Genomic DNA, 144,179 nt, shown 5'->3' on the forward strand with positions numbered 1-144,179 from the left:
CTTCTTCTCCTGCTAGAGAAACTAGTTCTGGTGTTTTGTCTACTGCTTTCATCATAGCTAGTCTTAATTCACTTAACTTAAATTATAAGGAGATTTATCTTCTGAATCTTCTCCTTCATCTCTAGATTCGGAGTATTATGAGAAAATAAAATAAATACTCTCATCATCTAAGTCTTTCTCCTCTCCCTAAATTGGTTTATATAAAAGTTCTGAAGAGTTCTCCATCAAGATACTCTTGAAGCTACCCTTTCTTTTCTTAGCTTCTAAACAATTATTAGCATTATGACCCTTCTTGCCATAAAACCAATAACAGTCACAATTTTTCAGAGATTTTCCTTGCGGACATTTAGGATATCGTCCATACTTCTTCTTGAACGATTCCTTGACATCTTCTCTAACCCTACTAGGTTTACGAAATCTTTTCTCTGGGTTTTTCTGCCTTTTTCTAGAGCTCTTCCTCTTTCCAAATTTCTTCCAAATCTTTCCTTTAACTTTGGATGATTTGATCTTTTTATGGCAAACTCCTCCTACACAACTAGTTTTTACTCGTTCGGAGTATCTAGTTGGTCTCTGGTTACAACCATATCTCCTTGCTACTCCACTTATCTTGGGACAATAATTTGGGTCATATAAGGCATATTTCTTACATCCTGAAACATATGCCTCTACATACAGTAAAGTCTTTTCATTTGGCTTACTATTTCTACTCTAACTCGGAGAGTATCTGAAACTTCTGTATCTATCTCTACTCTCTGCTTAACAGTTTGTTTTACCACTTATGGCCAATTATTGGGTAATTTGTTGATAAAGACTTCTTTTGCGTATGCTTGGTCTTGTGGTTCGAGCTTATAATACTAATATTGAAATTATGACCAGCCGAATAAAAATTGGATTTAAATAATAAAGAGGAAGGGAAATGAAGACATTAACAGAAGGAGGAAGTCGACTTCGTCAACGAACGCGAAAATTGAAGGGAATCATCAAGGCTTCATCGACGAATGCAGGTGATTCGTCGACGAGGGTTTAAGAAAATTTGTCGACGAAGACTGAATTTCGTCGACGAAGAAATATCGAGAGAGGTTTTAAGTCGACTGAATTTCATCGACGAGGATTGAATTTCGTCGACGAAATTATTGAAGGATTCGTCGATGAATGACGTGACTCGTCAACGAATCTAGTTGTATAAATATAGAAAAATTCGGATTTTTACTTTCCAATTAAGAAATCTCTCTTTTCTCTCTCCCCTTTGGTTATCTCTCTCACTCTCTCTCTCTCTCTCTCTCTCTCCTTCATCGATTTCGGGCTAAATTTACGTCGGATCAACAATTCGAAGCCACCACGACGCTCCTGGGGAAGTTCTCTCCAAATCTGTCGGAGCAGATTGTTGGTGAAAGTAAGGTGGAAACTATCCCAAATTTAGGGTAAGACTTTCTACTCAATATTTGGATTTTTGACAGTTGAGGAAAGTGTTATACGCATAGAAATACTGAACTTTAGTACTGAGAGTTTTCATTTCCAAGGTGTTGAGTTGGGAACCTTGCGGGTGTGGGACATTTTCTTAGGGACTTTTCAGGAATCAAGTAAGGGGATAAATTAAGCTAATTCTTTTTTAAAAAAATGTATGTATATATAGCATTTAATTTTAGGAAAGTAAATATGTTCATATATATGATTTATATTTAGGAAAATACTGTTAAAATGATGGTATGTTGAATATGTGGAAAATCTGTTAGTGTGACATGAGTATAAAATGTTATGAAATATTGTTTTCTGGAAATGTGATTATGATATGAATTTTTATAATGGAAAATCAGAGTACAGGCCGAGATTTTTATATGTTTTGCTGGCGTACGGGCCGTGTTATGTGTATGATTTGCAAGCATACGAGCTGAACTATGGATATATTTTGTCTGCGTACGGGCCATACTATGGATGTGATTTGCCAGTGTACATGCTGTGCTATAATATGATTTGCCGACGTATGGACCGAGTTATGAATGTGATTTTCTAGCGTATGAGCTGTGCTATGATTTGTCGGCATACGTACCGAGTTATAGTAAAATGTGTAATATCGGCGTACGTGCCGTTGATTTTCATAATATACGTATATATGCAAAATGATATGATTGATTTGATAATTAATGATATGAGATATTCATGTATCACAGTTTCGGTATATGTTATATGATATTAGAACCTGGTTGGCTTGGTTTAGGCTATCACTTTCACGGTACCGTTGCTGTATTTATAGTCTTCGTGATCATTATATTTGTGTTAACACCGCTCTACGGAATGGCGTGAGATTTGATGGTCGATATGGTTTTTAAGAAGTGTGTGATCGCCTCTGGTGTACAGATCAGGTCAGGCAGACCTATTAGACTTACAGATTGTACTTTTTGATTTGGCAGTGGTCGGCTAACCATTGTTAGGTCCTGTTTTCGGCTCACATAATCTAGTCATGTGGGGGTAATACATGACAACAGCCAGCTAACCTACTAGGAATGTTTTTGTGTTATTATTATTATATGGAGATGAGATATGTTTATGAAAATGCAATATGTTCTGCCATGTTTTGATGATATATATGTTTTCCCAGATTTGACAAAACAGTTATTGTTTATGTTCTGTATGGTATATGTATAACACGAAATATTCATGTTGTCATACACTAGTATTAGTTTATTTTCCTTACTGAAAGGTGTTTCATCCCAAAATTTTATAAACTTTTTAGGAGCCCTAGATAGGAGAGCGGGAAAAGCCCCGTTGATCTGGAGCTGTTGTCTACCTTTTTTGAAGGGTAAGTTTTAATAGAGACAATTGGATTTTTATGGTAAATGTCCCTAAACCTTGTTTTTGGAATGTATATATTGAGATACAGTGGATATAGTGACTCTGGTATTTGTGGTAATAAGATGAATGTTTTTTATTTATAATATTGTGATTATATGTTTCCGATTACTTAGGCTTCCGTTATATGTTTTGATGTATCCCTGATACCCACGAGTCCAGGTGGATTATGATCTACTGAGTTAGAATTTGTTATATTGATTTGTAAAAAAAAAAAAAAAATTATGTAGAAATTAAGTAGGTCGTCACAGTGTGGTATCAGAGCTTAGGTTGTTAGATTCTGTAGACTTTAGAATGCAGCGAAAATAATATCAGAGTTTAGGAAATGATTTGAGGTTTTGTTCTACAGTATAGAGGCAGGATTTTCGTGGTAGTTTTTGTGTTTTTTCTGGGGTGACGATTTCAAGAAAATCATAGTAAGTTATTGTTGGTTGTTTTTCTTGAATGTAGGACTGAGAATTAGAAATGAGTTAGAAATATTGAGATAAGTGGTGAGAATAGGTGGGTAAATTATAAGGATAAAACTTCTAAGTTGTGCTTGTTTCTAGGATGGATCTAGGAGGAAGTAATGCCCATGCGAGTGACAGTGATGGAGCAGGGCCAATCAAGTGCAGTTGGGACCGACTCTGACGCGGTATTACGTAGTATGGCTCAGCAGATTATAACTGAAATCATTAGGAGCTCGAGGGAGCAGAGTGGTCCATCTACAGGTCATGAGTGCACTATAGAAAAGTTTACGAAGATGAATCCTTTGACGTTCTCAGGTGGAGTTAATCCTGCAGCTGCTGAAAATTGAATGCAAGAGACTGAGAAAGTTTTGGCTGTATTAAAGTGTACCGAGGAACAGATGGTCCTCTTCGCCACCTATAGACTAACAGGAAAGGCCGAGAGGTGGTGGACTGCAGTGAGACTGCTGGAGTAGCGGAGGGTGACTCCGATAACCATGACATAAACTCGGTTTAAAAAATTGTTCTTTGATAGGTATTTTCCAACTACTGTCAGGGAGACTAAAATAGAAGAGTTCTTGAGTCTGAAGCAGGAACGACTATTCATTCAACAATATGTGGCGCGTTTCATTGAGCTCTCTCGTTTCGCCCTATACATTGTTCCTGATGAAGTGAAGAAGACGAGATAGTTTGAGAGAAGTTTGAGGCGGAGTATATTCAAGCAGGTGATGGTGTTGTGGATCCAGGATTTTGTTGAGTTAATCGACAGGACAACCTTGGCAGAGATTGGTGAGTGTCTTGATATAGAGGAGCAGGGACAGAGGAAGAGATCTGCATTTACGGGTTATCAGCAGGGTCATAGGCCAGGTCAGTGGAGAAGAAGAAACTATGGCAGAGGGCGGAGGTAGGAGACGGGAGGACGCGAGGTGCAGGCAAGGTGGGGTCCTCTTGTCTGTCAGACTTGTGGTAAGAGGCACTAGGGAGAGTGTCGAGCTGGTGGTGTGGTGTGTTATAGCTGCGATAGATCGTGGCAAATGGTGCGAGATTGCCCCACCCCACCAGAGGTATTTTCAGCTCCCAAACCATATCAGGGAGGTTATCAGGCCCCACATGAGGGCTAGCAGAGAAATACGACTCCAGTCAGGGTGTTTACTTTGACGCCGAGTGAGGCTGAGATGACAAGTGACGTGGTAACATGTATGGTTATTATGTTTTCTTTTAAGGTTATTGCATTGTTTGATTTAGGAGTTACACACTCGTTCATGTCTAAGGGGTGTTAAATTATGTGGAGTTGAAATACAATCATTAGATGTTGAATTGTTGGTATCTACACCGACTGGTTAGCGGTAAAATGTAGTAGGGTGCTCCGAGGTTGTCTAGTTGATATTTAAGGAAAGATTTTGTCTGCTGATTTAATAGTACTGGACATGCACGAGTTTGATGTTATATTTGGTATGGATTGGTTAGCAGTTAATTTTGCCAGCAAAGATTGTCGAGCACGAGAAGTGATATTTAGACCTTTGGGGAAAGCAGAATTCAAGTTCGTAGGGTCGCAAGTACAATTCCCGCCTCAACTAGTTTCAGTTATTCAGACTAGAAGATTACTGCTGAGTGGTTGTCAGGGATTTGTGGTGGTTGTGAAGGAGATGGCAGAAAGTGAATTGAAACTTGCTAGCATGCCTGTAGTAAAAGAGTTTACAGATGTTTTCCAAGACGAGTTACCAAGCTTGCCACCAGATCATGAGGTAGATTTTCCTATTGATCTACCTTCCGGTACAGCGTCGATTTTTAAAGTACCTTATCGGATGACGTCAAAATAATTGACAAAATTGAAGAATCAGTTGTAAGATTTACTTGATAAGAGCTTCATACGACCTAGTGTATCTCTGTTGGAGCTCTAGTTTTATTTCTGAAGAAGAAAGATGGGGCTATGAGGATGTGTATAGACTATAGGGAGATTAATAAAGTGACAATCAAGAACAAGTATCTTCTACCCCGTATTGACGATCTGTTTGACCAGCTCCAGGGTACACGGGTATATTCGAAGATTAACCTCAGATTCGGTTATCATCAGGCAAAAGTGAAAGCAGAAGACGTCTCGAAGACGACCTTCAGGACTAGGTACGGGCATTACAAATTTCTTTTTATGCCGTTTGGTTTTTCATACTAAGCTTTAGGAGTTTGCTTTAAACCGTACAAAACTCTTGTCATTCTATACACGTGATCTGGATTCTTATGATTTTCAAAGTTTGGGGGTTGTTCTGCATACACTTCTTTATTTATGTAGTCATTTAAAAATGCGTTTTTGACGTCCATTTGATATAATTTGAAATCCTTAAAAGTTACATATGTTAAAAGCATTCAAATGACTTCTATTCTAGTTACAGGTGCAAATGTTTCTTCAAAATTAATACTTTCTTCTTGATTATATCCCAGAGCTACTATTCTAGCCTTATTTCTCACAACTACTGCTTGTTCATCTTTCTTATTCTTATATCTCCATTTGGTTTCTATAATTGATTTATCCTCAGGTTTGGGAACTAATGTCCATACTTTGTTTCTCTTAAATTGATTTAATTTTTCTTGCATGGACAACACCCATGATTCATCCTCTATAGTTTCTCACATTCTTAGATTCTTCTTGAGATAGAAATGCAAAATGACTAATCATACTCCTAAGAGAGGATCGAGTGGCTCCTCCACGTAATGGTTCACTTATTATTTGATCAATGAGATGATTCTTTATATATTTCCATTCTCTAGGTGGTTCATTAATCTCATTTTCAGTTTGATCAATTTCAATGGATGGTTCTTTAAGTTCATTCTTCTTTTCTGAATCATTCTCAATGGATAGTTCTTCAAATTCCTTGTTTAATTCAATTTTATCTTCATCAGTTCTTTTGGAGAAGGGATTTGACTCATCGAAACATTACATGAATAGATTTTATAACCATCAATGTTCGTTTGTTATATACTCTATAGGCTTTACTATTTAAGGCATACTGTAATAACCTCAAAAAGAGATATAGAAGATTAGTGGAGTGATTTAAAAAAAAAAAAATTAATTAATTAATTAATTAATCGAATTAAAAAAAAAATAAAATTATTTTTATTTTTATTAATAAAATATATTATTAATATTAATTACATTTATTATTATTATTATTATTATTATTATTATTATTATTATTATTATTATTATTATTCTCTTGAAGCTAGAAGCTTCAGGAGATTCATTTTTTACTTTGATTTTCCTTTTGTTCTTCCTTCTTCTTCTTTCTTCTTCTTTTCTTCTTTTATCCTGCCTGCAGACACTCGCTCTCTCTTCTCATTCTCTCGCCCTCTTTCCTTGACTTCGTGACGAATTTTCGTCCGATTGAAAATCGAAAAATACCGCTGAACTCCATTTTTCGCTGCTGTCATTTCTACCGGAGCGAATTGGTGGTAGGAGCGTAAACGTATCTGCTTGGGTAAGCAAATTTTTCCTTTTTCTTTAATTTCTTACAAATTATAAGCTCAATCGACGAACAAACACCACAATGAGAATTTAGGGATGATTCTTTATAAATCTAGTAGGACGGAATTCTTGTGGGGTCGTCGTGGGCAAAACCCCAAATTTGAAATACGAGGGTTATTAAGGGATTTATTTTTAATTAATTAGTATTAATTTATAAATGCTAAAATGTTGAGCATCTGGAGTTAAAGTAGAATTTTCAGAATTTAGGGTCCGGGTGAGCGCCGTAAGTGTAATTTTGGAACGGGCAGACAAAATTCAAAAAATTAAGTGAGGGTGTCAAATATTAGTTTAAATGCTAATTTGGGGTATATGGAGCCCAAAAAATGTTAGATAGGTAGTATTTTGGAAAAATTAATTAATTAATTTAGAAAAAATATAGATTGCAGGAGTTGAATTTTGGGCACCAAGAGCGTAGGATTTGGGTCCTAAAGAGACTCTCAGTAAGTCAGGTAAGGAGAATAAATTATAACAGTATTTTTAGAATTACTGTGTGAATTAATATGTGAAAATGAACATATGATATTTTGTCTGAAATTATTATGATATAAATATTAGATAAATTGTATGACATTTGAGTAATACTAAATTGTGATGTTTTGCAGTGTGAAATTAACATATTATGAGTATTAGATAAAAATTGTGTGACACATGACATGTGTTGAAAAATCTGAAATATAATGTGTATTTTCTCAGAAAATATTGAAATGAGAATGATTGATGTGATATTTATACGTGAGTAGAAATCATTTGCATGAAAAATGAGTTTGTACAAATTACTGATATGAGTATTTTGGGAAATGTGGAAATACGTGAAATATGATATATATTATTATGAGAGGACGAAATGTGTACAGAAAATGATGAGAATATTTATATTAAATTAAATTGAGATATACTAAAATATGATTGATGATATGTCAATACCGCACAATAATTGCGGGTGAGTGGTATTTCTTTGCTATTGATGCCGTTGGGAAGGTATGCTCAGTATGAAGATTATGTTTGTGTGAAGTTCCTACTGATGCCGTTGGGGAAGTATGCTCAATAGGAAGATTGTGTGTATGAAGTTCCTATTGATGTCGTTGGGGAGGTATGTTCAGTATGGAGACTATGTGTGTACGAAGTTCCTACTGATGCCGTTGGGGAGGTATGCTCAATATGGAGGTTGTGTGTGTATGGAGTTCCTATTAATGTCGTTGGTGAGGTATGCTCAATATGGAGGTTGTGTGTGTATGGAGTTCCTATTAATGCCGTTGGTGAGGTATGCTCAATATGTAAACTGTGTGTGTGTGTGTGTGCGAAGTTCTTACTAATGCCGTTGGGGGGTATGCTCAATGTGGAGATTATGTATGTGTGTGAAGTTCCTACTGATGTCATTAAAAAGGTATGTTCAGTATAAAGATTGTGTGTGTTCGAAATTCCTACTGATGCCGTTGGGGAGGTATGCTCAGTATGGATACTGTGTGTGTGTGAAGTTCCTACCGATGCAGTTGGGGAGGTATGCTCAGTATGAAGACTGTGTGTGTGTGTGTGTGTGTGTGTGATTCCTACTGATGCCGTTGGAGAGGTATGCTCAGTATGAAAATCGTGAATGTGTTGAGAATTAAAATTATGTAATTTAATGTATTATGTAAGGTACGTAAATGTGAATTTATTTATACATAAATATGTAATAAATTAAAATGAGAAATGATTATGAAAAATGAAAGAGTGTGTTTTATAAAATAAATAATTGAGGCGAAATGAAACTCTCCTCCTGAGTGCTTACTTAGTAAGGTGAGTACCTTGATAGGTATCAGATGTGGTTATTTCTGACTGCATAACGTGTTAGGGCCGAGGGAAGCTACCTGTATGGGCAGACAATCTTTCCTATTCTCAGGAACTTCGCGGGTAATTGTGTGTGTTGGAAATGAATAAACTTTTTAAAGCTTATAAAAACGGTTTTAAAGCTTATAAAAACTTGTGTTGTATATCTATATGATTATGAGAATATGAATATTAGTATATTTTCTCAGATGAAATGTTTTGAAAAATAAAGCATGTTATAATTGAACTCATATAATCACACACTGTAAATAATTTATTCTTTTTTATTGAGATGTGTTTCACCCAAATTATATAAATTTTTAGGAAATCGGGATAGACTGAGAGTTAGAGCTCCGTGACCATTGGGAGCTGAGACCCTAATACATAGGGTGAGTTTCTGGACTAGGGGAGGTGTAATTCCCCTAGTGTTGGGTAGTTTCTGAGTTTGTGATAATGATGTATATATGTATGTAGATACTCTGGGTATTGTATTCTGAATGATATAAATACATTGTTTTCCGCTGTTTGGTTTTATAAATAAAATGACTTTTTACCCAGTACCCAATGCGAGTCCGGTCGTATGAATGGTAGTAGGATTGTTGACGTGACCGATTTGTGAATGTTATGGATGTTGTCGATGACGTGTAATTTATTTATTATTGTTCATGAAAAAAAAATTGGTACAAAAATCGGGGCGTCACAGTTTGGTATCAGAGCCTAGGTTGTTGGGTTCTGCAAACTTTAGTAGATAGAGAAATGCAATACTAGAGTATAAGAGTGGATTTTCAGGGAAATATGAGATGAGTATATTTAAATGTGAGTTAGTGATTGTTTGAGGATGAGGTGAGAATTTAGGATTCTATCTTGCGGCCTAGAGACAGGGGTACCGGGTTATTTCTTTATTTTTCTTAGGGTGACGATTTCACGAAAATCATGGATACTATCACTGGGTCTTGTTTCTGAGTGATTGGATTAAATCTTAAATGGGGATTAAGGATGTGGATAAAAGAATAATTTACGACTTATTATAACGTATGAGTTGTGTGATAGTGATTGTATGTTGGGATTAGCTATTTCCTTTACAGGATGAATCCGGGGAACAGTAACACAAATGCAGGAGGTGATAGAGTAGGACCTTTCAGTGTGGGTGGTGTAGACCCTAACGCAGTGTTGCGTAGCATCACTCAGCAGGTGATGACTGAGATGGCTAGGAGCTCGGGGGAGCGGAGCTGCACGATTGAGTAGTTCACGTGTATAGGACCCCCGTCTTTTGCTAAAGGAGTGGACCCACTGATAGTAGAGAACTGGGTTCAGGACATAGATGACATACTGACAGTCCTCTCATGTATAGACGAGCAGAGGGTGTTATTTGCCACATTTAAATTGACCAGGGAAGCAAAGCGCTGGTGGAGGTTAGTGAGATTACTTAAGGAGCAGAGACTTGACCCTGTAGCGATGACATGAAGTCACTTCAGGGAGATTTTCTTCGAGCGGTACTTTCCTACTACAGTCAGGAATGTAAAGGCGTCAGAGTTTCTGTATCTGATACAGGGTTCTATGACAGTGCAACTGTACGCAGCGAGGTTTGTTGAGTTATCCCGATTTATCTCGTATATGGTGTCAGATGAGGAAAGGAAGGCGAGAAAGTTTGAGGAGGGCCTGAGGCAGAATCTGTATGAGCAAGTGGTAGGCTTCCGAGCTTAGACCTTCTCGGAGATAGTGGACATGGCTGCGGTGATTAAGAGTAGCATGCAGAGAGGCGCAGCAGCTCAGAGTTAGAGGAAGAGGTCTGCGCCTTTTGATTTTTAGGCAGGGTTCAATCGAGGGCCGTGGAGGAGATATAATAGCAGAGGGGGACGGCGACAGGGAAGAGGAGAGCGAACAGTGCAGGGCAGACGGATGCCCCCTCTTTGTCCCAGATGTTTGAGGAGGCACCAGAAGAGTGTCGAGCGAGAGAGGTTGTCTACTATCAGTGCCACTAGCCTGGGCATTTTTCGAGGAACTGTCAGGCACCACCAGCGGTAGCGACTGCTCCTCAACCATACAGAGGAGGCTATCGGGCACCTCGAGGTGGACAACAGATGAATACTGCCCCGACACAAGTTTATGCACTGACGCTGGGAGGTGCTGAGGCGGCGGGAGATGTGGTGACATGTACTATTTCAATACTATCATTTAAAACTACTATTTTGTTTGATTCTGGGGCGACACTTTTTTATTTTCTGGGATTATGTAAAATTGTGTAGGTTTGAGCCTCAGTAGTTAGATATTAGTTTGTATGTTGCTACGCCAACTGGGCTGTTGGAATATGTAGAAAGGTACTGAAAGAATGTCTAGTGGGTATTCAGGGGAGGTCTTTGCTAGCTAATTTGATGGTTTTAGAAATGCATGAGTTTGAGATAATCTTGGGTATGAACTGGCTAGCTGCCCACTATGCTAGTATTAATGGTCATCAGAGAGAGGTAGTATTCAGACCTCTAGAGGGATAGGAGTACAAATTCGTGGGATCACATGTGCGCACCCTACCTCAGTTATTATCTGTTATTCAGGCACGTAGATTGATATTAAAAGGTTGCCAGAGATATTTATCATGTGTGAAGGCAGTATCAGAAGGGGAGCTGAGGGTGGAGGATATCCTAGTGGTGAGGGATTTTCCTGATGTGTTTCCCGATGATTTGCCAGGACTACCTCCTAATCGTGAGGTAGAGTTTGTTATTGATCTGGTTTTGGGGACAGCGCCGATTTCAAAGGCGTCGCATAGAATAGCACTGACAGAGTTGAAAGAATTGAAAGAATAGTTGCAGGAACTATTGAACCATTTTGGGGTATTCCCTCTAGAACATTTTTCCTTGGCCTGAATTCCTCATGAATTTTGCCTGGATAATTTAAAACAGGCTCCTGCTGTTTTGTCGTGGTCTGGAGCATTTCCTTGAAAGATAACTTCTTTCGCTCCCATGGTTGTGGTTCCATTCTTAGGGGCTGCCATACTGGCTTTGCATCCCAAGATGAAACTTTTGGAAAACTCACTTGCACTGTTTCCCGAAAGTTTGATGGTCCTGCTCGTGGAGATCCACCCCTTGCAGATCCTTTACTAGTTTTTGTAGGATTTTTTTCGGTACAAGCTAGTTTCTTAGCCCTAAGATCTTCTACCTCATTTAGCCTTTTATTGATTCTCTTTTGAATCTCTAAGACTTCATTCTCTGTCCATTTTTCACGATGAAGAAGTTTATCCAACTTATCCTGAGCATTCTGGATATCTTATGTTATGTCTGACAAAACTTTGGTTTCATCAATGTCTCTAAGAGCACCCTGAACCTCCTGTTCCTGTGCATCTTCATAGTCTTTAGTAACATATCTTTCTGATATACTGCTTCTAACTTAAGACGATTGAGGTTCTTCTCCCCTGCTGAGAGATTGTATTTTGTCCTCATAACTTTTCATTATTTCTCTAATTTTATTTGTGATGGATTGACTTGATTTCATTTTTGAATATTAATGAGATCTTGGCCTGATTCTGATCCTAGTTTTCTGCGGAGTTGTTCTAACTGCCACTATGACGACTCGTATAAAAATAATGGTATTTAAATAATAAAGAGAAAGAGAAATGGAAACAGTAATAGAAGGAGGCAGTTGACTTTGGGAGTATTAACCGAGGGAATTCCTCAGGGTCTCATCAACGAACACAGAGGATTCATCGACTAAGGTGTAGGTTCGTCCACGAGCTTTCTACAGGACTCGTCGATAAGGTGACGTGTCTCGTTGATGAATCCAGTCTTATAAATTGCAAAACTCAAAATTTTAATGCAGAAATTAAGAAATCTCACACACACACACACACACTCTCTCTCTCTCTCTCTCTCCCTTCGGTTTCTCTCTCCTCTCTTCAATTTCGGCTTTGTCGCTCGCCGGATCGATGTTCTGAGGCCACCACGACGCTCCTAGGGAAGTTCTCTCCAAATTTGCCGGAACCAATCATCGGTGGAACTCCGTTGAAAATCATCCCTGAGTTGAGGTAAGACTTTTTAAAACAAATTTGGTCTTATTGTAGTTATATGAAATGATATTCACATGAAAATGCCGAAGTTTAGTTCCGCGAGTTGTCGATTTCAGGGTGCTAAATAGGAAATCTTACGGGTGTGAGACTAGAGTTATATGGGCTTTTCTCAGTAGTCAGGTAAGAGAATAAACTAAAAAAGTGATTTTTCCATATAAATTATTATTATTTCTTAGTAATTTTATTTTTAAGAAAGCATGTTTTATATCTATATATTACAAAGGAAATGCACATTTGGGAAAATACTGCTAATATGTTGAAATGTATATGTATGTATGAGATGTCAGAAACTATGATTTTAGAATATAATGTATGGTTTTATACAGCAAATGTGTGACATGAATATTATTTTGCGTGAGAAATATCATGATATGACAATGATATGAATGAAATATGTTTTTCAGAAATTATGAAAGAATACAGTACATTATGATTTTAAAATACATGATAATTGATTTATTACTTAGAATGATGTGTGAGATATTCGGCGTAAGGTCGTGATTGATAGTCGGCATGAGACCGTGTTTTACGTATGATTTCGGCGTGAGGCCGTATTTATGAGATGTTCGACAAGAGGCCGTATTTATGAAATGTTTGACATGAGGCCATATTTATGAAATTATAGAAATGCTATCAATTTATCTATGTTAAACGCTATATTATCATGTATTATATGTTATCAGAATCCGGATGTTAGTTTAGTTCAGTTCAGAAGCATGGTACCGTAGCTTATAGATTAGATATCTATGATCAGATTGGTGCTAACCACCCTACGAAAGGGTGGGAGATGGATAGTTGATGTGGTTTTCAGTGTAGAGGGTAGACGTTCACCTAGAAGTCTAGACCAGGGTGTGGCAGACTCATCGTACTCACAGACATTTTTGACTCGGCAGTGGTCGGCCAGCCATTGTCGGGTCTCGTTTTCGGACTGCACAATCCGTCATGGTGGGTAATACATGACATCAGCTAGCTATTCATCTTGAGTATGTTTTCATATTATTAGCTACACCCCAGACGGTTATGATTAGTATGCTTTATAAAATATGAAGGTATACGTTTATGTAGTTATTAAATGATGAATGTTTTCTAGTATGAAGAATGTACTGTATATCTATATTATCATTAAATGTTAATGTTGATACACAACTGTATTTAGTTTATTTTCTCTTATTGATAAGTGTCTCACCCCTAAGTTTAATTAATTTTTCAGGAGACCTTGAGAGACCGGCGGGTCATGGCCGCCGTTGAGTTTATTAAGTTATCCCGCTATGAGGGTAAGTATTGTACTAGGATTAGGAGATTTTTTTTTATATGATCCTAGGTTTATTTTAGATGTTTTGAAGATTGTATATAAATACAATATTATGAGATTATAGTAGACTCTAGTATCATATATTTTATGGTTTTGAGAATGTGATTTATATTTAGTGCTTTTTAGGCTTTCGCTGTGAATGATAGGTGTCCCCGTTACCCACGGGTTCGGGTTAACTGTTTTGTTTATTTTAATTATATTATATGAGTTTATAAGTAGGTCGTTATAGTTTGGTATAAGAGTCTAGAATATTAAGTGCAGCAGTAATAATACTAGAGTATGAGATAAAGAAATTTAAGGTCTGGTTTTGTAATCTAGATGCAGGACTTCCGTGGTGGTTTGTGTGATTTTCTTGGAGTGACAATTTCAGGAAAGTTATGGTAAACTATCGTCGGGTTGAGTATCTAGATTGCAGGATTGAACCTTAAATTAAGATTAAGAGAGATGAATTAATTAGGATAATATATTATATGAGTTGGATGATATGTATGGAGAAGAAGGTTCTGAGTTAAGTTATTTATTTTTTAGGATCGACCCTGGTGGCAATAGTGCCCACGCCAGTGGGAATGAGGGTGTTGGACCATCAGGCGCTGCGGGAAGTGATTCAGATGCCGTCTTACGCAGCGTGGCACTGCAAGTCATGACCGAAATTTCCAAGAGCACGAAGGAATATGGTGGTTCATCGACAAGCCACGGTAACTCGATTGAGAAATTCATAAAGATGAATCTTCCAACTTTCTTAGGGCGAACAGATCTTATAGTTGTTGAAAACTGGGTGCAGGAGATCGAAAAAATATTTGCAGTGTTGCAGTGTTCTGAGGAGCAGAGGGTGTTGTTTGCCACTTACAGACTAACTGGGGAGGCTGAGAGATGGTGGTCGGCGGTGAGATTATTGTAGCAGTAGAGGATAGTGCCTGTGGAGATGACATGGGAGCGATTTTAGGAGACATTCTTCAACAGGTATTTTCTAGCCTCTTCCAAGGAAGTTAAGATTGAGGAGTTCCTGAATCTGAAGTAAGGACAGCAGATCGTACAGTAGTACGCGGCGAGGTTTATCGAATTATCTTGTTTCGCCTCGTAAATTATATCAGATGAAGCGAAGAAGGTACGACAATTTGAGAGAGGCGTGAGGAGAGAAATTTATAAGCAGATATCGATATTAAATTTGCAGGATTTTTCTGAGTTAGTAGATAGGGCCACTATAGCGGAGATTGGGGAGCGATTAGAAGCTGAGGAGTAGAGACAGAAGAAGAGATCCGCACCTTTCGGTTCCCAGCAGGGAGTCAGCCATGGTTCATGAAAGAGAGGTGGCTACTACAAAGATCAGAGGCGGGAGACAGGGAATCGTAGTTTCCAGGGTGTGCAGCCATCTTCAGCTTGCCCAACTTGTGGAAATAGGTACCTAGGGGAGTGTCGTGCCGGGCAAGGTGTTTACTATCAATATGGGGAATCAGGGCATGTGATGAGGGATTACCAGGCTCAGATTGGTGCTGCTCCTGCTTCTAGACCTGCTCGAGGAGGCTATCAGGTGCCACGTGGAGGTCAACAAAGGAATATAGCCCTAGTTAAAGTCTTTGCTCTGACACCGGGTGATGCTAAGGCGGCCGACGACGTGGTGACAGGTACGATTAACATGTTTTCATTTAAAATTATTACACTTTTTGATTCTGGTGTCACACACTCATTTGTGTCTTTGAGGTGTGTTAAATTGTGTGGGATTAAAACACAATCACTAGATGCTGGGTTATTAGTGGCAACACTGATCGGGTCAGCGGTGAGATGTAGTAGGATGCTTCATGGTTGTCTAGTTGATGTTCAGGGGAGAATTTTATCTGCTGATTTGGTAGTGCTGGATATGCACGGGTTTGACATTATTTTTGGCATGGATTGGCTAGCAGTTAATTCTGCTATTATAAACTTTCGTGCAAGAGAAGTGATATTCAGACCTCCAGGGAAACCAGAATTCATATTTACAGGGTCACGAGTGCAATCTTTACCTCAAATGGTCTCAGCTGTTCAGGCGAGGAGACTGCCCTAAAGTGGCTGTTAGGGATTTGTGACTTTTGTGAGGGAAATGTTAGGAAATGAATTGAAGCTTATCAATACACCTGTGGTGAAAGAATTTACAGATGTGTTCTTAGATGAATTACCAAGTTTGCCGTTTGATCGTGAGGTAGATTTCCTTATGGATCTACTTCCAAGTACAACGCCGATCTCTAAAATACTGTGCCGAATGACGTCAGCAGAATTGGTAGAACTGAAAGATCAATTGCAGGATTTTCTTGATAAGGGCTTCATACGACCTAGTGTATCTCTGTGGGGAGTTCTAGTGCTGTTTGTGAAGAAAAAGGATGGGTCTATGAGAATGTGTATAGATTACAATGAGATGAATAAAGTGACTTTCAAGAACAAGTATCTTCTACCCTGTATATCGATGACTTGTTTGATCAGCTCCAGGGTACACGGGTATACTCTAAGATCGACCTCAGGTCAAGTTATCATCAAGTAAAGGTGAGAGCAGAAGATGTGTCGAAAACGGCTTTCAAGACCTGATATGGGCATTATGAGTTTCTTGTTATGCCATTTGGTCTGATGAATGCTTTTGCGATATTTATGGATTTGATAAATATGATTTTTCATTCATATTTAGATTAGTTTATAGTTGTTTTTATTGATGATGTATTGGTCTATTTGAAAAGCTATGAGGAGCACAAGATACATTTGAGGCAGGTTTTGCAGATGCTCAGGGAGAAAAAGTTGTATGCAAAGTTCAGCAAATGTGAATTTTGGCTAGAGAAAGTTATGTTTTTGGGGCATGTAATTTCAGGAGACAAAAATTCTGTGGATCTTAGTAAGATTGAGGCGGTACTGAATTGGACTAGACCGAGGAATGTACAGGAGATCAGGAGTTTCTTAGGGTTAGTTGGATATTACTGTTGTTTCGTTGGGGGATTCTTAGCTTTATCAGGACCTTTGACATGACTAATTAGAAAGAATGTTAGATTTGAATGGGACGACAGCTGTGAGCAGAGTTTTCAGGAATTGAAGCAGATGCTAGTCATAGCGCCAATACTAATCATCCCGTATGGGGGTGAGGGTTATACTATCTACAGTGATGCATCCTTGAAAGGACTTGACTGTGTATTGATGCAGTATGACAGGGTAGTGGTGTATGTGTCTAGACAGTTGAAAGAGTACGAAAAGAACTACCCTACCCACGATCTTGAATTATCTGCAGTGGTACACGTATTGAAAATTTGGAGGCATTACCTGTACGGCGAGCAGTGCGATATTTTCTCTAACCATAAGAGTTTGAAGTATTTCTTCACCTAAAAGGAACTGAATATGAGACAGAGGAGATGGTTGGAGCTTATTAAAGATTTTGATTGTACTATCAGTTACCACACAGGGAAAGCAAACGTGGTAACTGATGCACTAAGCAGAAAGTTTGGGAAATCAGCGTTGACGGCTATGGAAATCCAGCATTCGATCATGATGGATATGAAGATACTAGGCATTAAATTGATAGAGAGTAATACTCTAGTATGTATCGTCAGTCTAGTGGTACAGCCTACTCTGCAGGAAAGAATTAAAGTCGCCCAGAAAGAAGACCCAGAATTAGTAGAAGTGATGGACAGAGTACATAGTGGTGAAGGAGAGGAATTCAGTATTGTAGACGACGGAGCATTGCGGTTCCGTTCCAAATTATGAGTTCCTACGGATACTGACATTAGGAAGACTATTTTGGATGAGGCTCACAGATCTTTGTATACAGTTCATCCACGCAGTACGAAAATATACAGGGATTTGCGAGAGTTTTATTGGTGAAGTGGTATGAAGAGATAGATTGTCGAATATGTAGCCTAATGCTTGACATGCCAACAGGTAAAAGTTGAGCATTAGAGGTTAGAGGGTCAGTTGCAGCCGCTATTTTTCCTAGAGTGGAAGTGGGATCATATATCCATGGACTTCGTGTCAGGGCTATCGTTGACATCGCATGGCTAGAATGCGATTTGGGTGATAGTAGATCGGTTGACTAAGACCGTCCATTTCTTCCCTATCAAGATCAGCTATCCCCTCAGCCATCAGGTAGAGATTTACGTCCATGAGATTGTTCGTTCTCATGGAATGCCCGTATCTATTGGTCAGATCGAGACCCGCATCTTACGTCACGTTTTTGAAGAAGTTTGCAAGAAGCTCTAGCGTCTCAGCTATCGTTTAGTATGACATTCCATCCTTAATCAGATGGACAGACTGAGAGAACGATACAGATACTAGAAGATATACTCTAAGCGCGTGTATTAGATTTTGAGGGTAGTTGGACTCAGTTCACGTCGTTGGTGGAATTCACGTATAATAACAGTTACCAATCCAGTATTGGTAGGACACCGTTTGAGGCTTTGTACGGTAGAAGATGTCGATCTCCTTTGTATTGAGATGAGATGGGTGAACGGCGAGTTGTGGGGTCAGAGCTGGTTCAGTAGGCGTACGATAAAATTCGGCTTATCAGGGATAGAATCATTGCAGTTCAAAGCCGACAGAAGAGTTATGCCGACAATCGCCGCAGGAATTTGGAGTTTGATGTGGGTGATCACGTACTTTTGAAAATAGTTTCGTCAAAAGGAGTTATGAGGTTTGCTAGGAAGGGTAAACTTAACCCTAGGTTTATCGGTCCATTTGAGATTTTAGAAAAAGTGGGGCCAATGGCCTACAAGTTAGCTTTGCCACCTACACTATCCAGGATGCACGCATATTCCACGTATCCATGTTGAGGAAATACGTCCCAGATCCTTCTCATATTATCAGTTACGGTGAGTTGAACTCAGTGATTTACTAGTTTATGAGGAGGTATCGATGCAGATTCTAGACCAAAATGAACAGAAACTACGTAATAAGAAGATTCCTCTAGTAAAAGTTCTATGGAGGAATTACGCAGTAGAAGAGGCTTCTTGGGAACTCGAGGAGCAGATCAGACAAAAATACCTACAACTCGTCGACGAATCTGGTCTTATAAATAGTAAAACTCAAAATTTTAATGCAGAAATTAAGAAATCTCTCACTCTCTATCTCTCTCCCTTCGGTTTCCCTCTCCTCTCTTCGATTTCGGCTCTATCGCTCGCCGGATCGATGATTTAAGGCTACCACGACGCTCTTAGGGAAGTTCTCTCCAAATATGTTGGAGCGGATCGTCGGTGGAATTCCGTTGAAAATCATCCTTAAGTCGAGGTAAGGCTTTTTAAGCCAAATTTGATTTTACTGTAGTTATAGAAAGTGATATTCTCATGAAAATACCAAAGTTTAGTTATGCGAGTTGTCGATTTCAGGGTGCGGAATAGAAAATCCTAAAGGTGTGAGACCGAGTTTATAGGGGCTTTTCTCAGTAGTTAGATAAAGGAATAAACTAAAGAAGTGATTTTTCCATAGAAATTATTATTATTTATTAGTAAATTTATTTTTAAGAAAGCATGTATTATAACTATATATTACGAAAGAAATGCACATTTAGAAAAATAATACTAATATGTTGAAATGTATATGTATGTATGAGATGTCAGAAACTATGATTTTAGGATACAATGTATGGTTTTATACAGCAAATGTGTGACATGAATATTATTTTATGTGAGAAATATCATGATATAACAATGATATGAATGAAGTATGTTTTTTAGAGATTATGAAAGAATACAGTACATTATGATTTTAAAATACATGATAATTGATTTATTACTTAGAATGATATGTATGAGATATTCGGCGCAAGGTCGTGATTGATAGCCAGCGTGAGGCCGTGTTTTACGTATGATTTCGGCCCGAGACCGTATTTATGAGATGTTTGGCACGAGGCCGTATTTATGAAATGTTTGGCACGAGGTCAAAATATAGAAATGCTATCAATCTATCTATGTTAAACTCTATATTATCATGTATTATATGTTATCAAAACCTGAATGTTAGTTTAGTTCAGTTCAGGAGCACGGTACTGTAGCTTATATATTAGATATCTACGATCAAATTGGTGCTAACCACCCCACGAGAGGGTGGGAGATGGATAGTTGATGTGGCTTTCAGTGTAGAGTGTAGACGTCCACCTAACAGTCCGAACTAGGGTGTGGCAGACCCATAGTACTTACATACATTTTTGACTCGGTAGTGGTCGGTCAGCCATTGTAGGGTCCCACCTTCAGGCTGCACAACCCATCATGGTGGATAATACATGACATCAGCTAGCTATTCATCTTGAGTATGTTTTAAGAATTATTAGTTACACCAGATAGTTATGATTAGTATGCTTTATAAAATATGAAGGTATACGTTTATGCAGTTATTAAATGATGAATGTTTTCTTATATGAAGAATGTACTGTATATTTATATTATCATTAAATGTTCATGTTGTGACACAACTATATTTAGTTTATTTTCTCTTTCTGAGAAGTGTCTCACCTCCGAACTTAATTAATTTTTTAGGAGACCCTGAGAGACCGGCGGGTCGTGGCCGCCATTGAGTTTATTAAGTTACCCCACTAGGAGAGTAAGTATTGTACTAGGATCAGGAGATTTATTTTTTTATATGATCCTAGGTTTATTTTGGATGTTTTGGAGATTGAATATAAACACAGTATTATAGGATTATGGTAGACTCTGGTATTATATATTTTATGGTTTTGAGAATGTGATTTATATTTACTGCTGCTTAGGCTTTCGCTGTGAATGACAGGTGTCCCCGTTACCCATGGGTTCAGATTGACTGTTTTGTTTATTTTTATTATATTATATGAGTTTATAAATAGGTCGTTACAGCCACTCACATTGCCTAATTCTAGATTGATAAAGACTAATTTGCCTTTCAATCTCTATTAGTTGTGATTCTAGACCTTTTTTCAACTCTTTTTAGATCTATCACAATAGGATCTAATTCAAAATTGGCTTTAGACGAAGGTAATTTGAAATATTTTTCTCTCCAAACCTCCTCTATTAAGTTCTCATAAAATCTTATATTAAACCTTATTGAAGCCTTCTGATAAAAAAGTGATCCTTGTTCTCTGTCTCTTCTGCTGATCATATTACCATATTTCTCCTCCTGAGAAACTCTGATATTAAGACACAAGCTCTGATATGAATTTCTCGCGAATCCTTACTGGACTCAAAACTGAGACCGAGTGACAAAGGGGAAAGGAAAATTAATTAATTAAAGTTTATTACCTTACCTTGGACCTTCTCTTTCAACTCTGTATGAAGCTGTATCAGATAGTCTTTCATATCCCACTATTATGCTTGGTGTCTAAATGGAACCTCTATGAACGCTCCTTCCGACAAGGTTCCTTAGACTTCCTTAGAGGTTCAACCTTCACACAATAATGTTTGAAATAAAAAGAAAGACTCAAAGAGAGAGAGGTCTTTGAACTGAATATACTTCGATTAATATATCTAAAGTTTCCCTCTCCGAACACAAAGGTTGGAGCTCTCTTATGTTTTATTGTAAATTGTGTGTATGATAAATGGAACCGCAACTTGCTACCAAAGGAGTTGAAAGATACTTCAGATTATAGGGGTTGAAAGATACTCCCGTTATTAAAGGCACGGTTCTGTTGCTAGTAAAGTACAATGCAATCACACATGCGAATCAGTGTGAGTATAGAGATATTTGGCTTGCAGGAGTATTGGGACCACTGGTGAAATAATAGATCAGGTGGGGCAGTCAGACTATATAATAAATGCTTTATTGGTGTAGTAAACTTAGTTGGAGTACCTTTTTGGAGGTTGTAATAACTGATTATGTTTTCAGTATGGATGAATGTTTTGAGAGTACAGTTAGTAAACTCTAGTATATGTCTAATAGAATTCCTATGGATGTTTATGTTTTTCCACTACATTTGAATTACTATTATGTATGTTTATCACCTACAGGTTTTCTGTAGGTGTGGTAGCAATCTGGGTCCGCATCAAGGGTCGAGTTGTTACAGTCGGTATCAGAGCCTTAACCAGTCGGAAGTATGATTTGATTCATACTGGCTGGTTAGGGATAAGTGCAGAACTTAGGATTTGCTAGTTTCTATAGTCTAGAATATACTAGAGAATAGGACATGGATAAGCCCTTGGGTTTTGCTTTGTTAACCTCGAGATATAAATGCATTGACAAACTTCTGTGTTTTTCTAGATCAATCGAAAGGTTTAGAAAATTATGGCAATCAATTGAAAGTTTTATTTCCAAGTAGAAGGGTGGAACTTGAGTTAGAATGATGATGTCGAATTAATGGAGTATGTCAATATTAAGGATATGAATTTAGGGGCTTGAGTCTATAGTATAATAGTATTAGCTGTTGCTTAAGCTATTACCGTTCTAGTGGATTTCTCAATTGATTTTCAGGATGGAATCCAGGGACAATACTGCCAACGTAGGAGACAGTAGTAGTGAGGGTGCTGACCATGAGGCTGGTAGTGACTTTACGAGTGTATTGCGAGATTTCACACAGCAGCTTATAGTTGAGGTGGTACGAACGAATAGGGGGCAGGACCATCCCACAACTAAGATGGGTTGCTCTCCATTAATTAGTTCACTAGGTTGAAGCCTTCGATTTTCATAGGAAGTGCAGATCCAATTCGAGCTGAGAATTGGATCTAGGAGATCGAAAAGATCTTGGAGGTTTTAAAATGCATGGAGAAGTATAAGGTAACCTTTGCAACGTTCAAGTTGTCAGGAGAGGTAGAGAGATGGTAGGTGTCGGTTAAGAAGATGGAGGAGTACCGACCGATACCAGTAGCGATAATGTGGGCTCATTTCAAAGAGCTATTCTTTGAACGATATTTTTCGGCCATAGTGAAAAATGCGAAGATGAAGGAATTCATAAGCCTGACGCAGGAGTTGCTGACAATGTAGCAGTACGCTGCCAAATTCCAAGAGCTATCTCAATTCGCTTCATTCATGATACCGGGTGAAGCGATGAAGGCCTAAAAGTTTCAGAGGGGTCTGAGGAAGGAGGTTCGGAGACAGACAGCGATCTTGCAGTTACAAAACTTTGTTACACTGGTTGACAAAGCCACTGTGGCAGAGGAGAGTCTGCTGGAGGACGCAGAGGTTCAGGTCCTGAAAAAGAGGCCAGCGCCTCTCAGTTCTTCGTTAAGGGTAGGGCAGGGTAACTGGAAGAAGAATAGTGGTGGTACATTAGAGTAGTGCATCATGGTTGCTCTTTGTGTGGCAAGAGACACATTGGGCAGTGTTGGATGACTACGGGGGCTTGTTTGTGGTGTGGTAAGTAGGGACATCAGGGTAGAGATTGTTGCATGCAAGGAAACAGTGAAGCCCCACAACAATCATACGGAGGTACAACCCAGGCTAGGGTGTATTCTCTGACTCCCGGCGATGCAGATAACATTGGTGATGTAGTCACAGGTATCATTTACATGCTTTCTCATAAAACTGTTACAAGACTTTGCTACACTGGTTGACAAAGCCACTTTGGCAGAGGAGAGTCTGCTGGAGGATGCAGAAGTTCAGGTCTCGAAGAAGAGGTCAGCACCTCTCAGTTCTTCGTCAGGGACAAGGCAGGATAACTAGAAGAAAAATAGTGGTGGTACGTCTTAGAGTACCACATCATGGTTGCTCTTTATGTGGCAAGAGACACGTTGGGCAATGTTGGATGACTACGGGGGCTTGTATGTGGTGTGGTAAGCAGGGACATCAGGGGAGAGATTGTCGCATATAGGGAAACAACGAAGCCCCACAATAACTATATAGAGGAAATACTCAGGCGCAGCATGGTGGTCAGTAAGGGGGTACGGCCCAGGCTAGAGTGTATTCTCTGACTCCTGGCGACGCAGAGAACGTTGGTGATGTAGTCACTGGCATCATTTACACACTTTCTTATAAAGCTATTATATTATTTGATTCTGGGGCAACGCATTCTTTTATTTCCTGAGGATTTGTTAAACTGTGTGGATTAAAGGTACAACTGTTAGATTATGCACTAGTGGTGGCTACACCGTTTGGGTCTGTGGTTGGGTGTAGCATGGTGGTTCGTGACTTCCCGGTTGAAATTTAGGGAAGGGTACTACCAGTGAGCCTTATGGTGTTTGGCATGTACGACTTTGATATTATTTCAAGGGATGGACTAGTTATCGGCTAGTTATGCCAGTATCGATTGCCACAGAAGGGAGGTGTTGTTCAGACCGCCAGGGGAGTAGGAGTTCAAGTTCCTAGGGTCGTGTGTGCATTCCGCACCACGGATCCTTTCAGCTTTGCAAGCTATGAGGTTACTTCGGAAGAGATGTCAGGGGTATCTGGCATTTGTGAAAGACACGCCAGCTGAAGAACATAAATTGGAGATGATTGCGGTAGTGTGCGAGTTCCTTGACGTGTTTCCAGAGGACTTGCCAGGATTACCTCCAGACCGTGAAGTGGAATTCGCTATAGAATTAGCTCCAAGAACGGTGCCGATATTGAAAGCTTCATATTGTATGACTCGAGCTGAACTAAGAGAGTTGAAAGAACAGTTTCAGGAATTGTTAGACGAGGGGTACATTCGACCAAGTGTTTCTCCTTGGGGAGTACTAGTTTTATCTGTGAAGAAGAAGGATGGGTCAATGAGGATGTGCATCGACTACAGAGAGCTTAACAAGGTGACGGTAAAGAACAAATACCTGCTACACAAGATTAATGATTTGTTTGATCAGCTCCAAGGTACGCAGGTCTTCTCTAAGATTGATCTACAATCTGGGTGTCACCAGCTGAAAGTAAAAGCGGAGGACGTCCCAAAGACAGCATTTCAAACCCGGTATGGCCATTACGAATTTATGGTTATACCTTTTGGTTTGACTAATGCACCTGCATCATTTATGGATCTGATGAATAGGGTCTTTCATAAATATTTAGACCACTTCGTTGTGGTAGTTATTGATGACATCCTAGTGTATTCTAGGAGCACTGTAGAGCATGAAGTTCATTTGAGGCTAGTGCTACAAATGCTTAGGGATAAGAGGTTATATGTTAAACTAAAGAAGTGCAAGTTTTGGTTGGAACAGATTGCATTTCTAGGACACGTAGTGTCCAAAGAAGGTGTATCAGTGAACCCGAGTAAGATAGAGGCAGTAGTAAATTGGGCAAGACCGAAGAATGTTCAGGAGGTCAGAAGTTTTCTAGGTCTTGCAGGTTACTATCGTCAATTCGTAGAAGGGTTTTCCAATTTAGCAAGTCCTTTAACGCGGCTCACGAGGAAGAACGCGAGGTACGATTGGAATGATGAGTGTGAGATGAGTTTCTAGGAGTTGAAACAATGACTGGTTACTGCTCCAGTTCTGACTATTCCATCCAGGGATGGCGGCTTTGTTATATACAATGACGCCTCTAAAAAGGCTCTTGGCTGTGTTCTAATGCAGTAGGGCAGAGTAGTTGCTTATGCTTCGCGTCAACTCAAAGAGTATGAGAAGACTACCCGACACATGATATGAAATTAGCAGCAGTAGTGTTTGCATTGAAATTTTGGAGGCACTACCTGTACGGTGAAAGATGTGAGATTTTTACTGACCATAAAAGTCTTAAATATTTCTTCACCTAGAAAGAGCTGAACATGAGACAACGCATATGGCTTGAGTTGATAAAAACTACGACTGTACTATTAGCTATCACCCAGGAAAGGCTAATATGGTAGCGAATGCTCTAAGTCGGAATTCAGTTGATGCATCGGTCTTAGCAGTGGGAGTTTAGCACCAAATCTGTATGGACCTGGAAAGGTTGGGTTTGGAGGTGGTGGAAGGAAATCATCAGGCTGTTCTTGCCAGCTTGGTGGTACAGCCGACCTTACAGGAGAAGATCCGAGTAGCGCAGAAGGGGGATCTAGAGTTGGTTGAGGTTTCAGAGGGAGTTTAGAGTATGTTGAAGCCATATTTCTATATCGCTGGCAATGGGATATTGAGATTTCACAGTAGGGTTTGTGTATTGAATGATGTCGAGATTAAACGGGTCATTCTGAAGGAGGCACACCGTTCACTCTACACCATACATCCTGGTAGTGCAAAGATGTACCAAAATTTAAGGGAATCTTTCTAGTGGTCCAACATGAAAAGAGAGATTTCTCGTTTTGTAGAGCAGTGTCTGACATGTCAACATGTCAAAGTAGAGCATCAGAGGCTAGCAGAACCATTTCAGCCACTTGACATTCCCAAGTGGAAGTGGGAGCACATCTCGATGGATTTGTGACGGGCTTACCTGCGGCGGTGCATGGGCAGAATGTTACATGGGTTATAGTGGATCGGCTGACGAAGATTGCACATTTCATTCTAATCAGAGTCAGCTACTCTCTGAATAGGCTGGCTAAGCTTTATGTGTAGGAGGTGGTATGACTCCATGGTGTCCCTATTTCTATTGTTTCAGATCGAGATCCGCATTTTACATCTCATTTTTGAAAGAGTCTACAGGATGCCTTGGGATCACAACTGACGTTCAGTACGTCTTTCCACCCGCAGATGGATGGACAGTCGGAGAGGACTATTTAGAAGTTAGAGGATATGTTGTGGGCTTGTATACTGGATTTTGGTTAAAGGTTGATACGATATCTACCGCTTGTTAAGTTTGTATATAACAGTTACCAGGCTAGCATAGAGATGACACCCTACGAAGCATTGTTTGGTCGTCGGTGTCGATCTCTGTTATACTGGGATCAGGTAGGTAAGCGGCAGATATTGGGTCCGAAATTGGTTCAACAGGCTTCTGCAAAGGTTGAGTTGATCACAGAAAGAATCAATGCAGCTCAAAGTCGACAGAAGAGTTATACTGATACTCGTCGACGAGAGTTGGAATTTGAGATAGGAGATATAGTGTTCCTGAGGATCGCACCGATGAAAGAGGTGATGAGGTTCGCAAAGAAGGGGAAGTTAAGTCCTCGGTATATCGGGCCTTTCAAAGTCCTGGAAAAGATAGGTTTGGTTGCTTATCGAGTGACTTTACCCCCAGCACTATCCAGAGTCCATGACATATTTCACGTGTTTGTACTAAGGAAGTACGTACTCGATCCATCACACGTACTGGGTTATGAACCTATAGAGATCAGTGATGTTTTATTATATGAGATATTAGATCGGAAGGTTCAACAGTTACGGACTAAGGAAATACCGCTAGTAAAGGTGTTATGGCATAACCATGCAGTGGAAGAAGTTTCATGGGAACTAGAGTCAGAAATACGCTAGAAGTACCCGCAATTATTTTATGGTACTTAAGTATGTATAGTAGTATTGGTGGTTCAAATTTAATAGCATGGCCTTCGGGAGAGTTTTGTATGTGTTTGTAGTCTTCCAAAGCGTTATATTGTAACCACGGTTTTCCTCCGCCATATGTAAGGGTATGTAATAAATTTGGTCCAGAGCCGCTGTGTGGGTGACTGTCGACTTTTCATTAGAACGAAACTATAAGATAATATTATGCTTAGCAACAATTAATAAATTTCAAGGATGAAATTCTTATAAGGAAGGGAGATTGTAGAGACTCGAACCTATAAATAAGGAAAATAAACAAGAAAAAGATTAAAGGGGTATTTCAGCAGGGCTCGTCGACGAAGGTAGTATGTTCGTCGACGAGGTCCCTTCAATGCTTCGTTGACGAAATTCAGAGCATCGTCGACGAAGAAATACTGAGCGAACCAAAGGAAATATCCGGATAGGGTTCATTGACGAAGGTATGGCTTCGCCCACGAACCTAGTGGCGGGCTCATTGACGAAGAAGCCACCTCGTCGAAGAGTTTGACTCGGTCAAAGGCCCTATAAATATCCTTTTTAGTTGCTTAAAGGCTAAGAAAACTCAAAAGCTCTCTCTCTCTCTCTCTCTAGAACTAGCGAGTTTTCCCTCTCTCTCTACGATCCTTCGCCATTCGTCGTCCGTTTCTACAATGGAAGGTATCTGCGTGGATCAAGTGAGGAAGCTCTACAAATATAGCAGATGAGATCGTCGTTTTAAGGATTTTTAGGTTTTTCCCAAAAATCGAGGTAAGGATCTAATTTCTATTTTGATTAGGTAGTTATATAGTAGTTGAGATTATAGAGAAATAATGTTCAATGGTTTTTAGGTTTCAAGGATTCTGGGTCGTTGTTTTGGATCATTCCATACGTGTTTCTACTTTCGAGTTTAACGTAATGGGAATTTGTTTACATCAGTCTTTTTGTAAAACTAAACCACTAAAAAGTTCGTTTATGTTTATGTGTATAATATGACTGCTTATTTGCTAAATTTTATCGAGTAAAAATGTTGATTTTACGATTTTACGGTTTTGAGTAAAAATACTGGTTTTGACGTATGATCTCCAATCTTTTCAAAACTTCCTTATTTGCATGATTATTAACGTAGGAGATGTCTGAATCCTTTATTTTCCAGTTAAATGATATTTATTGCATTTTATATAATATAGCGAATTTTCACTCGAACGAGTGTGACATGTGTAATGAAATGGAGTGTGAATCTTTTATAGTATTAGTATGAACTATGAGAACTGGAGTTCCGCTTTACTATTTGAAAAATGTGAAAAACAAGTGTTGGTTATATACCGAGCTATATATGTAAAAGGGTTAAATCGAGAGGGTGTGTGTAGATTTATACCCGGATGTGATTGTATTAATTTGTGAAAATACTGGAAATGTACAGATTATTATATTTTATTGTAAATTGTATGTATGATAAATGGAACCACAACTTGCTATCAAAGGAGTTGAAAGATACTTCAGATTAAAGGAGTTGAAAGATACTTCAGATTATAGGGGTTAAAAGATACTCCCGTTACTAAAGGCATAGTTTCGTTGCTAGTAAAGTACAGTGCAATCACACATGTGAATCAGTGAGTACAGAGATATTCAGCTTGCAGGAGTATTGGGACCACTAGTGAAATAATAGACCAGGTGGGGCCTTCGGACTATATGATAGATGCTTGACAGTGCCTGCACTAATAGGGCATGTCAGAGTTATCAACGCACGACCCGAGCCATAGGGTAAATAGGCATAATTTAACATACCAAGCTGGTCGTTATTCTAATATTCATATGCATGATTTAACAACTGAAATGGGCAAAATCAGAGATTGATGATCATAGATTTCTTATATTAACACTACTGCAAATATGGCTTATATGTATTAGTTTTAATTGAAATATACGTATGTGATCACACACTGTTATAATATTTTCCGACTTACTGAGAAGTGTCTCACCCCATTGTACAACCTTTATTTTCAGGTCCTTCCAGGACGTCGTTCTTAGTTGCTAGAGGGACAAGTGGAAGGTTGTTTTGGTTTTAGCTTACGTAAGTGTATTATTTGTGTAGTAAACTTAGTTGGAGTACTTTTTTGGAGGTTGTAATAACTGATTATGTTTTCAGTATGGATGAATGCTTTGAGAGTACAGTTAGTAAATTCTGGTATATGTCTAATAGAATCCCTATAGATGATTATGTTTTTCCGCTACATTTGAATTACTGTTATGTATGTTTATCACGTATAGGTTTTCTGTAGGTGTGGTAGCAATCCGGGTCCGTATCAAGGGCCGGGTTGTTACACTTGACCTTTTTTTAACTCTTTTTAGATCTATCACAATAGGATCTGATTCAAAATTGGCTTTAAAAGAAGGTAGTTTCAAATATATTTCTCGCCAAACCTCGTCTATTAACTTCTCATAAAATCTTATATTAGACCTCATTGAAGTCTTCTGATAAAAAAGTGACCCTTGTTCTCTGTCTCTTCTACTGATCATAATACTATATTTCTCCTCCTGAGAAACTCTGATATTAAGACACAGGCTCTGATATTGATACTTCCGTCCGATCATCAATTACTCCTCATGATATGTCTTTACTAATTTGTGACCCTAATTCCAACTTTCTTCAAAACAAGTTCATTTAATAAACTACACCCCCTAATTAGTTAGGGATAGTTTGAAACCAAGGAGCCTCTTACACGACAAAGGGATTACTTTTACCATCATTAAAAAAATGAAAAATAAAAAGCAGTCCCCTAACATTGGGATGTTATAAATAATAATAAATAAAAAAAAAACATTACTACAATCCTTTTTGTCATCATATCCTAATCACCATTATTATAATTGCAAGCCATAATCATCATCAACACATAATGGAAATGTTTATATTGGAAAGAAATGTAGGGAATGTGCGTGTAGATCCCATCCTATTGCAGGACAACAGTACGCGTATGCATCACTGATAATTATCATACATGCATGCCTGCAATTCAATTTCAAGTTATAAAACAAAACTATGTAAAATGTAAAATTTGAAATTCTTCATACATCCCTTGCAATTCAATTTTTATTAAATACTTATGATGATCTAATTCAAATCAAAATATTTAACATTTTTTTAAAAAAAATTAATTAAGTTAGTAATTTAATTAAAATTGTTATCGATAAGTGAAATTTTAAATTTTTTAATGAATATCTATATTATTAACTAGGGGAAGAGGATGTAGTTTTGAATCTGCATACTTTTTTAAGATGCCCTCTTTTTTAAGTTTAAAATTTTTAAAAATAAATTAAAAACTAATCGTAGATCAGTCTATATATATGGAACAAAAAAAAGAAATACACCCATGCAGCTCCTTCTTATATCAAAATTTCCCATTATCATCTCCCTCAAACTTAAGATCATGGAGTACCTCATGGCTTATAGATAGTAGTAAAATCAAATTTTCACATAATTTTATGTGAATAAAACACATAATGATCATGCAATATGATAAAGTTTGAGATATATATGTTTGACGCGTAAAGCTCGGATCCCACAGGTGCATGCAAGGTATGGATCACTACACGTCGAGTCGATTTATGTCTTGAGCCTCTTACAGACTAATATATTTATTTATACGTATAATTTGGTAACCATGTGCATGTAATCATATTTCCTTTCATATATAAACACATATATATTCTTACATATATTATATTGTACAGAATGATCCATATGATTAGGAGCACGGAGCAAAGCAACTCATCTGCACCCTATTACCTAACTAAAAGCAGATGTTGGAGAAGCACACAACAAGAGAATATGATTATCAAACATCATTACCAAAAACTCTCCACTGCGCATGCAATCCCAGCAAAGAATAATGTTCTCTTGCCACACTACTTTAGTTTTTCTATATATTAAAGTCTTCTTCTCCGCTCGGGCTTTGAAACCCAACGCCGCATTCAATCATGGCTGGCCCCCGCCTTCAGTGCAACCATACGGTGACCTCATATCCAATCGATTACGTTTAGCTTCAACTCTGTCTGTCATGCATAATATATATAAATACTTTATGCTTTAAATATTTAATTACATATAGAGATCGAATGGTTTGGCAGAGTGACAAAGCGAGTTAAGATTTTGAGGCGGAGACAATTGCTCTTATATCTCTTAGTTTTTTTATTTTTTCCTTTATATTACTAATTTTTTTAAAAAAAAACAATAACATTTAAATTACAATTGGTTTAAAACAATTACTTAATTATTTTACAACAGTTACTTAAATTGCATGATGTTTAGATTCAGATCAAAATGGAGAGTCCGATTCAGTTGGACTACAATTGGTTTGAGTGATGCATCAAACGAAAAATTATTTGATTCGAGATTGATTTCGCCAATCTCAAGTAAGTTAGCTTGAATCGATCAAATTTGAAGGTTGATCAACTGAGTTTATGAGTTCCCTTACAAAAATATATAAAGATAAAGAGGATAATTAGTTGTCCAAAGGAGTTAAGCAGGATGAATATCATGAATCTTATGCACACACTACAAAAGTGTATTTCACATATAGCTTATATATGTGTATGTGTGCATATGTATATTGTATTTCTTTCATCTTTAGTTACTTTGTATCATTTTCTCTATCAAAACCTGGGCTACTAATTTACCCTCCTCTCCACAGAACTGATATTTCACTTTTTTTATAGTTGCATTAATCCATTTTCTTGCTGTTATTTTCAATATGAATTTTGTATTTAAAAAAAGGGACCCAGTTGTGTATTGCTTCTTCATTCTCATCTGTTAATATCTTTAAGAGAAGATATGATGAGGATGCTTTTAAGAGAAGGCAAAATAAAGTGCTAGGTAGGAGATGAAGAATAATTTGATATAATAAATATTCGTGGTCATCGGAGGAATATTTGGTCTCTTCCATCACCATTTAATTTGTTGGATTCAGCTAGACTAAATTCCCTTCGCATCGCATGCAACCCTCCACATCAATCCTGGAATATTACCATAACGATTGTTCCAAATACCCTCGCCTCCATAACCCATCATATTGAAATTCCTCCCATTAATATATATTAATAAGATCCACTTCATTCAGACCCATGTTAAATTGTACCTCTCAATGGAGTCCAAATGCCAAGTTGACATTATACAATTGATGGATTTTAAATTTTACGTGAAGTAACTATTTTTTTAGTGTTCTTTTGTCAATGTGTATGTGCTTTTGGTCTTATTGGCCCGGTTATAAGGAAGCTAATATAAAAGGAAAAATCTCACTTGATTGAGAGCTGTAGCATTTTTTATATTTCTTTAAGCTATTTTGTACATAAACATGATGATTGAAATATTATAAAAAATATATATATATTAAGTTAAATGACTCATAATTTTTAAGTATCCTATTGCAACTTGTCAAATAGTTAGATGGATATGTGCATGCAAATGCTTTATTAACTTATTTGTAAATGAGCGCACTAAAATTCGAACCCATTTAACATTCACTCATTAGCTACTTGACCCGTTGTATCATTTCACTATTCCTAAGAAAAGTGAGTAATATTTAAATAAAAAAAATCTTATTTGATAAAGAATTATATCCTAAAATATAGTGTATTATATATATTCACACATAAAGAAAGAAGACTAGATGCTGAGACATGGTATCCTCAATATGTGATCAGAGTCTAAGGGGGTGGGAATCTCATTTCATGAAAAACCCTAAAACATAACGAGTCGTATGAGAAGAAAAATAGATTAAAAAAGAGAAATCTTGGCACCCAAGTAACCCAACTACCCCTAAAGTTATTATATACCAACCCTACCAACATTGAAAGAGACCTAAGCCGATTTAAAGCGTAGCATTATTATATGGAGAGTGAGAGGATCAAGAGTATACATATAAAAATGCATGTGGGTGTGACTGAGAGAATATATGAGTAGAGAGATGAGCCAAAACAAGTTAAATTGTACAAAATAAATAAGTAAATAAAGATAAAAATAATAATAATGGGCTGGTGGGGATATTCAAATCCCAAATGCACCTTTATTTAAATATGAGTGGGGAAAAGGAGAGAAGCTTTTTCTCTAAAATAATATTCTCGGGGAGGTAAGGGATTTGGATCCCCACAGCACAATGAGAAAAAAGAAGAGAGGAATATGGATGATTACTATGTGAGTGGCTTAGGTTCTTATTCCTCAATCATTTGGAGCTACGGTTTCCTGCGTGCGTGCTTGCATATTGCATATTGCATATTGCATGATGTGATCATCAAATCAATGCTTAAAAGAATGAAAAAAAATCTTCTCGAGCATCACACTCAACTGCGGAATCTTAGTTAGCTTAATAAAATATAAATCTACGGCCACTTAATACATCCCATTGGAATGGTAAAGCAAAAGATGCACACAGCATGCATGCAAAAACGAGAGAGAGAGAGAGAGAGAGAGTTAATAAATATGATGCTGACCAAGAAGTGGGAATGTGCACGCAGACAAAGTAAAGGAAAATGAGATTAATTCTTACTGTTAATTTCAGTGAGAAAGTACAAGATATGCCACTAGCATATGAAATTCCCAAAAGGGTTTCTAGGACTAAGCCGCTTGTGGATAAAATAAATAAGAACCCTATGAATTTTGCATGCAATTGTTAATTAATGCTTAAAAATTGTGTTTGAGAATATAGATTTTGTCTTAAATTTAGAATATAATTTTATTTTTACAAATTTCTACAATTGAATATTAGTAAAATACTTTATAAATTCTTTAAATTTCAAAAATAAAATAAATAAAATATTAACAAGTCCACCTTTAAAAATTAGTGAAAAGATACTTTTGCAATGTCCCAGAACGCCACCTCCTATAGAAGGGGAGTGAATTTCTGGCAAACTCAAAATTATATGAAAGTGATCAGGTGAAAAATAGGTCAAAATCATAGTCAAATGGAGTCACCTCTAAATTATTTTACTTTAAGTGAGGTTAGAATACTATGTAATACTAAGTTCATTAATCTCTAAGTTTGTTTTTTTTTTTTTTATTAAAGGAGAACAGCAACTTCATTTATTCATTGATATACCCTCATTTTTAATAAAAAAGACCATAATTGTATTAAAAAATTACAAAAAAAAATTAAAAGTTTTCCAAAAACAACATTATGGTAAAGCAAAAGATGCACACAGCATGCATACAAAAACAATAGAGAGAGAGAGAGAGAGAGAGAGAGAGAGAGAGAGAGAGAGACAGAGAGAGAATGTTAATAAATGTGATGCTGACCAACAAGTGGGAATGTGCACGCAGACAAAGGAAAATGAGATGTATTCTTGCTGTTAGTGCGAAAGTGATGTATCGATTGAATTGCACATGGAAATATTAAATCAATCAAATGTAAGATAAAATAATTATAGAACCAAACCATGCAAAATGTATGAAAGCAATAGAAACAATACAAAGAATTACGTAGTTTGACAATACCTATATCCACGGGAACAATTGTTAGATTTTTTGGTATACAAATTAATGAAATAAATAAGCACACACAAAAAAATATTGACACCAGAATTATGTGGTTCAGTCAAATTCTGGCCTACGTCCACGGGAGAAAGAAATTACTATATGTATTGAGAAAAATACAGAGGAGGAGGAGGATACAATAATCACTTAACTCTCACTCAACTCTTACAACTCTCTCTGTCGACTCACAACTCACACACTAATTTACAAAAGAATTTCGGGTGTTCCCTCTGCCTTGCCTTGTGTTGTGTTGTTTATCATCTCACACACACACACACACACACACACACACACACACATATATATATATAGGAAATGGGAAGATCAAAAAATAAAACTTGTAGGTTGCCTAATTTTGATCATTTGGACAGCCTGTGCTACAAAAATTGAAGAAGCAGCCTTCGGCACCATAAAGGTTGACGGAGGAGTAGTCGGCACTGAAAATGTTGAAACAGCCGACACTCTGGATTATTCTTCCTTACCTGTTTATGCATGTGTGAATGGGTATGGATCCATCAATTCCCCCCCTCCATACCCATAGAAGGAGAATAATATGTCAATCTTCAGTTGACGTCCATCCCAGCTATATCTCTACATAGTACGAGCTTCTCATAAGTAACCACCTTTTTTAACATGTCTACAAGATTCTCTTTAGTATTGATCTTGAGTAGCTTCAATAGTTGTAGTTCCATTACTTGGCGTATCTAATGATAGTGAATGTCAATATGTTTTGTCCGAGAATGGTACATTAAATTCTTACTCAAGTCCAGAACACTCTAACTATCACAATGTACTTTTTGTTCTTCCTATTTGACCCCTAACTCTAAAAGAAACCTCTTTAACCACGACATCTCCTTCCCAGCTTTCGTTGCGGCAATATACTATGCTTCTGTTGTGGATAGTGCAACACACTTCTGCAATTTTTACTGCCATAATACAACTCCCCCTCCAAAGGTGAACAAAAAACCTGATGTGGACTTTCTCCCATCAAGATCACCAGTCATGTCTGCATCAGTGTACCCCTCCAAGGTTGGTTCAGTTTTTCCAAAACATAAGCATTGTAAAGACTCGAAAAATTAAAATGATTGAAATAATAAAGATAAAAAAAGATAAAATAAAAAATACATAAATAAAAGGAATGGTGTGGGAAAAAGAAGGAAAAAAAATTTTAAAAAATAAAATTTTAAAATTAAAGAAATTAAATTAAATTAAGATTAATTAAATAATTAGTAATTAAATTAAATATTTTTACATTGGATTTAAAAAAAAAAAAACTAATTGGAATAAGAGAAATATATATATATATATAAAGTAAGTGAAGAAGAAGAAGAAGAAGAAGAAGAAGAAGTCAGAGAGAAACTCACCCCCCCCCCCTCGCCTAAAATATTTCCTACGCGCGCTAGCCACTCCATCTTCGTCTCTCAATTTCTCGATGAGTTTACGGCGGACCGGGAAACGGAAGGTGCCGTTGGATTTCTGGTTCCGCTACCGACATTTCTACTGGAGCAGATTTTTCATGGGAATGGCTTGGGTACTATTGTCGGGGAAAGGTAATTTTTCCTTATTTTCTCAATTTTGCTGTTAATATGCAGTTAAATCGACGATCGGGTATCACCACGTGGTCCTAGTAGTCGTCGTCGTCATTTTGACGAAGGTAATTTTTTAATTGGAGTTTTCTAGGCCCTACTCCAAAGCGAGAGTGAGATTTGAGAAATTTGGCAAATTAGTTAAATTTGTGGGTATAACTGTTAAATTGAAAATTATGACCCTAAAAAATATTTAAATAATATTTTATTTAGGAATAATTTAAATGCAATTAGGGTTTTTGATTCAGGACTCGGGTGAGTACCGCGAGTGTAATTTTGGGTCCCGCATGCATTATTTAGAAAATTAAATAGGAATATTAAATATTAGTTTAAATGTTAATTTGATGTGTGTGGAGCCTAGGGAAGGCTAGATGGGTAGTATCTTGGGGAAATGAATTAATTAATTTGAAAAATTTGGTAATTTGACTATATTTAAGGGTATATTTAATTATTTAGAATTTATGGGTCTAGAAAATATTAAAATAATATTTTATTCAGGATTAATTACATGAAACTAGAATTTTTGATTCAGGATCCGGGTGAGCGCCGCAGGTATTTTTTCGGAGTCCCTGTCGATGTAGTTCGAAAATTCAGGTAAGGGGGAAATTTATATATTAAATCAGGTTTTTCATGAATTAAAAATGACTATGTGTTATTTATGTGTATATGTTTTTATGTGGGTTTAAAATGTCAGCCATGAAATTTATGTTTTCTGAGCCTAAGATTGTCGATATAGTGAACGAATGGAAGCGAAAAAATTTTTCTAATGAATTAAACAAGAAATGAAATGTATTTTAAGCATATAAATGTTAAATGTGGGTTGGTTTATTTTATGAGAAATATGTATGAATTTTACTGTTAAATTGTGTGGCATGAGATTCTGTGCAAATATATGTTAAATGTATAAGATGCAGACTAAGTAAGTAAAGCAATGAGAATAAAATATGATATGGACAATGTTGCCTGTATATGTTAAATGAAACCATGTAAAGGTACGATAGCTGAAAGCCGGGTTAGCAGATTCTTGCTCATTTCTATATGAACTAACTGATGACAGCAAAAAGGAGCTGTGTTAGATTCTAGCACATTTCTATATGGACTAAAAAATGACAACTAAAGAGCAGCTGTAGTACAAATGAATGAAATGAAAATGTTATGAAATGAAATGAAAAGGAATGATAATGCAATGAAATGAAATGTGAAATGTGAATGATACAAATGGGAAATAGTCACTTAAGGTGAAACACAAGGAAATGTTAAGTTATGAACACGAAAGAATGCGAGTGATTGAATAATGATGGAAAGAATGATATATTATGATATTAGAAGTATCTATGTATGTAAAACATGTTACGATTGGGAGAGGCATACTCTTCACCTGAGGGCTTGCTAAGTAAGGCGAGTGCACTAGTAGCTTCAGATGTGGCAGTAGCTGCATAACGCACTAGGGCAGAGGAAACCTACTTGTATGGACGGGTAGAATTCTCTATCCTTAGGGCATTTGCTGGTAAACTGTTGTTGAATGCGTGAGTACGAGATCAAGTTAACACTTGAGGGCTTACTGAGTAAGGTGAGTGCCTTGGTATACTTTAGTTTCGACCTTTGGGTTGCCTAAATATCAGAGCAGAGGGGTGCTACTTGTATGGGCGGGTAATCACTCCTATCCTCGTGTAATCTCATGGGTTAAACATTTGCATGTGTTTGATTAGGTTTAGGGAATGATTTTATAAATTATGTTAACGATTTTCAAATGTTAAATAATATGTCATATATAAACTCTTGTTGGCCACACGCTGAGTTTAATATATTGTTTCTTTCCTTACTGAGATGTGTCTCACCCGAATATAAATGATTATTTCTTTTTTAAGACATCCTCGAGATCGAGCTTAGGGAGCTCGAGGGTATTTAGCATTTTGAGGAACTTAAATAGAAAGGATATATTTTAATAATACTTTGGGGGGATGTAAATATTTATGTTTTAAGTTTTTATGTTTTATGCCCGTTGAGAACGGAATGGTTGTGAAAATACTGAAATGCTTTTGGAGATGTATGTATTTATGGAAATGCAGGTGATGAATGGATAATATGGATTATAGTTAGAATTAGTAAACTCTGGTATATTGTTATATGGAGATTATATTTATGTTTTCCACTGTGTATATGTTAATTATGGATTATCAAGGATTTTATCAGGTATAACATGCCGGACCCAGGTTTAAGGGTTCGGGGCATTACATTATGGTATCAGAGCAATGTCTAGCCGGAAGTGTGATTAATTTTACATCGCTTGGATATGGAAATGTTAGAGTATTAGGTTAGAAATAATTTATACTAGAGTATAGGAAACAGCTAGGATTAGAATGCTAGATGGATAGGTTAGATTAGGTGTTGAGAAGTAGGTATGGTGTAGGGAAGTATAGGATTTTATCTTATAGCTTTGAGGCAGAAATCCCTTGGCGGATTTCTGTGATTTTCTGATTCAGTTAACGGTTTCAGAAAACCATAGTAAATCCATCGACGGTGATGTTTCCTAGTCGTGAGATTGGTCTTTGTGTGGGGATTTTGAATTTTATTGAATTTAATTTAATGATTATGTTGTTTTAAGTTATGATATGGAATTCTTATCTCTTCTCTGTCCTTTTTCAAGATGGATTCTGGAGATGAAAATGTAGGGGTTGAAGAAAGGGAAGGTTCTAATACTTCTAGTGAAGAGGACATAGATACCTCTAAGGTGCTACGGGGTATAGTCCGCTAGGTTAGGGCAGAAATGAAGAAGGAACCTAAAGAACAGAATTATCCACCTATTGGTCAGGGCTATAGTATTAAAGAATTTATGAGGATGAACCCTCTAACCTTTACAAGAGGACTTGATCCAGTGGTTGCGGAAAATTGGGTACAGGAAATAGAGGAGATTATAGCTGTACTCGACTGCACGGATGAGTAGAAGGTCCGTTATGCTGCCTTTAAAATGATAGGAGAGGCGAAGCATTGGTGGTGTTCTGCGAAGCTACTAGAGGATTAGAGGGCTGTAAAGATAGCCCTTACTTGGGAGAGATTCAAGGAGCTGTTCTTTGACAGGTATTTTCCTTCATTTGTTAGAGAGGAAAAGATTGAAGAGTTCACCAGTTTGACCCAGGGGGATATAATAGTTGCAGAGTATGCAGCCAAATTTGTAGAATTGTCACGCTTTGCTCCATTTTTTATCCCAAATGAAGCAAAGAAAGTCAGGAAATTTGAGAAAGGCCTAAGGCGTAGGATTTATGAGCTAGTGGTGGGGTTTCAGGTTCAGAATTTTTCAAAATTAGTTGATAAGGCATCGGTGTTGGAGAAGAGTATTCAGGGTAGCATTGAGCTTTCAGAGCATAAGAAGAGACCTACACCATCTGCTTTTCAGTATGAGGTTAGTCAAGGATCGATGAAGAAAGGGAAGGAAGCAACGAGTTCAGTATGTCTAAAGTGTAACAAGAGACATAGGGGCGAATGCTGGTATGGCACTCCGAATTGCTTTAGGTGCGGTAAGCTAGGGCATTTTAGGAAGGATTGCCAGGAACCGTTGCCTATGGTAGCTGCTCAGAATCAAGAATAGGGAAAACAGCAAGTACCACTTGGAAGAGGCAGTCCACCTCGACTGTACACACTTCAGGCTGAGGAGGATGCTATCAGGGATGCAAGTATGAAAGTATATTTAAGATAATGATGATTTAATTTAATGATGAATGATTGAATGACTAATATGATGATATGTATGTTGACTTTTTATATTGATAGTTAGCAAATGAATTTAACTAATATGAAGGGATGATTAGTTAGTAAAATTTCAAGAACGAAATTTCTTAAAGAAGGGAAGAATGTAGAGACCCGAAAAATTAAAATGATTGAAATAATAAAGATAAAAATAGATAAAATAACAAATAAATAAATAAAAGGAATTACGTGGGAAAGAGAAGGAAAAAAAATTAAAATTAAAAATTAAAAATTAAAGAAATTAAATTAAATTAAGATAAATTAAATAATTAAATAATTGGTAATTAAATTAAATATTTTTACATTAGATTTAAAAAAAAAACTAATTGAAAAAAGAGAATATATATATATATATATATATATAATAAGTTTAAGTTAAAAGTTTAATATATATATATAAAGTAAGTGAAGAAGAAGGAAGAAGAAGGAAGAAGAAGAAGTTAGAGAGAAACTCAACCCCCGCCCCGGCCTAAAAAATTTCCTGCGCGTGCCAGTCACTCCGTCTCCGTCTCCCTCCTTCTCTCAATTTCTCGACGAATTTATGGCGGATCGGGAAACGGAAAGTGTCGTTGGACTCCTGGTTCCGCTACCGACATTTCTATTGGAGGAGATTTTTCATGGGAACGGCTTAGGCACCGCTCCTGGGGAAAGGTAATTTTTTCCCATTTTCTCAATTTCGCTGTTAATATGCGGTTAAATCGATGATCGGGTACCACCCCGTGGTCCTAGTTGTCGTCATCATCATTTTGACGTATTTTTTTAATTGGGGTTTTCTAAACCCTACTCCAAAGCGAAAGTGAGATTTGGAAAATTTGACAAATTAGTTAAATTTGCGGGTATAACTGTTAAATTGAAAATTATGACCCTAGAAAATATTTAAATAGTATTTTATTTAGGAATAATTTAAATGCAATTAGGGTTTTTGATTCAGAGCTCAGGTGAGCGCCGTAGGTATAATTTTGGGTCCCGCAGGCATAATTTAGAAAATTAAGTGGGAGTATTAAATATTAGTTTAAATGTTAATTTGAGGTGTGTGGAGCCTAGGGAAGGTTATATGGGTAGTATCTTGGGGAAATGAATTAATTAATTTGAAAAATTTGGTAATTTGACTATATTTAAGGGTATATTTATTTATTTAGAATTTATAGGCCTAGAAAATATTAAGATAATATTTTATTCATGATTAATTACATGGAACTAGAATTTTTGATTCAGGATTCGGTTGACCGCCGCAGGTATTTTTCCAGAGTCCCCGTCGATGTAGTTCAAGAATTCACGTAAGGGGGAAATTTATATAGTAAATCAGGTTTTTCATGAATTAAAAATGACTATGTGTTATTTATGTATATATGTTTTTATGTGGGTTTAAAATGTTAGCAATGAAATTTATGTTTTCTAAGCTTAGGATTGTCGATATAGTTGTGTATATGTGAAAGTGAACAAATGGAAGTGAAAAATTTTTTCTAATGAATTAAATAAGAAATGAAATGTATTTTAAGCATATAAATGTTAAATGTGGTTTGGTTTTATTTTGAGAAATATGTATGAATTTTACTGTTAAATTGTGTGACATGAGATTCTGTACAAATATATGTTAAATGTATGAGATACAGACTAAGTAAGTAAAGCAATGAGAATAAAATATGATATGGACAATGTTATCTATGTATGTTAAATGCAACCATGAAGGTACGACAGCTGAAAGCCGGGTTAGCAGATTCTAACTCATTTCCATGTGGACTAACTGATGACAGCTAAAAGGAGTTATGTTAGATTCTAGCGCATTTTTATGTGGACTAACAAATGATGGCTAAAGAGCGGCTGTAGTACAAAGGAATGAAATGAAAATGTTATGAAATGAAATGACAAGGAATGAAAATGCAATGAAATGAAATGTGAAATGTGAATGATACAAATGGAAAATAGTCACTTAAAGTGAAACACAAGGAAATGTTAAGTTATCAAATAAAAGAATGTGAATGATTGAATAATGATGGAAAGAATGATGTATTATGATATTAGAAGTATCTATGTATGTAAAACATGTTACGATTGGGCGAGGCATACTCTTCATCTGAGGGTTTTCTGAGTAAGGCGAGTGCACTAGTAGCTTCAAATGTGGCAGTAGTTGCATAACGCACTAGGGTAGAGGGAACCTACTTGTATGGGCGGGTAGAATTCCCTATCCTTAGGGCCTTTACTGGTAAACTATTATTGAATGCGTGAGTATGAGATCAAGTTAACACTTGAGGGCTTACTGAGTAAGGTGAGTGCCTTGGTATGCTTTAACTTCGACCTTTGGGTTGTCTAAATATCAGAGCAGAGGGGTGCTACTTGTATGGGTGAGTAATCACCCCTATCCTTGGGTAATCTCATGGGTTAAACATTTGCATGTATTTGATTGGGTTCAGGGAATGATTTCATAAATTATGTTAACGATTTTCAAATGTTAAATAATATGTCATATATAAACTCATGTTGGCCACACGCTAAGTTTAATATATTATTTCTTTCCTTACCGAGATGTGTCTCGCCTGAATATAAATGATTATTTCTTTTTCAGGACATCCTCGAGATCGAGCTTAGGGAGCTCGAGGGTATTTAGCATTTTGGGGAACTTAAAGAGAAAGGGTATATTTTTATAATACTTTTGGGGATGTAAATATTTATCTTTTAAGTTTTTATGTTTTATGCCCGTTGAGAATGGAATGGTTGTGAAAATACTGAAATGCTTTTGGAGATGTATGTATTCATGGAAATCCAGGTGATGAATGGATAATATGGATTATAGTTAGAATTAGTAAACTCTGGTATATTGTTATATGAAGATTATATTTATATTTTCCGCTGCGTATATGTTAATTATGGATTATTAGGGATTTTATCAGGTATAACGCGCTGGACCCAGGTTTAAGGGTTCGGGGCATTACAAGCATAGTCCTAATATACCCTTCAGGTACCTGAGAATCCATTTCACAGCTTCCCAATGGTCTTTCCCTAGATTGGAAAGAAACCTGCTCACAACGCCTACAGTGTGGGCAATGTTTTGTCTTGCACACACCATTGCGTACATCAAGCTTCCAACTGCCGACGAGTATGAGACTATTGACATTTCTTCCCTTGATAAGTGAGGCAACTTCTTTCTTAACTTGAAATGATTAGCCAGTGGAGTATTAACTAGTTTAGCACTTTCCATGTTGAACTTTTTGATTACTCGTTCAACATACTTCTTTTGTAATAACCATAATTTTCTGGCTTTCCTGTCACAACTGATCCTTATGCCTAGGATTTGCTAAACTGGCCTAAGTCTTTCATTTAAAATGACTTAGACAACTCCTTTAACTTGTTGATCTTACTAGCATCCCGACCAATGATCAACATGTCATCAATATAAAGCAGTAGTATGACAGGACTACCATTAAGGAATATCTGACCGTATGCACACTGATCTGCTGCAGTCCGCTTGTATCCATGACTCACCATGAAAGATTTAAATTTTCTTTACCATTGTCTCGACTCTTGCTTGAGGTCGTAGAGACTTTTCTTCAACCTGAAGACTAGGTGCTCCTTCCCTGGAACTTCAAATCCTTCTGGTTGCTCCATGTAGATGTCTTCTTCTAAGTCTCCATGTGGGAAAGTTGTCTTCACATCCATTTTTTCAAGCTCTAGATTTAACTTGGCTACCAATCCGAGTGTAACTCGAATTGTTGTTAATTTCACTACTGGTGAAAATATTTCGTCAAAGTCAACGCCTTTCTTCTGTTCGAAATCTTTGTCGACCAATCTGGCTTTATGCATCACAATTTGTCCGCTACCATCTTTCTTTAGTTTAAACACCCATTTGTTCCTTAGTGCTCTCTCCCCTTTGGAAAGTCTTACTAGCTCATACATCTGATTCTTATGTAAAGAATTCATTTCTACTTTCATAGCTTCAATCCATTTGGTTCTGTCAGTATGAGACTGTACCTCTTGGAAAATTTCTGGCTCACCCTCATCAATGAGTAAAAGATATTCTAATTCAAAATATCTTCTCGACGGAATCAAAACACGACCTCTTCTAGATCTTCTAGGCTCAACATCTTCTGGAGGAGGAGATGCTTCATCATCTAATTGGTGTGATGATTCAGCAATTTCTGGTGAAGGGTTTTTGCTCCCCCTACTCAACACCCTCTACATATGTTTCCAGATGATCATCTTGCAGCTCTCCATAGTTTGTGGGAGAATATGCTAGTGCAAGATCTGATACAATGTGTGGAGCACTGGAACTAGGCTGCTTAGACTTTTTTTCTAGTTCAAAGTCTTCAAACACCTAGTTTTGGATCTGATAACCTGCTTCCTCTCCGAATCCCATAGTCTATTGCCGAATTCATCATCTCCTTAGCCAATGAAGATGCATGGAATGGACTTAATATCGAGCTTTTTCCTCTACTCATTAGATACATATATATATATATATATATATATATATATATATATATATATACAAAAGCTTTGCACCTAAACACTCTTAGATGAGTGTAAGAAACTTTTCTTCTGGTCCATACTTTCTTTGGAATTCCAAAATTAAGTGGTGCTGATAGTGATCTCTTAATAAGGTAACATGCGGCACGAACAACTTCCCTCAAGAATGGCTTAGGTAATTTAGCCATACTGAACATACTTCTAATTCTCTCTATAATGGTCCAATTCATCATTTCAGCTACACCATTATGTTGTGGGGTACGTGGGACCGTCCTTTCATGTCTGATACCGTGTGCAGTACAGTATGCTCTGAACTCATTGGAAGTATACTCGCCTCCATTGTCTGTTCTGAGGGACTTCAATTTCTTCCCTGTTTACCTTTCCACCATAGCATGAAATTCCTTAAAATATTTAAATATCTTGTCCTTTGTTTTTAGAAAATATACCCACACCTTCCTTGAAGCATCGTCAATAAAGGTAACAAAATACCTATTGACGCCAATTGATTCTACTTCTATGGTCCTCATACGTCAGAGTGAACCAAACTCAATGGTTTTGACCTTCTCTTCATAGAGGAACTAAATGAAACTCTGTGTTACTTCCCAAATAAGCAATGATCACATGAGTTCAAGGCAATACCTTTTGTGATTTTGATAAATGCCTTCTCGTCCAGTGTAAAGAGTCCTTTCTCACCCATGTGTCCGAGTCCCTTGTGCCATAAGTTTGGTGATGCTCCATCTTCCATTGCATTGATGGCATCGGTACAAATCTTCACTTGTGTTTTGTATAGTGTGCAACAAATACATCCTCGTGCTATTGTCAAGGCACCTTTTGACAATATCCAAGTGCCTTTCCCAAAGTAGCTTTCATAACCCTGTTTATCAAGGGTTGCTCCAGAAATAAGATTGAGTCAAAGGTCTGGGACATGTCGAACGTTACCAGTGTTATGGTGCAATCGATATTGGTCACAATCTACACGTTTTCAATTCCCACGATCTGAGAAGAACGGGTGTTCCCCATATTTATTGTACCAAAGTCTCCAGATTTATACACCGCGAAGAACTCTTTGTGGAGAGTGGTGTGGTAGGAGGCTGCTGTCTCTACCACCCATTCAATGTTGTAGTTCCTAATATGACACATGTGACGACTTGCTTAATTTTCACTTTTTTTTTTCCATCATATACCAAATATTTCACCACACTCCACCGATGCAAAATCCACCTGAACCCGTGGGTCCCAGGGCTCCATCCGACCCCATCCTGGCCGCCCTCCGTAGTAGCTGCCAATGCCACTCCCTCAAATACTCTCCCTTTACATCCCCAAACCATCATCCCTCAGCAATACCCCAGTTACTCCCACCACGTGTCTTTACCCGTACACGGTTACCCAACCCACAAGATTCTTAGGGTCATCATACAAAAAACACAATTCCACTCTAACCTCTCAACATATCTTCCCCTTCTAGCCGGGGCAGATCCCCCCCTATAGATCAGCGGGGCTTTACCCGCTCTCCTATCAGGGGCTCCTGAAATGTTTATAAAATTTTAGGGTGAGACACCTCTCAGTAAGGGAAATAAACTAACACTAGTGTATGGCAATATGAGCATTTTCTGTGGTATACATATAATCCTAAACATAACTAGTAGAACTGTATATATTTCATTTTTGGGAAAAGCATGTATAATCAAAACATGGTAGAACATAATGATTTACATAGTATATTTCATCACATATAAATAGTAATACCAAAAACAAACATCGCTGGAAGGTTAGTTGACTATTGTCATATATTACCCCCACATGACTGAGTTGTGTGGCCCGAAGGTGGGACCTGACAATGGTTGGCCGACCACTGGCAAGTCAAAAGTACAGTCTGTAAGTCAGATGGGTCTGCCAGACCTGGTTCGTACACTAGGGGCGCACACACACTTCTTAAAAACCACATCGACCATCCAATCTCACACCACTACGTACAGTGGCGTTAAGAGAAATATCATGATAAATCATGAACACATAGCATCGGTACCGTGTAAGTGCTAGCTTAGACCAAGCCAATCAGTTTCTGATAACGTGTAGCATATACTGAAACTGTGATACATGGATATTTCATACCATTAATTATCAAATCAATCATATCATTTTGCATATATACGTATATCATGAAAATCATCGGCCCGTACACTGATATTTCACATTTTACCATAGCTCGGCCCGTACACTGGCAAATCATATCCATTGCTCAGCCCGTACTCTGACAAATCACAACCATAGTTTGGCCCATACGCCGGCAAATCATATGCATAGCTCAGCCCGTACGCTGGCAAATCATATCATAGCTCGGCCCGTACGCCGTCAAATCATACACATAGCTCGGCCCGTACGTCGGCAAATCCTACACATAGCTCGGCCCATATGCCGAAAAATATATCAAAATCTCGGCGTGTACGCTGATTTTCCATTATAAAAATACGTATCATTAACACATTCCCATAAAACAATATTTCATAATAATTTCTACTCATGCCACACTAGACAGGTTTTTCGTATATTTAACATACCATCATTTTTAGCGGTATTTTCCCAAACATAAGGCATATATAAATATATTTATTTTCCTAAAATCAAATGCTATAACAATATACATATTTTTCATAAAATACTAGTTTAGTTTATCCCCTTACCTGATTCTTGAAAAGCCCCTAAGAAAATCTATCCTGCACCCGCAGGGCTCCCTACTCAACACCCTGAAAATCACATCTCCCAGAATTAAAGTTCAATATTTCAACGTGTACTACGCTTCCTACAACTGTAAAGAAACCAAATACTGAGTAGAAATCCTTACCCTGGATTTGGGATGGTTTCCACCTCAGCCCCACTGACAATTTGCTTTGGCAGATTTACATAGAACTTTCCCAGGAGCATCATAGTGGCTTTAGATCATCAAACTGGCAGAAATCCGACCCAGAATCTTAGAGAGAAGGAGAAGAAACCGAGGGATGAGAGAGAGAGTGAATTATGTGCACAAATGAGCTGAAAAAATCACGTTTAGAACTATTTATATTGCGAGATTTGTCGACGAGCCACGTCACCTCATCGACGAGTCCTGTGAAAAGTTCGTCGATGAACCTGAACCCTCGTCAACGAATTTCAGACTTCCAAAAATCCTTTTTTGGTATCTTCTCGTTGACGAAACAGAACTTCGTCGACAAGATCCTAAAGAACCCTTGTCGATGAAACCCTTGTGTTCGTCAATGAGGCCTCGAAAATTTCTTGGGATTATCCCATCCAAAATGCAACATCGTCAACAAACACTTCGGCTGCCTCCTTCTGTTCTTGTTTCATGTCCTGTCCTTCTATATTTTTTATTTTATTTAAATACCATTATTCTTCGGGTCGTTACAACATGTATCTTCATCAATCGAGAATACTGACATATCTTGGGATAAGGTGATCGAGCTCTCACCTTCGTCCTTCTTTGGTTGCTAGTTACTTTGACAATGATCCTACCAAACTTTTTGAAAATATTTCTTCGTGTGGCCTTCAATGCCACAATAGTAACAAGAGATTTTTCCTCTCTGCCAATTTCTACCATCACTAGATTTACCACGATCCTGGGATCTTCCTTTAAATCTGCTTCTACCTCTACCTTTGCCTCTGCCTTTGGTACTAGTACCTCCTTGAGGTTGGCCTCTAGTTTTGGCAACAACGGCTTGTGACTGATCTACACCCGTCTCTTTTCTCCTGGCCTCCTTGTTGAATAAGGCATTTTTTACCATCGTTATGGTAAGTTTTCCAACGGGAGCTGAATTGCTGAGAGTGATAACCAATGTCTCCCAACTGTCCGATAAGGAGCTAAGGAGTAGTAATGCTTCTACTTCATCGCCAAGATCCATCTTCACAGATGAAAGCTGATTCACTAAGTTTTGGAACTCACTAGTGTGTTAAGCTATAGAGGTATTGCTCTTTAATTTCATATTGACAAGTCATCTCATTAACATGGTTTTGTTGTGAGCGTCTTGGCCTGGTACATGTTCTCCAGTTTCTCCCAGAGTTTATAAGCATCAATATCCTGTGCAACATGAAGATATACCTTATGGTCAATCCATTGTCTAATTTGACCAATAGTCTTCTTATTCATTTTTCTCTAATCATCGTCTTTGACAAAATCTAGTTTCACACCTCTATAATCCAAAGGATCTGCCAGATCCTTATAATTGAGGAGATCCTCCATCTGAGACCTCCAAAGAGTATAATTAGAGGTTGTGAGCTTGATCATAGCACCCAAGTCAGACTCCATTGATTTTAAGTAATTATTAAGCACTAACCTGCTTGTACGGAAAAATCAAGGCAAAATCTCGAGAAACTGAGTGCATGGTTATGTCTAGAATGATCTCTTTTTTTTTGGAAACCAGTCCGACCTTGCAAATATTGGCTCAAAATTGGTTTGGTTTGGCCCAAAAACAGATCTAGACCGGTCTGGTTCAACTTAACGAAATATTCCTCTGGCTGACGGAATATTCTACCACCGTTTGCTAATGTGGCAAGTGGGGCCCGTTGCTGATGCGGAAAGTGGGATCCACTTTGATGACATGGTAGGAGGGGCCACACTTATGTCTGCTGAAGTGGCACTCTTCTTCTTCTACACTACAAACTAGTTTTACAGGTTCTGCACATTTAAAAAAAAAATAGAGTATAATTTTTTGAGCTTGTGGCGGCTTTTGTGACTTCGTTAGGAGTTGGTTTTTGACACCATTTTCACTGCTCCAATCGTATCGACAAGAGCTACGCGATGGTCTAATCAATATGAAGTTTTAAGTGTGAAGACCCATAAATTATAATAATTAAAAATAAAGAAGAAGGAGAAATTTAAAGGGAAAACCAGGGTTCGTCAACGAATGCCCTGGTTTCGTTGACGAACTCCCTATAGGATTCGTGGACGAGTCTCAGTGTTCGTTGATGAAGAGATACCGAGAGGGTGTATTTCAAACCCATTGGTTCATCAACAAATTCTTTACCTTCGTTGACGAATTTCCTTCTTCACCTCATCGACGAAGCCATGTGGCAATAGTTTATATATATGCAAAAATCATGTTTCAACATGAAATTCTTTTCTTCTTTCACTTTCTCTCTCTTGAACTTTGGTCCCTCTACCTTCTCTCTAAAAATCTAGCCCCGTTTCTCCCTAATTTGATGATCATAAGTTACCACGATGATCTTGGGGAGATTCTCTACAATTTAGCCGGAGCATAATTTTGATTTGAAAAGTTTGGGAACCGTCCCAAAATCAGGGTAGTAGATTATTTAAGGATTATTTGGTTTGTAGGTTTTTCTGAACCCAAATTTAGTAGTAGATGTTGTTATACTGATGTTTGGGATGATTTATGTGAGTGCTGTGAATTCAAGGTTTTGGGGCTTTTACTGTATGCAGGTTAGGGAACCTAGGGTGTTTCCTAGAATTTAGGTAAGATGATGAATTGTTTATAATTTAGGTAACATAGGTATGAAAATTATTCTGACAATTCAGTTATTTGACAGGAATGTGTGTGTGTGTGTGTGTAATTTAAAGATTATGGAATTATGAACGTCATGGGCGTGAGTTAGAATTTGTAGACGAGCTTATTTTGTCCGGTAAGGGAAATATGCTGTAACAACCCTGTCCTTTACACAGACCCAGATTGCTACCACACCAACAGAATAGTTGTACCTGACAAACATACATAAACAACCCGCCCTAAACAGGGACGGATAGGTGTATCTCACACATAATTGTAATTCAAATGTTGCGAAACAACATAAATATCCACAAGGATTCTATTAGACATATAGCATAGTTTTCTAACTGCATCCTCAAATACATTCATCCATACTTAAAACATAATCAATTCTTACGACCTCCAAAAAGGTACTCCAACTAAGTTTACTACACAAATAAGACACTTACGTAAGCTAAAATCAAAACAACCATCCACTTCCCTCTAGCGACTAGGATCGACGTCCTAAAGGACTTGAAACAAAGGTTGTATAATGGGGTGAAACACTTCTCAGTAAGGTGGAAGATATTACAACAGTGTGTGACCACATGCATATATTTCAATTAAAAACTGATACATATAAGGTATATTCTTAATACTGTAATGTAAGTGATCTATAAACATAGATCCTATGATAGGTGGTTTGGCATTATAACAAGTGAGAGTTATATCTCCACCCGGTACTCAAATATGTGATTTTGCCCATTTTAGTTTTTAAATCATGCATATGAATATTAGAACAACGACTAGCTTGGTATGTCATATTATGCCTATTAACCCTGTGGCACGGGTTGTGCACTGATAACTATGACATGACCTGTTCATGCAGGCCTTGTCAAGCATCTATTATATAGTCCGACTGCCCCACCTGGTCCATTATTTCACCAGTGATCCCAATACTCCTGCAAGCCAACTTTCTCTGTACTCACACTGATTCACACGTGTGGTTGCACTATACTTTACTAGCAACGGAACCGTGCCTTTAGTAATGAAAGTATCTTTCAACTCCTTTGGTAGCAAGCTATGGTTCCATTTATCATATATAAGTTTTACAATAAAATATAATAATCTGTGCATTTTCAGTATTTTCACAAATTCACACAATTGCATTGTGGTATAAACCGGCACACACCCTCTTGGTTTAACCCTTTTTACTTATATAGCACAGTATATAACTGGCACATGTTTTTCACATTTTTCGTATAACAAAGTGAAACTCCAGTTTTTGTAGTTCATACAAGTACTATAAAAGATTCACACATTCCATTTCATTACATATGTCACACTCGTTTGAACGAAAGTCCACTATATCGTATAAAATTCAATAAACATCATTTAAATGGAAAATAAGGGATTCAAGCATCTCCTACGTTAATGATAATGCAAATAAGGAAGTTTTGAAAAGTTTGGAGATCATACGTCAAAACCCTTAATTTTACCCAAAATCGTAAAATTGTAAAACCGACATTTTTACCCATTGAAATTTAGCAAATAAGTAGTCATATCATACATAGAAACATAAACTAATGTTTTAGCGATTCAGTTTTACAAAAAGACCGATGTAAACAAATTCCTCTTACCTTAAATCTAAAAATAGAAACATGTACGGACTGGTCCAAAACAACAACTCAGGATCCTTGAAACCTAAAAACCACAGAACATTACTTCACTACAATCTCGACTACTATATAACTACCTAATCGAAAACAAAATCAGATCCTTACCTCGATTTTTGGGACAATCCAGAAAATCTTCAAAACGATAATCTGATCTGCTATAACTATAGAGTTTCCTAACCTGATCCACGCAGGAACCTTCAATCGTAGAAACAGATGATGAACGGCGAATGATTGTAGAGAGAGAGAGAGAGAGAACTCATTGGTTCTAGAGAGAGAGAGAGAGAGAGAGAGAGATTTTGGGTTTTCTTAACCCTTAAGAAACTAAAAATGATATTTATAGGGCCTTTGACCGAGTCGTCACCTCGTCGACGAGCTAGCCACTCAGCTCGTGGACGAAGCCGTACCGTACCTTCGTCGATGCACCCCATTCGGATATTTTCTTTGGCTCGCTCGGTATTCCTTCGTCGACATCGCTTTGAATTTCATCAATGAAGCACTGAAGGGACTTTGTCGACGAACATACTGCCTTTGTTGATGAACCCTACATTACTACCCCTTTTTGACTGTTTCTTATTTATTTTCCTTATTTACGGGTTCGGGTCTCTACATATGCTCTTCTAGTAATTTTGGAAATGTTATCAGAAAATATGTATATTACAGGGAAAAATTTTATAGGATTTAAATTACTTTTATTATTAGGAAAATCCAGATTTCAGTAAATGGGTTTAATATTTATTTAATTGTGTGGCATGAGTAATTATCAGATTCAGCATGAAATTTATTTAGTTTACAGATATCATGTTTTACAGAATATATATATATACAGACAAATATTCTTACAAGTTACATTCAGATAGATATTTTAAAGTACTTTCAGATATACGATGATATTTAGATTACAAAACCATAACATTCAGTTGTATAGTATTCAGTTATTCAATTATTTAGATTTTACAAATTATTCAAATTATACAACATATTCAGATCATTTATTATAATGTTATGGTTATTTCAAATATATTAGAATCACGGTAAAACAACAAGATAATATATATAATAGTATTATACAGTATCAAACCCTGATGTATCAGATCAGTTATTAGTATAGCACGGTACCATAACTATTTTTGATCAAAGTGCAACCACATATCTCAGATAGTATGTGGATTTTTGTTAACCGTGCCTATGGAGAGATTGCAGGCTCCCCAAAAGTCTGGTTTGAGGAGGCCGGTTTGACGAGGTAGATATCAGTTACCGTGCTTGGAGGGATTGCAGATGGCCAGTCTAATAATTGGTAAAGTTTCAGTTGACTTACCTAGTAGGCCAACCAGTGTTAGGTCATGCCTACGGGCCGTACAACCTTTCATGAGGGGTTAAATCATGACTTACAGTTTTTCAAGGTAATTATCACAGTTATTTATACATATACATATTTACAAAAAAATAGCAGATATACTATAATATTAGAAGTATGAATAAATAGAAAACTTAGATATTACAGTTGAATTTTAAACTATATAGGTGTGAGTTGTACTGTATATTGTTTTACTAGCTAACTCAGTTTCAATAAATTATCAGCATATTATTGATATGAACTCAGTTGCCACACACTAGTAATAGTATATTTCGTCTTACTGAACGTTGTCTCATCCTAATGACTTAATATTTTTCAGATGATCCAACTAAACGAGCAAATCTGGCTCACAGCTAGAGAGGTCGTCTACACTACCTTTTCTGTAAGGTAACTGTTATTAAGGGTTGTATTTTTTAGTAGCATTTAGGAGTTTTTGGGTAGAAGATGCTGGGATGATGTGTAATTATGTATATATATGTATTAACCCAAAAAAATAATAAAATTAAAAAAAAAATAATAGTTAATTAAAATTATTAATCAATTAATTAGTTAAACATTATTAAATTAATGTAAATAAATAAATGATATAATGGATATATGAGTATACATATATATATATATATATATGTGTGTGTGTGTGTGTGTGTGTCTGTTATAGGAGGATGTAGTGATTCCTAAAAAATAAATAAATAAATGAATAATTAATTAATTAAAATAAAATAATAATAAAATTAAAATTAAAATTAAAAAATTAATAATAATTATTAAATAAATAATATAATATTATATATCTATATATATATATATGTTTTAGAATATTATATAATATATACATAACTTAATCTTGAAGGAACAATTCCTTCAAGATTTGAATCAGGAAATAGAGATTCAAGATTTGAATTAGGAAATAGACTCTCTGCGTCGTCACACTTGTCAACGCCTCCTCCTTCCTTCCTCTCTCTCTCCTATTATTTCTCGATGGATACTCGACTGATCAGAAAACGGAAGGTGCCGTTGGATTCCTAGCTCCGCCACCGACATTTCTACTGGAGCGGATTTGTCGTTGGAGCAGCGTAGACACCATTCCTGGGGTAAGGCAACTTTCCCCTAATTTTTCAATTTCTCATTAAATCTGCTGTTAAATCGATGATCAGACACCACCACGGGGTCCTAATTGTAATCGTCATCATTTTGACGTAGGTAATTTTTCAATTGGAGTTTTCTAAGCCTCAATCCAAAGTGAGAGTGGGATTTGAAAATTTTGGGAAATTTGGTAATTTGACTATATTTAAAGGTATATTTATTTATTTAGAATTTATGGGTTTAGGAAATATTAAAATAATATTTTATTCAGGATTAATTACATGAAACTAGGATTTTTTATTCAGGGTCCGGGTGAGTACCGCAGGTATTTTTCGGGATCCCTGTTGGCGTAGTTCAAGAAAGCTGGTAAGGAGAAATTATATATTAAATCAAAATTTATAAAATTAAAGCTCATAATTTACGTTTTATTATATGTATATTTGGGTGTGAATTATTAAAATGCCGATCATATAAAACTATGATTTATGAGCCTAGAACCACTTATTTAGTTATGTATTTGTGCAAATGAACTGAATAAAGTGAAAGGAATTTTCTAGATAATTATGTAAAGAAAATGGAAATTGTATTTTCAACATATAAATGTTAAGTGTGGGTTGACCTATTTTACAGGAATATGTATAAATTTTACTGTTAAATTATGTGACATGAGATTCTGTGCAAATATATGTTAAAGGTATGAGATGTAGGTTAAGTAAGTAATGTATTGAAAATAAAATATGATATGAATTATGTTGCTTGTGTGTGTCAACCATGTAAACAGCTAAAAGATGCTAGGTAAATATATGACAGCTGAAAGATGCTGGGTAAAACAGTTAAAAGAAGCTGGGTAAATGTATGATAGCTAAAAAATGTTGGGTAAATGATAGGTAAAAAAACTGAAAGATGCTAGGTATGAAATGAAAAGAAATGAAAATGGAAATGAATGAAATGGAAATGAAATGTAAAATGTGAACAATGTAAAATGAGAAGCCACTTAAAGTGGAATGAAATACATTACTTAAATTATGAACATGAACATATGTGTATGATTGAATTATGACGGAAAGGAATAAAGTATTATGATATTAGAAGTACCTATGTACGTAGAACATGATGTGATTGGGCAGGACGTACTCTTCGCCTGAGGGCTTGCTGAGAAAGGCAAGTGCACTAGTAGCTTCAGATGTGGCAGTAGCCACATAATGTACTAGAGTAGAGGGAACCTACTTGTATGGGTGAGTAGATTTCCCTATCCTTGGGGCCTTTGCCGGTAAGCTTTTGTTGGATGGTGTGAGTACGAGATCAATCAACACTTGAGGGCTTACTTAGTAAGGTGAGTGCCCTGGTATGCTTTAGTAGTGACCTTAGGGTTACCTAAATATCAGAGTAGCGGGGTGCTACTTGTATGGGCGGGTAATCACCCCTATCCTTGGGTACTCTCGTTGGTTAAATCTTTGCATGTGATTGATTAGGTTCAGAGAATGATTTCAGTGTTATGTTAATAATTTGCAAATGTTTTTAAAATGATATCTACTTACCTCATGTTAGTCACATGCTGTTTTAATATATTATTTCTTCACTTACTAAGATGTGTCTCACTCGAATATGAATTTATCTTTTTCAGGATTTCCTCGAGATCGAACTTTGAGAGCTCAAGATTTTTATAACATTATTGGGATATAGAAAAATAAAATGGTATATTTCTATGTTAATTTTGGGGAATGTAAATATTTATGTTTTAAGACTGTTGAGTAAGGAATGATTGTGAAAATACTGAAATATTTTGAGAGTTATGTAGATTTATGGAAATGCAGGTGAAGGATGATTTATTATGGATTATAGTTAGAATTAGTAAACTCTGGTATTATATTTGTTGGAAGATTATAATTATGTTTTTCGTTGCGTACATGATATTAGAATGTAGATTATCAGGTAAATAAATGGATTAGTAGCACTCCAGGCCCACGTAGGGGGTCGGGGCGTTACAGATGGTATCAGAGCAATGTCCAGTCGGAAGTGTGATTAATTTCACATCACCTGGATATGGAAATGTTAGAGTATTAGGCTAGGAATGATTTATACCAGAGTATAGGATTGAGTTGTGATAAGGATAGGGATGGGTAGATTAAGATACCGTTAGGAATTCTTCATTGTGTTTCGTAAGCTTGGGGGAAAAAATCCTGTGATGGTTTTCTGTGTTTTTTTGAAGAAGTAGCTAGTTTCAGAAAATCATGGTAAATCCATCGATGGTGATGTCTCCGAGTAGAGAAATTAGAACTTGGAATTTAAACTCGAAGGTTAGGTTGATTGATTTGTAGAGAAAAAAAAAAAATCTTTGAAGGAGAATAATTTAAGTGATGTGATCAAATGATTTGTGGTCAACTTGGGTGTTTGTTATTTAAATTGGAGTATATGAAAATGTGTGGTATGAGGTTGGCTAGTTGATTTCAGAGGTTAAGAAAATGATTGATTAGTAAAAAAATTTCGAGAACGATATTTTCTAAAGGAGGGAAGAATGTAATAACCCAAAAAAAAATTAAAATTAAAAAAATAATAATTAATTAAAATTATTAATCAATTAATTAATTAAATATTATTAAATTAATGTAAATAAATAAATGATATAATGAATATATAAGTATACATATATATATATATATATATGTGTATATTAGAGGAGGATGTAGTGATTCCTAAAAAAATAAATAAATAAATAATATAATATAATATAATATATATATATATATGTTTTAGAATATTATATAATATATACATAATTTAATCCTAAAGAAACAATTCCTTCAGGATTTGAATTAGAAGATAGAAATTCAAGATTTGAATTAGGAAACAGACTCTTTGCGCCGTCACTCTTGTCAACGCCTCCTCCGTCCTTCCTCTGTCTCTCTCTCTCCCCTTATTTCTCAACGGATACTCGATTGATCGAGAAACGGAAGGTGTCATTGGATTCCTAACTCCGCTACCGACATTTCTACTAGAGCGAATTTGTCGTGGGAGTGGCGTAGGCCCCATTCCTGGGTAAGACAAAATTTTCCTAATATTTCAATTTCTCATTAAATCTGCTGTTAAATCAACGATCGAGCACCACCACGGGGTCCTAGTCGTGATCATCGCCATTTTGACGTAGGTAATTTTTCAATTAGGGTTTTCTAGACCCCACTCCAAAGCAAGAGTGAGATTTGGGAAATTTGGTAATTTGATTATATTTAAGGGTATATATATTTATTTAGAATTTATGAGTTTAGGAAATATTAAAATAATATTTTATTCAGGATTAATTACATGGAACTAGGATTTTTGATTCAGGGTCCGAGTGAGCACCGCAAGTATTTTTCGGAATCCCTGTTGGCATAATTCAGGAAACTAGGTAAGGAGAAATTATATGTTAAATCAGAATTTATGAAATTAAAGCTAATAATTTATTATATGTATGTTTTGGTGTGAATTATTAAAATACCGACCATGTAAAATTATGATTTCTGAGCTTAGGATCACTCATTTAGTTATGTATTTGTGTAAATGAACTGAAGCAAGTGAAAGGAATTTTTTGGATAATTATGTAAAGAAAACGGAAATTGTATTTCTAGCATATAAATGTTAAGTGTGGGATGGCCTATTTTACAGGAATATGTATGAATTTTATTGTTAAATTGGGTGGCATGAGATTCTGTGCAAATATATGTTAAAGGTGTGAGATGTAGGTTATGTAGTAACCCGAAGAATAATAGCATTTTAATAATAAGAGGGAGAGAAAATAGATACAAAAACAGAAGGAGGCCATAGACTCGATGACATTGCATTTTGGAGAATAAAAATAATTTCAAGAAATTGCCCAGCTTCATTGACGAAGACAGGGTCTCGTCAAGGAAGGTCTTCAGAATTTCGTTGACGAACACTTGGCTTCGTCGACGAGAAAATACCGAGAGACGGTTCGGGCTGCTCTGAATTTCATCGACGAACATAGGGTCTCGTCGACGAATTTTGTGAAGAGCTCGTCGACGAGGTGATGTGTCTCGTCAATGAACTTGGCCCTATAAATAGTGGAAACCCGAGATATTTTCTCATTTTTCAACGCGCCTCTCTCTCTCTACGCCACTCTCTCCCTTCTCTCTTTCATTCCGGCCCCACCAGTCGCCGGATCGACGATCCGAGGTTACCACGACGCTCCTGGAGGAGTTCTCCACAAGTCTGCCAGAGCGGATCGTCAGAGAAACGAAGTTGGATTTCATCCCAAATTCAGGGTAAGGCCTTTTAGCTAGTTTTTGGCGTTTTGGCAGCAATAGGAAATGATATAGACGAAAAAATACTGATATTATGTTCTAACATATGTTGGTTTCAAGGTGTTTTGTAGGAAGCCCTGCGGGTGTTAGGCTTGTTTTTCCGAGGGGCTTTCCAGTAGTCAGGTATAGGAAATATGTTATGCTAGGGAATTTCTAAATATTATACAGTTTATTTATTTACGAAAATTATGTATTTTAGTATAGTGTGGCTTGTGATTATGTATATGGTACGAGGATATGTTTTACGAATTTAGTTTCCTGATGTTATGAATTTCAATATTATGGTTATACGAACTTCAGTATCATGATTTTATGATACTTCAGTACCATGATTTTACGATATTTTAGTACCATGATTTTATGAATCTCAGTACCATGATTATACGAATTTCAATATTACGAATATGTAGTTCCATGTTATGATTATTCAGATTTCAGTACGTTATATAGCATCATGGTTATTTCAGTACTTCAGAATCATGGTAAATCAGTTAGTTATGTATAGAAATATATTATATGATATCAGACCCTGTTGGACTTGCAGCTACAGAGCACAGTACCGTTGCTACAGATACTATGTTACTTTACGAGTGCAACCACCTATTTAGATATACGTGGTAAAGTCGACCACCTAGGCCCTTGAAGAGGTTAGGCTCCCCATCCAAATATGGGTTGAGGTGGGCAGGTCGACTGACGAAGTTCAGTGATTTATTCTTGGTTGGCCAGCTAGGGTAAATCCAGCCTACGGGCCGCACAACCTTGTCATGAGGGGGCATGTCATGACACAGATAGCCACAGGGAACAGTTTCAGTTATTATTACATACGTATGGATTTACTGGTTCGGGGACCCTACTTATGTACATTAGAAGTATTTTGAGTTATAACTTACAATACTGTTATGTTAAGCAACATGGAAAGGGGATGCATTTTCTTACTTATACTGTACTTAACATATCCAGTTATACATGTTTATATGAAATCAGATTTAGCACAATATTGTTAGCTCATTTGCCACACACTAGTAATAGCATATTTCTTCTTACTGAGCATTGGCTCATCCCAATGTTGAAATATTTTTCAGGTGATCCAGGTAGGCGAGCAGATCAGGCTCACAAATAGAGGGGCGTCTGTAGTGCCCTGTCAGCAGAGTAAGTATCATTTTTTAGAGCATTTTTTTGAAGCCCTCACCAGTTAAGGTTATTTTGGGAACATTGATATGTGTATATATTTTGGGAAAAACATTTTAGAACTCTGGTATTGTATGTAATGATTTATGGTTATGTTACATGATTTTCACTTCTTGCTGCTTAGGTTTTGGTTGGGTTTACCTCCAGCATGGTATCAGAGCATGTAGAATATTAGTGTAAAAATAATAATACACCCAGTTAATTAAGCAGGTCGTTACAGTTTGGTATTAGAGCCTAGGTTTGCTAGGTTCTGTAGACTTTAAAGTGCAGCAGAAGTAATACCAGAGTATAGGAAAAGGATTTGGGGTATGTTCTGTGTTTGGATGCAGGAATTCCGTAGTGGTTTCTGTGCTTTTCCAAAGGTGATGATTTCAGGAAGACAATAGTAAACTATTGTCGGGTCGTGTGTCTAGGTGACAGAACTGGATATTGGGTTAAAGTCAGGGAAGGTAACTAATTGTGAGTTGGTACATGATAGGTCCGTATAGGAGATAAAGTGTTTAAGTATGTTTCTTGTTTTCAGGATCGATCTAGGAAGCAGCGGCATGAATACTGGGGAGAACAAGCCAGGACCTTCCAGCATAGGTGGAGGAGATACTGATGCCGTGCTGCGCAGTGTCACTCAGCAGGTGATGGCTGAGATGGCTAGGAGTTCTGGGGAGCGTGGCTGTTCAATTGAGCATTTTACACGTATGAAGCCCCCGTCCTTTGTTGGAGGAGATGACCCGACTGTAGCTGAGAATTGGGTCCAGGATATCGAGGAGATGTTGGCGGTGCTTCCGTGTACAGATGAGTAGAAGGTAGCATTTGCTACTTTTAAACTAACAGGGGAGGCGAAGCGCTGGTGGAGAGCAGCACGTCTAATAGAGGAGTAGAGTCCGGTTCCAGTTCCAATGATGTGGGATCGATTCAAGGATATGTTCTTCGAGCGGTAATTCCCTGCTATCGTTTGGAGTGCGAAGGTAGTAGAGTTCCTGCATTTGGTACAGGGGCAGATGACTGTATCTCAGTACGCGGCTCGGTTTGTCGAGTTGTCGCATTTTGCTCCACATCTAGCACTTGATGAAGATAAGAAGGCGAGGAAGTTTGAAGAAGGGTTGAGGTAGAATCTGTTTGAGCAGGTGATTGGTTTCAAGGCTCAGACATTTAAAGAGGTCGTAGATAGAGCTGCGATTATTGAGAGTGGCATTCAGAGGGGTGTAGCAGCTCAGAGTCAGAGGAAGAGGCCTGGACCTCAGGGTTTTCAGGTTGGCTCCAGTAAGGATCCATGGAGAGGTGGTCGCGATAGGGGAGACCAGAGGCAGATGGCAAGACCTCGTGGGAACCAGGGTGCGCAGACTTACCCAGTGTGTTAGACATGTAGGAGACATCATTTGGGTGAGTGCCGGGCAGGCAAAGGTGTATGTTATCGTTGTGGGAGACCAGGTCACGTGATACGTGATTGCCCAGGTTAGCAAGACCAGGTTCCAGCACCCAGGCCTTATCAGGGAGGACATCAGGCAGCTCGGGGAGGATACCAGGCGTCCCGGGGTGGCCAGCAAAGGAACGTAGCTCCAGCGTGAGTTTATGCCCTGACGCCAGGTGATGCGGAGGCTGCTACGGATGTGGTGACAAGTACATTTATTGTTTTATCACATCCAGTCATTGTTCTTTTTGACTCGGGTGCTACTCATTCTTTTATTTCTGTATCTTATGTTAAATTATGTTAGAGTGAGACCCAGTCAATAGATATAGCACTGTCGGTAGCTACACCATCAGGGTCAGTGATAAGATGTTAGAGGATACTTAGAGGCTATCTGATAGAAAGGGAAAACTATTACCAGCAGATCTTGTTGTGTTTGATATGTGCGGGTTCGATATAATACTTGGTATGGACTGGTTAGCTGCCAATTATGCTAGCATGATTGCTTCCAGAAAGAAGTAATTTTCCGACCTCCTGGGGAGCAGGAATTCAGATTTGTTGGTTCATGGGTACGTGCTTCAACACAGCTGGTGTCCGCCGTGCAGGCGAATAGATTACTCCTGGATGGAGGTAAGGGATTTATAGCATTTGTGAAAGAAGCATCTGAAAATGAATTGAAGATTGATAGCACCCCAATGGTACAGGAATTTCTAGATGTTTTTCCAGAGGAGCTACCAGGGTTGCCTCCTGTGCGTGAGGTAGATTTTCCTATAGATTTACCTCCAGGGACTGCGCCGATTTCTAAGGTCCCGTATCGTATGGTTCCAGCTGAATTGGGTGAATTAAAGGAGCAGTTGCAGGATTTGTTGAACAAGGGGTTTATACGACCCAGTGTATCACCATAGGGAGCTCCAGTGTTGTTCGTAAAGAAGAAAGACAGGTCCATGAGGATGTGCATTGATTACAGGGAAATAAACAAGGTTACTATTAAGAATAAATATCCTCTACCCCGTATAGACGATTTGTTTGATCAGCTCTAGGGTACACGGGTATATTCCAAGATCGACCTCAGATCTGGGTATCATCAGGTGAGAGTAAAAGCGGAGGACATTGTGAAGACAGCCTTCAGGACCAGGTATGGGCACTATGAATTTCTCGTTATGCCTTTTGGTCTGACGAATGCCCCTGCTGTGTTCATGGACTTGATGAACAGAGTTTTTCGCCAGTATCTAGATCAGTTTGTAGTAGTTTTCATTGATGATATACTGGTGTACTCGAGGAGTTTTGAGGATCATGAGGTGCATTTGAGGCAGGTATTGTAGACTCTCAGGGAGGAGAAGCTTTATGCTAAGTTTAGCAAGTGTGAGTTCTGGCTCAAGAAGGTGGCATTTTTAGGCCATGTGATCTTAGGGGACGGTATTTCAGTAGATCCCTGTAAGATTGATGGAGTGGTAGATTGGGTTAGGCCGAGAAATGTGCAGGAAGTCAGGAGTTTCTTAGGACTGGCAGGTTATTACCATCATTTTGTTGAGGGGTTTTTAGCCTTGTCAGGTCCTCTCACACGGTTGATTAGGAAAAATTCCAAATTTGTATGGGATGAAGAGTGCGAGCAGAGTTTCCAAGAATTAAAGCAGTGGCTTGTCACTGCACCAGTTCTTACGATTCCATCGGGAAGCAATGGTTATGTTATCTATAGTGACGCGTCCTTGAAAGGGCTTGGTTGTGTGTTGATGCAGCAGGGTGGGGTGGTGGTATATGCATCCAGACAGCTAAAAGAATATAAGAAGAACTACCCTACTCACGATCCAGAATTGGCTGCGGTTGTATATGCACTGAAGATCTGGAGGCATTACCTTTACGGTGAGAGGTGTGAGATATTCTCTGATCATAAAAGCCTAAAATACATTTTTACACAGAAAGAATTGAATATGCGGCAGAGGAGGTGGTTGGAACTCATCAAGGACTATGACTACACCATCAGTTACCACCTAGGTAAAGCAAATGTGGTAGCTGATGCATTGAGCCGTAAATCAGGAGACACAGCACAGTTAGCAGCAGAATTTCAGCATCAGATTCAGATGGACTTGGAAAGACTCAGTTTGGAGCTAGTGGAAGATGATCCTCAGGCGCTTATGGCCAGTTTGGTTGTACAGCCCACGTTATATGAGAAGATTAAAGCTGCTCAGAGAGATGATCCAGAGTTGGTGGAGGTGATAGCCATAGTACAGGATGGTCAGGGGGAAGAGTTTAGTATTTCTGATGATGGAGTTTTGAGATTCCGCATCAGATTGTGTGTGCCTGCAGATGATAGCATCAGGAGGACGATTCTAGAGGAGGCACACAGATCTTTATACACCGTTCATCCTGGCAGTATGAAAATGTATAGAGATTTGCGAGATTCTTTTTGGTGGAGTGGCATGAAGAGGGAAATAGCAGAGTTTGTGCGGCAGTGTTTGACGTGCTAGCAGGTTAAGGCTGAGCACCAAAGGCCGGCTGGTCAATTGCAGCCACTTTTCATTCCTGAGTGGAAGTGGGACCATGTATCCATGGATTTTGTTACTGGGCTGCCGCCGACGTTGCATGGTCAGAATGCCATATGGGTAATAGTTGATAGATTGATGAAGACAGCGCACTTTCTGCCTATTAAAGTCAACTACCCTATGAACAAGTTAGCAGAGATTTACATACAAGAGATTGTTCAATCCCATGGAGTGCCGATATCCATAGTCTCGGATCGTGATCCACGTTTTACATCATGATTTTGGAGGAGTTTACAGGAGGCACTAGGGACTCAGTTAGCATTCAGCACAACTTTCCACCCTCAGACCGATGGTCAGACTAAGAGAACCATCCAAGTATTGGAAGATATGCTTCGTGCTTGTGTGCTAGACTTTGGAGGTAACTGGATTCAGTTTTTGCCGCTAGTTGAATTTGCTTATAATAATAGTCATTAGGCTAGCATCGGTATGGCACCTTATGAAGCATTTTATGGTAGGAGATATAGATCTCCTCTTTTCTGGGATGAAGTTGGTGAAAGGCAAGTTCTAGGTCCCGAGATAGTTTAGCAAGCGTGTGATAAAGTCCGACTTATTATAGAATCAGTGCAGCACAGAGTCGGCAGAAAAGCTATGCAGATACTCGCCACCGAGAGTTGGAATTTGATGTGGGAGATAGAGTATTATTGAAGATACCTCTTCTGAAAGGAGTTATAAGGTTTGGAAAGAAGGGCAAGTTGAGCCCTAGGTATATTGGCCCTTTTGAGATACTTAAGAGAATAGGGTCAGTTGCCTACAGGCTGGCTTTGCGGCCAGTTTTGGCTCGTATTCATGACGTGTTTCATGTTGCTATTTTACTGAAATACATTCCAAACCCATCCCACATCATTAGCTATGAAAATATAGAGCTTAAGGATTCTTTAGCATATGAAGAAATACCAGTGCAAATTTTGGACAGAAAGGTTCAGACTTTACACACTAAAGAGATACAGTTAGTTAAAGTTTTGTGGAGGAATCACAGCATAGAGGAAGTTTCTTGGGAGCTTGAGAGGCATATTAGACAAAGATACCCACAGTTGTTCCCAGAGGTATAGAGATACTCAGGTAAAGTATAATGGTTAGATAAGTTTTCTTTTGCAGGTACATGTATTGATTATGGTTAGTAGATAGTATTTTGTTTTGGGAGAAATTTTCTTTTGGTGTATGTAATTTGCCAGAACCACCCATGTAACCACGGTATCCTCCACCATAAGTGAGGGTAGGTAATAAAATAAGTAGATCATTTTCTTTACGGAATGATGGAAGTATAGATAGAGATTCAGATAGTAAATTTCGAGGACGAAATTTTATAAGGATGGGAGAATGTAGTGACCTGAAGAATAATAGCATTTTAATAATAAGAGCGAGGAAAAATAGATACAGAAACAGAAGGAGGCCGTAGACTTCATCGACGAACATAGGGTCTCATTGACAAAGGTCTTCAGAATTTCGTCGACGAACACAAGGCTTCGTTGACGAGAAAATACCGAGAGACAGTTCGGGCTGCTCTGAATTTCGTTGACGAATATGCTATACTAGGAAATTTCTAAATATTATACAGTTTATTTATTTACGAAAATTATGTATTTTAGTATGGTGTGGCTTGTGATTATGTATATGGTACGAGGATATGTTTTACGAATTTACTTTCCTGATGTTATGAATTTCAATATTATGATTACAGGAACTTCAGTATCATGATTTTATGGGTTTCAATACCATGATTTTACGATATTTCAGTACCATGATTTTATGAATCTCAATACCATGATTATACGAATTTCAGTATTACGAATATGCAGTTCCATGTTATGATTATTCATATTTCAGTACGTTATACAACATCATGATTATTTCAGTACTTTAGAATCATGGCAAATCAGTTAGTTATGTATAGAAATATATTATATGATATCAGACCCTGTTGGACTTGCAGCTACAGAGCACAGTACCGTTGCTACAGATACTATGTTACTTTACGAGTGCAACCACCTATTCAGATATACGTGGTAAAGTCGACCACCTAGGCTCTTGAAGAGTTTAGGCTCCCCATCCAGATATGGGTTGAGGTGGGCAGGTCGACTGACGGAGTTCAATGATTTATTCCTGGTTGGCCAGCTAGGGTAAATCCAGCCTACGGGCCGCACAACCTTGTCATGAGGGGGCATGTCATGACACAGATAGCCACAGGGAATAGTTTCAGTTATTATTACATACATATGCTACACACTAGTAATAGCATATTTTTTCTTACTGAGCGTTGGCTCATCCCAGTATTGAAATATTTTTTAGGTGATCCAGGTAGACGAGCAGATCAGGCTCGCAAATAGAGGGGCGTCTGTAGTGCCCTGTCAGTAGAGTGAGTATCATTTTTTAGAGCATTTTTGTGAAGCCCTCACCAGTTGAGGTTATTTTGGGAACAGTGATATGTGTATATATTTTGGGGAAAACATTTCAAAACTCTGGTATTGTATGTATTGATTTATGGTTATGTTACATGATTTTCGCTTCTTGCTACTTAGGTTTTGGTTGGGTTTAACCCAGCATGGTATCAGAGCATGTAGAATATTAGTGTAAAAAAAAATAATATACCCAGTTAATTAAGTAGGTCATTACAGGTTAAGTAAGTAATGCATTGAAAATAAAATATGATATGAACTATGTTGCTAGTGTATGTCAACCATGTAAACAGCTGAAAGATACTGGGTAAAACAGCTGAAAGATGCAGGATAAAACAGCTGAAAGATGGTGGGTAAATGTATGACAGCTAAAATATGTTAGCTAAAACAATTGAAAGATGCTGGGTAAGTGTATGATAGCTGAAAAATGTTGGGTAAAATAGTTGAAAGATGTTGAGTAAAATAGTTGAAAGATCCTAGGTATGAAATGAAAATAAATGAAAATGGAAATGAATGAAATAGAAACGAAATATGAAATTTGAACAATATAAAATGGGAAAGAGCCACTTAAAGTGGAATGAAATGCAATGCTTAAGCTATGAACATGAACATATGTGTATGATTAAATGATGACGGAAAGGAATAAAGTATTATGATATTAGAAGTATCTATGTACGTAAAACATGATGTGATTGGGCGGGGCATAATCTTCGCCTGAGGGCTTACTGAGAAAGGCGAGTGCACTAGTAGCTTCAGATGTGGCAGTAGCCTCATAACGTACTAGGGCGAAGGAACCTACTTGTATAGGCGGGTAGATTTCCTTATCCTTAGGGCCTTTGCCGGTAAGCTATTATTGAACGGTGTGAGTACAAGATCAATCAACACTTAAGGGCTTACTGAGTAAGGTGAGTGCCCTAGTATGCTTTAGTAGTGACCTTAGGGTTACCTAAATATCAGAGCAAAGGGGGGCTACTTGTATAGGCGGGTAATCACCCCTATCCTTGGGTAATCTCGTGGGTTAAATCTTTACATATGATTGATTAGGTTCAGAGAATGATTTCAGTGTTATGTTAATAATTTGAAAATGTTTTTAAAATGATATCTATTTACCTCATGTGTGACGCCCCAATTTTTATACCATTTTTTTCTCAATAATATATAAATAATCACTCGTCATTAACTACATCGAAAAATCGGCCAATTCAACAATCCTACTCTCATTCATACGACCCGACCTGCACTGGGTACTGGGTAAAAAGTTATTTTATTTATAAAACTTAACAGCGGAAAACAGTATATTCATATCATCCAAAATACAATATCCAGAGTACTAACATACATATTTACACAATACTATCCCATACCTAGAAAAATGATACAACCCTAGGGAATCACACCTCCCTAGTCCAAACTAACCCTGTATATCAAGGTTCCAGCTCCCTACTATCACAGAACTCTATCACCCGGTCGGTCTCTATTCCCTGAACAATTTAGATAAATTGGGTGAGACACATTTCAGTAAGAAGGAATAAATTAGTTATAGTGTGTGGCCATATGAGTTCAACTATAATATACTTTACTTTTCAAATCATCATTTCATCTAAGAAAATACACTGATATACACATTCTCATAATCATATAGATATACAACACAAGTTTTTATAAGTTTTAAAATCATTTCTCAAATTCAATGATTTCCAACACATAATTATCCGTGAAGTTCCTGAGAATAGGGAAGATTACCTGCCCATACAGGTAGCTTTCCTCTGCCCTAACACGTTATTCAACCAGGTATGACCACATCTGATACCTATCAGGGCACTCACCATACTCAGTAAGCCTTCAGGAGGAGAGTTTCACTTCACCTCAAATATTTATATTATTAACTCACACGGTTCCATTTCTTAATTTTATCATTCTTTATTTCTCAATTTCCATTCTTCCTTTCATTTCTCATTTTAGCTAATTTTATCATTCTTTCACATTCCATTTCCATTTTACTTTCCGGTTCATGAGTATCTTTGGTATCAAATACCAACATCGTGTCTGTAACTCATGGCCACCCTGAGGATCTTTCTATCCATGCCATGCTTCCCCCCATGGTCAAGGTTGTGCAGCCCAAATGTTGGATCTAACTGCGGTTGGCCGACCCGGCTAGATCAAAGTATCATATCACATATCTCATCTGTAGTACGACTGGCCAACCTATAACCCTGATCCGGACTCAGGGGGCCCAACAATCCTACAAAATGGCTCAGTTGACTGTCACGCCACATGCTCCAAGAGTCAGTGTGGTTGCACTAACACCACTAGCAACGGTACCGTACTCAATATCATAACCATCCATCAGGGTTCACTACCACATACCCGCAATCAAAATGCGGTATTGGCATTTCATCAATCATATTTCAGTTTATCACAATTCAGTTCAACATAAATATTCTCATCATTTTTCTGTGCACATTTCATCATCTCGTAATAATATATATCATATTTCACGTATTTTCACATTTTTCCAAAATACTCATACTAGTAATTTGTACAAACTCATTTCTTATGCAAATAATTTCCACTCACATATAAACACCACATTTCATTTTTCACTAATCACATCAATCATTCTCATTTTAATATTTTCTCAAAAAATACCCATCGTTATATTTCACATTTTTCAACACATGTCATGTGCCACACAGTTTTTATCTAATATTAATAATATATTAATTTTAGACTCCAAAGCATCACAAATTAATATTACTCAAATGCCACACAATTTATCTAATATTTATATCATAATAATTTTCAGGCAAACTACAATATGCTCATTTTCATATATTAATTCAAACAGTAATTCTAAAAATACTGCTATAATTTATTCAACTTACTTGACTTATTGAGAGTCTCGTTAGGACCCAAATCCTATGCCCTTGGACCCTGAAATTCAACTCTTGCAATTTGCATTTTCTTCAGATTAATTAATTCATTTCGCCAAAATAATATCCATCTAGCCTTCCCTAGGCTCCATGTATTTAAAATAACATTTAAACTAATATTTGACATCCCCACTTAATTTTTTGAATTTTGCCTGCAGGTCCTAAAATTACATCCGCGGCGCTCACCCAAACCCTAAATTCCACTCCAGATGCTCAACATTTTAGCATTTCTAAATTAATCTTAATTAATTAAAAATAAGCCCCTTAATAACCCTCGTATCCCAAAGTTGGGGTTTTACCCACGATGACCCCACAAGAATTTTGTCCCACTAGACTTGTAGAGAATCATCCTTAGATTCTCGTGGTGGTGTCCATTCGTCAATCAGGCTTATAATTTGCAAGAAATTAAAGAAAAAAATAAATTGGCTTATCGTAGAAGATACGTCTACACCGCTCCTACCACCGATCTGCTTCGGTAGAAATGACGGCAGTAGAGAATGAAGCCTAGCAGTATCTTCCGATTTTCGATTAGGCGAAAGTCTGTCGTGAAACTAAGGAGAGAGTGAGAGAGAACGAGGAGTGAGAGACAAAAGGCTAGAGGAAGGGGGTCTCTACACAGTTAACTCTTCTCAAGATCTCTTTTTTTATTTTTCCTTTTGAAACCCTCCTGAAGCTTCTGCTTCAGGAGGTAATGATGTATAATAATAATAATAATAATAATAATAATAATAATAATAATAATAATAATAATAATAATAATAATAATAATAATATATTTTATTAATAAAAATAAAAATAATTAATTTTTTTCTTTTTTTATAAATCCGATTAATTAATTAATTATTATTATTCTTATTAATTTTTTTTTGGGAATCACTCCACTAATCTTCTCTATCCCTTTTTTAGGTTATTACATTCTCCCCTCCTTATAAAAATTTCATCCTCAAAATTTGTCATTCCCTTGCTTCCTATCCTTAGCAAAAAATACTTCTAATTTTATTAATTACCCTCACTTATGGCGGAGGAATACCGTGGTTACAACGAGGGTTCTAGGAGATTGCAACTATTCTAAAATTCTCTCAAAGCCATTCATATTTCAAAACTAAAAACCATATCCATCCTACGTTACACTATACAAATAAAAATATACAATATTATTCCATTCACTTGATTGGCTCAACTCTAAGCTCCACTAAATAAGTGTGGATATCTCTGATGCATCAGATCCTCCAATTCACAGGAAGCCTCCTCAATGGCATGATTGCGGCACAAAACTTTTACCAGTGGAATCTTATTCGTGTGTAGCTCCTGTTCCTTCCAGTCAAGAATCTACACTGACACTTCCTAATAAGCTAAAGTATCACCCAACTCCAGTGCTTCATAGCGGATCACATATGAGGGATTTGGGATGTATTTCCTTAGCATAGAAACGTGGAATACGTCATGGATCCTAGACAGGACCGGTGGTAATGCCAAATGATAGGCAACTGGACCCACTTTTTCAAGAATCTTTAATGGTCTAATATACCTTGGGCTCAGCTTACCCTTCCTCCCAAACCTCATAACCCCCTTCATCGGTGCCACCTTCAAGAACACATGATCTCCTGCGTCAAACTCCAATTCTCGCCAGTGAGTATCTGCATAACTCTTCTACCGGCTTTACGCTGTTCTGATCCTATCTCTGATGAGTCTGACTTTATCTTGAGTCTGCTGTATCAGCTCTGACCCCAATATCTGTCTCTCCCAAATCTCATCCCAGTACAACGGAGATCAGCACCTCCTGCAATACAACGCCTCATACAGTTCCATCCCATTGCTGGCCTAGTAGTTGTTGTTATACGCAAACTCAATCAGTGGCAAATACTACATCCAACAACCTCCAAAGTCCAGCACACACGCTCGTAGCATATCCTCCAGAATTTGTATTGTCCTCTCTGTCTGCCTATCTGTCTGATGAAAAGCAGTGCTGAACAACAACTAAGAACCCATGGCCCCTTGCAGACTCTTCCAAAAATGAGATGTGAACTGTGGGTCTCTGTCTGAAACTATGGACACTGGGATGCCGTGGAGCCTAACTATCTCCTGAATATATAACTAAACTAATCTTTCCATAGAGTAGCTAACTCTGATCGGCACAAAGTGGGCAATCTTTGTGAATTGATCCACCACTACCCAAATAACGTCATGTCCAGGTAACGCCGGCTGTAATTCTGTGACGAAATTCATCGCTATATGCTCCCACTTCCACTCAGGAATGTGGAGTGGCTGCAATGATCCCACCGGTCTCTGATGCTTAGCCTTCACTTGCTGGCACATCAAATACTGATCCACATATTGGGCTATCTCCCTCTTCATATTGCTCCACCAGAAGGACTTTCAAAGATCCATGTACATTTTAGTGCTACCAGGATGTACAGTATATAGGGACCGATGCACTTCCTCTAGAATAACCTTTTTTATCTCAGGATCGGTAGGAACGCATAACCTGGTACGGAACCTCAAGGCTCCATCATCTGAGATGCTGAACTCTGTCTCCTGAGCATCCTATACCTTTCCCATAAGCTCTACTAGTTCTACAACATTCCTCTAAGCTACTTTAATCCTCTCCTGTAGAGTCGGCTGCAAAACCAAGTCAGCAATGAACGCCTGGTGATTGCCCTCTACCAGCTCCGCACCAAGTCTCTCTTGATCCATCTGAATCGGATGCTGAATCTCCACTATAAACATAGATGAATCCACTGATTTTTGAATCAAAGCATCAGCGACCACATTAGCCTTTCTTGGGGGGTAGCTGATAGTGTAGTCATAATCCTTTATTAGCTCCAACCATCTCCTCGACCTCATATTCATTTCCTTCTGTGTGAAGAAATACTTTGAGATTTTTATGGTTAATAAATATCTCACACCTACCCCCATATAGATAGTGCCTCCAAATTTTCAGTGCGTAAACCACCATTGCCAATTCTAGATCATGGGTAGGGTAGTTCTTTTCATATTCTTTCAACTGTCGTGAGGCATAAGCTATCACTCTCTCTCGGTGCATCAACACGCATCCAAAACCTTTGTGGGACGCATCACTATAAATTACGAACCCCTCTTCTCCTGAAGGAATCGTCAACACAAGCACAGTGATGAGTCACTGTTTCAATGCTTGGAAGCTCTGTTCACATTCATCGGACCACTCAAACCTCACTCCCTTCCTGGTCAATCTAGTAAGTGGGTTTGACAATCTAGAGAAGCCCTCAACAAACCTGTGGTAGTACCTAGCCAATCCCAGAAAACTATTGATCTCGTGCATGTTTTTTGGTCATACCCAGTCTACTACAGCCTCAATCTTACTCGGATCAATAGAAATACCACCCTTGGATATAACGTGTCCAAGGAAGGTAATCTGTTCTAGCCAGAACTCGCACTTCTTGAGCTTCGCATATAGCTTCTTCTCTCGTAACACCTGCAGCACTATACTCAGATGCTCCTCATGCTCCTCTAAGCTCTTTGAATATACCAGTATATCATCAATAAATACTACCACAAATTGGTCCAAGTACTAGTGAAAGACCCTGTTCATCAAATCCATAAACACTACAGGAGCATTCGTCAACCCAAACGGCATAACCAGAAATTCATAATGGTCATACAGTGTTCTAAATGCCGTCTTAGGAACATCTTTCACCCTGACTTTCACCTGATGATACCCGAAGCGTAAATCTATCTTCGAAAAGATTTGTGTCCCCTATAACTAGTCAAACAAATCATCGATACGCTGGAGCGGGTATTTATTCTTAATAGTCACTTTGTTTATTTCTCAATATTCAATGCACAACCTCATCGAGGCATCCTTCTTCCTCACAAACAAAACTGGTGCTCCCTAGGGTGACACACTAGGTCAAATGAATCCCTTATCAATTAGTTCCTACAACTGCTCTTTCAATTCTTTCAGCTCTACCGGTGTCATTCTATACGGTGCCTTCAAAATCGGCGTTGTCCCCGGAAGTAGATTAATAACGAATTCTACCTCATGATCCAAAGGTAGTCCCAGCAAATCCTTGGGGAATACATTAGGAAAATCCCTCACCATTGGGATATCCACCACCCTCAACTCCCCTTCTGATACTGCTTTCACACAGTCTAAATATCCCTGATATCCTGCTGATAGCAATCTATGTGCCTTAATAGCAGATAGTAACTGAGGTGGGGTGCGCACACGTGATCCCACGAATCTGTACTCATGTCCCTTTGGAGGTCTAAATACTACTACTCTCTAATGGCAATCAATGCTAGCATAGTGGGCAGCTAGCCAATCCATACCCAAGATTATCTCAAACCCATGCATGTCTAGGACCACCAGATTAGCTAACAAAGACCTCCCCTGAATATCCACTGGACAGTCTCTGAGTACCTTTCTACATATCCCAATAGCCCCAGTCGGCGTAGCAACAGACAAACTAATATCTAACTGCTGAGGCTCAAATCCACACAACTTCACATATTCATGGGTGATAAAAGAATGCGTTGCCCCAGAATCAAAAAGGAAAATAGCTTTAAATGATAGTATTGAAACAGTACCTATCACCACATCTCCTGCCGCCTTAGCATCTCCCGGTGTTAGTGCATACACTCGTGCCAAAGCGGTATTCCTCTACTGTCCACCTCAAGGTGCCTGATAGCCTCCTCTATATGGTCAAGGAGTAGTTTCTACCGCTGGCGGTGCCTGACAGTTCCTTGCAATATGCTCAGGCTGATGGCACTGATAGCAAACAACCTCTCTCGCTCAGCACTCTCCTGGGTGCCTCCTCAAATATATAGAGCACGGAGACAGCATCTGTCTGCCCTGTACTGCTCGATCTCCTCCTCCCTGTCGTCGTCCCCCTCTGCTATCATATCTCCTCCATGGCCCTCGACTGGGTCCTGCCTAAAAATCAGAAGGCGCGGGCCTCTTCCTTTGGCTCTAGGCTGCTGCGTCTCTCTGTATGCTGCTTTCAATCACCGCAGCCCTGTCCACTATCTCTGAGAAATTCTGAGCTCGAAAAACTACCACTTGCTGATACAGGTTCTGCCTTAAGCCCTTCTTAAACTTCCTCACCTTCCTCTCCTCATCTAGCACCATATACGGAGAGAACCGTGACAGCTCAACAAACCTCGCTGCATACTGTTGCACCGTCACAAACCCCTGTGTCAGATACAGAAACTTTGACTCCTTCACACTCCTGACCGTAGAGGGAAAGTACCGCTCAAAGAAAATCTCCTTAAAGCGACTCTATGTCATCGCTATAGGATCCGGCCTCTGCTCCTCTAGTACTCTCACTGACCTCCACCAGCGTTTTGCCTCCCCAGTCAATTTAAATGTGGCAAATAACACCCTCTGCTCGTCTGTACATGAGAGGACTTCCAGTATGTCCTCTATGTCCTGAACCCAGTTCTCTGCTACCAGTGGGTCCGCTCCTCCAGCGAAAGACGGGGGTTGCATACGCGTGATATGCTCAATCGTGTAGCTCCGCTCCCTCGAGCTCCTGACCATCTCAGCCATCACTTGCTGAGTGACGCTATGTAATACCGCATCGGGGTTTGCACCACCCATATGGGAAGGTCCTACTCCATCACCTCCTGCATTTGTGTTACTGTTCCCCGGATCCATCCTGTAAAGGAAACGGCTAATATCAGCATGCAATCACTATCACACAACCCATACACTACAATAACTCATAAATTATTCTTCTATCCACATCCTTAATCCCTATTTAAGATTTAGTCCTACCACTCAGAAACAAGACCCAGCGATAGTATCCATGGTTTTCCTGAAATCGTCACCCCAGGAAAAACACAGAAACAATCCCGGTACTCCTGTCTCTAGGCTCAAGATAGAACCCTAAATTCTCACCTCATCATCAAACAACCACTAACTCACATTTCAATCTACCCATCACCTATTTCCCTCAAAATCCACTCTTATACTCTGGTATTGTATTCCACTGTCTACTAAAGTCAACAGAACCTAGCAACCAAGGCTCTGATACCAAACTGTGACACCCCGATTTTTATACCAATTTTTTCTCAATAACAAATAAATAATCACTTGTCATTAACCACATCCAAAAATCGGTCATGTCAACAATCTTGCTATCATTCATACGACCCGACCCACACTGGGTACCGAGTAAAAAGTTATTTTATTTATAAAACCTAACAACGGAAGACAATATATTCATGTCATCCAGAATACAATATCCAAAGTACTAACATACATATTTACATAATACTATCTCATACCCAAAAAAACGATGCAACCCTAAGGAATCACACCTCCTTAGTCCAAACTCACCCTGTATATCAAGGTTCCAGTACCCTTCTATCACGGAGCTCTATCATCTGATCGGTCTCTATTCCCTAAAAAATTTAGATAAATTGGGTGAGACACATCTCAGTAAGAAGGAATAAATTATTTACAGTGTGTGGCCATATGAGTTCAATTATAATACACTTTACTTTTCAAATTAACATTTCATATGAGAAAATACACTGATATACACATTCTCATAATCATATAGATATACAACACAAGCTTTTATAAGCTTTAAAATCATTTCTCAATTCAGTGATTTCCAACACATAATTATCCGTGAAATTCCTGAGAATAGGGAAGATTACCCCCCCATATAGGTAGCTTCCCTTTGCCTTAATACGTTATGCAACCAGGTATGACCACATCTGATACCTATCAGGGTACTCACCTTACTCAGTAAGCACTCAGGCGGAGAGTTTCACTTCGCCTCAAATATTTATATTATTAACTCACACGGTTCCATTTCTTAATTTTGTCATTCTTTATTTCTCAATTTCCATTCTTCTTTTCATTTCTCATTTTAGCCAATTTTATCATTCTTTCACATTCCATTTCCATTTTACTTTCCGGTTCATGAGTATCTTTGGTATCAAATACCAACATCGTGTCTGTAACTCATGGCCACCCTAAGGATCTTTCTATCCACGCCATGCTTCCCCCCATGGTCAAGGTTGTGCAGCCCAAATGTTGGATCTAACTGCGGTTGGCCGACCCGGCTAGATCAAAGTATCATATCACATATCTCATCTGTAGTACGACTGGCAGGCCTATAATCCTGATCCGGACTCAGGGGACCCAACAATACTTCAAAATGGCACAGTTGACTGTCACACCACATGCTCCAAGAGTCAGTGTGGTTGCACTAACACCACTAGCAACGGTACCGTACTCAATATCATAACCATCCATCAGGGTTCACTACCACATACCCGCAATCAATATGCGGTATTGGCATTTCATCAATCATATTTCAGTTTATCACAATTCAGTTCAACATAAATATTCTCATCATTTTTCTGTGCACATTTCATCATCTCGTAATAATATATATCATATTTCACGTATTTTCACATTTTTCCAAAATACTCATACTAGTAATTTGTACAAACTCATTTCTTATGCAAATAATTTTCACTCACATATAAACACCACATTTCATTTTTCACTAATCACATCAATCATTCTCATTTCAATATTTTTTTAGAAAATACCCATCGTTATATTTCACATTTTTAAACACATGTCATGTGCCACACAGTTTTCATCTAATATTCATAATATATTAATTTCAGACTCCAAAGCATCACAAATTAATATTCCTCAAATGTCATACAATTTATCTGATATTTATATCATAATAATTTTTAGGCAAACTACAATATGCTCATTTTCATATATTAATTCAAACGGTAATTCTAAAAATACTGCTATAATTTATTCCACTTACCTAACTTGCTGACAGTCTCGTTAGGATCCAAATCGTACGCTTTTAGCGCCCGAAATTCAACTCCTGCAATTTGCATTTTCTCCAGATTAATTAATTCATTTTCCCAAAATAATATCCATATAGCCTTCCCTAGGCTCCATGTATCCCAAATTAACATTTAAACCAATATTTGACATCCCCTCTTAATTTCTGAATTTTACTTGCAAGTCCCAAAATTACACCCGCGAAGCTCATTTAGGCCCTAAATTCTGAAAATTCTACTTCAAATCCAGATGCTCAACATTTTAACATTTCTAAATTAATCCTAATTAATTAAAAATAAGCCTCTTAGTAACCCCCATACCCTAAATTTTGGGGTTTTCCCACGACGACCCCATAAGAATTTTGTCATGCTAGACTTGTAGAGAATCGTCCCTAACTTCTCGTAGTGGTGTCCATTCTTCAATCAGGCTTATAATTTGTAAGAAGTTAAAGAAAAAGGGAAAATTGGCTTACCTCAGGAGAATACGTCTACGCCGCTCCAGTAGAAATGACGGCAGCGGAGATGGAGCCTAGCGATATATTCCGATTTTCGATTAGGCAAAAATTTGTCACGAAACTAAGGAGAGAGGGAGAGAGAATGAGGAGTGAATAATGAAAGGCTAGAGGAGGGGGGTCTCTGCGCAATTAACTCTTCTGAGGATCTCTCTTTTTATTTTTCCTTCTGAAACCCTGCTGAAGCTTCTACTTTAGGAGGTAATGATGTATATATAATAATAATAATAATAATAATAATAATAATAATAATAATAATAATATATTTAATTAATATTAATAATAATATATTTTATTAGTAAAAATAAAAATAAATTTTTTTTTATAAATTCGATTAATTAATTAATTATTTATTTATTTTTATTATTATTATTATTATTATTATTATTATTTTTTGGGAATCACTCCACTAATCTTCTATATCATTTTTTGGGGTTATTACATCATGTTAGCCACATGCTGTTTTAATATATTATTTCTTCCCTTACTGAGATGTATCTCACCCGAATATGAATTTATCTTTTTCAGGATTTCCTCGAGATCGAGCTTTGAGAGCTCGAGGTTTTTATAATATTGTTGGAAAATAGAAAAAGAAAATGGTATATTTCTATGTTAATTTTGGGGAATGTAAATATTTATGTTTTATGTCTTTATGTTTTAAGACTGTTGAGTAAGGAATGATTATGAAAATACTGAAATGTTTTGGGAGTTATGTAGATTTATGGAAATGCAGGTGATGGATGATTTATTATGGACTATAGTTAGAATTAGTAAACTCTGGTATTATGTTATATGAAGATTATGTTTATGTTTTCCGCTGCATATATATTGATGAATTATCAGGGTTTTATCAGGTATAACGCGCCAGACCCGGGTAGAAGGGTTCGGGGTGTTACAGTATATATTGGTAAAATAATGGATTTTGGTATTATAAATATGGATGTATGACTTTATGTTTTTAGATGCGTAGGTATGTTATTCTATGTACAGGAATTTCCTTAGTGCCCACCTTGGGCCTGAGATGTTATAGCAGACATTATCAGGGGTAATTGTAACAACCCAGAGAATAATGGTATTTAAATAATAAAGAGGGAGGGAAATGAAGACAGAAGTAGAAGGAGGTAGCAAGTTTCGTCAACGACATTGCACTTTGGACGTAATAACCCAAAAGTTTACATAGGGCCTTGTCGACGAACACAAGGAGTTCGTCAACGAGCTTATAAGTAGGCCTCGTCGATGAAGCCATGCCTTGTCAACGAGAATATGCCGAGAGGGTTTTTTGGGTAGTCTGAATTTCATCAACAAGGAGGTAGGGTTCGTTGGAGAAATTACTTAAGGACTCGTCGATGAGGTGACGTGTCTCATCGATGAATCCAACTCTATAAATAGTGAAAACTCGGATCTTTCAGCAGAATTTTGGTGCAAAAAGGGTCTTTCTCTCTCTAAAACGTCTCTCCCTCCGTATCTCTTCGATCCTGACTCCATTTCTCGCCGGATTGAAGATATGAAGCTACCACAATGCTTCTAGCAAAGTTCTCTGCAAGTCTGCCAGAGCTGATCGTGGGAGAAGTTTATTTGGAATTCATCACAAATCCAAGGTAAGGTATTTTGTTCAGATTATGCTTTCCTCATACTTATAAGAAATGTTGTAGGTAAGAAAATACTAATGTTTTGTTCTAGGGGATATTGTTTTCAGGGTGTTGAGTGGAAGACCCTGCGGGTGTAGGGCCAGAGTTCAGTGAGGGCTTTTCAAAAACTAAGTAAGGGAGATATGCTATACTAGGAAATTTACTTACGTTATTAGAAATTTTATATACATACATATATATATATATATATGTACGTATATATGTATGTATACCAGATATTATACAGAATATGAATTTTTAAAGTATGTGTGGCCTGAGTACATGATATTGATATGGAGTTTTATGGAGTTTTTCAGTATTTCAAATTATACAGATACAGTTAGATATTTGCAAATTTTATATAGACAGAGTATGTATACATATGCAGTTTTATTTAGATGATTATATAGACAGATATATATATTAGTATACAGATAATTATTCAGAACAGTATATACAATGTATATAGAAAGCTATGTTTTTCATAAATGCTATAACACTCAGAGTATACAGATAGTTTATACAGACAGTTTATAAAGAAAAATTATATAGTTATAACATCAAGATGTTACAGTTATTCAGATATCATGGTATTTACAGCATAGAATTATGGTGTTATGGATATTTTGGAAACATGATGAAAACTAGTAAAGATATATATATATATATATATATATGTATATGTATGTATGTATTTATATAGTATCATATCCCTGTGGAAAGATTAAAGATAGACACAGTTCATAAAGCACGGTATCGTTGCTAATACAGATAGAGTGCAACCACATATCTCAGATAGTGTATGGGTACTGTCAACTGTGCTTGGAGAGTATGCAACTCCCTAGTTCACTGGGTTAAGGGAGGCAGTTTGACGAGGTAGCAGCCAGTCCCGCGCCTAGGAGAGTATGCAGTTGGGTTGGGCTGAGGTAGTGTTGAGTATGATAACTTACCTAGAGGGCCGATCAGGTTAAGTCCCACCTACGAGCTGCACAACCCTGTCATGAGGGGTTAAGTCCCAAGGAAAGAGCACAGTTATTTGCATGTATACAGTTTTACAGCTTTTTTCGTATATAGTATGATATAGCAATATGAATGATAGAAAATTTTGATGATGCAAATGTTTTAAGTTACGATACATGTGTTTTACAGATTTTCTAGATCATGCAATTTTATATATATTAATGTTAATGTTATAGTTTTACGACTCGGTCGCCACACACTAGTAATAGTATATTTCCACTTACTGAGCGTCGTCTCATCCTATTATTTTACCATTTTTCAGGTGAACTAGCTAGGTGGGCAGATCAAGCTCGCAGATAGAGGGATTTCTTGATAGCCCTGGTTTTAGTGTGAGTTTATAACAGGGTTTTGTATTTTTTTTGGGGGGTAGATGATATTGGAGAGAGCTATTGTATATGGATATGGTCTATATGTACAGAATTCTGGTATTGTATAGTATATGTGGTTGTATGACTTATATTTCCGCTACTTAGGTATGGATATATAGATATTATATAAAAAATGGAGAAATTTTGAGGATGTTACAGTAACAGAGTATTTTATTTTGCAGTAAATTTTTATGACAAAAAAATGGTATGACTTTTTGGGTCCTTACATTGAGCCACTCTAAAAATCTTACCGAGAGCACGAATGCCTTCTTTTGTTGGGAAATATTTTCCAAAAACCCTCAACAATGCTCTCATACCACTTTGTTGGTTTTTTTGGTCCACAAATTAATGAAATAAACAAGCACACACAGACAAATATTAACACTGGACTTACGTGGTTCGAGCAAATGTCGACCTACGTCTATGGGAGAGAGAAATTACTATATGTACTGGGAAAAATACAGAGGAGGAGGAGGATACAATAATCACTCAACTCTCACTCAACTCTTACAGCTCTCTCTATCGACTCACAACACATACACTAATTTACAAAAGAATTTTCGGTGTTCCCTTTGCCTTGCCTTGTGTTGTGTTGTCTATCATCTCATAGACTCACACATATATATAGGGAATGGGAAGATCAAAAAATCAAACTTGTAGGCTGCCTAATTTTGACCATTTATACTGCCTGTGCAACAAAAATTGAAGAAGCAGTCATCGGCACCATAAAGGTTGACGGAGGAGTAGTTGATACTGAAAATGTTGAAGCAGCCGACACTCTGGATTATTCTTCCTTACCTGCTTATGCATGTGTGAATGGGTATGGATCCATCACCCATTGGCAAATATTTCTTACTATCTGGTGTCAAAGACACCTACAACGTTACAAATACATCACAAATGACATATAAATAGAGTTTCCGGAGGCTTTTCCTCCAAATCCCAATGAACTTAACGTCCCTCATTCAAAATTTAAAAATTTACGCTGGATTCCTAAGTCAAACCATCGACGGATCAGTCTAAACTATCGATGGTTTTGGAGAGAATGAAATTTTCTAAAATTTGGTACCAAATCTTCAACGGTTATAGCCACTCCATCAACAGCTTCCCTGCTGCTCCACCAACACTTTGATTTTCTATTATGTTCTCTCTTTGTACATGCATCCCATTCAGTATATGAGCCACATATCACAACAATCTTGTTGGAATTGGTGTATTACCAAAAGGGGGGTGAATTGGGTATTTAAAAATTGTGTCCTAAGGTAAACTAGATTCACCAAGCAGTATTACACAAACTTAGGGTCTTTCTATGTAATCACAAATTCAATCAAATATTCAAACAATAAGCATAAACATATAGGTGCAGAAAGTAAATTGCAGAAAATAAAACTAACACTAGATATGTTATCGAGGTTCAGCCAATACTACCTATATCCCCACCTCAAGCTCACAAGTAAGAGGATTCCACTATTGCTCACTTAACGGGTGGAGTAGCACCTAATACAAAACCTTAACAGGATGGTGCACTGAACTTTCCTAATTAGGTCAAAGCCAATCTAAGACTTTTCACAGGGCAAGTCTCCCTCTTCCAACCATACGTCGGGAATACAACAGATAACCAAATGAAATATTTTGTACAACCAAATATGCTTCTAATACAAGCTAATGTGTAATATACTATAGCTTAAAATGCACTCACGTATAATATGAAAATAAGCTCAGTGTGAGTATGGTGATTTTTCTCAAAATAACTTATCGGAATCTTTGAGTAAAATGTATGTAGTGAATATTTCAAAGATTCAACCCCAAAAGATCTCTTCCCAAAATATTTTCAAAAAACTTGTTCAAAGGAAGTTAGGATTTTGTTTTCAATAAACTTGCAAAAATAATATGTTTGTGTAAGCACGATTGCAATAAGACTTTCCTAACACAAGATAAATATGCTCAAGTCTTTCAAAATAACCAATATAGATTTTCTCCCAATAATATTTATCAATAAAATATATGGGAGATTCCGGAAGCTTCCTCTCAAAAGAAATGATATTCGAAGTATGAATATTGAGAGTAAATGCTTTAAATAAAAAAAATGCCCTAAATAAAACCTCTCTTCCAAACTAGATTTTTCAAATGAAGAATGAAAAGAGACTTAACTGATTTTTAAAAATTAATGCCCAAATGAATGCTCAAAAGCAATGCTCTCTTGTAAAATTTATCAAAAGAATAATAAAATAGAGTAAAAAATTAAGTGTATATTTTGAGAGAATTTTTGGGCTCATCTGATTACTAATTATGAGTAATGAGGGGTATACATAGAGTTGGGAGAAATTATAGCCATTGGGGACACACTGGGTATTTTGGAAAAAGATTAATTGAGTTTAATTTAAAATAACCCAGTTTAACCTTGGTAAAAATTGAACAACCCAAGAGGTTCGATCGACCATTTTTAAGGTTCGGTCGACCAGATTGCTCAGTTCGGTCAACTAGGGGATTTTTGAACTGAGGTGATGGTCGACTGGACTTGAGGTGATTTTTGAACCTCCAAGGTTCGGTCGACCAGGTTGAGTTCGGTTGACCAAACTTGGGTGTTCGGTCGACCAAGCCATTTTTCTACTATCAGTTCGGTCAACCAGGGCATTGTTGCCTGTTTTGAGGTTGGTCGACCGAAGGGTCAAACCATTGACTCTGGCGAGGTTCGGTCGACTGAGGGTCTTTAGTACATTTGGGTTCGGTCGACTGACCATATGAAACTTTCAATTTTCGTCCAATTTGCCTTTTGAAATCACCCCTATTGTCATGATGATCACTTCTAAGATATATGGAGGCTTTTTCATGCAATGTATTGGGACCAATGGTTAGTCTAAGGTCTTTGAGAGTTAACCCCAAAAATTCAGTGTCGATCGACTGAGTTGACTGAAGGGTGCCCTACGATCATTTGGTTCTCTATGGTCAATCTATGGTCATGTTAAGCATATCATACACATCATGCATGCTATGCATTATTACAGACCAAATGTAATAACCCAAGAAATTCTTATAGGACTCGTCGATGAACATAGGGGTTTCATCGACAAGAGCTCTTTAGGATCTTGTCGACGAGGACCCATCTCTTCAACGAGAAGATACTGAGAGAGGGTTTAAGGCAGAATGAAACTCGTAGACGAGGGTGCAGGTTCGTCAATGAACTTTCTACAGGACTCGTCGACGAGGTGACGTGTCTCGTCGACGAATAAGGCCCTATAAATAGCTGAAACCCATATTTTAACTCAGTTTTCAGTGCAGAAACCTGTTTTCTCTCTCTCTCTCTCTCTACATTTTGCTCCCCTTCTCTCTTCGATTCTGGCCCCATTTCTCGCCGGATTGAAGGTCTGAGGCTACCACGACACTCCTAGCGAAATTCTCTATAAGTTTGCCGAAGCTGATCGTGGGAAAAGTTAGTTTGGAATTCATCCCAAATTCAGGGTAAGACATATTATTAAGTATTTACTTTCCCCACAGCTATAAAAAATGTAGTATGCAAAGAAATACTGATATTTTGTTCTAGGGATATTATTTTCACGATGTTGAGCTAGGAACCCTAAGGGTATAGGGTCGGAATTTAGTATAGGCTTTTCAGATTTAAGGAAAGGGAAATATGTTATTCTAGCAATTTTAATATGTATACAAAATATTATGAATATGTATTTACAAGTATGCAAATTAGATTATTTTTCCAGAGAATTATGAATATTATCTTTATAGCAGTATTACAGAAATTGAGCATGAGATTGTGTTTACTCAAATGTGTGGCATGAGTTTATTACAGTATAGTATGTAGATTTTTCAATATTACAGATATTTAGACATTTCAGATTATTAGCAATGAATGAAACTTGCAGCATTTCTCATAATAACATGATTTCTAAACCATAACACTCAGACAGATTTTACAGATATTATAAACAAATAGTGTAGATATTACAGACAGATTTTATAAATATTACAAACAGAGTATACAAATATTATAGATAGTACAAACAGAAATCATAGATGATACATACATATATTATTTATATATATATTTTAGTCATATATCTTAGATATTACAGCCCAGATTTATAGTGTTATGGTTGTTTTTGAAATCATGTTAAAAGCAACAAGATAATTATATATTTATATATGTATAGAGTACTACATGATATCAGAACCCTGTGGAAATTACAGATAGAGATATACACAACAGAGCACGGTACCATTGCTATTTACAAAATAGAGTGCAACTGTGATGACCCGAAGAATAATAGTATATAAATAATGATTAAGAGGGTGGAAAATGGAGACAGTAACAGAAGGAGGAAGTCGACTTCGTCGACAAACGCAAAGCATTCGTCAACAACATTGCACCTTGGAAGGAGTAACCGAGGGAAATCATCAGGGCCTCGTCGACGAACACAGGGGATTCGTCGACAAGGGTATAAGAGGACCTCGTCGACGAAGACAGGATTCATCGATGAGAAAATACCGAGAGAGGTTTTGAGCAGTCTAAATTTCATCGACGAGGAGTGGGTTTCGTCGACGAAATTATTGAAGGACTCGTCGATGAGATGACGTGGCTCGTCGATGAATCCACTCCTATAAATATCAAAAATCCATATTTTAACTTCAAAATCAAGAAACCTCTCACTCTCTCTCTCTCTCTCTCTCTCTCTCTCTCTCTCTCTCTCTCTCTCTCTCTCTCTCTCTCTCTCCCTATGGCTTCTCTCTTTTCTCTCTTCGATTTCGGGCCGGATTTCCACCGGTTCGACAATCTGAAGCCATCACGATGCTTCTGGGGAAGTTCTCTCCAAATCTACCGAAGCGAATCGTCGGTGAAAACAAGTTGGAAATCATCCCTGAGTTGAGGTAAGGCTTTTTAAGCCAAATTTGGTCTTTCGATAGTTATAGGAAATGATATACACGTGAAAATACTGAAGTTTAGTACTGGGAGTTTTCATTTTGAAGGTATTGAGCAGGAAATCCTATGGGTGTGAGACCAGAATTTATAGGGCTTTTCTCAGTAGCCAGGTAAGGGAATAAACTAAATCAGTTATTTTCCATGCAACTATTATTATGTATGCGTAAATTTACTTTCTGAAAAAGCGTGTATTATATCTGTATATTACGAAGGAAATTATACATTTGGGAAAAATACTGCAAATATGTTGAAATGAATATGTATGTATGAGATGTCAAAAACTATGATTTTAGAATACAATGTATGGTTTTATACAGAAAATGTGTGGCATGAATATTATTTTACGTGGAAAAACATCATGATATGACAATGACATGAATGAAATATGTTTTGAGAAATTATGAAAGAATACAGTACATTATGATGTTGAAAATACATAATAAATTGATTATTTTCAAATGATATACATATGTGAAATGATTTCAGCGCGAGGCCGTATTTATGTATGATTTCGACGCGAGGCCTTATTTATGAAACGATTGGCATGAGGCCGTATTTATGAAATATTCGGCGCAAGGCCGTATTTATGAAATTATGAAAGATGCTATATTATCAAGTATTATATGTTATCAGAACCCAGATGTTAGTTTAGTTTAGTTTCAGGAGTTCGGTACCGTAGCTTATAGATCAGATATCTATGATCAGATTGGTGCTAACCACCCCACGAAGGGGTGGGAGATGGATAGTCGATGTGACTTTTAGTAGAGTGTAGACGTCCACCTGGCAGTTCGAACCAGGGTGTGGCAGGCCCATCGTACTTACAGACATTTTTGACTCGGCAGTAGTCGGCCAGCCATTGTCAGGTCCCGCCTTCGGGCCGCACAACCCATCATGGGGGGTAATACATGACATCAGCTAACTATTCATCCTAGGTATGTTTTCAGTATTATCAGTTATAACAGATGTTTTATGTACGATATGATTTATTAGCAAATATGAAAGTATATGATTATTCAGTACGATATGATGAATGTTTACAGAAATATGAAATGTACTATATATGTATAATTGCCTTGAATGTTCATGTCGCCACACAACTGTATTTAGTTTATTTTCCCTTACTGAAAAGTGTCTCACCCCCGAATGTAATTAATTTTTCAGGAGATCCTGAGAGACCGGCGGGTCGCAGCCGTCGTTGAGTTTATTGAGTTACCCCACTAGGAGGGTAAGATTTTGATCTAGGATCAGGAGATTTTTGTTGTATGATCCTAGGGTTATTTTGATGTTTTTGAGGTTGTATATAAATACAATATTTTGATGATGTGGTAAACTCTGGTATTATGTTTTATGGTTGGATGATTGAAATTTTATACTTACTGCTACTTAGGTTTCCACTGTATTTGACAGGTGTCCCCGTTACCCACAGGTTCAGGTTGAATTTTTTATTTATTATGTTACATTTTACATTAAGATTTTGAGGTTGTTACAGCAACCACAGTACTCAGCTAGTATGTGGATTCCGTCAAATCGAGCTAGGAGAGATTGTAGTCTCCCCAGCGAGTTGGGTTGAGGTGGCCGGTTAGACGATGTTAGAGTTTGGAAATTGCCCAGAGAGATTGTAGTGGGCTAGATTGGTGGATGTATAGATATAGAATGACTTACCTGGTAGGCCAACCAGAGTAAGTCCAGCCTACGAGCCGCACAACCCTATCATGAGGGGTTATATCATGATACATAGATCCCAGGGTATAGCAGAAGTTCCTATGTACAGATATCTCACACAGCAGTGGTTTATATTATTATATTAGCAGTATGTTCAGATAGCAAACTCAGATACACAATTTTATTTTAAAGATTACGTGATATATATTCTGTACAGTTTATCAATTTTATCATATTAAAGTATTAGTATTATTTCAGTATCTTAAATGCTTAACTCACCCGCCAAACACTAGTAATAGCATATTTCAACTTACTGAGCGTTGTCTCGTCCCAATTATTTTTCAGGGGAACCTGCTAGGCGAGCAGATCAGGATCGTGGTTAGGGATTGTCTTGGGCTGCCCTTGCTGGAAGGATAGGTGTGTTTTTTATGCTAGTGATTTGGGGTAGATTTCAGGTTTTGGATGTAGTCACTGGGTATTTTGTATTGTAATTATATTTCAGAGCATTATAGTTTTATGGTATTGTGTATAAGACAATGTACAGTTTTTAGTTGCCGCTGCTTAGATACATATGATATACAAAGTAATTCTTAGTGCTCCCTGGAGCTTGAGATTATCTGTAGTACTTCAGACATATGACATTTATTATATACAGATAGGAAAAAATTAATATATAAATATATATAATAAGAGAAATGGAAAATAAGTAGCAGGTCATTACAATTTGGTATCAGAGCCTAGGTTGTTAGGTTCTATAGACCTTAGAATGTAGCGGGAACAATACCAGAACATAGGAAAAGAATTTGAGGTTTTGTTCTGTGATCTAGATACAAGATTTTCGTGGTGGTTTATGTGTTTTTCCTATGGTGATGATTTTAGGAAAATCATAGTAAACTATCGATGAGTCATGTGTTTGGGTTGCAAGATTGGATTTTTGGGGTAAGAACAGGGGCATTGTTTGAATAGATTAGATCTATACGAGAGATAAGATACTGAGATGATGCTCTATGTATTTTCAAGATGGATCCAGGGAGCAGTGGTACTGATGCAGGGGGTGACAGACCAGGACCCTCTAGTATGGGAGGTGGAGATACAAAGGCTGTTTTGCACGACGTCACCCAGTAGATGATGGTTGAGATGGCTAGGAGAGAAGGAGAGCGTAGCTGCACGATCGAGCAATTTACGCGGATGAAGCCTCCTTCTTTTGCTGGAGGACCTAACCCAATCATAGCTGAGAATTGGGTTTAGGATGTTGAGGGGATTTTAGTAGTACTGGCATGCACAGATGAGCAAAAAGTGGCATTTGCGAAATTTAAACTGATAGTAGAAGCAAAGCGCTGGTGGAGATCAGCGTGGTTGATTGAGGAGCAGAGGCCAGATCCAATGCTAGTATCATAGAGTCGGTTCAAGGAACTATTCTTCGAGTGATACTTCCCTACTATCGTTCGGAGCGCAAAGGTAGCAGAGTTCCTACATTTGGCTCAGGGGCAGATGACCGTGTCCTAGTATGCTGCACGGTTTATTGAGTTATCTTGTTTTGCCCCATATCTAGCACCAAATAAAGAAAAGAAAGCAAGGAAGTTTGAAGAGGGTCTGAGACAGAATTTATTTGAGTAAGTCATTGGCTTCAGGGCTTAGACGTTCGCGGAGGTGGTGGATAGAGCTGCTATTATTGAGAATGGTATACATAAAGGTGCTGCAGATCAGAGTCAGAGAAAGAGGTCCACATCTCAGGATCTTCAGGCGAGCTCTAGTAGAGGTTCGTGGAGAGAGGATCGATATAGAGGCGGTCAGGGACGGATGACCGGCCGCAGTGGTCCTCAGGGTGGACGGGTTGTTCCTACCTGTCCTAGGTGTGGACGTAGACATTCGGGTGAGTGTCGGATAGGTGAGGATTTTTGCTACAGATGCAAGAGACCCAAGAACCGATCGTGGTTGTGTCAGGGATTGCCAGCTCAAGCACCAGCTCCCAAACCGTACCGGGGTGTTTATCAGGCGCCCCAAGGAGGCCGACAGAGAAATACTGCACCAGCAAGAGTGTACGCGTTGACACCGAGTGATGCAGACGTAGCTGGAGACATAGTTACAGGTATCCTTACTGCTTTCTCATATACAACTATTATTTTATTTGATACATAACGGGGTATGAGGCACAGTTCTTGGGTATTGGGTTAGCTGTAGCTACACCGACTGGGTTAGTGGTGAGACGTACAAGGGTACTCAGGGGTTTTTCAGTAACTATTCGGGGGAAAATATTGCCAGCTGATTTGGTGATATTAGATATGCAAGGATTTTATATAATTTTGGGCATGGACTGGTTGGCAGATAATCATGCTAGTATTGACTATCATTTGAAGGAAGTAATTTTCCAACCTCCAGGCAAGCAAGAATACAGATTTCTTCGTTCGCGGGTACGTTCTTCGCCACTGCTTGTATCGGCTATACAGGTGAGAAAACTGATTCAAGAAGGCTGCCAGGGATTTTTTGCCTACATTAAAGAATTGCCAAAAGAAGAGTTGAAATAAACTGATGTCCCTATAGTTAGAGAATTTTTAGATGTATTTCCAAAAGAATTACCTGGCTTGCCACCGGATCTTCTACTGGGATCAGCACCGGTATCTAAAGCTCCTTATCGAATGGCCCCAGCCGAGTTAAAATAATTGAAGAATCAATTACAAGAATTACTGGATAAGGGATTTATTAGGCCCAGCGTGTTTCCCTAGGGAGCACCGATTTTATTTGTAAAGAAGAAAGATGGGACCATGAGGATGTGTATAGATTACAGGGAAATAAATAAACTGACAATTAAGAATAAATATCCTCTTCCCAGGATCGACGATTTGTTTGACCAACTCCAGGGGACCTAGGTTTATTCTAAAATCGACCTATGGTTAGGTTATCATCGGGTGAAAGTGAGGGCGAAAGACGTATCGAAAATGACATTTCGTACGAGATATGGGCATTACGAGTTCTTAGTGATGCCATTTGGGTTGACTAATGCACCAGCGGTATTCATGGATCTAATGAATCGAGTGTTCCATCAGTATTTGGACTAGTTTGTAGTTGTATTTATTGATGATATACTAGTCTACTCGAGGAGTTTTGAGGAACACGAGTATCATTTGAGGCTGGTATTGCAAACATTGAGAGAGAGAGGAAGTTGTACGCAAAGTTCAAGAAATGTGAATTCTGGCTGAGGCAGGTTTCTTTTCTCGACCATATGATCTCTGAGGCAGGTGTATCTATCGATCCAAGTAAGATAGAGGTAGTGTAAATTGGGTAAGGCCTAGAAATGTTCAAGAGGTTAGGAGTTTTCTGGGTTTAGCAGGCTACTACCGACGTTTTGTTGATGGATTCTCTAGTTTGTCAGGTTCGTTGACGCGACTTACGAGGAAAAATGTAAGGTTTGAATGGACTAATGACTATGAGTAGAGCTTTCAAGAGTTGAAACAGAGTTTGGTGACTGCCCCAATGTTGGCTATTCCATTAGGAGAGGCTGGGTTTGTGATATACAATGATGTGTCCCTAAAGGGGCTTGGGTGTGTATTGATGCAGCACAGCAGGGTCATTGTGTATGCTTCTAGACAGCTTAATGAATATGAGAAAAATTACCCTGTGCATGATTTGGAGTTAGCTGCAATGGTATACGCTCTTAAAATCTAGAGGCATTATCTGTATAGTGGTAGGTGTGAAATCTTCACAGATCACAAAAGCCTGAAATATTTCTTCACCCAGCGAGAATTAAATATGAGACAAAGAAGGTGCCTAGAACTTATTAAAGATTATGACTGCACTATTAGTTACCACCCAGGGAAAGCAAATGTAGTAGCAGATGCTTTAAGTAGGAAATCAATGGGACCAGTACTGTCAGCCATGAAAATTCAGCACTCGATCCTGATGGATTTGGAGAGACTTAGCATAGAATTGGTAGAGGATAGTCCTTAGGCATTCATTGCCAGCCTAGTTGTACAGCCTACACTATATGAAAAGATAAAGACAACTCAGGGTAATGACGCAGAGTTAGCTGAGGTAATCATTAGAAGATATGCTTAGAAGATATGCTAGACCAAGAGGACGATCCATACATTAGAAGATATGCTTCGTGCTTGCGTACTAGATTTTGGGGGTAACTGGACTCAGTTTATGCTACCAGTTGAATTTGTTTATAATAACAGTTACCATACTAGTATCGGCATGGCTCCGTACGAGGCACTGTATGGTAGGAGATGTCGTTCTCCTCTTTTCTGGGATGAAGTAGGTGAGAGGCAAGTTTTGGGTCCAGAGATTGTACAGCAAGCATATGATAAAGTCCGACTAATTAAAGAAAGAATCAGTATCGCTTAGAGTTGGCAGAAAAGCTACACAGACACTCGCCGCCGGGAATTAGAGTTCGAAGTGGGAGATCAAGTATATTCTTAAAAGTAGCTCCTATGAGAGGGGTTATGAGATTTGGGAAGAAGGACAAGTTGAGCTCTAGGTTTATTGGCCCTTTTGAGATACTGTAAAGATAGGGTCAGTTGCCTATAGGTTAGCTTTGCTGCCAGTGTTATCTAGAATACACGATGCATTCCATGGTATTATGTTGAGGAAATACGTCCTAGACCCATCCCACATCATTAGCTATGCAGAGATAGAGCTTAAGGATTTTTTGGCATATAAAGAAGTACCAGTAAAGATACTGGATAGAAAGACATAAGCACTGTGCACAAAAGAAATTCAATTAGTATAATTTTTGTGGAAGAATCACGCTATAAAGGAAGCTTCTTGGGAGCTTGAGGAATAGATCAGGCAGAGATACTCGCAGTTGTTCCAAGAAGGTTAGTGGTAACAAGTAAAGTATAAGTAAGATAGAGTTTCTTTTGCAGGTACATGTATTGAATTGGTGAGTAGGTAGTCTTTTAGTTTTATATATGTAATCTCCTAAAACTTAGATTGTAACCATGGTATTCCTCCGCCATAAGTGAGGATAAGTAATAAAATAAGTAGATCATTTGCCTTTATGAGATGATAGAAGGTAATACAGATAGTAAATTTTGAGGACAAAATTTTATAAGGAGGGGAGAATGTAATAACCCAAGAAATTCTTACAGGACTTGTTGATGAACACAGGGGTTTCGTCGACAAGGGCTCTTCAGGGTCTCGTCGATGAGAAGATACTGAGAGAGGGTTTAAGGCATACTGAAACTCATCGATGAGGGTGCAGGTTCGTCGAAGAACTTTCTACAGGACTCGTCAACGAGGTGACGTGTCTCATTGAAGAATCTAGCCCTATAAATAGCTAAAACTCGAATTTTAACTCAGTTTTCAGAGCAGAAACCTCTTTTCTCTCTCTCTCTCTCTCTCTCTCTCTCTCTCTCTCTCTACATTTCCATCCCCTTCTCTCTTCGATCCTGACCCTATTTCTCACCGGATTGAAGATCTGAGGCCACCACGACACTTTTGGTGAAGTTCTCTGCAAGTCTACCAGAGCTGATCGTGGGAAAAGTTGGTTTGGAACTCATCCCAAACTTAGGGTAAGACATATTATTCAATATTTGTTTTCCCTACAATTATAAGAAACGTAGTATGCAAAGAAATACTAATATTTTGTTCTGTGGGATATTGTTTTCAGGATGTTGAGTTAGGAACCCTGAGGGTATAGGGCCAGAATTTAGTAGAGGCTTTTCAGATTTAAGGTAAGGGAAATATGTTATGCTAGCAGTTTTAATATGTATACAAAATATTATGAATATGTATTTACAAACATGCAGATTAGATTATTTTTCCAAAGAATTATGAATATTATCTTTATAGCAGTATTACAGAAATTGAGCGTGAGATTGTGTTTACTCAAACGTGTGGCATGAGTTTATTATAGTATAGTATGTAGATTTTACAATATTACAGATATTCAGACATTTCATATTATTAGCAATGATGAGACTTACAGCATTTTTCAGAATAACATGATTTCTAAACCATAACACTCAGACAGATTTTACAGATATTACAAACAAATAGTACAAATATTACAGACAGATTTTATAAATATTACGTATATAGATATTACAGACAGAAATCATAGATGATACATACATATATTATTTATATATATATTTCAGTCATATATCTCAAATATTATAGCCCAGATTTATAGTGTTATGGTTGTTTTTGAAATCATGTTAAAAGCAGCTAACTAATTATATATGTATATATCTATAAAGTACTACATGATATCAAAATCCTGTGGAAATTACAAATAGAGATATACACAGCAGAGCAGGGTACCGTTGCTATTTACAAAATAGAGTGCAACCACATTACTCAGCTAGTATGTGGATTCCGTCTAATTGAGCCAGGAGAGATTGTAGTCTCCCCAGCGAGCTGGGTTGAGGTGGCCGATTAGACGATGTTAGAGTTTGAAGATTGCCCGGAGAGATTGCAGTGGGCTAGATTGGTGGATGTACAGATATAGATTGACTTACTTGATAGGCCAACCGGAGTAAGTCCAGCCTACGAGCCGCACAACCTTATCATGAGGGGTTATATCATGATACACGGATCCCAGGGTATAGCAGAAGTTCCTATGTACAAATATATCACATAGTAGCAATTTATATTATTATATTAGCCATATGTTCAAATAGGAAACTCATATACATAGTTGTATTTTACAGATTACATGATATATATTCTATACAGTTTATCAGTTTTCTCATATTACAGTATCAGTATTATTTCAATATCTTAAATGCTTAACTCAGCAGCCACACACTAGTAATAGCATATTTCCACTTATTGAGCGTTGTCTCATCCCAGTAACTTATTATTTTTTAAGGGAACCTGCTAGGTGAGCAAATCAGGCTTGCGGTTCGGGATTGTCTTGGGTTGCCCTATCTGGAAGGGTAGGTGTGTTTTTTATGCCAGTGGTTTGGGGTAGATTTCAGGTTTTGGATGTAGTCACTGGGTATTTTGTATTGTAATTATATTTCAGAGCATTATAGTTTTCTAGTATTGTGTATAAGATAGTGTACAGTTTTCAGTTACCGCTGCTTAGATATATGTAATATACAGAGTAATTCTCAGTGCTCCCTGGAGCCTAAGATTATCAGTAGTATTTCAGACAGATGACATTTATTATATACAGATAGGAAAAAATAATATATAAATAAATATAATAAGAGAAATGCTAAATAAGTAGCAGGTCGTTACACCAAATATAAAACAAAATGCATTACAAATTAAAAACATAAGTCTTCTTCTTCATATTTGCTCTTTTGTCTTTCATGGAAAACTCCAATTGACGTGAGCTTTAAGGTTTATTCTAGCTTCCATTTTTTCTTTCCTTATGTGTGTTGGAATTTAAGCCTATTCACATACTAAATACACACATAAAATACTAGTGTTTCGCCAGCATCAAAACAGAAAGCAGACTCAAAAAGCCAACAAATCTTCACCTTGACGAATATACGCCCTCTAAGAGAAATCGAAAAAAAAAAAAAGCATTGCTCGCTGCTCCACCTTGACCTTGGGACATTAAGTTGGGACCATCTCTATTAGCCTTAGTGGGTACATAATCCTAAATGACATATTTTAATGATAACAACTCATTAGTGATCCCGAGTTAAACTAATCTTTGCACATTAAGTTAGTATAGGAACAACATGAAGATACTGGAGCAAACAAAAGATCAAGTGAACATTCAAGAAGCAAAGATCAAAGCTCACTCGAAAGAACCCTAACACCTAAAGCTAATGTAAAGTTACATATGTATAATGGGATGTGTTTGAGGTAGGAATGATTTGTAACTCCTGTAGTTCTGATTTAAGCAAGTTTAATTGGCAAGGATATCAACAATTCTTAGAACAAACTTAATGAGTTTTCAAATGCATTTTATACAAGATATCATATAATCAAATGCATTTTCATAAGGACAAGTTTTAAATGATATTAGTGTTAATATCTTTCATATACAATTGTCCCAATTAAGTTTTAACCAAGACTAAGCACCTAAGTTGAGAAACAGGGCAAACTGTCGATGGTTTGGCTAGGTACTTTGATGGTTTTAGATAGTAGCTAAAATGGATTTTGGCCTGGAGGAAATTGTCGACGGTTTAGAGAAAATCGTCAATGTTTTTTGCGTCGGACTTTGAACCTAATGGGTATAAAACAGCTAGTTTTCAAAGTATTTAATTGTTTTAAATTTCCAATAGTCATATAACGGCTAGTTCGTCCATTGGCCTTGTTGCGACGTCCCCGCGCAAAGCGAAAAAGGGTTGCTGCAAGGATTGGTGCGAACTAGAAGAGGCGATTTTAAAAATATTTTCGGGAAAAACATGATGTGATGGAGTCGCCACTAACCATTTGGAGTGCTGTTGGAACACTTGATTACTACCCAATTAAGGGTAGAATCATATTACATTACCAAAGTAGGGATCGGGAGTTCGATTACGTGAGGGGAAGGTATTAGCACCCCTTCACGCCCGTTCTACGAACGGTACCTAATTAATTGAAAATTATCCCACAAGTTAAATTTAATAAGCCTTTGAAATTACTCCCTTTTCAAAAATTGTAAAGAAATGCACAATATAAATACTATATGAGTATTCCCCTAGAATAGAAGCATATCGTACTTCGAAGAGCCCATGCCCCCTTTTGAAATCATAGGGATACAAAAATTAAGAAAATATCTTACAAAAGTACACTCCCAAAATCTTTGAAATTTTATAGAATTTTCCAAGTATGAAAATACTAACTTGGGAGGTTGTGGAACTCATTAAGGATAGAAAAGAATGCTAAAAATGATTTTCAAGTCTCAAAAATATTTTTCTGACTGTTTCTCTAATTTTTCTAATGTTTGCAATTTTTCCATATTCTCCCAAAATTTTAATTAAATAACGAAAAGACAATAAAAATAATGAAAAATTGAGTCAAAAATATTTTTTAGAATTTTTCTAATTTCCTCTAAATTTTTTGTGATTTTTATGAGCTTTTTTTTTATAATTTTTCTGAATTTTTTATCATTTTTTTGAAATTATTGTGAATCATTAAATATTTAAATAGTGATATAACAATGAAAATGAGCTTAACCGATTTCATATCGATTCAGGGGACCAAACCGATTCGGGAAAGAACCTGTCAAAGCGAGGGGTCAACCGATTTTAGGCTAGGTTAGAGCCATGTCTGCCACACGTCCAATGCTGAGTAGATGGGAGTGTGCGGACAGGATTCCTGACGTGGCTCGATCCTATTCTTTGACAAAGGGCAAATTAAGATCCAACGGCCGGGAGTGAGGCGCTTCATGCATTAATGGCTGGGGGGACAGGGAGCCACATGTCGATGAGCAGATGGGGGAGCGGGTTCCGATGAGACGCTTGACACGGGGTGATCCTGGGCATTGCTAGGGTTTAGAAAGCCAATGTTGGAGAGTGGGTTGTGTCGGATCACTGATATGGCTTAATCCTTGACATTCAAAGAAGCACAAGTTGAATGACCCGGATCTGGCCATGCTCTGTTTTAATCGTGTGGAGGTTAGTGGTTCCACGTGCCATGATCTGGTGGTTCGGAGCATTGGCATATTTAAACTTAAAAAATTTATTTTTTCTCATTTTTTCACTTCTATCTTGAATCCTCTCTTCCATCTCTCAAGCATTCTCTCCCTCTCTTTTTTTTTTTTATGAAAACCCTAGATTTCTAACCTACCACCCCCTATCTCTACAAAATTCTATCCCACCCCTCACTCAACCTTTCTAGGTTTTTAGGCTCTCTCAAAAATCTCTGATTATACGAATAGGAACCCAAGGGTCTGATCCTTTGCTCTTTCAAAAGTCTTCTTTGAGCAATCTCATAAACTTTTAGGTTTTCTGAGATCCTCTTCCTTCTTTTGATCGAAACCTTTCTGGAGTCCTACCTTACCTTCGAGTCCCTCTATCATCTTGAAGCTTCTGAAATTTCTGTTAAAATTATTATATTATGTTAAAAATACATACTTTTAGAACGAAAATCATGTGACATGATCTTATTTGTATGTAGTTATGTTACATGTTAGATATGGTAAAATTATACGATATTGTTTTAATTGCATATCTAAGGGATATGTTTGGTGATATCAAGGCACAGGGGGATGGCAATACGTAATGCCCCAATCCTCAGAACTTTAGTCCGAAAGCTTCATGAATTGGGAAGGCATAGTGAGTAGGCCTATCGTATGGGGTAGGGTGTTAAAAAAGTGTTCAATCTCAATGAGTGCCTGGATATGTACCAGATGTGGTCACTGAAAGATAGATTGTTTTATATGTAAACATGACCTACAGTATTAAATGTTATTTATTATGATACCGTAGAACTCATTTTTACCACACACTCATAATAATCCCACCTATACTTACTGAGTGTTGTCTCACCCCAATCATTATTCCATATTACAGTTAGGATTGAAAAGAGTGCTGGAAATTAAAGTGGCGTAGTGAATGCGTGGGTGAGATTAGAAAGAGTTATTTAGGATAAATATTAAATTAGTTATATTTTTTAATGTTTTTTGATTTTTGAGGATGTTAATTTTAATATTGGAGATACTTATGTAATAAAGTAATTAGAACTCTAGTAATAAATATATTTGAGGTCTTCCACTGTAAAATTATTTATTGGTTTAGGTCACTACACCCAGAGTAGGTTAGGCTACAGAATTAACTTCTTTCATGAGTCCTGTATCCTTCTCCAAGGATAAGTTAAGTCTCCATGCTTCCAACTGCGAAACAAAATTATAAGTAGCACCTACATCCACCATAGCACGAATACTCTTCCCATTGATCCTCAAGTGCACAAACATTAGCCCTTTTTCTTATGTAACTTTTGGTGCTTTTTCTCTCTTTTCCAATGCATTCACCTGCCGCATTGCACCCACCCTCGGGGCATCATCCTCTTCCCCCTTGCTTTCTAAAATTAGGAATAGCTTCCCAAGAGGGGGGGTGAATTGGATTCTTTTTAATTTTAATATTTTTTTAAGCTTTGCTTATGACACCAAGAAAAACACAATAAATAACTAATAATCACACTTAAAAATACTGAAATTTAAATTCACAAGCCAATCAATTAAACTTAAACAATTCAACCACTCAAGCAAGAGTCTTAGTACTTTTATCAATTTCCTTGTAGATGTTCACAACCTTCTTTAGATAACCTCTTCGTATGCACTTCTCTTGATCAATATTTCCGCAGATTAACCAACGTACTCCCTTTTGGGTTTCCGCAAACGGTCAATCAAAACGTACTTTCTAAATATCAAGAGTCTTTTTTTTTTCTAACTTTAGAACCTACAACCTGCACTTTAAATCACACAACAACAGCTTGTACAGAAAATAGGATGTAAGGAAGAAAGAAAGACACCAGGTTTTTATAAGGTTCGGCTTCAACACAGCCTACGTTCTCGCCCTTGGAAAAATATTGAAGGGTTCCATTATAGCAGTTCCTTTACCGAGCGGAATAACACCTGTTTACAATCACTCCTTTGCTAAGGCTAGAGTCCGCCTTCTCCAAACCATATACCCTCGTTTGGTCAACGATCCAATAGCCTGGAATCATCCAAAATCTACAAGAGAAATAACGAGAAGCTGGTGTACAAGAGATGCTCACACAAAAAGCAGGTTAGTACAAATTAAAACTATGTACTTCAAAAGATAAATATCAAGAAAGAAATACACTTTTGAAGCTTAACAAGAATTTCACCAAATTCCTTTTCTCCAGATGAGAAATCAACAATCTAACTTCAGGAATTGATGAGCTAGAATCTCAGAATCACAGTACTTTCAATTTGCAACAGATGATCAAGGTGAGACTTTGAGAGCAAGAGAGCTTATGAGAGATTTTCAAAGCTTGGTATATTTTGATTTACACAAACCGTGTATTTATTGGCTTTCAAACAAGTTTTCTTGTTGCAAAAGTTTCCTTAGAGAGTTTCCCAAGTTGTTAGAAAATTTGGAGCCCAAACAGCTATTATTTAAAAAATTAGATTTTAAAAAATTGCCTGTTGAACAGTGTTCAGATGACTGAAGAGTCGAGTTCAGTCATCCGAAGTTCCTGAGATCCTTTAAAAAAAGGAACTGGACACAGGGTCAGATGACCAAAGTAGGGTTTAGATGACCGAAGAGTCAGGTTCAGATGACCGAAGAGACAAGTTCAGTCATCTGAACAGCTACTACCTATTCCTGTTTCTTCCCAGAAAATCTTCAGACGTCTGAGCTTATTCTTCAAACGTCTGAAGTAATTCTCCATACATCTGAACATGAAGTTCAGCCATCTGAAGTTACCACTTCAGTCATCTGAACTAAAAGTTTAGTCATCTGAACATACAAAAACTGCTGAAATGATTTTCTTCATTTTTCAAAAACTGATTTGCTCTCTTAGTTTGATTTTTATAAAACTTGTTTCCATAATCCTAAATAGGTTTTTAGGTCCTTATAATCTCTTGGAAAAGCTTCAAAACATATTTCCAACGATATTTAACTTTGAAATACTTACAATGTGTTTCCTAAGACTTTATATGTCATGCTTGATATCATTCTCAATCTTTTTGCTTTTGAAGTTCTTTGGATATTTGCTTGAGCTAGCTTTATCAGCCAATGCCTTTGTTTCTCTTTGAATCACTTGTTACTTTTAACTTCCTTGATGATCCACACTTGATCCATTCTTGAACTTCACGTGATCCATACTTGATCCTTATTTCCTGAAACACAAAAACTCAACCTTTCCGCATTAAAATATCATTTTTTTGTTATCACCAAAACCGATTGAAAGACCTTATCAAGCCAACACTTTCCACCACTTGTCCCGAAGTGGAAGCTTGTAAGGCATTGATTAATCCTATAACAACCCAAATAATAATGGTATTTAAATAATAAAGAGTGAGGGAAATGGAATTGGTAATAGAATGACGTAGCTGACTTCGTTGATGAACGCTTCGCGTTCATCGATGACATTGCATTTTGGAGGTGAGAATTCTAAGAAAATTTCCTAGGCCTCGTCGACGAACGCACGGATTTCATCAACGAGGGTACTTCAGGATCTCGTCAACGAGGTCCCGTCTCGTCGACGAGAAGATACCGAGAAAGGATTTTTGAGAAGTCTAAAATTCATCGACGAAGGTGTAGGTTCGTCGATGAACTTTCTACAAGACTTGTCAACGAGGTGACATGGCTCATCGACGAATCCCACAATATAAATAGCCCTAAACTGATTTTAATCGCATAAATTTGCCGCAGTCTCTCTCTCTCTCTCTCTCTCTACCCCTATGGCTCCGCCCTCTTCTTTTTTCGATTTCAGGCCCATTAATCGCCAGATCGGCGATCTGAGGCCACCACGATGCTCCTAGCGGAGTTTTTTGTAAGTCTGTCAGAGCGGATCGTCAATGGGACGAAGTTGGAATTCATCCCAAATCCATGGTAAGGTCTTTTATTCAGAATTTGACTTTTCAGCAATTGTAGGAAATGTTATAAATGTAGAAATAGTAATGTTTTGTTTAGGGATTTATGATTTTCAAGGTGTTGAGTGGAGAACCCTGTGGTTGTAGGACCCGTTACAGTAGAGGGATTTAGCATAAATCAGGTAAGGAAAATATGCTATGCTAGGTAATTCTAAAATAATTTCCAGTATGAAATGTATATTTTTACCAGTTTATTATTTACTGCAAGACATTATACAGATTATTAATTATGAATATTATGTATTAAATTACTGTGTGACTTGAGAATATAAATATAGTACAGAAACATGTTTTACAGTATTTTCAGGATATGTTTTACAGAATATACAACAAGTGAATAAGTTTTATAGTAATTACAGAATACCATGATTATACAGTTTTTAGTACCATGACTCACAGATTACAGTTCAGTTCAAAAATACAATTGACACAGTTACAGTTTATTTTAGTGTCATGGTTATTACAGTTATTTCAAAATCATGGTAATTCAGATAGTTGTTTATAGAAATATATTATATAGTAACAGACCCTGTTGGACCATCACAGTTACAAAGCACGGTACCGTAGCTACAAATATTTCAGTTCAGAGTGCAACCACCTATTTAGATAATACGTGGTAGTAGGTCGATCGTGGCCAGACGTGGACAAGCTCCCTATCAGATATGGGTTGAGGAGTGGCCGATCTGACTGAGGGAGTATAGTGGTTTACCCTGGTCGGCCAGCCAGGGTAGATCCCGCCTATGGGCCGCACAACCATGTCATGAGGGGTTAAATCATGACATACAGTTATCCACAAGGAAGTTTTCAGTTTATTATTATGTATATACAGATTTATAGAGACCGAGAATATACTTATGTACATTAGAAGTATTTTGAATAGTAACCTAAAATACTGATATGTTAAGCAACATGGAAATGGTGGTGGTTTCTATTACTTGTACCGTATTTACAGATCCAGTTATACATGATTTTATAGAAACATATTTTCATAATATTGTAACTCATCTTCCACACACTAGTAATAGCATATTTCGTTTTACTGGGCGTTGGCTCATCCTGTTACTTTAACATTTTTCAGGTGATCCAGGTAGGCGAGCAGACCAGGCTCGCAGATAGAGGGGCCTCAGTACTGCCCTATCAATAGAGAGTGAGTTTATTTTTGGAAGTATTTTTGGTATAGCCCTAGCCAGTTGAGGATGTTTGGGGAACAATCATATATGTATATTTTGGAAAACATGTTAGCACTATGGTATTGTATATAATTATATATGGTTATGTTTATTTGATTTCGCTTCTCACTGCTTAGGTTAATGGAACTGGATTAAACCCCAGTTAAATAGGAGGTCGTTACAAATCCCTTGTGTAGGCACTCACTTACTCTATGAAGTCCTCCACACAAGTGGCACAAAATTTTACTCTTCTCCTTTCCATTGGGTGTGTTGAACCCTTGAGATGACGAAACTTCCTTAAAAGTTGATGCTTTATAGTTGGCTCCCCCACTCTTGGGTTTCCCTTTCGTGAAAGACTTTCCACTGTTTCCCTCTCTACCAAACCCTTTGGAATAAGCGGTATTATCACCAGCACAGTCAGTCAAGCATTTTGCAACAGCTTGTGGAGTAGACAAGTCTTGAACTCTTTGCCTATGAAGTTCAGTTCTTGCCTATGGTTTCATCTCTTTAAGAAAATAGAACAACTTGTCATTCTCCGACATATCCCGAATATCCAACATCAAAGCAGAAAGTTGTTTCATATATTCCTTAATTGACCTAGTATGCTTAAGGTCTCTCAGCTTTTTTCTAACATTATACTCAATGTTTCCAAGAAAGAATTGGGCCTTGAGCTCTCTCTTCAAGTCTACACAACTATCCACTACACAGCGTCGAGTTTCAATTTCCTAGTAGTTGGTACGCCACCACAGTTTGGCGTCACCAACCAAGTACATGGTTGCAGTATCCACCTTCACCTTTTTTGAGGTCATCCTCATAGTGCGAAAATACTGCTCCACATCGAACAAGAAGTTATTTAACTCCTTGGCATCACAGGCACCCCCATATGTCTTGGGTTCTGGTACCTTGGTCTTGCTAATTCGCATAGTGTTGGAGTTCCCCATAGCAAGAACCATCAAATTCATCTTTGCATCCAGATCAACCATCTGTGACTACAAAGTTTCCACCATATGATGAAAATCCTTTGACATGTCTTCTATCAAACTTGTTTGATGCTTTTGTGATCCCATCACTTCATCAACAAGTTCCCTTATCTGGGCCACCTCCGTGGCCACTGCGTTGGCTGTCGCCTCAGCCTGTGCTTCTAACACGCTGATTCTCTCTATTGACCTTATTGGTCACGCCCAGTTTTGATAATAACAAATACTCCTGTATCTCATAAATATCTAGTTCATGTGCAGGTCTATATTAGTAGATACATTGATGGCACGTGAAAGCTTAAAGCTTGAAGACAAATTTATGTTCTCAATTGTAATATTCAGTAGTGAAATTTGTTTGTACTAGTAATTAGGATAGTTGGTTTGTAATAAGCACACACAACACATGCATGGTTTATTTTGTTAGCTCAAACCAAATACGAACTAAAAGCGACCATAGAAAGACCTTAAGGTTTTCCCTTCGATCGACTGACACTAGACTTTTTCGGTGTCTTAATTTTGGATATAAATAACCCTAGGACACACACATTTGCACATATGTTTATTAGATACTTGAATAGGGTTTGTATGCTTCAAAATGGGACCGAAATGCACACTTAGTGCACTTTCAGTCGACCGGCCAACATAGTTCATTTTGGCCTGGTCGACCAAACCGAACCTGGGTCAACAGTTGACCAAGGTCCTGGTCGACGGAGCTAGGTAGTTCAAAAAGGCCCCGGTCAACCGAAACCTCCCTGGGTCAACATTTTGACCATCTGGTCGACCAAGCCACTTTTATACTCCAACTACCTGGTCAACCGAGGGTCCTCGGGAGAAATCCCAACGGTCTGGTCAACCGAACCAGCCAGTTCAAAATGGCCCGATCGACCGAACCTCAAAGATTTGAAAAATCACCTTCTCCTGGTCGACCGAGCCTTTAGTTCAAAATCCCCCTGGTCGACCTACCATATGAGATCTGGTCAACCGAAACATTTCTGGTTAACCAGACCTCTCGGGTTGCCCTGATTTTTACCGCGATTAAATATTTTTTAAACAGGGTTAAAATTTTTTAAACATCATTAAACTTTTCCAACAATCCCTAATAGGTCCCCAACGATCAAAAATTTTGGTATGTTTATATATACTCTTTCATTTGGGAAAATTAGGTATCGATTAGCAAAAACAAAAATCCATATTTCTCTCTCAAGAAAAATATTTCACATTGCTCATACTCTTCCAAATACACTCCAGCTTACCTTCAAAAGTTGTTAAATCATTCGTAAGTGTTCTTGAGTGTTTAGATAGGAAGGTTTGCTCTCTCATTGTTGTAAGATTGATTCATTTTTATTGAGAGCCAAACCAAAAGGATTCTTAGGGAACTTTGCTAATAAGTTCATCATAAGAAGACTTTACTAGATGTTCTGAGATTGCATATTCGTTGCAACATCTTGAGAAGTTTGTATTTGCTTTTGGTTGCAAAATATTTTCAAAATCATTTACAAATATCTATTGTGCGTTATCTTGAAAACCATTTGAAGAGATATTTGTTTATGACGTGAAACATCTTTGTTGCAATATTTATTCACTCACATACTAATTGCTGAAAACAAAGATGATATATATATTCTGCAGTCCAAGCATATACATATTTATGTGATTGAGATACCCTGTTGATTGATACTCTTGAGGCTTGCTTGATATTTTATGTGAGCACGTTTGATTGAATATTGTGAAATACACAGATTGTTGTTGACACTCTCACGTACTCACTAAACTGATAGAAAATACTTTGAGAGTTCAAATATCAAGACCACACTGAGCTTATATTTTAAATCATCTGTGGTGTTTGTGATTGTGCGCATTTGGGGTACAAATCTACTTTACGTGAAAGCACCCTTATATTGTACCTTTTGATTGTATATCTGAGAGATTCCAGGCGTGGCCTGAGGGGGCGGTAATCCAGCCCGATAAGGATTGGTGTAAAGGTTGAGGTCAGCCCTATGCTAATTAACCTGGTTTGTATAGGTGCCGCTCCACCCGTTTAAGTGAGCAAGTAATTGTGATAATCCTTGTGTTGGTTAGCCAAGGCGGGGACGTAGGCAGTTGGCCGAACCTCGATAACATATATGTGTGTCACCCTTCTCTTTACTGCTTTCTGGTGCTTGTGTAATTGATTAAACTGCTTTATTTAATTTCTGATATTACTCGCACTAGATTGGCCATAAGATTGTGAACATATTGCTGTTAGGAGGAATACCTAGGGGATAGACATTAAAAATACCAATTCACCCCCCCTCCTCTTGGAATCACGGTAAAGCTAACACTCTCAGCATTAGTTGGTGCCATGGTCACTTACCAAAGCTATCCCAATCCCATAACGAAGGTAACTGAATTTCCGTAACAACTAAACTTTTGGCTCTAATAGCAAGTGTCACAAGCTGACTATTTTCACACCTTTGTGAAAGAGTCATGCAACTCTAGTTAAAGCACTATTACTTAACTAGCCAGTCTATCATTTACCAACATTCATCCACAAAACACTTTCATTAGCATTCAATCAAATAGCAGCGAAAGTCATAAGTAATCATGAAAGCAGTGTCAAGCAAGCAGTAAACATTGAATATACGCAATTCATTAACAAAACCTTCGTTGACATTGTGTGTTTAGCGAGAGAGGCAAGTAAGATAAATACGTTGACAATAGCTAGTGAGTTTTACAAGACCGATGAACACTCACCCTCCCCTAAAGAGGTTTTTATGTAATTATCATCATGTCACTAGGAAACATCAAAGTAATCGAGGAGTCATACTGCCTTATTTGACATATAAAGAGACTACTGGTAGAAAATAATTCCACACTAATATTTACATGATGGAAACCCATCCTAAGCACACAAGACAAGAGGTCATAGGCAAGCATAATGCCCTAAACAAGTTTAGCTCGTGACAATGATATGTAATAGCTTTCAATGTAAGCTTTTATTTTATGTAAATATGTATAGATGAATGCCCGAGAGAGGTGTAGGAAAAAAGGGATTGAGAGTATAATAAGAAAAGAAAGAGAGCGATGCAGAGAGATCCTAAAGTATGAGCTAAAACTAAACGACCAAACCAATAAAAGAGAATAACCAAATAAAATTGTATTTTTGTGTTCAAAATCCGAAAATTGTATTTTTGTGTTCAAAATGGACTTTTGACACAAAATGTAGACTATTTACCTTAAACAAAGATTTTAAAATCAAGGCACTTGCTTTTTTTGGACTTTTGGTGAAAATTGGGGTAAACATACCAATATGAAAACACTATGGGATACTTTTAGAAAATTAAAATAAAATTTACAAGGGCAAAATTATAAAGGAAGTAATAATATAAAAAAAAAAAAATAACAAAGAAAAGGGGTTTTCTAAATGAAAATGACCAAAAGGCCTTGGGAGAGGCAAATTGGAGTAAAAAGAAACCTTAAGTCGGTGCACGAGGACACAGTATCAATTCAAATAAAATTAAATGCCTAAAACACCCATTTTACACATTCATCCCTCCAACCATTTAATTTTGAAATTCAAAAGAGGACACAAGAAATACCATAATAATACTTATAACTAGGAGCCCATAATATGTCGCATCAATCAAGAGAAGACCGATAGTGAAGCATCATCGTTGGTCTTAATGTTTGAATCAAAAAATTTATTTGAAAATAAAATAAAAAATTAAGAGAAAAAAAAAATTTTCTTTTATTATGTTTTATCTCTATATCAAACACTATTGCAACTAAAAATATGTTTTAATATAATTAAAAGTATGTTTCAATTTTATTTTTTTTAATTTTATTTCTTTCTCATATTTTTTCATACTCGGATGTAAAAAAGTAAATCCATTCTAATTGTTTTTGTTCCTTAAAATTTTTTAATCTCTATGCAAGGCTTAATAGCCATTGCCAAGAAAGGAAATAAATAAGAGACTTAAAACGCTTGGGTTAAGTGTAACTCTCATAAAATCAACTGTCGCAAAGTCTATCAAGACAGCAACGGTCTGACACCAACTCACATCCTCAGACAGAGTGTAACTGCCACGTATCAAACCCAACTCACACCCCATAAAAGCCCAATGGGGGGACTTTAATAACCCAATAATCTTTAAAACATAAATGAAAAGTGAATTATCACTAAAAGGGTAAGACTTATCTCATCCATTCCCCACTTCAATTCAGACTTATCTCAGCTATTTCCCACTTCAATTCATACATCACCCTCACACCATCATACACTAAGTTAAGATCGCTTTCCAAGGCCCTTGAAGCTTGAAAATTATTTTTTTTTTTAAATTAAATTTAAATTTTTTATGTTTCATCATTAAGGAAAGTGAAAAGATAATAATAAAAATACTTATAAAAGTGAAAAATCTAAGAAATTTAAAAGAAATTGAAAACTGATAACATAAATATGTCTTAGAAAAAAAAAAGATATATAATTGATAGCTGAATCAATTTATAGTTTTATTATTGTTTGTACCGTTCATTCTCATAAAAAAAATATCTCTTTGGCAAGCCCAACAAGTGATATGTTTTGGAGGTTTGTAAACAGACTTGAAATGAATTGTGAGCAATCATTCATCTTTGTTTCGCTAAGGACGTGTTGTATCACGCCATGGATGAGAATTCTCCGACATTAATTTGGTGAAAATGGGAATGTCGATATATATTTAAGGGTTCGTCAAAATGTGCAAGTGTAGTGGAGAAAGACTCAAAAAGTAGTGTCGGAGATATGCTACATGTTTCATCGGGTTTGGAGTGCCTCACAGGTGATCCTTGAATCTTAGTTACCGGATGCTTTTATCCTAAAAAATGGTTTGACAGTAACAAGTTAGTTTATACTAGTTGTATTTTGATGGAAAATGATATTTCATGCAAAATATTTGTTATTGGAAATGTCAAAATAAAAATGTATGATGGTGTTGTAAAAGTCATATGTGATGTAAAGCATGAATCAGGTCTAAGGAAAAATGATATTTTCATTGGAAATTTTAGACCACAATGGATATTGTTACGAGTCTAAATGTGAAGAAATGAAAATGTGTGGTAACTTGATAATGATGAAAGGGGATAAAGTAGCAGGAAATATCTTTACACTTCGGGATGTTACAGTTATAGGTGAAGTTGCAACTGTTGAGTCTAAGTCGGGTTTCTTGTGGCATATGCGGTTAGAGCATATGGGTGACTACGTATTCAGATGTTTGGGAACCAATGATGATAGAATGTGGGGATAGAGATATGTTTTTCGTGGGATTATCACGAAGGGTCTTGGTGTACTTTATGCAGTGACTGAGGTGGAGAACCAGACCGAGAGAGAGAGGTCCACTGCTGTAATATTCTAGTGATGGAGGATCTAGGCTTGGTGTTGTGTCCGAATAGTACATCCTTCTGGGTTATAAGAAAGGTGGGTGCAAGTTAGGTGATCCTATGGCAAACAAAGGGGTGATCAAGGACATGACTTTTGGTGATAAAGTCATAGGGTATCGTATTCAAATAAAGGAAGAGAAACAAATGCCCGAAAACTCTAGTAGTAGCAATTGTGTTATTCAGGTGGAGTTAGGAACTCAGGGCAAAAGTGCGGGGAGTTCTATCTCGGGTCAACAATATCACAGTATGAATGGGCATGTGATGTAGGTGGAGCAATAGACTCAAGGCAACAATGACATTGGTCGTCTTGTAGGGAGTTTCAGTTCGAGAAATCAGCAGGATCACGGTGAGCCCATGTGCACTATCAGACCACCATTTAGGTATAAATTGGTGAGACTTCCAGTTAGGAAGAGGGTGATAGTGAGGTATGAAGTGATGTATCTGTTGTATGTGAATGACATGTTATTCGCAGGAAATGCTTTAACTAAGGCTAATCAGTTGGGAACTCTGTTGAAAGGTTTTGATATGAATGTGTTGGGTACGACCAATATGGGTCTTGGTTTTTTGATGGCATGGAAAAAATTGCAGAGAGATTGGTATTATCTCAGGGTGGTTTGTGAATAGCTACTGGGAGATTAGTATTATCTCAGGGTGGCTTTATGGACGGAACCGCAGGGAGATTTCATTTTCCGTCTTAGGGGGGTTCTATGGAGAATCAATATGGAATGTCTACCACTTAATACCCAAGGATGGGTTGTGACGTCCGAGATATGTCAAAGGTCCTCCATGACTGTACAATGGGATGTTTAGCAGATAACAGAGTGGACTGTCAATTGTTAGTTTTGTTGAAGACTATGCAAGGGGCTTTGGTAATATAAGACTTGCAGCAGCTTTTGTGTTTATTGTTGTGGGATGGTCTCATTGGAAGCCTAGGGCGAAGTCTTCAAGTATTGCATCTACAACTATATCGGAATTGATGGTAGAAGCTGAAACTGCCATCAGGAAGTTCAGGGGGCGTTGCTTGGACTTGGTGTGTCACGCCCTAAACCCGCAGATGGGTCCAAGGTGTGAATATAGTAACCTAACCTGTCTCTGTATCAATTCAAACATACATGATACAATACAATAAGAGGGTCCAACCCTGTGAGGTACACGGATGCCCTATACAAATACACTTATACATTCACACTAATCAGTTACGCAGTAGAAAATGCTTCATCTATCTATATAACATACCATACCAGAGTCTGTACAAAGCTAGGATACCCGAACCCATACAATACTAAGGTATACAAACCTATAATTAATGTATATACTCCGGATGTCTACAAAAAAAACCATCACAACAACCCGATTACCAAAATCTCATACCTAATCAAGTACTAACAGCAGCTAGTGACACCCCCCGCTTCCTATTGTTAGGATGCTAATTACGGCTACCTGATGGACCTGAAAACATTGTACGTACATTCGAGGTAAGACACCTTTCAGTAAGGAAGAAAACATGTTATATCAGTGTGTGGCATACTAGTGCTATTTTACGCAAAACATAACACTATACAATACAATACAGTTTGAAAACATTTCCATACAGTTCCATGCAGTTGCAGTATTTTCACAAATTCATTCCAGTACATACGATACCCAAAACATAAGGTCAGTGTCTTCACACTCATACGCAACTACGCTATGAAACCCGAAGCTTCACAGCGATTACATTGCCAATACGATGCAGCTCACACTACTACGCAACTATTCCATGAATCCAAAGCCTCACAACGATTACATTGCCCATACGCAACTACTCTGTGAAACCTGAAACTTCACAGTGATTACATTACCAATACAGTGTAGCTCACACCCCTCAGTGACCAGTTAGGATACGTAGTGATATTTCACACCCTCAAATATAGAGTTGGACACTCTCGCCCACGATTTTCACACCGGTACATGGCGCAGCGTACAGTAATTAGCCGCCACATAGCTATTTCGGCGTATGGTAATTAGCTGCCACTAGCCGATTTCACAAAATCTGGAATCATTTTGGAGCTCACACTCTTATGCATATCAGCGTACGATAATTAGCCGCCACTAGCTGTTTTACAAATACCTGGAACAATTACATACACCCATACATACCACACTTATTTGGTTTACGGAAAATCATATCGTTTCCCAATTCAAGTATACAATTTATACAAATATGGATAACAATCATCTCAGTAATACAGTTTATACAAAACTAACGGTTTTCCAAGTAAAGTAGAGATGATACCCAAAATCCTCAAACTTTCCCGAAAACTGTAATACAAAAATCCCGCATTTTTACCTAATAGATTTCCCCAAATAGGATACCAAAACATACATACAATCGTAGCCAACAAGCTTACCAATCCTGATTTTGAAAATAAACTGATATAAACAGAATCCCCTTACCTTAACCCGAATTCCAACTACAAACTTTACGGTCCCTAAAACTATGAACCGAGACTCTAAAACCTACAAACCACAGTACAATACATGCTTATAATTCATACTAAAACCCATATTTTGAATCAGAAACGAAAACCAAGCCTTACCTCGATTTTAGTCCAAAACCCGAAATCACTCGAAACGAAATTCTGATCCACTAAAAATGTAGAGAATCCTTCCCTAATCCTCGCAGTAATGTCTGATTTACGAATCAGGTGACGAACGGTGAAGAAATTGAGAGAGAGAGAGAGAGAGAGAGTTCTAGAGAGAGAGGGAGAGAAAATCAAGTTATCTTAGCTTGGAAGCAACCCTTTTGGATATTTATAGCCCTTTGACTATGATGAATTCGTTGACGAATTGGCGTCCTCGTCGACGAGCCGGGGTTCCAGATTTTTCGCAAAATCTCTCAGGATCTCCTTGTCGACGAGACACTGAATTTCGTCGCTGAGAACAAAAGGGAATTTGTCGACGAACTCTAGCTTTATCAATGAAGCTTGCCCAAATTACCACTTTACCCTTCTTTCAAATATTAAATCCACATACCACGGTTCGAGTTCTTACATGGTGCATGTCTCCAAGTGCTAGAAGGGAGACAGTCCCAACCGAACGTTCAGAGTTCAAAGTGGAGCAGTCTGATATGTTTTTCAAGTTTTCCTAAGGGGCATATAATTGACAAGGTGGAGATTGTTATTTATGGTGTGACTCTTATACTTCGAGAGTTTATAAATAAAGGGAAAAACATATGGATGTGGTCTTAGTGCAGGACAGTAGCAAAGACTCGTCAATGAGGAGATACCAAGAGTCAGGAAATCTCGGAGTTCAAAGACTCGTCAACGAGTGGACAAAATTGTCGACGAGTGGCTTTCTCTGGCTTGTCGACAAGTGTCCTGTTCTCATCGACGAGTGGTCGCTGGGCTGCGAGAAAGAATTTAAATTTTGGATTTGAACGTTAGAGTGGTTGGGTATTCGGAGGGAAACCTCCTAGGGGTTGATATATATGTCATTCTGGGCATATTTCAACATGTAAGAGAGTATGAGAGAATGAGAGAAGATCATTGTATTGTGAGACTTTAATTTTCATAATCAATTTCTTGCTGATAGCTCTAGTGGATAAATAATAATTGGAGGTGCCGCCCTCCTTTAATTAAAAACAAAAAAAAAAAGATTGCTCGAGTGGATGTAAGCTTTGTCAAACCACGTAATTCCTTGTGTTGTTGCACTTATCTTTATTCTCTTTATCTTGTTATGGTTGTGAAATGTTTTTTGTTTATCACCATTTTGTTTATTGCAAGTATGTATGTGCGATCCCTTTATACAATGTTCATTCCACTATGCATTGTTGGAAGAGGCCCTATTTGTCAACATGATGTAAGTTTGATATGAAAAAGGTATAAATATGTATAATTTATATTTTAAAAGTGGGCATTCGACCAATTCAACATATCTAATACAATTAGCTCAGTACTAAATAGACCTAATGTCTTTTTGTCTCTCTCCATCTCTTTCTTAATCTCCATCAGTCCTTAATCTATATCTTTTCAAACTTCTTGTATCTCTTCTAATCTAAGTATATTCACCTCCCTCACCTTCCCTCTTCCTTTTTATGAAAAGTCTATGATTCCTTCTTTACCATTCCTAAGCACTATCCCGAAATCTATGATGGGGTCTAGCATAACAACCCAATTAAGAAAGGTTATTAAACATATTTTTCATTAATGATCATATATAATGTTTTAAAATTCTAAATATTTATATTTTCTCATAGCATCAATGAATATATTCTATGATATATTAGGAAAATATACATTCTCTCTCCGTCCAAGGCAAATAATTCGTCTTTTAAACTAAATAAAACTCTTATAACTTGAAACTAACAAGAATTTATTAGATACACCCAATGAATATAGAAGATTCATTTTGATTTTGTCTTATGTATATATTTAACTAGTTTAGGTAATTTTTTTATGACAAAATCATGTTAGATCCAATGTATCTAATATTTCTTTTGGAAACTAACTGTACATAATGAAATTGCCTAATATTAACAAAAATATAATTATCTAATAAATTATGCTAATTATTGAATTAAAACAAAAAAACAAAAAGTGAATGGTGCACTTCATAACAAAAGTTAATATGTGATAACAACTGTACTCATAATAATAAAGGGAAAAAAAAAAAAGACAATACAAATAATGAGACATAAATAATTTAGTAAAATATATTAAGTGAGAAAGATGATCTAATTTCAACAAGTGTCACATTTATTGTCATATTTTTTTGTTGAATAGCAAAAGTTCGTATAATTACCCAAAAAAAACCCCCCCTAAAGGGCCAAAAATACTATTTTTTCTCGATATTTAAAAAAACCAAAAGGGCAAAAGACACTATTTTTTTCTTGAAATTTGGCCAAGACACGTATATTGACACTCTTTTTTCTCGAAATTTGGCAAAAACAAATAAGATTTTAAAAATGCTACACACCTCTCCCCAGATTTCAAAAATATTACAAATTTTTTTCTAAAATTTATCAAAAATACACAAATAATTCGAGTTTTTTCCTAATTTTTTTCTTTTTTTAAAAAAATTTATTAAATAATTACTTTTTTTGGGAAAATAATTTTCGAAATGACTCTGACGTAATTTTGCTATTTCAAGTAGCGAGATTTGCCACGTATCATTTCAAGAATTATTTTTCCAAAAAAGATATTTTTTAATATATATTTTTAAAAAATAATAAATCAGGAAATAAATTTTTCTGCGTAATAAATCGGAAAATACATTCTTTTAATATATATTTTTAAAAAATGATAAATCAGGGAATAAATTCTTTTATGTTAGTGAGATTTGACACATGTCATTCCGGAAATAAATTTTTTTAAAAAATATTATTTAATATATTTTTTTAAAAAAAATGATAAATCAGAAAATATATTTTTCTATGTAATAAATCTAAAATTAATTTTTTTAAATATATATTTTTAAAAAATAATAAATCGAGAAATAAATACTTTTGCATAATTTTTTTTATTTATTCGTTTGCTCTTATTTTCAACATTAAAAAGTTACTCATTTGATCATGTAATGTAAAACAAACTTTTATTCGAAGTCTAGATCAAATCATACAAATACAAATTTGTTAATTAAAATTAAATTATAATTAATTTATACATTAAATGACTTAGAATATATATATAATATAAAACTTTTGTGATGGCTTTTTAAATACTTACCATTTTATCAAATTATAATTTTAAAAATAACTTAGTTATTATATTACAAAATAAATTATGATGGTAAAAAAGAGTTTGAACTTAAAATGAGAATGAAAGACATATCCCCTGCGTAGAGTACATTATTGACTTTTGACTTAATAGGACATTAGAACAAAGCAACAAAAATAAAAGCAAACGAATAAATGAAAAAAAGTATTATTTAGTATATACTTAAAGAAAAAAACAAGGATAAATTGGGAAAAAAAAAAAAACTCCAAATAATTCTCTCAAGACCTTAAAATTTTTAATATCTCATAAATGATCATTATAAATGAAATAAAATAATGATAAAAGACATAACCGTAAGCCCGAGGATGCGGTTGGGTAGAGCCTAGGCACCAAATGGAAACAAGAAGAAAAAACCACGCCCGCGCGTCGTCGCAATAACGCTCAATAGATGCCCAAACCAGTACAGTAATTGCCAATCTGTTCAAAATCCAAACCAGTGCATTAAATGTCCACTTCTTTTCAGGGTGTACCAAATTAACATGTACTTGGAGATGCCCACTCGTGTTTCATATGATAAATCATAGGGGCAATACTGGTTTCTGTTCATTTGTGTACACATGGTAGATTCTCAAATTACATCTTTGCCCATGTATACCTTTTTATTATAAATTATATATTGGAGAGAGAGAGAGAGAGAGAGCAAAAAATAAGTACACTGCATGAAACTTGCAATGAAATACATGAAGGGAAGCCATCCAGGCAAACCAGAGCTACACGAGTTGACTATTACACACCTCCAGAGCCTTTCCCCTACAAACCACCACCACAAATACACCTTTCACACCTAAAACATGCCCTAGCTAGCTGAAAATTGAAAGAACACAAACCCAACCCCCCACCCCACGCGCACACACGCACGCACGTGTGTGTATATATTATCTATATAGCCAATCATCATGCATCTACACAAATCTAATCTCCCCATAGAAAGTCCCAAAATCATGGATGAGATCATTCACCACACCCTTCAAGCAACATATATTAATTAACCCTTGCCACAGCTTTGCACACCAGTGAGTGTTTCATCTCCAGAGAGAGTTTCAGGCACTCGGACAAATCCACCTTTCGCTCATCAGAAGCTACCAATTTGAAGTTCTGCAGCATTTGTGCCAACCACAACTGGACTGTGGCCAGCCCCATTGCTTTGCCTGGACACACCCTTCTGCCTGCGCCAAAGGGAGCCAACCTCAGATCAGACCCCATTATGGGCATGACTACTTCTTCCTCCATGAACCGCTCCGGTTTGAACTCGGCTGCCTCAGACCAGACCCGGTCGTCGTGTGTGATAGCCCACATGTTCACCATGGCTGTCGTGCCGGCCGGGACGAAGTGCGGGCCGACGTGGGTGTCGTGGATGGCGAGCCGCGCCCAGGAGAGGAGGGGACCTGGCGGGTGCATTCTGAGGGTTTCCTTCACAATGGCATTGAGGTAAGGGAGGTGGGCAAGGTCGGCGTCCAAAACCGGACGGTGGCCGACGATTGTGTCAATTTCGAATTGGGCTTTGGCTTGAATATCTGGGTGCAGGACCATTCTTGCGAGAATCCATTCAAGGAGGATTGCAACTGTATCGGTCCCTCTAAAGATCATTTCCTGAAAATGACATGAAGGCATCGGAATATCCCATCACACAAAACATTTAAGAACATGTGCTGGCGATAATAAAATGACGGGAGAATATATATATATAGACATAAAGTTCCCTACTGCACAAATGTAAAGCATGATAAACAGGATAAGAGAACAAAAAGAAATATTCGGATTCTCAACCACACCCAAAAACACGAAACAAATAACACACCTAGCTACCAGCTTGGAGCATGTATAAGGAAAAAACGAAAAAAAAAAATACTCAAATAGGATTAGACATCAAAACCCGTTTCTTACCAGGCAGATTATAATAAGCTCCCAGTAAGATCAGAAACAAAACCCATTATACTAACCAATATGTTCAAAAAAGAAAACACGCACACACTGAGCAGCTTATTCAATTTTTCCAGTAAAAGAAGATGCTTTATAAACCCATTTCTTACCCACAAGACGGCAATCATATCAGAGTCACTAAGTCTGTTCTTATCTTCCTCTAAGTCGAGCAGGACATCGACGAAGTCCCCAGAAGTTTCATCATCAGCACCCATTGCTACATTTTTTCTTTCGACCCTCTTCAGCCTGTGTTCCTCTATGATTTTCCCAACAAAGACGTTCACTTTAGCTACCAAATTTCTGCATCTCCTTCTCACTCCCTGCAAATCTAGCCAGCCCAGAAGAGGAAAGTGGTCGCTCCAGTTGAATATCCCAAGCAACTCGTACCCTTCGCTCACCAAATGCTCAAGCAGAGACCCGTGACCGCCGTCGCCTTCACCAAATTCAAAACGCCTCCCAAAAACGCTCATCATAACATTGTTGAGAGACCCAAAATGCAGAACTCGTCTCACCTCAACCGCGCCTCTTTTCTGCATCAAAACCCTAATCTCATCCACCATCTCGAGCCCAATATCTCGCCGGAACTCGCCGAAACTGGCGATTCTCTTCGGACTGAACAAATGGGTCGCCGAGATTCGCCTTAGATTCCTCCAGTATTCGCCGAAAGGAGCGAAACCCATTGCTCTGTGGAAGAGCAGCTCGTAGGCCGATTCCTTGACGGGTCTGTCAGCGAAAGCGGAGCTGTTAAGAATATCTTTGGCCGAGTCCGGATGGCTCGAGATGACGAAACGGGTGAACCCGGCAGAGAAGGCCATCAACGGGACAGCGTCAAAGGCTCTAGCGAGCTCGGCGAGGACTCGGTGGGTGAGAGACCCGGCGAATGCAAAGACCAGACCCGCCAGAGGAAACCCGGACGGACCGGGAATGGCGGGTCCGAGTTGACCCGGGACGCGGGCCCTCCAGATGGCCCAGGCGAGCCCACCTGGCGAGACCAAGAAAGCGAAGACGGCGACAAAGGCGAGCGCCAGAAAGAAGACATTGACGCCCAGAACAGAAGAATGGCCATGCTGAGAGAAGAAGATTTGGTAGCACTCAGATGACATTTTGAAGATTTCAGGACAGTGGGTCAGTTCAGAAATGGAGAGAAGGGTGGGAGAATGGAGGGAGAAGAAGTTGTTGTAGTGGCAGAGCAGAAACCCTTGCAGAAGCTGGAGAGAGAGAGAGAGAGAGAGAGGATGGGGAAGTTGGAGGGATAAAGAGTGTGGGGAGGGAGCGGTTAAATAGAAGATGGACTGGCGTTTAAAAACTAACCCTGGTTAAATGCTTGGTTAGATTTTTTTGTAAAAAAAATTTACAGTGAAAAAAATAACCTAATGATTGTCCTTGCTGGACGATTTTGCCCCCGGGGGCAAGCATTTTGTGGTAATCAACTTTGGAATTTGAGCGGTCCTTGTGGCAGGGGAGAAATTACGATTCTGCCACCGGGTGCGGACCCGGGTACTCGGACCAAAGTTTCGGGTGGGCCTCAGAATGGGGACTGTTTAACGAGAAAGGCTAATCAGCAATGGTAAGAAAATCTCGTCCCTCCAATATGTTCCACACTTTGTCTTTGTTTTTAGGGACGAAATGAACGAGACCATAACCAACATGGGGTGAGATTGAGACATTTCACATCATCCAAACATTCATTTTGTGCTTGGATGTATTCTCACTTTAACTAACTATTTAGGATAAGAGACATCCCCTACCTTCAAAAAATTTGATCAATTTTATCCTTTATTTTTATCAGCCAAAATTTCAAGCCCTTCCAACCCCCCGGCAACACCAGATTGAAGTAGTATACGATTGGCTACGATAGCTTTTTTCCGAATTGATCTTTCCCGAAGAATTGAATCCAATATCCCTTTTACTAGGACACATGGTACATGTGCATTTTCCATATTATGTCAAAACGAAGCTGATAATGGAGGTTCTTTAAATAAATAAAAATAAAAATGCAAAGTGCAAAGAATTAAAATGATGTTGCAAAAAATATAGACTTTAATAATTCTAGCCTAAAAAAAATAAGGAATTGCATGTACAGCCGTCTCATACTATCTTTCTAGCTTTAAAAAAATTAAAAAAAAAAAAAAGAATCATGTGTACAGCCGTCTCATACTTATACACCTCTTTATAATAACAGGAAAAAAATATTTTTTTGTTGAATAGTAATATGATGTAATCATTCTCGTGGGATAACATTGCATAAAAATATAATAACAGGAAAAAATAATAATTATTACCATTTAAAAATTTATGTAATTTCAAGTAATGAGGTGAAAAAATAAATTATGATTCTCAAACTATACAAATAATTGTGTTCTTAATCCCAATCGCTTAATCATATCCAAACAAAAATTTATCACCAATCTAATTAATTATGTAGTTAACCATTAAAAGTATTATGAGCCTAGGAAACATATTTATTTTCATTCTAAACTTTTAAAAGCCTTTGCGCATTATTATCGTTCCATACAAACATTAAAATTATTGCCTCCCCACTACTCTAGAATTGCTTTTCAAAAATTTCTAAATTCCTCTTCTCCAAAATTAAATATTGGGAACATACTAATCCATAATGTAGCATTAATAATCTTAGTATGATTATTTTATTTTATGTTTATGTCATTGTTGTCGTAACATATACTTCACCCCAAAAGGGCTTTAAGTTTTTGCCTCCCCTCCTAAATCTATTGAAGCTATTTTTTATCTGTAGGGTAGCCCTTCTTTTCTCCCGTGGGATGCTCTAATGCTTTGTCTTTTTATTATACTAACCCTTTTTTCAACCCTCCATTATCATTTCCTCCAACTTTGATTGTCCGAACTATGTACAAACTTTAAGAAAATGTCAATCCATTGAAAAACCAAAACCAAAAGCAGGAGCAATAATTTATGGCGTTCAAGCGTGTGTCCTTGATTTTGGCAAGTGTAAGCTTGCCATTGTATTTACACCTATATAATATATCTAAAACCCTAAAATTAACTACGATAATTATTACTTTCACAGCAAACTTCGAGAGAAATAAAAAATAAAAAGATGCCCCCATGATATGGTGCGGTGGAAAGACATCAGCAAGTAAGAAAGAGTATCGGGAGTTCAAGTTCATGTAAATACACTCACGGAGCCAGCGGTATCTGTGGATGATAAGAATTTATTTTGTAGATGGTGAGAAATAAAATATAAAAAGGTTTTTAGAACTTGTAACCAATAATTAGGCACTTCTTTGAGATTTTAACCTCTCTAGTTTGGAAAAATATTACAAACTCTTTTTTGAGTTTTAGAAGCCAAATTTAATTTGTTGAATACTTATACTTCCTCATTATGTTATTGTGTCGAGGAAGGAAATTTTAAGGCATGTTTGGTAACATTAGTTTTGAGACTTGAATATGAATCTAGATCAATGTGAATTTAAATGAAGAGGTAAGATCCTCAAAAATTAAATATTTAAAAATATTTGGATGATATTTGAGAGCATAACTTTGGAAACTTAAATTTAGATTTGTTAGAATTTTTTTTAAAAAAATAATTTATTTTTATATTATATTTTATTTTATTTGAATTCACACAGATTCGAATTTAAAGCCTTAATTTCATACACTCATAATTAAAGTTTTGACAAATTTGTAAAAATTTAAGAAAGGCTCGATAATGCCATAATTTTACTATTGGGCAAAAATGGAAAGTTGAAAATTCATAAAACAACCAAGATTTAATAATAATAATAATAATAATAAATTAAGAGTAATAAGAACTGTTGGTACAATTATATCAATATGACCATAGCTTCTTACGACAGCCAAATGGCCAACAAAGATATGCTTATGGTATCGTAGTTGCTGACAAGCTACAAACTTCTTAAAATGGAAGCACGTGGCAAGGGAATAGCGTTTTTGAAATTCTCACGTGTAACATGCATGCTTATCGTACGTTGTTCAATTGACAAAAGGCCGATAGGGGGTGGGTCGAGCCCACTTTTGCCGTTACCGTGCTGCCTTCCATAACAAGAGGGTTTCAGTACTTTTACGTAACGGTACAACCACGTTCTTGTTGTGGACCTCATTTGTCCTGCCTCTTTTATAATGTGTGACTCTCTCTCTCTCTCCATGTAATTCAAAATTTAATAGTTCTGTATTTTTTTTATTATTAGAATGATTATATTATTTATAGAAAATTGATATTGTTGTTATTATTATTATTTTGATCATATTTATTTCATATTTCTTATTAGTGATTAATATAATGTGAAAATACTCTGCCTTAGATTTTATTTTGATTTGTTATAAAATTTAAAGGTTGGCAAGGTATGCATTGCTATTAATGTAACGACCTCGACCCGCCACGTGGGCCCAGAGTGCTATTTTAGTGACGTCTATGTACCTAATACCTTATTCATCATATATAAAGCACACTTACATAGTGGAAATAAAACATAAAATCTTCAAATTACATTATCAAAGTTCTAACTATCTTTAAACACAAATATACCCATTTTCACTTAATTACAACCCATAAAATTTCACAAAAATAAACTCTCTATCCATACACACTACCTACATAAATTTACACCACTAACCCGGCTCCTCTAACCTGTTAGACCCGATTTTTAGGATTTCCTGAAAAGATAGTTTGTAAAGTAGGGGTAAGACACAGTTCAGTAAGGGAAAGACTAAGTTAATGTCAGTGTGTGACCAGTATGCATTTAGTGTATAGAAAATAACCAGTTCACTAAGTAGATAAACACATTTTATGAAAACATTCTTAATTTACACTCACACACACAACTAGCTAAGGATAGGGAAGATTACCTACCCATACAAGTAGTTTCCCTCTACTTTAATACCATTATTGCTATTAGGGCACTTGCCTTTCTCAGTAAGCCCTCAAAATTATCTTATTAATTATTCGTAATCACATAAATTAACAGATAAGCATATAAGACACTCTCTGTGACAAACACGCCATTTACTTCTCCCATGGTAAGGGTTGTGTAGTCCGAAGGCTGGACTAATGTCCTGAGGGATCTACCCAAAAAATAGTCATTTGTACTCTCCACTAACATACTCCGCGGGTATACACAGCTCCAACTTCTGGTCCGATTGTCCTCACCCAGGGGGTGCATTTACCTCACGTAGGGAAATCGAATAAGGCCACCCTACACCTCTCAACATGGGTGTGGGCGCACACAGCCATATAACAAATTTCTAACAACGGTTTCGTGCTTATAATACACAGGTCCCCGGAGGTTCCTAAAGCATATCATGCAATTTAGATAATATAAAATACCATTTAAAACATCATTTCATATATTTTTCTTGTTATTACAAAAACTTGACCCTCGGCCACAAAATACAACCCCTATGTATAGCCGTCAATTAAAACTCGACCCTCAGTCGTCATACCAAATTCCTGTATTATTCACAAGCAATTTAGGTATTTTTGCGACAATGCCAGTATTTCACAAACAGTTCAAGTATTTTGCAAACATTCTCAAATCTAGTAAAACAATAAATCTTACCAAATAATCATTGGCCACGCGATTTTAACATTTAAACATAACCATACAAACAACCGAACTTTCCACTGTTTGTTTCTATTCAAAATACCATACCATGTATCTTAAGTTTGTAAAATCCATTTCGAACAGTTGATTTTTGAAATAACCTTCAAATTCTTAAATAAATAAATTAATTAATTAATATAATCGGTTCAAATTAAATAAAATTCCTGACTTAACTTGATCCCCTTACCTGATTCTTGAAAAAGCCCGCTAACACCTCGACCTATGCCCCACGACATTCCAAATCCTTGAAATCCTAAAATTCAAATTTCATTACATTACTCATCACAATCCCTAGAGTAACTTTTCCTAAAATTTTCCTAGGCTTTAAATACCCTAAATAGCTTAATAAAACCTAAATTATTAAACTTATCCCTGATTTAGGATTGCTACCCCGGAGCTCCAATTCTAAAACCCGTTCTGACTAGATTGTAGAGAATCTCCCCATGAATCTCTTAACAATTTTCGTTCATTAATTGGGCTTATAGTTTAAGAGAAATTGGGGTAAGTTTGAGAATTGGTCTTACCCCAGGAGATATGCCTACGCCGCTCCCACGACAGATCCGCTCCAATAGAAGTGTCAGTGGTGGCGAACAGAGCCCTATAGTATTTTCGAATTTTTGATCGGCCGAATATCGGAGACGAGATTGAGGAGAGTGGGAGAGAGGGGATCTCTATTCTTTCTTCTTCCTGAAGGATCTTAGGATCCTTCAAGTTGATATATATATAATTATATATATATATATATATATATGTATATTATATCATTATAATATTATATTATTATATCATTATTATATTATATTATTTAATTAATAATAATTATTATTATTTATTTATTTTAAAAAATTTTAATTTTAATTTTTTTTAATAATACTTTTTTTAAAATTTTTTTAATTAATTTTTTTTTAGGATCACTACAATTAAAATTATGTAAGTAGAAACAAGAAATAAAATAAAAGCTAAAGAGTAAAAACTAAAATTTTAAAGTATATCTGATTAAGATTTTAGTATAATTAAATTTAATTAAGCAGGTGTTCATTTTTGTTCCTTGAATAAATAATAATTAAAAAAATAATAAATAGAGATATAAGCATGCAAAAAAGCATAACAATAAAAATAATTTAGAATTATTTTAATTAATTATTATATAATTAAACTTTGTTGTAGTATATGACTCATATTGAGTGGAACACGTGTACAAAGAAAGTAGGTTGATGCTAGAAGTGGCGCATAACGACGACATTGGCCTTTTGGGCTTATAATTTATTATTTTATTGGAGTGGACAATTAATGGGTTGGGGGTGCCCCTGCGGTATGGTATAAGTGTATTTAAGGAATTTTTATAATACCTCTATAAGACTAAGGTTACTATAAATACATATGATATAACCTTACTTTCTACAATAGTGAAATTCCGCCGCTGCTCGCTCTTGTGAATGTAGGCATACTGCTGAACCATGTTAAATCCATGAATTATTGTTGCTATATCTATCACTTTATTTTTTCCGTACTATTCATCATAATTGGCGCATGTTTCTTAACAATTGGTATCAAAGCATAGGTCACGATGTCTGGGATTTCTTTGCAAAGTTCGACAGATCTGGAAATTTTGAATTATGATAAAGGAGGGTCAAGGATTTATTAGTGCAGCAAGGGATGGTGAAGACGTTATACGGAAGGCAGCTGAAAGGCATGCACGACATAAATTGGAAGGATCTGGAAGTGAAGGTTGTGGCAACTATCAGACTTTGTCTGACTGATTATGTGATGTATCACGTCATGAATGAGGAATCACTAGTGGCAATTTGGTTGAAATTGGAAATTCAGTATATGTCTAAGTTGTTGACAAACAAGCTTTACCTTAAGTAGAAACAATATGGTCATTAGATGTCAGAGGGCTCATATATGAACCAGGATATCAACGGATTCAACCAGATCATCAGTGATTTGAAGCCAGTTGATGTGAAGTTCATGTTGACTTTTTCAATCTGATTTATATTTTGATGCTGACAAAGCATAAGTATCTTATGTGTGTATTTAGTTTGTGAACAGGTTCATAATTCAACACACGCTATACAAACTAAAAATGGAAGCCAGGGAAGAACCTAAAGCCTATATGGTTTGGCGTATTCCATGGAGATTGAAGAACGAAAGAAGAAGAAGACATGTCTCTTATTTGTAATTGCATTTAGTATAGATTGGTCTGTAATATAACTGCATTTCTAATATGATATAGATTACAAAGCTTAAATGACCATATACTGACCATATGGGACCAACACTATCATAAAAAACCTTTTCTAAAAAATACCTAAATCTCACAAAGGTTTTAAAATAATTTTAAGGTAAAAACAAGGCTAAAATTGATTTTTACAAGAACCTCGATTGATCGACCCTTCTACGTTTTAAATACCTCAATCGACCGACCTTTATATATTAGAAAATATTTTAAAGCCTCGACCGACCAACCATCTTTACTCATGAATAGCTCAGCTGACCAACCATAGTATTTTGGCTTGTGTTGTAAAGCCTCAGCTGATTGAGCCATATGCTTTAAAAACGTCCAGCCGACCGACACTGTTCACTCAGCCAATCGGCTCTTGAGGCCAACCGACCAAACTAACAAAGGGTTCAGAATCACCTTTGGCCAGACAACCGGTGCCTTCCACGGTCAACCGACCAACACAGAAAATTTGAATTTTAACAAAGGCCAGTCGACCGACCCTCTCGGATTGCTCAAAATTTTAGCACTAAAACATCCTTAATTTTTTATTAAACATTTTTAAAAACACCCTCCATGTCCCTAACGGTCATATTTTGGGATATGTCTATAAATAGCCCCTTATAACTATTTTATTAACTAATGCTTAGATAGAAAATCCACTAAAAAAATTTTATGCTTGATTTTACTCTCTCTCTCTCTCTCTTATTTCTTTGAAAAATCTTTTTGAAAGTAAGCATTTATTTTGTTTGGGCATTTTGTTTATCATCAAAAGCACTTACTCTCTCAAAAAGAGAAAAGCCATGAAAGCTACTACTTGGAATAGTACAAGTAGTTCGGAAAATAATCATGTGACCAAGAGGTTGCTTATATGTGCTTTATGGCTTGGGACGATGAGGAAAGCTCTTCAGCCAAATCCTTAGATAATTCTTGAAGTAATTCTTCAAATGAATCCAATGATGAGGGTATGTCATCTTATGAAGAACTACAAAATGATCTATTCAAAGTACATAAGATGCTAATCAAAGTAAATAAACAACATGCTTCATTGAAGAATAAGAATGAAGGTATAATGAAAGAATTAGAATCCCTTAAGAATGCTGAAAGGGAAAAGGATTCAAGGATCAAAAAAATTGAAAATAAGTATGATGCTGCAATGAAAGAATTAGAAGCTAAAAATCTTGTTGAAAAGGAAAAAGACTTGAAAATCAAAGAACTAGAATGCAAGAATGAAAAAATGATAGAAGACCTTAGATCCTTATCCTCTATGGTATATAAGAAATATATATATATATATATATATATATATATATGGTATATGAGAAAGATATATATATATATATATATATATATTTCTAAATTAGAGGATAAAATAAGCAAATTATATCTAGAGTTAGAGAAATCTCAAAAGAAGGTTGATAACAAGAAAGAAATAGAGTTAAATGATCTTAAAAATCATATTAAAGATAAAGAAAAGATCATTTATAACTTTACAAAAGGAAAAACAAACTTTGACAAAATGGTAGGCTCCCAAAGAATGTATCTACACAAAAAAGCATTGGATTTAATGGAATTGAAAATTAAAAGAAAAGGAATGTTTACATGGGTTATTTCTCAAAAGCCTCCAAAGATAATGCCTGCACATCCTTTAATGCTTACACTAACACCATATGCTATCAATGTAAGAAAAAAGGGGCATATAAAGTTTGAATGTCCATTTAAAAGGAAAGGTGTGAAAATTAAACAAATATGGAGAGTTAAAGAAACATCCTTTATCAAACCAATCGGACCCAAGAAAGTACGGGTACTAAGATGAAAGATTAGTTCATAAATGAAAAACTCCATGGATTAAGTCATTCCCCTTTAAAAATTGAGAAAGTAACTTAATTCATGATCAACAAATAAGTTTAAGAGCTTATTATAACAAATTCAAAAATGACATTGTTGGCAAAATCATAGGATGATTTTTTTTACAAAGCTTAACTTAAGAAAATATCAAATTGAGCTTATTACATAAGTACTTCAAGTTTATTTAAGTATGATTTTTCATTTTGAAACTCATTAAGCAAAGAGACTTAGAGACCTTAGTATAAAACTTGGAACAAGTTTTTCAAAGTTAAACAAGTTCATATTCCAAGATTATTTGAGCAAAGAAGAGAGAACTCAAAAACATGTTGAAATGAGTAAAATCCAGCTGACAGATGACTGTCTATCCAGTGACAGACGACTGGCATGTTTTTGAAGTGTTTTTAACACAAGTTAGAAGACTGACAGACGAATGTCAAGTAATGGACAGACGACTGCTAATGACCAGTGAGCCTTCTGTGAGTGTTCAACCAGACGACAGTAAACCTTCTGTGTATATTGAAAAACTAATTTGTTCATGAACAGACGATTGTCACCATATGGACAAATAACTGTCACCCTTCTGTTCATTTTTAAAAACCTGGTTGTTTAGTGATAGACGACTGCCCCCTGTTGACAAGTAACTGCATAAATTTTTTTAAAAATATATTTGAGAATGAAATGCTATATGCTCCATGCTTACATGCCTATATGATATGCTATATGCTACATGCTTACATGTCTATGCTACATGATATGCTTGACTTATATTAAAATTTATGGCTCACTATGTTGAAAATTTGAGCATAAGATTATTGAGTACAAGCATGAATTTTGATATGAGATTAATTTTTGATCATGCATGCCATTGATGAATTACATGGATAGACTTACTGCTTTTTATATTGATATCCATAAGCTATGAGAGATATAATGGTTATATTGGTATCCATGAGCTGTGTATAATGTGATAATGACTTTGGTATCTATAAAGTCTTTGGCATCCATGAATATTTTTGGTATCACATTTTAAAAATTTTAATTGGTATCACAATTTTTTTTTTTTTTTTTTAAAAAGACCTCATTTGGTATCACAATCTAAAAGATCAATCGCTCTTTTAAGCATGACAACTACGATTATATCTAGGAGCATAGTATGACATTGATGATATTAGCATGATATTGATATTTGATACATGATGTGAATCAATGTTTTGAAACATGGGATGATGAAAGCAAAATTGATAACAAAACTGAATATATTGAATTCAGGGGGAGTGTTATGTCATATTGCTTATATTATGATTGTTTCCCTATTAATCAATTCAGAGAATTTCCAATTGGTATCATGAATTAAATTTTCAATTGATATCAATTCTCAATTGGTATCATGAATTTTAAATAGATATCATGAATTTAATTTTAAATCGGTATCATAAAATCAACAATTGAAATCTTGAATAATGTCAAAGGAAGAAAAAGCTGTTAGTCTATATGACTATTAAAACACACTATGTTGATATGTATGTCTGATGATATGCTCAACATGTGATTTTACTTGAACTTAATCATTTTTTTTTCTTTTTGATGGATGTCAAAAGGGGGAGAAGTTTTAAAGCAAAAATTGAGCATAGTATTGCAAATTGCAAAAACTGAGCATGAACATAATATATATAAAAAGGAGAAGTAATTGATAATGATGAGCATGATTGTAAAAGAGGTTTTGAAATTAATATTGATCTTGTAAATATTGTTAATATGATGCTTATTGAAAGAGGGAGTCTTTTTAAGGCTCCCTCTAATTTTTGCTTCTTGTTTGTCATCATAAAAAATGGAGAGATTTTTGGCCTTACAAGGCTTAATATCCTATTTTGATGCTAACAAACAAGTGGATCTTAACGTGCTATGTTAAGTGATGTATTTTCAGGTTTAAATGAAGAATGCAAGGTTAAAAAGTTCATGAGAGCTTGTACCTCAGATAAGGAAGGTTATATCAAGCTTGAAGCATGGATTTAAAGTTTAAAGCTTGAAGATCATGAGAGCATTGATATTAAGAAAAATCTTCAAAGAATTAAAGCCCAAGTGGTCAACACGGAAAGCTCAAAGAAAGATGAAACAAGTATAAAGGCCTCAAGGAATTCAAGAATTGAAAAAGTCTAGGAAATTTCATGTAAGTACTTCAAAGAATTTCAATATGGATGCATGAAACTCTTAGGTTAATTTATTGGACTTAGATACCTTTGAACATACTTGGAAAATATTTTTATAAGGTCAAAAATTGTTTCAAAAATGATAGAATCAGTTTTGGAATGAAAAGCATCAAAAGAGGATTTCTCAAATGCTGTCAATTTTTTTACATATGCATTGATGTATATTTTTATCCATTAAAAAAATATTTATTTTAAAATGTATTCAACATGAAAGGTTTAGGATTTTATCTTAGCTTTCATTTGAAACCAAGATCATCAAATTTGGAGTTATACAGAAAAAGTTATGACCAAAATACTGAAGGGTGCTCGAAGCTGACAACATGACAGACGACTGTCAGAGCAAAATGAGACGTCTGTGCGTGTTTGAACAGACGGCTGACACCCTACTGCCCCTTTGGTTTAATTGGATAGACACCAAGAATTCAAATTCTGAAAAAATTCAAAGTCTCTCTCAAATTGCTTTCAAATTCTTGAGGCTCTCTCTTGCTCTCAAACTCACATATTGTGCACGAATTCAACTGAGATTTTGTTGATCTTCTTCCACCAGAATTGTGCTACAAATTCTAAATCTTTCAATCATTGAAAGAATTAATCGGTGATATACTTCATTGAGCTTTAAGTTAATTTCCATATTGTTGTTTACTTTGAAGTATATTAGTTGTGCTATAATTGGTGTACTAACCAGCTCTTTGAGGAGCAAGTTCTTGGTATGCATCTATTTGATTTGTATCTTGTAGATTGATGATTCTAAGGGTTGTTTGGATCGTTGGCTAAGCAAGGGGATATTTTTTAGAGAGGCGGGTTTTAGCCTAGTTAAGGAGTGACCGGACGAGGGGATATCATTTGGAGAAGGCGGGCTCTAGCCTTAACCAAAGAGTGTTGTAAAGGTTTGTTCCGCTCATTAAAGGAACATGTTTAGTGAATCCTTTGGTGGTTTACCAAAGGCGAGGACGTAGGCTGGATATAAGCCGAACCTAGTAAAAATCTCTATCTCACTCTCTCTTTCCCTACTCTTTATTTTCAGTACATATTTAAATTGTGTGGATGGTTTAAATTGAAAATCATATATACTACGTATATTTGGGAATCAAGTAAACTTAAAGTTTTATTTTGATTTGGGTTGCGGAAACCGAAAGGGAGTACATTGGTTAAACCATATCTTACGGAAACCATACGGGAGTACGTTACTTAGTTAAACATCCCAAAGAGAAATTAACTAAGAGTTTATCTGAATTCTAAATATTTGGAAAGAGTGATTAGATTTTATATTGGACATCATATTGAAGAAGCAAATTCATTTATAAAAGGCTTGGTTCAAATTTGGCTAATATAAACAAACAACCATCTTGAGTTTTTATATTACATAAGTGTTGTGCATTGGCTTGGTTGTTTGCTTTCTAATTATAGTTGATTGGTTTGGTTGAATGATTGGATGTTTGTATGGTTAAGGATTAAATAAAAAAATTAAGTTCTTGAGTGCTTAACAAATTAAACAAACAAGTCACGAATTGGTTAAAAGAAATAAAATAAGTTTAAGAATTCTAAAAAGGAATTAAAAGAAATTTTTTAAAAGTCCAATTCACCCTCTCTCTTGGCAAGCTATTCTTAATTTCAGGATAAACCCAATCATTCAAATTGCTTAAGTTATTTGCTGGGTCTAAAATCAATATGTTCATTTGTCGCATCCTCATATTGGCTTCTTTTTCAGCTTCAAGATCCGTTAGTGTGCTCTTCCGCAAAGTGTCGCTTATCGATGGAATTGTTATATCCTGTTTACTACCGATTTTCCTAATGAACCTTTCAACTCTTTGCACCTGTTTCTCTTCAGCCTTATTCTTTTGATTGGCGAAGATAGGGGGATAGAGCCCATACCTTGGCGGTCTTTTGTTCCCCTTGGTATCAACAGGGTCTAGATTCCTTGAAGGTGCTTCCCTAGTCCTTTCCCTTGACAAAATCCTAACTTGATCATTTTTGAATTGACTATTTGTGCAATAGAAGAGATCCGAGGTGATTGGCTATCCTTCGGTTATAGACATGGCATTTATTACTTCGAACGCTCTAAAAGAATCATCTAGAATCTCCTCTGCTACCTCTATATATGGGGTGGACGATGGCTTAGTAACCATCAGGTCGGTCTTTCCATACACATAGATAGCGGTGAGCAAACGGTCCATTCGGCCATATTCGGTTAATTAACCGAATTAACAGAAATTTTCGGTTAATGATTTCTGATAACCGAACTGGCCGAACAAAGGAAGCTCACCGAACCGAACCCGACCGAATTACCTTTTCGGGTAATTCGGTGAATTTAACCGAAATAATTTGAAATTAATTATTAAAAACACAATATAATTATAACTTTTTTACTAATTCGAGCTTAACTAAGCATCTCATCTATTAATTTTATTAATAAAAAAGATATTTTGGTATTAAACTATAAGAGTAGAATCACTAGAATCATTAATTATCAATTCGGTTGATTCGGTTAACCGAATTGATAATTCATATTAACCGAACCGATAACCGATTAACCGAAAATTGGTAAAATCGTAACCGAACCGAACCGACCCTATTTCTTGATCGAACCGAACCGACCGAAATTGGTCGGTTAATTCGGTTAATTCGGGTTTCCCTGAATTATGCTCACCCCTACACAGATCATTTTATCCTCAACTACGAATTTCACCCTCTGATGCAGAGAAGATGGAATTGCCCCTCTGATGTGGATCCAAGGTTGCCCTAGGAGGCAACTGTACGATCGAGTCATGGTCATGACTTGGAAGGTAATATCAAAAATCATTGGCCTAATCTGCATCGGGATTTCGATGGAACCCACTAACTCTCTATGCGTTCCATCGAAGGCTCTCATGATCAGGTTATTCTACCGCATCTATGAAATGTCGATGGGTAATTTCTGGAGTGTTTTCATAGGCATGACGTCGTTAAGTGACAACCCGTTGTTGATTAATACTTGAGCTATCATATGGTCCTGACATCTAGTGGAGATATGGAGCGCCTTATTGTGTCCTTGACCCTCCGATGGGATTTCTTCATCTATAAAGGTGATGTACTTGGTCATCATTGTGACACCCTGATTTTTCCTACAAATTATACACACACACACACACACACACAATAATCAATAAATCAATCATCTGCCACGTCACAAACTCTAATACCATATCAACATAACCCGATCTGAAATAGGGTACCGGCTAATCAAATTATCTCATATAAACATACCTAACAGCGGGAGTCAAAATTTACATACCATCCAGAACACAGATAACCAAAGTAATATACATCCGTACACATCCCAAAAATCCATAACATACTCTAGGGGATTACACAAACACATCCCCAACACAAAACTCTTACCTTGACTACCAAGGTACCAGCTCCCCTCTATCTCGGAGCTCTATTTCCTGGTTTGTTATAGTTCCCTAAAATATTTAAATATTTGGGTGAGGCACCTCTCAGTAAGATGGAATAAATTATTTACAGTGTGTGGCATATGATTTTAATTATATCATAATATGCTTATTTTAATGATTATATCTTTTGAGAAAATATACATATATGTACTCCTAATTATATAGATATAAAACATGATCTTTTATAAGCTTCAATTCCATTTCTTAAACTCATACACATGTAACCAATATTTATCAGCGAAAGTATCTGAGCATAGGGGAGATTGCACGCCTATACATGTAGCGCCCCTCTGCTCTGATTTCATTTGTACCGTTGCCCAAATAGTTCAGGTGCAGCTACAACTGATACTTATCAATGCACTCACCTTACTCAGTAAGCCCTTAGGCGGAGAGTTTTACTTTGCCCTAATTATTTATACCATCAAATACACACTCTTTCATTTCTCATTTTCATTTCACAATCTAACTCATGAGTGTCCACGATAACCATTACACATTCTGTCTATAACTCATGGCTGCCCTGAGGATATTCACGTTGTCATGCTTCTCCCCATGACTAGGTTGGGCGGCCTGAAGGCTAGACCTAACTGTGATTGGCCTACCCGGTTAGATCAAAACAATGAAATTACCTATATATAGTACGATTGGCCTGCCTATGCCTGGTCGAGACTCTAGGGGCAAAACTACCCTTCTCACTAACTCAATCGACTGCCACGCCACACTCTCCACAAAACCATGTGGTTGCACTAACACCTCGCTAGCAACGGTACCGTGCTCTCTATCAACAACAGTCCATCAAGGTTCTCATTTTCACATTTCCATATTCACATTTCAATATTCACAGTTCAAAATTCAGAATTCTCATTTCAATATTCACATTTCAATATGTTGGTACATTTCATCACATCAGTAATATTATCATCATGTTCTGTTTCGTTCTCATCGTTTCAGTACACATTCCATTCTCACAATAGCATATATCTCATCTCATGTATTTCAACATTTTTCAATAAAGCATATCGATATTTCATTTTTCCTCGTTTAACATAGGAAACATTTCTATATATCATATTCCATCATTTCCCAATAAAAATACACATCCGTATATCACATTTCCTCATTTCTCTATAAAACAATTATGTATTCCACTTTTCATCATTTCCATATAAAAATCTCATATCATCCACAACATATGTATATAAAACATAATTGGGTTTACCATAATTTCATTTCTGTATAAAATATTTCAATATATAAATATATATATATATATATATATATATATATAGTCTCATTTTTTAGTGCTAAACATCTATCCCAATTTCAATTATATTCCCAATATAAATCATTCATTTTAGATTACTCATGCCACACAATTTTTATCTAATATTCATATCATAATAATCACTAACAAAATATCATATTTCACTTTCACATACTTTAAATGATCCAGTTCATTTTCCAAAATAGCTGTTATAATTTATTCCCCTCACCTCCCTTACTAAGAGGCTTGCAAACAACCCTAAATCCACGCCCCATAGTGTTCAAAGCTCAAAACCCTGAAATTCACATTTCCCCAATTCAATTAACTAAATCCTAGAATTATTTATCATTTAGTATTTTGCTAGGCCCCAAATACTCTAAATCACCAATTAAACCCTAATGTTAGCTTTGGTTTATTCCCAAGAGGGGGGGGGTGAATTGGAATTTTAAAACTTATTCCTAGGTTAAATCAGATGTTAGCAGAATATCATAATCTAGGGTCTTTCTATGCTATCCCAAATAACAAAAAAAAAAAAAAAAACAAACAAAACTAAGCCTTAGTCCCACTAAGTGGGGTCGACTATATGAATCATTTTACGCCAATTTATGCGATCATGGACCATTTCTTTTGATAGATTCAAGGATATTAAATCCTTACTCGCTATCTCCTCCCAAGTTATTTTAGGTCTACCCCTACCCCTTCTACTGCCCCCCACAGTAACTAAGTCACTTTTCCTCACAGGTGCACTATAAGGCCTACGTTGCAAGTGTCCATACCATCTGAGTCATCCCTTCCTTATCTTATCTTCTATAGGAGCTACACCTAACTTACCACAAATATGTTCATTCCTTAATTTATCTTTCAATGTTATACCACTCATCCATCTAAGCATCCTCATCTCGGCAACTTTTACTTTTTGGATATTATGTTTCTTTGTCGCCTAACATTCCGATCCATATAACATAGCTAGTCTTATAGCTGTCCTATAAAACTTCCCTTTCAATTTTAAGGGTATTCTACGATCACATAGCACACTTGAAGCACTTCTCCATTTTACCCAACCTGCTTTAACTCTATGCATTACATCATCTTCAATTTCTCCTTCAGCTCGCATAATGGATCCAAGGTATCAAAATCTACAAGTGCTATTTATTTCTTCATCATCAAGTTTAACTTTGTCTCAAATATTCCTCCTATCATTATTAAAATTACATTTCATATATTCTGTTTTATTTCTACTTATCCTAAAGCCTCTAGATTCCAAAGCTTCTCTCCATAATTCTAACTCAGCCTCTACTCTATCCCTAGTTTCGTCAATTAATACAATATTATCTGCAAACAACATACACCATGGAACCTCCTTTTGAATACTCTTAGTCAATTGGTCCATCACTAAAGCAAAAAGATAAGAACTCAAAGCAGATCCTTGATGTAGACCTATGGTAATTGGAAATTCTCTAGTTTCTCTATTTATAGTCCTTACACTAGTTATTACTCCATCGTACACATCCTTAATGACAGCGGTATACCTACAACATATACCCTTTTTTTCAAAAACCCACCATAGAACTTCCCTAGGTATCCTATCATATGCTTTCTCAAGGTCAATAAATATCATATGCAAGTCCTTTTTCTTTTTCTTAAACTTTTCCATTAATCTTCTTAAAAGATAAATAGCTCCTGTGGTAGATCTCCCAGGCATAAAACCAAATGGATTTTCTGAGATCTTCGTTTCTAACCTTAATCTTTGTTCAACAGATCTTTCCCATAGTTTCATCGTATGACTCATAAGTTTAATTCCACGATAGTTATTACAATTTTGAATATCTCCTTTATTTTTATATATAGGTATTAAAGTGCTTTTCCTCCATTCATCTGACATTTTCTTAGTTTTTATAATTGTATTAAATAAATTAGTTAACCATATAATTCCATTATCACCCAAGCATTTCCAAACTTCAATTGGGATGTTATTTGGTCTCATAGCTTTCCCCTTTTTCATCTTTTTTAGTGCAAAATTAACTTCGTTAACTCTAATTTTGTGAATAAATCTTATTTTTTTAGTCTTCCTCATTTGACAACTCTAAGTTTAAGCCTTCTATTTGGTTTTCGTTAAACAACTTACTAAAGTAACTTGCCATCTTTCTTTAATATCTTTGTCCTTAACCAAGACAATATCATCCTCACTTTTTATGCATTTTAGATTTTGTAAGTCCTTGCTCTTCCTTTCTTTAGCTTTTGCAAGTTTAAATATATCTCTTTCTCATTCTTTTGTACCTAATCTATTATACAAACTATTAAATGATCTATATTTAGCTTCACTAATGGCCCTTTTTGTATCTTTTCTTGCCTCCTTATATTTTTTAAAGTTATCTCTATTTCTACATTTTTTCCATGTTTTATACCAAATTCTTTTTGTCTTTATGATTTTTTGTACATCTTTATCCCACCACCAACTTTTTTTGCTATTCGAGAACATGGGCGGCCCTGCCTTTAGGCCATTGAGGCAGGCGCCTAGGGCCCCCAAATTTTTGGGGCCCCTCAATTTTTTTTTAATATAATAATATTATTTTTGAATTTCAAAATTTTTTTAATTAAATAATATTAATATTATTTATTATGCTCTATACCCATAATTGACTTTCCAACTAATTAATAAATAATAAAATTATATTTTAAAATATAAAATAAATACAATGTAATTCTTTTTTTTTCAAGTCTTATATTTCTCAACTAACAACTTTATTGTATTTCAAATTATCTATTATTCCCATCTTTCTCTCTTAGTCTCTCTAAAAATTTTTTTTCATCTCTCACTCTCATTTCTTGGTTTCTCTATGATTTTTGCTCCAACTATTGTGTTCATCATCTTCGGGCCTTCAATTTTATGTAATTTTCATCAACTCTAATTTTTATTTCAATGTTTGTATATTATTTTTCTATTATTTTCACTTTGAATTTTTTTTTTCTATTTTTTTTTTTAGATTTTGGAAGTTTTGAGATTATAGCGTTGTATCCGACAAGAATCCGATATCTCTAAAGTCTTACTCACCGATCGATTTGTAATAATAATAATAATAATCAAGTTATATTGTTTCAATCTACTATTTTTTATAAATTTATTAAATTTATTTTTATTTGTTTACATAATTTGTCAATTTATAGTTAATGTTAATTTTGAAATTTAATTATGTCAACGAGAAAATATGACTCCGGATATGAAAAACGAAGAAAGAAAAAAAATAAGAATAATTAGTGTCATCTCAAAATGGAGCTCTTGATAAATTTATTTTTAGTTTTAAACAAAATATAAATGAGTAAGATAAAAATCCCCCAAAAAACGAGCAATCAATTCCAGAGACGGAATTATAATCTAATAATAATAATAATAAAATGGAGAGAAACATGATAGAAAATGGCTTATATATTCTAAAGATTTAGATAGAGTATTTTGTTTTTGTTGTAAGTTATTTTGCCAAAAATTAAATAACCAACAACTAGCTAATACTTGAAAATCTTGAATATAAAACTTTAATTAGTGATTTTGCATCTCAAAAAGTTAAAAAAAATTAATTTTAAATAAAAATAAAAGTAAAACAAAATATTAAGGGTCCTTGAATAAATTATTCGCTTAGGGCCCCATATTGTCAAGAGCCGGCCCTGTTCGAGAATCTTCCCCTTAATTCACCTAAAATCTCTTTTGCTATCTTTTTAATAGAACTAGTTGATCTATTCCAAAGAGTATTTGTATCTATCCCATCCTCTAAGGTCCAATCCCCATCTTTGATCATTTTGTCTTCAAATTTTATTATATTTTCTCCTTTTAGGTTCCACCATCTAGTTCTCCTACACTGGTTTATTTTATCCTTTTTCTTCCATTTTTTAATACATATATCTAACACTAAGACTCTCTGTTGGGTGGTTAGGCTTTCACTTGGAATAACTTTACAATCCTTGCATGATAAACGATCTACCTTCCTAGTTTAAAAAAATCTATTTGACTTCTATTTTGTCCACTTTTAAAGGTTATTAAGTGTTCTTCTTTCTTCTTAAAGCAAGTAGTCATTATATTAAAATCATATGACATAGCAAAGTCTAAGATCATCTCCCCTGACTCATTTTTGTCTCTATATCTATATCCATATCCTCTATGTATCCTCTCATAATTTTTATTATCTCTTCCAACGTGTCCATTCAAATCTCCTCCTATAAATATTTTCTCAGCCCCTAGTATGCCTTGTATAATACTATCCATACCTTCCCAAAATTGCCCCTTAAGATTTTCTGCTAAGCCAACTTAAGGAGCATGAGCACTAATGATATTTATGATCTCTTGTCCTAATACCATCTTGATTTTTATATTTCTATCCCTTACTCTAGTTACATCCACAATGCTATCTTTTAAGTTTTTTTCTATAATAATGCCTAGTCCATTCTTATGTTTTTCTTTTCCAGTGTACCAAAGTTTAAATCCTGATTTATTGATTTCTCTAGATTTCTCCCCCACCCACTTAGTTTCTTGAAGGCAAATTATATTAATTCTTCTTCTAATCATTGTATCCATAATTTCCATGCTTTTACCTGTAAGTGTCCCTATATTCCAAGTTGCTAATTTAATGCCAGTTTTCTGAACTAACGTCTTTACTTGCCCACATCTAGAATGACGCAGGAACCCTCGCATATTTGACACCGTACCCGGGTGCCGACACGACGCGTCACTTCGGGGTGACGACCTAGCCCACCCTCGCCCACTTTTCGCTACACCCGGGTGGTTCAAGTGCAACACGTTGCTCGTATGGGACGCCCCAGCAAATATTCGGTAAGGATTCATATCCTAATGATCTGACAAATTTTACGCTGGCTGTTAGCTACCTAACACAACCCTCCTCCTTAACCTGGGCTTGGGACCGGCTGTGTGCGAAAAAATAAGGACATTAAGTGCGAAAATATAAACAAACACACAATATGTTATCGGGGTTCAGCCAATAATTCCTAAGTCCCCGCCTTGGCTACACCAACACAAGCATTCCACTACTGCTCACTTAACAGGTAGAGCGGCATCGGTTACAACTAGATCAATTAATGGGGTTAACCTCAACCAACAAGCCTTACCAGGATGGTGCACTTAGCTTTCCTAACCGGGTCTAAACTAGTTCGGGACTATTCAACAGAGCTAGTTTCCCTCTTTAGGACCACACCTGGAATAAAAATGATATAAAATTTTGCGTACAATCAAAGCGCTTCTAAAAAAGCAGATCATGTACCAATTCAGCATATGTAATAATTAAAGCACATCAATATATATGAACTATGAGCTCAGTGCTCTATGTGTGCAATCAACACTCAAGGTTATGTCTATAAACAATCAAGCACAAGAGTGTATCAAACAAGCTATTCATTGAAAACGAGATAAACTAAATCTCAATGTCAAATTAGGGTTTCAAAGATGTTAGCAATAATATTCAAACAAACTCAAAAATATTTTCTTTAATGTAGCAAGCACAAGAGTTGTTAGAAAACAAGCTTTGAAAATGATTTTTGCACACAAAAATATAGGTTAACGTAACTTGCAATGACAATGTAAGAACCACAAGCCACTAAGTCTTCCCACACAAGATTTATCAAATCAAATTGATAGGAGAACTTAAAGTTTTACTCTCAATAATAAAAACAATAAGCACAACAAATGAGAATGAGCTAATGAGGATTAAGCACAAGCACTCTAAATATACTCACAACACTTAAAAGATCAAGGAAAATGAAGTTCTGGAGTGTTTGGGAGCAGTATAGGCTAAAAAGGGATTTTTGATTTTGTGAGAATTTTGGCCCTAATCAACTTGCTAATCCTTACTAATTATTGCAGATGAACATGCATATATAGGCAATGAGGAATTTTTGACCATTGGGGACTCAATGGGAATAATTAAAAAAGTTTAAAACAAGTTTAGAAAAATTAACCCCATTTAATTTTCAGTAAAAATTAATTTTACCTGAGAGATTCGAGTGGCTGAACATAAGTTCGGTCGCCCGAATAGACTTAACTAAAAAATCAAATTTTAAAGGTTTGGATGCCCGAAATCAGGGTCAATTGGCTGAACTAAAGTTAGTAGCATTTTGGCCGAGGTTCGGGTGCTAGGATTCAAGTTCGGTTGCCCGAGGGCTTTTTGAACGGGAAGGTTCGAGCGCCTAAGTTTGTGAAAAGTCCTCTGACATGGGTTTAGGTGACCGAGGAAGATATGTTCAAGTCGATTTGGTCTGTCAAACAAGAAGTCAAAAATTTGACTTTTTTCGGGGTTCGGTCGCCCGAGGCATTTTAGACGCCATAGGTTCGGTTGCCCGAGCTCTCTCAAGTTTTTCCAATTAAATCCAATTTTTCCTTATTTAATTCCCCATATATAATAAGTGATGTTAGGGACTGTTAACTCTATGAGTCCAATCCTGTTTTGATAATGATAAATCACTTGATATTTGATTTGTGCATTGAGATTATGAACAGGAACAATATTTAGCATGCACGAAAGGCTAGAAAATCATGGAAGCCATGAAGATTAAAGTATATACATCTTGGCACAATCCATGAAACTAAAAGAGTTGAAAAATGAAGATGCAAGCGGCAAGTTCCAGATCATCATGGGAATGAGTATTTAGAATTGAATGTATTTACATATTTGATATGATTTAATTCGAAGCTCAAAATATACCTTAGACTGACCTTAGGACTCATGCATTCCATGAAAATATTAAGGGATATTTATGGACTTAGAGACCATTTTAAAACCCCAGAAAATATTTTATAAAAGAGCAAAGAAAGAGAACAAAACATATTTTTGAAACTAAAATGAAAAAACTAGAAAGTATACTGTTTAGAAGACTGAAGTCTATGCTCAGTCGTCTGAAGATTCAACTTCAGAAGATTGAAGTTTAAGCTCAGTCGTCTGAAAAATTTCTTTAGAAGAACAAAGATTAAGTTTAGTCGTCTGAAGATTTATTGGAGAAATACATAAATAGGCAGAAGCACATCAGAAGACTGAACCTTGACTTCAGTCTTCTAAGCCCGCAACTTCAAAAGTTTGAACCCCAACTTCAGACGTCTAATCCTGTGTCCAATTCAATTTTTTGAAGTTTTAAGGAACTTCAGTCGTCTGAGCCCTAATCCTCAGTTGTCTAAACCTGTGGAAGATTAAAATTTTAATCTTTAGCGAGAGAACACGCAAGTTATTTTTTAATCAAGTTGATCCAACGGTTAGGATTTATCCTAAGGCCAAGGTTACCTATATAATCAATCTCTAAACCCTAGTGCCCCAAACTTTTGACATAAGTTTGAGTGTATTGAACATTTAGCACAACTTGGGAGAGCATTGAATACACCGCTGAATTCTTGCTTGGGATTTCAAAGCTTATATGTCAAATCTAAGCTAAGGCTACATTGATCTTAAAAAGGGCATTCTAGCAATTATTGTGCATCAACTTGGTATTGAGGTTTGGTAAATCAATTTTTTTGTTACTACTTATTCTCAAAGAGTTTTTCATCTCAAAATCTATCATTGAATATTATTTGAGAGATTGATCTTGAGTGTACTTATATACATATAGATTGTTTTGAAAAGATCACTACCTGAGATAAGTTTTGCCAATCATTAAAATATTTTTGATTCAAGTGTGTATTCATTTAAAGACTTGATATTTTTGATATTACAAATCACTTGATTAAATATCCTTAGAGCTCATAACTATATATATTATTGAGGGATAATTTCTAAAAAATATTATATTTGGAACACATATTATATATATGTATATATATATATATATATATTTATATATATCTTTGGAACACATATTATATATATATATATATATATATATATATACATATACATATACATATACATATACATATACATATACAAAGATCATATTGTGTTTTGGATATTTGGAATAAACATATCGATCTAGATTTTTGGAGAAAAACGGAATTACTTATTCGTATTGAGCTCATTTGGTTGGATTCAATATTTGAAGTGGAATAGTCATATTCTTTTAAACCAAAGATTATTTAAAACTCTAACTTCTCCAAAACACTTACTTATATAATTATTTTGGGAGATTTGATCAATGGAAAATTTTGTGAAGCATATCATTCATATAATGATTACATTGTTACATACATACTGAGTTTCAAGATTTATCATATGGATATGTGTTAGGTTTTCCATTGTACGCACTAGCTTTGTTAGAAGTAACATTGAGTTGTTTTGCAGATTTGAACTTCTATATTGTAATCACGATTTAGGTTGTGAACCGGGTGAGCGTGAAGCTGTGCCTCTTGTAAGTAGCGGATGTAAGGGAAGCTCCGTCCCAGTTAAAGGAGCAGTGATTAGTGGAATCCTTGGGTGGGTTGCTCAAGGTGAGGACGTAGGCCGGGTTGGCTGAACCTAGTAAAAATTGTGTTTGCCTTCTCTCCTTCCTTACTCTTTTTTATTTCCGCAACGCATTTCATTACCTATGTCGCATGTGTGTATGTTGAATAACCCCACATGCATTTGATAATTAATTGGGTAAAATCGAATTTATTAAGATAATAATTTGAATCAATTTCAAATCCCTGCAATTAATTTGTTAAATATATAAATAGGGATTAATTCACCTCCCTTTTGGGATTACACCTGAATTAATAGGGACTATGCTAAGTGTTGTGCAAGGACCTAGCGGTCGATCTAAGGTCATTTTGCTTGCTGAAAAAATTCGGCGTCGGTCGACCGAAGGGTGATCCCTAAGGTCAAACTACAGTCTTGAGCTTCAGTTCCTACATGCATGCCATGCATTAATTATTACAGACCATTCCTATATTACTATTACAGACCCAAATTACACATAATATAAATTACAATAAGTCTTCAGGATCTTTAGTCTTCAAGTCTTTTCATGTGCCAACATATGATCTGATAATATAAACTTGCAGACAAACTTGACAGACATCAAATACAAAGAGTATTTGTCATTATCAAAATTGGGAATAACCTATAAGGTCAACACCTACAATACCTCACTTACCATAATTTTGGAGTGGTGCCCCGAAATCCTAACTCAAGGATTCACTCCAATTAATTTACAGAGAATCACCCCCATGAACCTCGTCGTAGCTTGTGATTGTCAATTCGGGCTATAACTGAGCCGAAATCGAAGAGAGGAGTTAGGGCCGTAGGGTTTTAGAGAGAGAGAGAGGGAGAGATTTTGTTTGTTCAACAAATGAAGCTCATGGGACATCCTTAGAGTCAGCACTGTAGACAAAACCGTTGATGGTTTTCTACACCCCTCACAAAGTAGTCGACGGATTGGGTCTTTAACTCGCCTTTTTTGCCATTTCACCTGTAACCGGCCCACGGTAAATAAAAAATCGTCGACGGTTTTCTGCGCCCCTCACCAAACCGTCGATGATTTGGTCTTCACCAAACCGAATTTCCTCCTTTTCCTTATTTTCTTATAATTTAAATTTCTCGGGTCTTTACATTCTCCCTCCTAATAAAAAATTCGTCCTCGAAATTTTCCATCTAACACATTTTCCATCTTTAAGGAGAAACACCGCAATTTTATTAATTACCCTCACTTATGGTGGAGGAATACCATGGTTACAAGGGAGGGTTCTAGGAGATTACAATCATCCAAAGAAATTTCTCCCAAAACCATTCATATCCTAGAACCAAAAGCACTATCTATCTTACTTTACACTATACAAATCAAAATACATACCTTGTCATTCACTTTTCTTTTTCCCAATTCAACCCTGGGTCCCACTGAATAGGTGTGGGTATCTTTGGCACGTCTATTCCTCTAATTCCCATGAAGCTTCATCAACTGCACAATTGCGCCATAACACCTTTACCAGTAGAATTCTTTTCGTGCGTAGCTTCTGCTCTATTCAACCCAAAATTTGCACTGGCACTTCTTCATTTGACAGAGTATCCCCAAGATTTAGAGTTTCATAACTGATCACATGGGAGGGACTTGGGATGTATTTTCTCAACATGGAAACATGAAATACGTCGTGGATCTTGGACTAGATCGGTGGTAATGCCAACCTGTAGGCAACTGAATCCACTCTTTCAAGAATCTCGAATGATCCAATACACCTAGGGCTTAGCTTACCCTTCCTCACAAATCTTATAACCCCTTTCATTGGTGCCACGTTTAGAAATACATAATCTCCAGCATTAAACTTTAACTCTCATCGGCAAGTATCTGCATAGCTTTTCAGCCGACTTTGTGCTGCTCTGATCCTATCTCTAATGAGCCTGACTTTATCATGACTCTGTTATACCAGCTATGGCCCCAAAATTTGTCTTTCCCCAATCTCATCCCAGTATAACGGGGATTGGCACCTCCTATTGTACAACACCTCATATGGTGCCATCCCGATGCTAGCATGATAGCTGTTATTATAAGCAAACTCGACCAATGAAATGAACTGTATCAAACTACCTCTAAAGTCTAACACAAATAGTCATAGCATATCCTCCAGTATCTATATCATCCTCTCCATCTGCCCATCTGTCTGAGGATGAAATGATGTGTTGAACGATAACTGAGAACCCATGGCTCATTACAATCTCCTCCAAAAACGAGATGTGAACCACGGGTTTTGGTCTGATACAATGGACATTGGCATGCCATGCAGTCTAACTATCTCCTAAATGTACAACTCTACCAGTATGCTCTTGGAGTAGTTAACCTAGATAGGCAAGAAGTGGGCAGTCTTTGTCAGTCAATCTATAACTACCCAAATGGCATCCTATCCATGAAGTGCCGGCAATAACCCTGTGACAAAATCCATTGTTATATGCTCCTACTTCCACTCAGGAATGTGAAGTGGCTGTAATGATCCCACCGGTCTCTGATGCTCAACTTTCACCTGCTGGCATGTCAAACACTGATTGACAAATTCTACAATTTCTTTCTTCATATTGCTCCACTAAAAATACTCTCAAAGATCCTTGTACATTTTAGTGCTATTAGGGTGTATAGTATACAGGGATTGGTGCACTACTTATGGAATAACTTTCTTAATCTCGGCCTCAGCAGGCACACACAATCGGGTATGGAACCGTAAAGCCTTGTCATCTGAGATGCTGAATTCTGCCTCTTGACCATTCTGTACTTTATCCATAGTCTTCACTAGTTCCGCGTCTTTCATCTGAGCAACTCTAATTCTTTCCTATAGGGTTGGCTGCAGTATCATATTGGCAATAAATGACTGATGATTGCCCTCTACAAGTTCCACCCCAAGTCTTTCCAAATCCATCTGGACCAGATGTTGAATCACCACTATAGATACTGATAAACCCACTGATTTTCGGCTTAAAGCATCAACTACCACATTAGCCTTTTCTGGGTGGTAACTGATGACGCAGTCGTAATCTTTAATAAGCTTTAGCCACCTCCTCTGCCTCATGTTTAATTCTTTCTGCATGAAGAAATACTTCAGGCTCTTATGATCAGTGAAAATCTCACACCTACCCCCGTATAGATAGTGTGTCCAAATTTTCAGTGTGTAGACCACCGTTGCTAACTTTAGATCATGGGTAGGGTAATTCTTTTAGCTGTCGGGAGGTATACGCTACAAATCTCCCCTGCTGCATCAGAGCACATCCGAGCCCTTTATATGACACATTATAGTAAATCATGAAATCCTCTTCCCCTGAAGGAATTGTCAAAACCGGTGCAGTGATCAGTCGTCGCTTCAACTTTTGAAAGCTTCATTCACATTCATTAGACCACTCAAATTTCACACCTTTCCTGGTCAATCTAGCTAGTGGACCTGACAGTTTAGAAAAACTGTTAACAAACTTGCAGTAGTACCAGCCAATCCCAAGAAGCTTCTAATCTTCTACATATTCTTTGGTTGTACCCAGTCTACCACCGCCTTAATCTTGTTTGGATCTACTAAAATACCACCCTTGGATACTACATGTCCAAGGAAGGTAACTTGCTCCAACTAGAACTCGTACTTCTTGAATTTCGCATACAATTTTCATTCTCTTAGCACCTAAAGCACTATCCTCAAATGTTCCTCGTATTCCTCTAGGCTCTTTGAATACACCAGTATGTCGTTAATAAACACTACCACAAACTGGTCCAAATACTGGTGGAAGACCTTGCTCATCAG

At 36.8% G+C, this 144,179-nt stretch overlaps 1 protein-coding gene across 1 annotated transcript; it reads right to left on the reverse strand.

The window, feature by feature from the left end:
• Positions 1 to 114,159: 114,159 nt before the first annotated feature.
• On the reverse strand, positions 114,160 to 116,688 carry LOC131146882 (cytochrome P450 78A5). Its single transcript, XM_058096715.1, has 2 exons — positions 115,553 to 116,688; positions 114,160 to 115,112 (listed from the first exon to the last, which is right to left on the reverse strand). Exons 1-2 carry the CDS (start codon positions 116,543 to 116,545, stop codon positions 114,504 to 114,506), a joined length of 1,602 nt encoding a protein of 533 aa, XP_057952698.1. The 5' UTR covers positions 116,546 to 116,688; the 3' UTR covers positions 114,160 to 114,503.
• Between the last annotated feature and the right edge of the window lie 27,491 nt (positions 116,689 to 144,179).

This window comes from Malania oleifera, chromosome 13 (assembly GCF_029873635.1).
Source record: "Malania oleifera isolate guangnan ecotype guangnan chromosome 13, ASM2987363v1, whole genome shotgun sequence".
NCBI lineage: Eukaryota > Viridiplantae > Streptophyta > Magnoliopsida > Santalales > Ximeniaceae > Malania > Malania oleifera.

Excerpts from the sequence above, each read along its gene's own strand:
- LOC131146882 (XM_058096715.1), bottom strand. The coding sequence starts at position 116,545 with ATGTCATCTGAGTGCTACCAAATCTTCTTCTCTCAGCATGGCCATTCT. Across the intron at positions 115,113-115,552 it reads ATATGATTGCCGTCTTGTGG|GAAATGATCTTTAGAGGGAC; the intron begins GTAAGAAATGGG and ends TGTCATTTTCAG.